Source organism: Malus sylvestris, chromosome 14 (genome assembly GCF_916048215.2).
Source record: "Malus sylvestris chromosome 14, drMalSylv7.2, whole genome shotgun sequence".
In the NCBI taxonomy this organism is placed as follows: domain Eukaryota; kingdom Viridiplantae; phylum Streptophyta; class Magnoliopsida; order Rosales; family Rosaceae; genus Malus; species Malus sylvestris.
The window spans coordinates 25,042,042-25,179,087 of NC_062273.1; the positions used below are offsets into that span (position 1 = coordinate 25,042,042).

The 137,046-nt window shown below is 37.6% G+C and overlaps 13 protein-coding genes, 1 long non-coding RNA gene and 3 pseudogenes across 21 annotated transcripts; 9 read left to right on the forward strand and 8 right to left on the reverse strand.

Moving 5' to 3' along the window:
• Positions 1-6,079: 6,079 nt before the first annotated feature.
• Positions 6,080-7,731, forward strand: LOC126598694 (uncharacterized). 2 transcript variants are annotated; one of them, XM_050265054.1, is made up of 3 exons: positions 6,080-6,370; positions 6,455-6,577; positions 6,697-7,731. In XM_050265054.1, exons 1-3 carry the CDS (start codon positions 6,212-6,214, stop codon positions 6,754-6,756), a joined length of 342 nt encoding a protein of 113 aa, XP_050121011.1. In that variant the 5' UTR covers positions 6,080-6,211; the 3' UTR covers positions 6,757-7,731. The 2 variants fall into 2 exon arrangements, with proteins under 2 accessions (XP_050121011.1, XP_050121010.1); XM_050265053.1 differs by having other exon boundaries at positions 6,089-6,365.
• Positions 7,732-12,795: 5,064 nt separating this feature from the next.
• Positions 12,796-14,862, reverse strand: LOC126599145 (transcription factor MYB98-like). The gene is made up of 3 exons (XM_050265483.1): positions 14,192-14,862; positions 13,982-14,108; positions 12,796-13,619 (listed from the first exon to the last, which is right to left on the reverse strand). Exons 1-3 carry the CDS (start codon positions 14,860-14,862, stop codon positions 12,972-12,974), a joined length of 1,446 nt encoding a protein of 481 aa, XP_050121440.1. The 3' UTR covers positions 12,796-12,971.
• Positions 14,863-15,777: 915 nt separating this feature from the next.
• On the reverse strand, positions 15,778-18,318 carry LOC126598690 (GDSL esterase/lipase At5g62930-like). Of its 3 annotated transcripts, none has more exons than XM_050265048.1 (6): positions 18,147-18,318; positions 18,000-18,077; positions 17,417-17,557; positions 16,793-16,869; positions 16,510-16,674; positions 15,778-16,211 (listed from the first exon to the last, which is right to left on the reverse strand). In XM_050265048.1, the coding sequence occupies exons 1-6, from the start codon at positions 18,246-18,248 to the stop codon at positions 16,043-16,045; spliced, it is 732 nt and encodes a 243-aa protein (XP_050121005.1). In that variant the 5' UTR covers positions 18,249-18,318; the 3' UTR covers positions 15,778-16,042. The 3 variants fall into 3 exon arrangements, with proteins under 3 accessions (XP_050121005.1, XP_050121007.1, XP_050121006.1); XM_050265050.1 differs by having other exon boundaries at positions 17,948-18,077; positions 18,147-18,217; XM_050265049.1 differs by having other exon boundaries at positions 17,948-18,293.
• A 1,180-nt stretch (positions 18,319-19,498) lies between these two features.
• On the forward strand, positions 19,499-21,243 carry LOC126598693 (uncharacterized; annotated as a pseudogene).
• A 3,267-nt stretch (positions 21,244-24,510) lies between these two features.
• On the reverse strand, positions 24,511-26,727 carry LOC126598692 (uncharacterized). Its single transcript, XM_050265051.1, has 2 exons — positions 24,862-26,727; positions 24,511-24,775 (listed from the first exon to the last, which is right to left on the reverse strand). The coding sequence occupies exons 1-2, from the start codon at positions 25,271-25,273 to the stop codon at positions 24,597-24,599; spliced, it is 591 nt and encodes a 196-aa protein (XP_050121008.1). The 5' UTR covers positions 25,274-26,727; the 3' UTR covers positions 24,511-24,596.
• A 1,285-nt stretch (positions 26,728-28,012) lies between these two features.
• Positions 28,013-29,151, reverse strand: LOC126598695 (uncharacterized). Its single transcript, XM_050265055.1, has 2 exons — positions 28,980-29,151; positions 28,013-28,900 (listed from the first exon to the last, which is right to left on the reverse strand). Exons 1-2 carry the CDS (start codon positions 29,133-29,135, stop codon positions 28,718-28,720), a joined length of 339 nt encoding a protein of 112 aa, XP_050121012.1. The 5' UTR covers positions 29,136-29,151; the 3' UTR covers positions 28,013-28,717.
• Positions 29,152-35,587: 6,436 nt separating this feature from the next.
• On the reverse strand, positions 35,588-37,230 carry LOC126598696 (uncharacterized; annotated as a pseudogene).
• A 4,472-nt stretch (positions 37,231-41,702) lies between these two features.
• Positions 41,703-47,269, reverse strand: LOC126598688 (probable boron transporter 2). Of its 4 annotated transcripts, none has more exons than XM_050265043.1 (13): positions 47,040-47,269; positions 45,891-46,007; positions 45,617-45,699; positions 45,317-45,509; positions 45,083-45,221; positions 44,680-44,845; positions 44,333-44,499; positions 44,012-44,185; positions 43,823-43,918; positions 43,372-43,509; positions 42,967-43,286; positions 42,438-42,708; positions 41,703-42,189 (listed from the first exon to the last, which is right to left on the reverse strand). In XM_050265043.1, the coding sequence occupies exons 1-13, from the start codon at positions 47,054-47,056 to the stop codon at positions 41,902-41,904; spliced, it is 2,169 nt and encodes a 722-aa protein (XP_050121000.1). In that variant the 5' UTR covers positions 47,057-47,269; the 3' UTR covers positions 41,703-41,901. The 4 variants fall into 4 exon arrangements, with proteins under 4 accessions (XP_050121000.1, XP_050121002.1, XP_050121003.1 ...); XM_050265045.1 differs by having other exon boundaries at positions 45,891-46,353; XM_050265046.1 differs by having other exon boundaries at positions 46,489-47,269.
• A 27,514-nt stretch (positions 47,270-74,783) lies between these two features.
• Positions 74,784-76,863, forward strand: LOC126600577 (iron-sulfur cluster assembly protein 1-like). The gene is made up of 3 exons (XM_050267164.1): positions 74,784-75,171; positions 75,960-76,014; positions 76,468-76,863. Exons 1-3 carry the CDS (start codon positions 74,865-74,867, stop codon positions 76,625-76,627), a joined length of 522 nt encoding a protein of 173 aa, XP_050123121.1. The 5' UTR covers positions 74,784-74,864; the 3' UTR covers positions 76,628-76,863.
• Positions 76,864-79,783: 2,920 nt separating this feature from the next.
• On the forward strand, positions 79,784-88,433 carry LOC126599987 (pantothenate kinase 2-like). The gene is made up of 23 exons (XM_050266482.1): positions 79,784-79,946; positions 80,353-80,700; positions 81,239-81,451; positions 81,622-81,680; positions 81,785-81,901; positions 82,465-82,584; positions 82,673-82,767; positions 82,881-82,974; positions 83,126-83,257; positions 83,416-83,528; positions 83,652-83,844; positions 84,839-85,047; positions 85,350-85,394; positions 85,551-85,599; positions 85,886-85,968; positions 86,198-86,314; positions 86,428-86,491; positions 86,769-86,915; positions 87,016-87,174; positions 87,264-87,347; positions 87,439-87,633; positions 87,766-87,837; positions 87,982-88,433. The coding sequence occupies exons 2-23, from the start codon at positions 80,427-80,429 to the stop codon at positions 88,069-88,071; spliced, it is 2,724 nt and encodes a 907-aa protein (XP_050122439.1). The 5' UTR covers positions 79,784-79,946; positions 80,353-80,426; the 3' UTR covers positions 88,072-88,433.
• A 776-nt stretch (positions 88,434-89,209) lies between these two features.
• Positions 89,210-93,737, forward strand: LOC126599527 (serine/threonine-protein kinase ATM-like). 2 transcript variants are annotated; one of them, XM_050265917.1, is made up of 2 exons: positions 89,210-89,478; positions 89,689-93,737. In XM_050265917.1, the coding sequence occupies exon 2, from the start codon at positions 89,736-89,738 to the stop codon at positions 93,540-93,542; it is 3,807 nt and encodes a 1,268-aa protein (XP_050121874.1). In that variant the 5' UTR covers positions 89,210-89,478; positions 89,689-89,735; the 3' UTR covers positions 93,543-93,737. The 2 variants fall into 2 exon arrangements, with proteins under 2 accessions (XP_050121874.1, XP_050121875.1); XM_050265918.1 differs by having other exon boundaries at positions 89,723-93,737.
• A 427-nt stretch (positions 93,738-94,164) lies between these two features.
• On the reverse strand, positions 94,165-95,711 carry LOC126599528 (uncharacterized). The gene is made up of 2 exons (XM_050265920.1): positions 95,576-95,711; positions 94,165-95,050 (listed from the first exon to the last, which is right to left on the reverse strand). The coding sequence occupies exon 2, from the start codon at positions 94,907-94,909 to the stop codon at positions 94,328-94,330; it is 582 nt and encodes a 193-aa protein (XP_050121877.1). The 5' UTR covers positions 94,910-95,050; positions 95,576-95,711; the 3' UTR covers positions 94,165-94,327.
• Positions 95,712-96,755: 1,044 nt separating this feature from the next.
• On the reverse strand, positions 96,756-99,326 carry LOC126598473 (dof zinc finger protein DOF5.6-like). The gene is made up of 2 exons (XM_050264837.1): positions 98,950-99,326; positions 96,756-98,258 (listed from the first exon to the last, which is right to left on the reverse strand). Exons 1-2 carry the CDS (start codon positions 98,998-99,000, stop codon positions 97,326-97,328), a joined length of 984 nt encoding a protein of 327 aa, XP_050120794.1. The 5' UTR covers positions 99,001-99,326; the 3' UTR covers positions 96,756-97,325.
• A 17,092-nt stretch (positions 99,327-116,418) lies between these two features.
• Positions 116,419-117,574, forward strand: LOC126600381 (uncharacterized). The gene is made up of 3 exons (XR_007615433.1): positions 116,419-117,047; positions 117,133-117,206; positions 117,304-117,574. It is a non-coding gene; the product is annotated as an uncharacterized LOC126600381 (long non-coding RNA).
• Positions 117,575-117,823: 249 nt separating this feature from the next.
• On the forward strand, positions 117,824-120,019 carry LOC126600380 (serine/threonine-protein kinase ATM-like; annotated as a pseudogene).
• Positions 120,020-124,636: 4,617 nt separating this feature from the next.
• On the forward strand, positions 124,637-128,504 carry LOC126598611 (probable inactive poly [ADP-ribose] polymerase SRO5). Its single transcript, XM_050264976.1, has 5 exons — positions 124,637-125,693; positions 125,826-126,067; positions 126,157-126,293; positions 126,370-126,465; positions 128,178-128,504. Exons 1-5 carry the CDS (start codon positions 125,152-125,154, stop codon positions 128,256-128,258), a joined length of 1,098 nt encoding a protein of 365 aa, XP_050120933.1. The 5' UTR covers positions 124,637-125,151; the 3' UTR covers positions 128,259-128,504.
• Positions 128,505-134,071: 5,567 nt separating this feature from the next.
• Positions 134,072-135,340, forward strand: LOC126598356 (uncharacterized). Its single transcript, XM_050264711.1, has one exon. It carries the CDS (start codon positions 134,193-134,195, stop codon positions 135,108-135,110), a length of 918 nt encoding a protein of 305 aa, XP_050120668.1. The 5' UTR covers positions 134,072-134,192; the 3' UTR covers positions 135,111-135,340.
• The last annotated feature ends 1,706 nt before the right edge of the window (positions 135,341-137,046 follow it).

Sequence of the window (137,046 nt, forward strand, 5' to 3'; positions counted from 1 at the left end):
GATTCGGAGAGCGGTGTCTCTTCGATTTTTGAGAAAGTAATCATGTTGGGAGTCTGGCTCTCGAGATTTGGAGGGCGGTGCATCTTCGATTTTAGAGCAAACAATCTTATTGGGAGTGTTTTCTCGAATGTGAGTAAAGGTTGGGCATGTTTGCTAGTCTACCTTGCCACGGAGCACAGAGGTTGACACACAGGGACTTTCCAATTATCTAGCAGTGATGTTGTTCCTTTACCCTTGTGAGTAATAATATGGTAGCTAGACCTTCAAAATTTATGTGTCTAAACTTTGTTAATGCTGTTTCTTTGCTATTCTTTTACCCTTCTTGGTCATAGCGATGTAGTGGAAGCTGCAAGCTTCACGTGTCTAAACTTTGTTAGAGATCTTTGGCAAAGTTATCTGTGGTACCCATGAGCTGATGTTGCGTGTGGAAAGTTGATGATTGAACAGTAAGATTCACGTGCTTTCTACTTCACTAGAAATCTTCGACAGAATTCCCGTAGTTTCCGCAAAGATGAGTGTGCATGTGACAGGTGCTAACAAGGCTGAAAAAGCAGGTGCCTCTTCGATTTCTGAGATCGGCCCTTGTGGTCTTTGAGCAGCCTAGCTTTTGAGAAAGCAAGCGCCTATTCGATTTCTGAGATCGGCCTTCGTGGTCTTTAAGCAGCCTAGCTTTTGAGAAAGCAAACGCTTCTTCAAACGCCTCTTCGATTTCTAAGATTGGCCCTCGTGGTCTTTGAGCAGCCCAGTTTTTGAGAAAGCAAACGCCTCTTCAATTTCTGAGCAGGCGCCTCTTCGATTTCTGAAGCTCCGTCGAGTGCAAATTTTTATAAAGGCTGGCATTAAGTTCCAAAGCACACTTGAATCTCCACCGGTAGAAGCTCCCTTCTTGCACTTCTAAGATCTTGATTTGTCCAACCTCTTATCTCTTCAACACCTTTGAAAATGTCTGGCCCCTCCGACAGTCGTTTTGCTTTGAACCTGGTTGAAGAGGCAGCCACGCCTTCTCCAGACAACATATGGCGCCCATCCTTCTTATCCCCTACTGGTCCTCTTACTGTTGGGGAATCCGTGATGAAGAATGATATGACCGTTGCGTTGGTGACCAGGAACCTTCTCACTCCCAAAGATAACAGACTACTTTCCAAACGGTTTGATGAGTTGGCTGTTAAGGATTCTCTGGCTCTCAGTGTTCAGTGTGCAGGTTATGTGTCTAATATGGCCCAACGCCTATTTGCTCTAACCCGTCAAGTTGAATCATTGGCGGCTGAAGTAATGAGTCTCAAACAGAAGATTAGAGGGCTCAAGCATGAGAATAAACAGTTGCACCGGCTCGCATATGACTATGCTACAAACATGAAGATGACGCTTGACCAGATGAAGGAATCTGATGGTCAAATTTTACTTGATCATTAGAGGTTTATGGGTTTGTTCCAAGGGCATTTATTTCCTTCGTCTTCTGGAGCTGTACCGCGTAATGAAGCTCCAAATGATCAACCTCTGATGCCTCCTCCTTTTAGGGTTCTGTCCAGTACTGAGACTTTGAATGATCCCCCTCCGGTGCCTTCTCTTTCTGGGGCACCACCGACTGCTGAGACTTCTCCTAAGCAACCTTTGTGAAGGCTCCTTCTTGTTTGTTTATTTTGACTCATGTATATGTACATATTTGTAACTTATCAGAGATATCAATAAATAAGCTTTGCTTCATTTCAACGTATTGTGTTAAATACACCAAAGCCTTCTTCACTAAGTTCTTTGAATTTTTCTTTTGTTGAAGCTTGTAAGTTGAAGCTTTGTGAGTGGAGCATGTAGGTTGAGGTAGTGTTCCCTTAATTTCTCGAGTGAGGAAAACTTCTCGGTTGGAGACTTGAAAAATCCAAGTCACCGAGTGGGGTCGGCTATATGAATCTTAGAACGCCATTGTGCTCGGTCCTGTGTCATGTCCTCCGTTAGATCCAAGTACTCTAAGTCTTTTCTTAGAGTCTCTTCCAAAGTTTTCCTAGGTCTTCCTCTACCCCTTCTGCCCTGAACCTCTGTCCCGTAGTTGCATCTTCTAACCGGAGCGTTAGTAGGCCTTTTCTGCACATGTCCAAACCACCGTAACCGATTTTCTCTCAGCTTTTCTACAATTTCGGCTACTCCTACTTTACCTCGGATAACCTCATTCCTAATCTTATCCTTTCTCGTGTGCCCACACATCCAACGAAGCATCCTCATCTCTGCTACACCCATTTTGTGTACGTGTTGATGCTTCACCGCCTAACATTTTGTGCCATACAGCATCACCGGCCTTATTGCCGTCCTATAAAATTTTCCCTTAAGCTTCAGTGGCATACGGCGGTCACACAACACGCCGGATGCACTCTTCCACTTCATCCATCCAGCTTGTATTCTATGGTTGAGATCTCCATCTAATTCTCCGTTCTTTTGCAAGATAGATCCTAGGTAGCGAAAACGGTCGCTCTTTGGAATTTCCTGATCTCCGATCCTCACCCCTAACTCATTTTGGCATCCATTTGCACTGAACTTGCACTCCATATATTCTGTCTTTGATCGGCTTAGACGAAGACCTTTATATTTCAACACTTCTCTCCAAAGGTTAAGCTTCGCATTTACCTCTTCCTGAGTTTCATCTATCAACACTATATCGTCTGCGAAAAGCATACACCAAGGAATATCATCTTGAATATGTCCTGTTAACTCATCCATTACCAACGCAAAAAGCTAAGGACTTAAGGATGAGCCTTGATGTAATCCTATAGTTATGGGGAAGCTTTCGGTTTGTCATTCATGAGTTCTTACGACAGTCTTTGCTCCTTCATACATATCCTTTATAGCTTGGATATATGCTACTCGTACTCTTTTTTTTCTCTAAAATCCTCCAAAGAATATCTCTTGGGACCCTATCATACGCTTTTTCCAAATCTATAAAGACCATGTGTAAATCCGTTTTCTCATCTCTATATCTTTCCATTAATCTTCGTAAGAGATAGATTGCCTCCATGGTTGAGCGCCCTGGCATGAACCCGAATTGGTTGTCTGAAACCCATGTCTCTTGCCTCAATCTATGCTCAATGACTCTTTCCCAGAGCTTCATTATATGACTCATTAGCTTAATACCTCTATAGTTTATGCAATTTTGTACGTCGCTTTTATTCTTGTAGATAGGCACCAAAGTGCTCTTTCGCCACTCATTTGGCATCTTTTTCGTTTTCAAAATCCTATTGAAAATGTCAGTGAGCCATGTTATACCTATCTCTCCCAAGACTTTTCACACTTCGATCGGTATATCGTCTGGGCCCACTGCTTTTCTATGCTTCATCTTCTTCAAAGCTACAACCACTTCTTCCTTCCTGATTCGACGATAAAAGGAGTAGTTTCTACACTCTTCTGAGTTACTCAACTCCCCTAAAGAAACACTCCTTTCATGTCCTTCATTGAAAAAATTATGAAAATAACCTCTCCATCTGTCTTTGACCGCGTTCTCTGTAGCAAGAACCTTTCCATCCTCATCCTTGATGCACCTCACTTGGTTTAGGTCCCTTGTCTTCTTTTCCCTTGCTCTAGCTAGTTTATAGATATCCAACTCTCATTCTTTGGTATCTAGTCGCTTATACATATCGTCATAAGCTGCTAACTTAGCTTCTCTCACAACTTTCTTCGCCTCTTGCTTCGCTCTTCTATACCTTTCACCATTTTCATCGGTCCTATCCTTGTATAAGGCTTTACAACATTCCTTCTTAGCCTTCACCTTTATTTGTACCTTTTCATTCCACCACCAAGATTCCTTTTGGTGTGGAGCAAAGCCCTTGGACTCTCCTAATATCTCTTTTGCTACTTTTCGGATTTCTCTCTTCTTAAAGAAGGTGTTGGCTAAGAAGAGATCATACGCCATTGCAAAATCCAAGATAGCTTCTCCATCCTCGTTTCTCTCCCCAAAACCATGGCCACCATGAAAACCTCCATAGTTGCCTGTCTCCCTGCCCACGTGTCTATTTAAATCTCCTCCTATAAATAACTTCTCCGTCTGAGCAATTCCTTGCACCAAGTCTCCAAGGTCTTCCCAAAATTTCTCCTTCAAACTCGTATCCAACCCTACTTGAGGTGCGTACGCACTAATCACATTGATGAGTTCTTGTCCTATTACAATCTTGATTGCCATGATTCTATCTCCTACCCTATTGACATCTACAACATCTTGTGTCAAGGTCTTGTCCACGATGATGCCAACACCGTTTCTCATTCTATTTGTGCCCGAATACTAAAGTTTAAACCCTGAGTTTTCTAGATCTTTTGCCTTAAGACCCACCCACTTAGTTTCTTGTAGGCACATAATATTTATCATTCTCCTCACCATAACTTCCACTACTTCCATAGATTTTCCCGTTAAGGTTCCTATATTCCACGTTCCTAAACGCATTCTACTCTCTTGAACTCTACCCTTCTGTCCTAGCTTCTTCACCCTCCCCTGTCTAATAGGATCAAAGTACTTCTTTTGTGTGTTATGTGTAAAGTTGATAGGAGCATATGCTCCCAAACAACTTTGAGTGGAGTCGTTCGAAAAGAAGTTTCTATGGCCCCCTTGCTCATTTAACACTGCATCCTGGTGTCGATGGAGATACAGCGACCCTTGCTCACTTATCACTGTGCTCGGGCCACACAGCGCGCCACTTACAGGTGACGCCCTAGCTTTAGCACAATTTCATTTTGGATTCATTTTCATAAGGATTCGACGTAACCGAGGAGTGCCGGCTGTCGACTACCTGACGCCCTCCCCCTCCTCCTTTATCCGAGCTTGGGACCGGCAATGTAAGATAAACTTACATAGGCGGAGTTAGTGTAGAACGTAATCCCGAAAAAGAATTAGGGGTTGTGTAGGAATGTAGTTGTTGGCATCCATTTTCTCTAACTTTCATGGCTTCGTTACTTATTTGTATGATAAAAGTAAGCCTATGTATACTGGCTTGTGATAATGTGACTATCATGTTGAGCAAAAATTGTACATAATATGTAAACAAATAATTTACTCGACACAATTTCACCCTCGTTCAGTTTTCTGAAGAGGGTTTTATTAATTCGAGTTCGACCCATTTTAGGCTACGCGCCTATTAATTACAATCTTTCTTTTGGGAAAGAAATACCCTTTGATTCCAATTCAAATAAAAATGTAACTTGAGGAATTTGATGTTTGTTTGATTTTGTGACTGCACCTAGGTCGATCCCTAGATTGCCTACGTACCCTCTTGAGGGATCAAGTCACTCGTAGTTCATGGTGTTTGGGATTTATTTGGATTTGATGCCTTGTGCAGTTTTAACTCATGCAGGTGAGGAGCATAGTGCCTTATGCAGTTTCAGCTCCTGCAGGCGAGGAGCATTTGAAAATTTGATATGACTTCATGCCATTTGAGACTTTTCTTCGGCTTTGTGCCACTTGAGACTTTGATACGGCTTCGTGCCCTTTGAAAACTTTTCTTCAGCTTCGTGCCATTTTGGTATTTGATAGCAGGAGTGAATTTAGTTTATATAAACCAGGGATTCGTTTCGGTTTCACGGTTTCGTCTAAAACTTGATATTAGACTGCCTACGTATCCTTAACGGAATCAAACCGGCGTAGTTCATTACTGCTTGATTTGGATTTGCATATTTGTATTCAGACTTGGTAAACTAAGTAGTCAATTGGATTTATTTAAAACCCATATATGACCTTCGTATTTGCCTAATAGGCTTTGCGAAGTAAGGGTTTTATTTTGCCTTTCCCTTACTTAATTGCTTGATGGAGATTTTCATTTCAATTCCTAATTTTAGGAATTTCGAATGGGACTTGGCCATCAAGTGCCACTAATTTTGGTAAAGCTTCATTCCGTTTGGGCTTTTGAATAATTAATAGGTAAATGACCTATTAATTAGTGTTGAGTAAAACAATCTGGAATGTTTTTAAAGACCACGTCATATCCACCCTTTTATTTTCTTTTATATGGAACTTGATGGCGCCTTGTCCTCTTGTTGCATTTCCTATTCTTCTATTTATCATGGGGCTTTGAACCATTTGACCCAAGTGTCCTTCCAATCTGACAGCAAGTTGCATTATTATTTTCTTTATGTAACTTTAAGACTTTCTAAGTCCAAATAGGACTCTGTTTCAACAAAAACTCTCTTCTTCTCCATGTGAAAAAAAAAAACTCTTGTGAGGTGGACTTCATTCATACCCCGTGAAATGCCTTGGAGATCCCTCCTTTACTTAGCCCCCAGACTCGGTGGTCTCCGTCCCGAAACGGCAGGCAACCCCGATATTCTTGGGTTCCGTGGATTTCGTCACATTTCAAACTTCTATTTGGATTGGGTATTCGTGGATTTCAAAGTGGGAATGGGTAAGGTTTGTTGTAGTTTAGATTCTTTGTTCAAATTACTTCGATTTTCCATTATTTCCCCCTTAAATCGCAAACCCATTCTTTCGCAGGTCACAAAAAAGCTTTCATTCTCTTCCTGCCGCCTTGTATTCTTGCTCTTACCACTTTTGATTGTTCTTCTTTTTGTGGATCAAAGGCTCACAACTTTGCATGTGATTCCTTTTATCAAACAGGTTACTTATTTTCGCTTTTTTTTTATTTTTTTTATTTTTCTTCATATTCTGGATCTGCTTGTGTATCTGGAGTGAAATGAAGCTCTAACTGCGATGAATTTGTTAATTCTTTCGTGCAGGCATCCCTGGTAGCGGCATCTCTTCGATTGGTTGTTGGACAAACCATTTTGCAGCCCTGAGTTAGTCGAAGATAATTGTTGATTCATGGCTCCAAAGGAGGGAATTACCCCCCCCCCCCCGGAAATTTGTAGTAACGTACCCATTTCTTTTTTTTGTTTCTATTTGTGTGTTGCCTTCGATGCTTTTCCATTTGAATGTCATGTGAGTGGTTTTAAAATAGCCATGCTCATGGTAGTCTGCTTGCTTTTCTTTCTCATCAACATTAGTCATCCATAACATTTTGTCCTCAGTATCCATGAGTAAATATAGTTTGATATTTGAAGTGTTTTACACGGCATGTTTCTTCCAACCTAGCTGCTCCTTTTTTCAAACATGACAGCTACCTTTGACATCTTAGTCAAGTATAGCTAATGTCAGTACCCATGAGAAAATATAGTTTGGTGTTTGGAGTGTTTTACACGGCATGCTTCCTAAATATAGCTGCACCATTTTTCCAAAACACAACAGCCACTTATCCCATTTTTTTCTTTTGGTGAAGTCCCATGCTTTAACTTTGGTCCACCTTGGAAACACTTGAACAAACATCATCAACTTTGCTGGAGCTTTATAAATATAAAGGGAGACATTCTCTTTTCCGACTTTTCCCTTTCCTTGAACTCTTATCCCCAATGGTTTTCATAGAGTTTTTAGCCAAAGCCATCCTCCATGTTTTGTACCCGTGGGTAGCAAAAATAAAAAACACCAAATAGAATAATTTCTTTTCTTTTTCTTGAGTTGCATCTTTGTATATGTTGACTCCTTGCTGTCTTATTTCTCGGGAACTTAAGCTTAGAGCTTTGAAATTGCACTTGACAATCTGGCGAAGGAGTAGACTATTTAAACTTTGGTTAAAATTTCACGGGGTGGTCTAGGCCACCCCGAAGAAATTCATGGGATTCTTGGAGATTATCTCTGCTGCAGCTGGGGAGTCGGTGGATATTTAGAGTCTCCAACTCCATTTAATTGGTGAAGAACGCCAAACAAAGAGGCAAAGGTTTTATATGCTTTTGCTTGTTTCCCTTTCCTCATTCATTTTTTGTTTGTCTGCAGCATTTTTATTTTTGTGTTTGCTGCTGCAATGTTTTTTTGTTCTTCTTGCAACATAACATCAAACAAGAGAAAAAGAATAATTTTAACAGAACTTGCTTCATACTTGGTGATGAATGTTCTTCTTTTGGATCTCGATTCAAAAGCACAAAATGGTTGAATAGCTTGCTCTCTTTCCTGGCAGCACCTTGTTGCTTTTTGTATTTTCTCTAAAAGTTGCTCTTATTTTCTGCAGAGTTTCCCCTCTTTTTTCTGTCTCCCCTTTTACTTGCTGTAGGTAATGCTTATTTATAGGCATTCTAGGAAAGCTCTAGAATTTGTTATGTGGGGGAGAGGTAGAAGCCATGACCTCCTGCCACTTTCTGTTAACCACCATTTCTGACTCCACGTTTCCTTTTTGTTTGCAGAAAATGGGGAGCACCTGTTTTTTTTTCCTTTTGTGCACGTTACTTCCCCCTTTTTGTAGGAGAAAATATAATTTTTTTATATTTATTTCTGGATGTATTTGTGGGTAAAGCCCATCCTCATCTTTTGGGCTTGGATTACACCTTGTAGTTTGACCCAATTTGTGTGGACTCTATTTTTCACATGTTTATTTTTTATTTTTGTTCAACATGTCACACTTGAAAGTCGATCATTGATAACACAATGTGACCGTCACACTTAAAAGTTGATCTCGTAAAAAAGCTTTCGTCTTTCAAAATGCTAATCATCATTGGTATACAAGGTTCGTTTCAAGTTTTCTCACTCGATTTTTGAAAGCCTAGGCTAGGGGTGATTTTTGGATTGGAAACAAGCTTCCAAATGTTGATTCAACAAGGTTTTGGAATTACATATTAGTTTTAAGGGACACTTTGAATGCGGTCTCTAGCTATCAACATTCTTTGATTGAGGTCCGTAACATTAATGTAATAATGTAAGTTACTATATTTTTTAAATTAAAAATTAAAAATTGAAATTTGTAATTGTTTATATTAATGAGATTTTAAATAAAACCCATAATTTATGGGATTAAAATAATAAAATATAAATTATACTCTCTATTATATTTTGTGTGTGTGTGTGTGTATATATACATATATGTATGGGTACATTAGCCAAAATTAACAAAAAAAGTTATTGTACCAAAACATGGATACATTCTCAAATAAACGAAAAAGAATGTACCCATATAAGTTTAAACATGGATTAAAAAATTTGAATGGGTTTTATATTAAAAAAGGGTACATGTAAATTAATTATTATTTTTAATTTATAAAAAAGGGTATATAAAAAAGGGTATATTAAAAAAGAGTATATTAAAAAAGGGTACATGTAAACTTTAATAGAGGTGTGAGTATTAAACCCTAAATTAATTACTAATTTTTATATTAAAAAAATTATATAATAAACATGTAAATTCATTATCACATTAGTGCTAGGGACTTGAATCAAAATTTGATAACTAATAAGGTCTTAGTTAATAAACAGTAAGAACTAGGGAGCGGATACTAATTTTTCCTAGTTTTAATTTCGGAATTTTGGAATATTTTCAGAATTTTGGAATATCATAATATATCAGAAATTTTGGAATCGATTGATTTGTTTATCAACGCTAAATTATATTGATGCAATAATTCCTGTTATGAATTACTTTCAATAAACGTCGAGTTTTCCTCCAACGACAAACATCAAAATCACCACCTCAAATTTGATATGGGATTTGAGTAACTAGTCATAACCTCTATAAAGGCTCTCCTAAAAAAGAGAGTGGCTTAGTGGCCACAACCACGACCACAAAGCTCTCTTGAGCAGAGCGAGATAGTGACCACTACAAAAACAAAAAAGAAAAAAGAAAAAAGGAATCAAGAAGGATTGTCGCCGACTCCAAGGCCAAAAGCTAGGGTGGGTGGCGGTAGGTTCTCTCCTTGGAAACACTAAGTACCTGATACTGTAGCTGGGCGTCAGAGTTAACATATGTGGTCAACTAAATTTGTAATGATAAATTAACAAGCTAATTAACATAATAGCATAACACAGTTACCTTCCACTTCCAGAAAGTTTACCAGCCTCATATCGCTGCTGCCAAATTTGCTTTCAACAACTGCACTGTAAATTTTGGCCACGCCCTCATCAAGCACCTCCAATCTTAGTAGTTGACGGAAATAACCAAACCTGAGCCGCTCCAAAGCAGAAACAACTCTCACAAGATGCAGTTTGGCATTCGTTTCCTTGTTAAACTAATCCACGGCGAAACGGGCAGGAGCCATATTCATGGGATGATCCACAGGATAAGGAGAAGGACGGGGACGAGGAAGGAAGAAAGTTGGCAGGTTCTATAACAAAACTCCGTAGTGTTACAACCACACACAGTTAGACAATCCTTATTGCCAAAAGAGGAAAGAAAAAAAGTACTACCTTGCGGGCGAAGAAGGTTGAAGCTGTAGCAAAAGCAGCGGTACCTGCAATTCCAGAATCTGCAACAAAGTTTGCATCTGCTGTTGGAGAACATAATGATCTAGTTTTCTCCATATTCCAGCAACCAGAGCCAGGGGGGCCTAATATTTGTTGCCCTAGTAGTATTCATGTTTCTGTTATACGATATACTGCATATTGGATTATTATTATTATTAATTTTTTTTTTCTTCTGGTGAAACAGCGGGAAACCTATTAGGTTTTGGCTCATCGCCGTCATCATAATAATAATATGATAGTTGAAAGAAATCAACCAGACAAATCGAATCGGAAACCCTAAACCCCGAAACTAACCAGACAAATCCAATCGGAAACCCTAAACCCCGAAACTAACCAAACAATCTAATCGGTAACCCTAAACCCCGAAAACAACTCAAAAACTTTTTTATCGATCCAAAACAAATTGTAGAAATATGATGTTAGGTTTTGAACTTACACATATCATGATAAGGATACCTAAACGTGGGTTTAAACCAATTAGGAGTCATGGCCATGTCAATAACTGATCTCTTAGAATTAAGGGATATGGGACGTGATAAGGATGCTTGCATTGCTCCACGTCAAAGGAAACCGATTGCTGCAGTTCATAGCGGTTGCTATCCAATCATCATGATAGATGGAGGTTGGAGAAGTTCAGTTTAATATAATAAAGGATTCCCTGCTCACAAAGAACACGTTCTGTAATCAGGGTTCTATCACCATTGGAACATAAGGTCTTGAGTGAGTAGAAGAATTCTTATGCGTTACCAGTAAACACAGCCTGCACCAGATCTTTTGGTTGGTGTTGTTGCTGTCTTTGTTGCTGGACAGATGGGTTCTCAGGTATGGTCGATCTGTTTTTAATGCCAACTCTTGTAAATGTTATATGTAAGATATGTTGTTTGTGATCCTTGTTGAAGACTAACCATTTATAGTTCCTACATATGACTCCTTGAATTATTTCATGTGTGTACGATAGTTTACAATATATAGAGTAAGGCTAAATTCTTTTGTGGAAAGATTCCTAAAGAGATTTCAATTAAGTATTAATTACTGGACATGCACGAAACATTAATTTCTTCGTCAAGCAGTCGTGTCGTTGGCTGCTTTGCTTTGCTTGCCTTATATCTTATCTTTTGGGTTGTTTTTGCTTTTATTGTCGTTAATTGGGCTTCCTACCACTTCATCCAACGGTCACGGTCACGGTCACGGTGCACTTAGAGCAAACCCTAGATTAACCAAACAGTTTGTCCCAAAACAAAGCAGGGAGTTTACATCATGAGTTACTTTTTGGCTTTCTTTGTTGCTATGTTCCTTGGAACTTTGCTTTAATCTCAGGCTTATTTTTAGCTACACTCCGTGGAACTCGATTTCGATCCCACTTTGTAATTGAAACTCAAAAGTCGTCATCTTACTCCAAGAGTTGGACTTTCATCTCACTTTACCCCTGAAACTCAACAGTCGCCACGTTGCTCCCTGGAACTCTAGTTCAATCACACTTTGCTCCCTAAAACTCAAAAGTCTCCATTTTACTCCTTGAAACTCAATATTCCCTACACTTCTGCTTGTTTCTATGTATTCCATTAAATAACCGTTAAGTTTACTTATGTGGTATAATTAGGACCCACTTATGACTGACGTGGCACAAGTACAAAGGTCACTTATCCAATCAAATGGTGCCACATAAATTGAAAAAAATAAAATAAAAGAAAATTTAATTTAATTTTTAAACATTATGTAACATATTAAAAAAGGAAAAGTAAGAAAAATAGCAAAAACAATTCATGCATTTCATCTCCCCGACCTCTCTCTATAATCATCCATACATTCATCCTTTCTCCCTCCATTTCTAGCCACCTCATTATTAGTTACATTGATTTCGTTATTTCTTATGTTCTTAATGGAAGTAGTTGGTGAAGAGAGAAGATGGTTCTTTTTTACTATTCATTTTATTTCAGGGAAAATTTGGCATATTGCCAATTATAAATTTTGAATGGATGAACTTGTTAAAAAAATAGAAGCAAGGCAATATAAAATGAATTTTGAGTTTTAAGGAGTAAATTGACAAGTTTTGAGTTTCAGAGAGCAGAGAGAGATTAAAATTGAGTTCAATGTGCCTCAGAGTATGTTAATTTATCGATCGCCAAATAACTTGTCGGACTTAGGCAATACTTCGTTACGATTAATATTTCTATGACAATTATCATATTATGTAATTAGATTATGTGACATAATCTGCTTGCACCTAGGTCGGCTCAATGTTCAATTTGGCCTAAAAAAATTCAATTAACTAAACATGTAACACTGTAAAACCCTACTTAATTAATAATTGAAAACATTATTAGCAACTGCAAGAACACGTACGTGATACACTCAAAACCATAATACACATACAAAAGCTATCAGCAAGAGTACGTATATATATTATGATAAAATCACGTATCCCTTATTCATTAATCATTATTATTATTTTTTAGTACATATTCATTAATCATTATTGAAAGTATACTTTTCTTCACCTCCATGCATAAACCATATATTAACCTCTGTATTATGTTATTGTAATAAAACCGTGTAATCCCGCTACACCTCTTTCTCTCTATCTCTCATCATATGATGATCATGCGACGAGAGAAAAACGGAAATATACTCTTGGTTACATTCAAAATTCTACACAGATAACCAAAACTCGATCGACTTCAAAGCTGATTGCATCCCTCTCTCTTTCTTCAACTCTATGAATTCAGCTTATTAATTAGTTCACTTGAGATATCATCTCCACCAAATCCATCTCCTTCTTCACTTCATTACTCTCCCAATCCACTTGCATCTCCACATCAAAACCCTTCTCATCAAAATTACCCTTGTCAACATTACCGTAATCAATCTGATTTTTACCATCAAAGTTACTGTTCTTCTCACCAACATCAGGAGCGCAAGGGATGTCATCGAGCAGAGAGTCGATGCTACACCCTTCCTCGAAGATGTTCTCGTCAAAACAAAAATTGGGGTCCTCATTGAAATCGTTGTAGCTCGGAACGAACTGATCATTTGCGGACGAAAACTCCAGGTTGGTTTGTGGCTGATGAGCAGCTGCAGCTGCTTTGGTGCTGGTGCTGACACCGTTGTTGTTAGCTGAACTGTTCTTTCGCTGCCGCCCTGTGCCGTTGCTTGCCGAGTCTAGGTTTAAGCTCTTGATGTATTCCTGCAGAACGGAGCCTCTAGGGTACTTTGATCGACATTTTCGCTTGGAATATTGTCGCCTTTTCGTTGCGTTCCAGTGGTTTTTGATGGAGTTTTCGGTCCTTCCGGGCAGTCTCTTTGCAATTTCTGCCCACTTGTTTCCTATTTCTGCATGAGCTTGTATCAATATCTTGTCCTCCCCCTCACTCCATGTGTCCTTCTGCAAAACAAATAAAATTGACATTAATAAAACAAAACAAAACCATTTGCATCACTTTCTTGTATTAGATTTGTACCACGCGTTACTACACCACTAACTATTAGTAATGTCACAGTACGCAACTAGACGAATGTACGTGTGATTCATGTAGCATTACTCGCCAAGTGTATTGCAACCTAAAAACAATTTTCATGGAATTAGCATGTCTAGTTCTATAATGATCATTCATGTTTGGGATCGCTTATTTATAAAACACTTGTAAGCGCTTTTATTCAAAATCCAAATACTTCATGACGACGATGCGCTTTTCCCTCTTCTAAAAACAATGCTAAACAAGTATAAGTCAGTCGATTATTGAATACCTTGATGTCAGGCCTTAGGTGGTTATGCCATCTCTCCCTACATTGCTTCCCAATTCTCCCAGGCAACATCTGAGCAATGTGAGACCATTTCCTCACTCCAAATTGCTCAACCAGTTGAATTAAGAGCCTGTATTAACACAAATTTCACATTAATTAGAGATCTTAAGCTACCCAAAAATGCAATTAAAGTTTTAATCTTTCAGTTTTTACCTATCTTCCTCAATTGTCCATTGACCCTTGACCACATTTGACTTCTTTCGACCTTTCACCGTTGACCCTCTTGTTACTCCGGTAACTCTGCTTTTACCATTCATCCCAAATTTTCTGTAGTACGCATTTTGGTCTGCATTGTTTATGCAGGAGACCTCATCCGGCACCAAAAAGTTCACGGGTTTAATATCTTGAGAGCAATCCAACGGCAGGAAATTAGTTGCAGTCATATGAGATGAAGTTCCCACCACATGATCTAATGGATTTGATAATCTGTGATGAGTTGAGAATTTCAAGCAGGACCCACCTTGTAAATTGTCCAAAACTTGTCCATGGGTCCCATTGTTTTCTGCAACATTTAGAGGCTTACAGTCGTAAAAGTTCACATCTTGATGAGATGAATTTTGATCGTACGGGTAGGATGTGTCGTTGTACGGATCAAAACATGGGGTGTGGGTCCCAAACATAGGGTTTGAAGAGGAGACATTGACCTGAAATTGATGATCAAGATGGTGAAAATCTTGGAGGTAATTGTAGTTTCCCTTTGAAGACGAAGACGCTTCAAAGAGAAACTCATCTTTCGTTGTGTAAGGTTTGACATAATTCTCCGGTGCGAGCAACGGAACGTGAATTTGAGAGACGAGGTTTTCCCTGAGCTTGTTGAGCTCCATTAAAGATGCTCTAAGCAAAATATGGTAGAGTTTAGTAGTAGGAAAATGGGGTAGCTTCTGTTTTGGGAGCTGTCCCCATTGTACTCTTGCTTGCTTAAAAGGTGAAGGAGGAAATGCATTTATTATAAGGATAGATCGTGACCGTTGATCTTGCTTCATTCAACGGTCATGATTGATCGCGTGAGCTAAATTTACATACTTTTGCCATTAGGGTTTTCTTTGTTGGTCTCAAAATTTGGCTCCTATAAATTTCTCTTTAATTTGTTGGATATTATCCCGACTGTAATTAAATCCATTAACTCAAGTTCTTAAGTATGTAATGGCGTTATGTAATGTTTATTTAGCAGAAAATGATGTTGGCACCCCAGTTTTCTCATCTTAGAGACCCATTTTAATTTTGGCCCCCTGATTAAATACGTTAAACAAGAATTAATGGACTAAAATTAACACGAGCGTGCAGAAGAAAAAAAGGGTCATCTTTTGGTTCATGGCCAAAGAAAGTCAAAGTCAACTAGGACAAATTTGAGAGTAAAAATCGGTTTTGCTCCAATTAATGAAGTTAATTTGGTAAAAGTCGTTAAGAGAGACTTCACTCTTAGAAGCTGTCAAATTTATTAATTGCAATGGTTTGCATAACGCCATGCATTTTATTGCCTCTTTTGGTTAACTGTTAATTAAATTTAAAGTTAAAAATTAGGAATGTCACACTTAAATAAGGGTATAAAAGAGCTAAGAAATGAGTTTGGTTTGCATTTACGAGTGCAGAAAATGACTTTGCGCTCCCGTTTTCACTTTCTGCATTCTTCTCTTTCATTCTAAACCCACTAAATAAATCAAAAGAAAATCAAGGGCTTAGAACAAAAGAGCGTAGTGCAGGGGAGAAAATTGAAGTTTGAAACTATTTCCCTAAGAGCATTTACCTTGACCCGAGGGCCTCTGTTCGGATTCCCCAATATATGGAAAGATTTCACTCTTACAATTTTGAATGAACAAGATATGGAAAGATTTCAAGTTTCCCATAGAAAGTTTTGTTGTACATACTAATCAAGCAAATAGTGAAAAAAATAATGACACTTCTCTATGTCACATCTTCAGAAGAAGCAATGTGCTTCGGGGTGAATGCCAATATAGCATTTGCTTGTGAAAAATTGTAAAACTTGAAGCAATCGAAGAGTTTATGTTATATGCATCGTTGCTGGAAAGCTTTCTCAGGGTTCTTCCCATCAATTTCTGAGTGGTGAGGGAAATCATAAGGCATTTCCGCGGCAGAAAGCCATGCTTCACTGAAAACTTTGACGACTTGTTGGTGGACAACAGCATTGCCTTCTGGTGTTAGGTGCAACCCGTCACTGCGATGGAAAAACAAAGGATTAAGACAGATTATTCAATCTCTCACACTGTCAAACACTTATCAGATGTAATTAAGTATTTCTAGGACTAAATTAGAGTATATCTATCTTCGTATAACTTTGATCCCCATTTAACGATCACAAAATTATTAGATGGTCTTGATCTGACTATCATGGCCGAATCTAAGGCATTAATCAGTAAATAGTGCTTCTTTTGCATGGGAAGATCTGGTTGCAACCACTTAATGCTCAATTATTCCGTAAACTATACAAGTTGAAGCTTTATAAGATGGCAAACCTTAGAAATTTCTTCTGCCAACCCTCCGTTTCCTGCATTGCGGACCAAAGATTGATGGAGCGTAGACCCATTTCCTCAGCTAGCTTAATGCACTTCTTCGCATAAACTCCTGTCACTTCATTCGTCCTTTCTGGAAGTCCACTAGCATCCTTACCATATAAAGATCTGTGAAACCCAATTAAACAATCAAAATGTTAGGTACCAATCACATGAACATTGTGAAGAGCAACAATAAGACAATTATGTGTGTAGTAAGTTCTGAAATGAGAAGAGTAAATCATACTGCGCAAATTCATTACGGCCATCCTCGTCAACAGGTGGTGGAGTAATAAGCACAATCAAAATGGTGGGAGAACACTCCTGCAATCAAAACCCCTATATTCGATGAGAAATAGGTTAAACAATTGACCTGAAAATAGTCACCCCTTAGAAAGTCCCGAGATCATATATGAACACATTCTGGAAATCAAAGACCCTCAATTCACGGGAAGAAATAAGTGATCATATGCAATGAACTAGCAGTTCTACGTGTGATTCAAAAACAAGGTCCAAGGAATTGGACAGCCTTAAGCATTTCCTGAACTTCAGTACTATAAGACATATTCTACTCAAGATTATGTTATTGACAGAACATTTAGAAAGAGACGGGGGCAGTTATGGTTTCTTGGACAAGCGATGATGTGAATACAACTCAGAGGCAAAGATAACGAGCTGATGCTTGCAATGGTAGAAGTTGCGTTATCAATCTTATACCATTGGTAGTTATAAATAGCTCCTTCGGTCCTTCCAAAAGTAAATTACCCACAATGTCGGTATTATACATAAAATAGCATCTATCAGGCAATGAGGATAAAGACTGAATTGGCAAAACCAAAATATTCATTAAGAAAGGTAAACAAATTTGAACCTTGAGATGAAGAACAATTTTTCTGAGATTCTCCTTGTACTCTTCAACGGGAACATGTTGCCGTTCACCTGTTCTGCCTAAAACAGCTGCGTCATTGGCCCCAAAGAAAATTGTGGCAGCAGCAGGAGGTTTCTTAGAATCCTGCATATTCACAGTGGGATACTGTCACTTCCATAAACGTTTCCGCATCAATCAAATCCTATCCTTTTATCACATAATGGCGGCCATCACTTCTACGATTTTCGCATACGCTTCCAAAACCAACACTTATTTCCCTCATATCATATGAGTCATATGCATACTGATCACATATCCAATCTAACATCCCAACATGATAACTTGATCTATCAGCAATACTATCAAATACTAGCAAACAAAGACGTTGACTTTCAGAAATCAAACGCACAATCAGAAATGTAAAGCAATACGAGCGAGAAATCGAACAAAAACCCAATTTAACTAACAAAAAACTAAATCGAATAAAACCCAATAAACGCAATTCCAATGCCAACAAACCAGAAAAGCTTTTACCTTTGAAGACGATACAGTAAACAATTGCAGAGGATGCAGCATAAGAATTTACCAAAGGAAAGAGGTGCTGCAGCAAGAACAGTGCCCATCTCGTGTTGTACCCGCCATACCCACGAACTTTTACATCGGCCTATCAAACACCATCACAAAAAATTACCAACATTTCCTGATTTGCATTAACAGTTAGAAAGAGAGAGACCTTGCGGGAGTAAGAATCAGCTAGAGCGGCGCCCCAGCCACCTGGTCGGAAGGATTGTTGGGTGATTGAGTCTCCGAACAACAAAATCTCGGGCCTCATCATTCTTGCTTCTTCTTCTTCTCTGCTCCAACGCTTTTTTTTCTGTTGACTAGCTCGGGTGACGGTTGAGACTGTTGTTTTGTTGTTGGGGTGTGATATCAACCTTTTTTACTTTTCACGCAACCTTCTAATTTTTTACCGTCGGATCAGATAAAATAAAGAAGATCAACATACATAAATTAACAAAAAAGTATGTGAGAAGTAAACCCTTGTTGTTTTGTTTATTTCGGAACTTTAAGGAAAAGCTGCGCACTGTTTATTTTAACGAAATTTTTTATTTTTACACTAAAAATCAATCATGATACTATTCACTTTATCATTTATTTTATCCTTAAAACTCAAAGTTTTCAAGTTATTTTCATTAGTTTCTCTTAAGATATCGTTTGATATGTAGACAGGACGGGACGAAACAGAGAGGGAGCAAAGATGCTCTCAGATGGAAACAAGGAGGAAGAAGGAGACGGAGATGTTATAATTTTGTGTTTCACGAATGTTGAATGAGTCGTTCCAACGGGTGAGGCGGAACAAAAATTCACCCAAAATTCGTCTCGTGGAACAGCGCGTTCCACCCGTTTTAGGCGCACCAAATGTGGGACGGAACGCCTCTTCCCACTTCGTTTCGTCTCGTCCCACGTACCAAACGGTACTTTATTTCTTACCACCATATGCCTCACACGTGAAAATAATTTTTATTTTTATTTTAATATGAGAATGTCACTTAGTATTACGATCTAGTGATATTTCTCTTTATTTGAAAGTGAAAGATGAAGAAGAATGAGCATAGCCTCACAATGGGCTAGAATAATTTGGTTTAAATTCACCTTTGGCAGCCGCTTAGTATTAAAGGCGAATTTGAACCATATTATTATTGCTAACTCATTATGGAACTTAGTCCATCCAATCATTTTTAATATAAATAATATTGTTTGTTAGAAAAAAAGGGGGGGGGAAAAGAATGTGGATAAGAGAGGGAAGTTTTTATTTTTATATTTTATTTTTCAAAATTAGAAGATGTTATAATCACTCTTGGGTGAAGCTATGGAAAAAAACTGTAAAATTTAATTTGTGTAAATTTATTTTACTGTCTATAATTTTGTTTTGTGTTTGATAAAGATGATTTTATTAACATAGTTTAAATTATGTAAAAGTTTTGATTTTTGTTTTCAAAATTGAAGGAGAGAGTAAAGAGGAAAGCAGGGGTATAGTTGACCAAACAAATGAGGAAAGGGTTAGTAACGTAAAATCGGATCTTTATTTCACAAAACGAAAGAAGTAAAGGCCGCCGCTTTAAATAACAGGATGAATCAAACAGACAGAACCTCTGCAACGGTCGACTGTTCATCTCCGAAGATGAGAATCCGAGAAGGGCAAGAGATATCTCCAGACGACGTCGTGGAAGGTACGCTTCCTTCTACGAATCTATGCAAGAAATTATCGTTTCCATTTAATTCTTTATAAATCGAATTTATTCGAAGGATCGATTCAATTAGGGATGCGTTTTGAAATTTGAATTTTACCGTTGGTACAAATTTGAAGTTGTTTCGAAAAAAATTAGGGTTTAGTTTTCACAAATTTAGCGTTCCTTTTCTGGATTGAATGTTAGCTTGAATTGACTGGAATTCTCTCGGTCTTTGTAGAAATTGGATCATCGACAGAGCGGAGCGCTGTGGCACTTGAAAAGCGAGGCAAAATGCTGGCTGCTAAGGTCAGATGAAACCCCTTAGGATTTCCGATTCCTGGTTAACTATCTTTGATTTCTTTCTCTGGTGTTTCTTTTGGGTGAAAGCAATTCTGACATCTGCGAATCCTGCTTTGTTCTTCTTAATTTTCAGCCCAAATTCGGCATAGGACGGAATCGGGTTGAAGTTCAAGTGGTGCGGAACCGCAATTCTTGGTTCTTCTGCTGGTTTAAAGTTGTGGTGGTGATTTTATTAATTTCTGACATTCTTTTTCCCATTTTTTAAGCAGTTAATGTCCCAAGTTTTAAGGTTTATACAGAAAGTGATATTGCTAATTTCCCATTTTTTTAGAAGTTAAGGTCCCAAGTTTTAAGGTTTATACAGAAAGTGACACTGCTAAAGCTGATGCCGGGAGCAGGTAATTCCGTAATTGTGGTTCTAAACTTGTGTAATTTCATTTCGATTACCGAATGTTATGGTTTTAATCAATATCTAAGTTGTTTTAGAACATTAAGGTTTAGTTATTGGCAACCATTTAGATTGTAGGGGGAATTATATCTGTTTGCCCCTTTCAATTTCAGGACTTGTGCAGCGGTTAACGAAGTATGGACTCAGGAGAACGCATCTGCTTTTAATGGTAACTAATGACCTTATTCCTCTGCTTTTTCTGGAGGTGGATTGGGATGGAGTGTGGTTTCTTTTGATAAGGAGTTTTTGTTTTAATTATATATTTACTGCCTTGTTTCTGTAAATTGTTTCGTTATCAAAGCTGGGCTGAAAAGTATGGAGAAGCGAAAAGGCATACTTGGTAGTTCGGCAGGTAAGGTTCGACCAGTCTCTACTTGTTAGGTGAGTTACACATCTTCAATCAGTTCCTTTTTATAGTTTGTGTTGCTTTTATCTTAGCAAATGCAAATGTTGTAAGAAGGGCATTGGCCGATGTCAGCAACGTCAAAAGCAATTCTTCTAGGTTTGTGGGGGTGATGCCTCAAAGAAAGTTGGTACCTTTTTGGTATACATGCATACAGATGGATGTAACTATAGATGCTAATAAAGATGTGTGCAGGTTTAAAACCCTTTGCTTTTGCATTAATCTAGTATTGTATTTTTTGTATCTTTTTAGGGTTTCAATGGGTACATCCGTTAGAACTGTGAATTTATCATCGAGGAGATCCTTCCTGGTAAGAATGTTAAATCCTAGCATGTGCTTTCCTTGTAACTCTCTTATTTACATGATTGTGTAGTATGTTGTTACTGTGAATTCGATACATATTTCTCTGTGCAATCTGAAAAAGAACAAAAGAGTCTTCATATGTCAATTATCTCCACTAGTCTTAAGATCTCTTAGTTATTTTCAAGGGCAAATTACATAAAACTACCTCAACTATGGGTTGAACCACAATTTCATACCTCATGTTTTAAACATTGCAATGTCATATCTCAACTTATGAATTCGTTGCAATGTTAGACCTCCATTAATTTTTTTGTCAATTTGGTTGTTAAATGATGATGGGGCAAGAGCGGGGCCCACCCTTTCGTCAATTGGAATAAAAAATTAATTAATTATTCATAAATTAATAATTTTCTATTTAACAATTAAAATTAATTAAAAAAAACTCTCCCTTTTTTCTCCTGGTGGGTTGCACTATCGCAACTGGATTCTAACAAGGAAGAAGGCTGAAAAATTTCGGCTTCGATCAACACTCAAATCTCCACTAAAACATACAAAATTTATACCAAAACATGTTCAATCTTCTCTTTCCCTCCCTCCCAATTCTACACTTCCCCGCACCATGAATTCCTTCTTTACTCCACAGTACCTCTAATACAAAACCCCAATTCAAATTCCCCAAAAACTCAAATCACATATGAAAATTTCTGAAATTTGTTGTAAAGCTCTGAGCTTTAAGAATGGTTTCTCTTGAAGATTCCCATTCCCGCTCCAACCACCACTCCCCGTTGCAAACCCGCAACTTCTATTTCCCTTATCCACCAAAATCCATCGCCACACTGGTTGTTCCATGCACACCATCCGCTCCAACATCTACCAAGACGACCACACCCGAACCTCCTTCGTCGGCGAAAGATCGCCTTTTGTCTTTGAGAACTTGACCGATTCGGTTGTCAACATGCACCTTGGTGAGCTTGCCATCCGCCACTGAAAGATCACCTCTAGTCCGAGAAGATTCAGAAGGCTAGAAGCCAATATATTATGTCTCGAGAGCTTTCATCTGACCTAAAACAAGATATCCCAAGATAGAGAAGTTGATTTTAGCATGGCGGCAAGGAAGCTCAGGCCATACTTTAATTAATTTCGAATCGTGGTAATGACTGAATTCCCACTTTAGTCGATTCTCCACTAGTCTTGATGGCTCCACCAGAGTTAACAAGTGGGCTATTGAATTGGGACAACATGAGTTGATCTACAAATCTAAAATTGCCATCAAACGATAAGCACTCGCATGCTTCATTACTGAGTTCACTCTAAAATCCAAAACTACAGAGAGTCTGCCTCAACGCGCACTGGTGTTTATATGTTCATGGGTCTGCCAACCCGAATGTCGTTGAAGCTAGGCTAGTTTTATTCACTACAGATGGATCTATTATAGAGCAGGCAATGAAGTTGAGGTTTTGTGCCAATAACAATCAAGTCGAGTACGAGGCTTTACTAGCAAGACTAAGGGGTCGCCCTCAAGCTTCAAGTAAAATAGATAGCTATCTTTACGACTCTCTATTAGTGGCAAACTAGGTCACGGGTGAATACATAACTCACAAATTCAATCATGGTGATATACCTAGAGAAGGCCAAAGAGTTATGGGCTAAGTTCACCAAGTATGATATTCATCAACTCCCGTGAAGTGAAAACTGCCATGCTGACACCTAACCTGGAATCCTTTGTTGGCCACCGGTTTCACCGAAGCATGCTCTTCGAATACTTTGAAGCTTCAAGTATTACGAGGCCAACTTCGCAATAAGTCGTAATGGTGGACATGCGCGAGAGCTAGATAGATGAAATATTAGCCTACATTCGACATGGCACCCACCCGGATGATCGGGGCTTGGCGAGGAAGGTCATCCAAAGGGCATCTAGGAAGGTTGACCACATTTGCTTTGTGCTACTTCGGAGCAACGACGGAGCATCTTATGGGCATACACTCTGGAGTATGTGGTAGTCACTTCGTAGGCTGAACACTCGCCTAAAATATGTAGTAATTAATGAAAGAAGTTTAAACATTGTGAGTGTAGAAAATATGTAGTAATTAATGAAAAAAGTTTAAACACACCATAATCATTTATATATAATTAGTACAATATTTTACACTTTATACATTGCATGGTAAGATACATGAGTGACTTAGTACCACATAGAGTTCCTATGAGGTTCAAATTTTTCACTATCTTCATCATCTCTATGTGTAGAGTAAGTGTATTGTGAAGAGTAGTCATCAAATGATAAATCCTCAAAATAGTTTTGTATGTAATTGTTCACATGCCACCCATATGGATCCGAGATTGGTTGATGTTGTCCATAAGCAAAATCATTTGAAGATTGAGTATCAGATTCTTTTCATGAGTCGCTCGATACGATCCCAACAAGAATGGGATATGAAGGGTAGGGAAATGGTTGGTTATGAGTATAACCATAATTACTACTTCCCACTCCAACAGAGTCCGAAGTTATAGATAACGAGTTATCTTCTTGACTTGACAAAATCCCCTTGCCTCTTTTTCTACGAGTATAGTCCTTCCCTATGGCACAAATTCTTGGTCATGCTTGCGGACTGCCATGGTTCTTATCCTGTGTTGCATGTGTGAAGTTTGTCTCACCAGTGAAGGGGCTCATAAATCCGGGAGATGGTCCAACATAGTTTCCATATCCACCACTACCTCCAGCTCTATTATATCCTTCATCATTCCCACCTCCGGTGGTAGGTTAGTCTCCTGATCTTGTATTAGAGCTATCATTAGTATCATCATGATCTTGTGTTATGTAGGATTGGAAGAAGGTGGAATTCCAATGTTTCTTGGTCTTGGGCGCAAAAGTTCTTCCAAAAAGTCAGCGCTGCTAGATCCCACCTCCTCCTCTAATACTCTTTCTACATTTATCCCTTCATTACGTGCTTTTTCAGCAACTTTGGGAGCTAGGTTGCCTTCATTATCATCTAAATGAAGATGTCTAATCCATTGATAAAGTTGGTTACCCTCTGTATCATTATCTTCAGCAACAATATCAAACACATCTAGTGGGTCACCACAGTCGACATGATCTATTTATGGTTCCTTATCTCGAATTTGAAGCTTCATGTTGTAGTAGCAATAAACTATTTTTTCCAACTTACTATGAGCCAACCTATTTCTTTGCTTTGTGTGTATGAGTGCAAATGTACTCCAATTTCTTTCACAAGCAGATAAGGAAGTTGTTTGTGATAATACTTTGATTGCTAACTTTCTCACAGTTGGTGCATCAGTCCCATACATGATCCACCATTCAACTATAATGAAAAACAATATTGATAAGCCTAATAACTCCAACAAATTATATTATAAACTGATAGTGAAATATGTTTACACTCATTAGGAGACATTTTTGTTCGAGCAGCAACTGATGTTGGTTCTCCAAAAGTTCTTTTTGCATCTTTAAACCATGTTAGCTGAATTCAATAAATCGTATTAGTTTAATCCAACAATGTAATTATTATAATTTAAGTAATTGTATACCTCATTTCCAAATTGGCCAACTGTTGATGATGCATGGTCTAATTTAGAGTATACATTATGTACAGCACATATAAGGGTACCATCATCTCCAACACCGGGTCTGTATTGGTATCGAGGATTCAAATAATATGCTGTTCAAAGAAACACATACTCTAATAAGAGAAATAATACTTATACAACTAAAGAAATGAATTGCAAATTATGACATAATTTATACCTGCTGCATGCAAATCGTGGTATAATGTTTTATACCATCGGTCATCAATTATCTTTATGACCCACCTTGCACCATGTTTTCTTTCCAAGTCATCCTTCACTACACGCATCAACTCATATATTGCCCCTATCGTAGGATACACTTCTATGTCAACGATTCGTAAAACTTTGTAAAGAGGTTCAAACACTTGGCACATATGTTCTAATTGAGTCCAAAAAGCATGATCAATCACTATACTTTCCACCATACGACCTGCATTTGAGCGGCTGAAATTGTGGTTGGCCCAATCGTCACTAGTGAATAGTTGTTTCAACCCTGCTTTCTTCTTAAGTAGGCTGTCTAATGCAATATAGTTGGTGGCGAATCGAGTGGCAGCTGGATGAATAGTTTCTCCTTTGCAAAATTCACGCATCTTTGCCAACAACCAACCGTGATTGTAAATATAATTTGTGATCGTTCTAGCTCTTTTTACGATAATAGTAATATTCTATCTCTTCCCTATTGCCTCAAACATGAGATCAATACAATGTGTTGCACATGATGTCCAAAACACATTATGATGCTTCATCAACTTTTTTTCCAGCTTTGACAAATGCAGAACCGTTGTCGGTCACGACTTGGACAACATTATGCTCTCCCACTTCCATGATTACATCCCTCAATAATTTGTAAATATACTTGTAGTTCTTTATATGGTATGAAGTATCAACGGACTTAAAAAAAATTGTCTTTCCCTTGGAGTATACCATGAAGTTTATGATAGACAATCTGGTCGGGTCAGTCCATCCGTCACACATGATTGTGCAACCTTCCACTCCCTATGAGGTAAGAAACAAATATTTGGAAATGAAGTATAAAGACATTAGCGAATATGTTAACAAGTTGAGGTCAAAGTGGGAAACTAATGGTTGCACAATCATGTGTGACAGATGGACTGGTCCGATTAAATTGTCTATCATAAACTTCATGGTATACTCCAAGGGAAAGACAATTTTTTTTTAAGTCCGTTGATGCTTCAGACCATATAAAGAACTACAAGTACATTTACAAATTATTGAGGGATGTAATCATGGAGGTGGGAGAGTATAATGTTGTCCAAGTCGTGACCGACAACGGTTCTGCATTTGTCAAAGCTAGAAAAAAGTTAATGAAGCATCATAATGCGTTTTGGACATCATGTGCAGCACATTGTATTGATCTCATGTTTGAGAGAATATTGTTACTGTCGTAAAAATAGCTAGAACGATCACAAATTATATTTACAATCACGGTTGGTTGTTGGCAAAGATGCATGAATTTTGCAAAGGAGAAATTATTCGTCTAGCTACCACTCAATTCGCCACAAACTATATTGCATTAGACAGCCTACTTAAGAAGAAAGCATGGTTGAAGTAATTATTCACTAATGACGATTGGGCCAACCACAATTTCAGCCGCTCAAATGTAGGTCGTATGGTGGAAAGTATAGTGCTTGATCATACTTTTTGGACTCAATCAGAACATGTGTGCCAAGTGTTTAAACCTCTTTACAAAGTTTTACGAATCGTTGACACAGAAGTGTATCCTACTATGAGGGCAATATATGAGTTGATGCGTGTAGTGAAGGATGACTTGGAAAGAAAACATGGTGCAAGGTGGGTCATAAAGATAATTGATGACCGATGGTATAAAACATTATACCACGATTTGCATGCAGCAGGTATAAATTATGACATAATTTGCAATTCATTTCATTAGTTGCATAAGCATTATTTATCTTATTAAAGTATGTGTTTCTTTGAACAACATATTATTTGAATCCTCGATACCAATACAGACCCGATGTTGGAGATGATGGTACCCTTATACGTGCTGTACATAATGTATACTCTAAATTAGTCCATGCATCACCAGCAGTTGGCCAATTTGGAAATGAGGTATACAATTACTTAAATTATAATAATTACATTGTTGGATTAAACTAACACGATTTATTGAATTCAACTAACATGGTTTAAAGATGCAAGAAGAACTTTTGGAGAACCAACATCAATTGCTGCTCGAACAAAAATGTCTCCTAATGAGTGTAAACATATTTCACTATCAGTTTATAATAGAATTTGTTGGAGTTATTAGGCTTATCAACATTGTTTTTCATTATAACTGAATGGTGGATCATGTATGTAACTGATGCAGCAACTATGAGAAAGTTAGCAATCAAAGTATTATCACAAACAACTTCCTCATCTGCTTGTGAAAGAAATTGGAGTACATTTGCACTCATACACATAAAGCAAAGAAATAGGTTGGCTCATAGTAAGTTGGAAAAATTAGTTTATTGCTACTACAACATGAAGCTTCAAATTCGAGATAAGGAACCATAAATAGATCATGTCGACCGTGGTGACCCACTAGATGTGTTTGATATTGTTGTTGAAGATGATGATACAGAGGGTAACCAACTTTATCAATGGATTAACTCTCTTCATTTAGATGATGATGAAGGCAACTCAGCTCCTAAAGTTGCTGAAAAAACACGTAATGAAGGGATAAATGTAGAAAGAGTAATAAAGGAGGAGGTGGGATCTAGCAGCGCTAACTCTTTGGAAGAACTTTTGCGCCTAAGCAAGAAACACTGGAATTCCACCTTCTTCCAATCATACACAAGATCATGATGATACTAATGATAGCTCTAGTACAAGATCAGGAGACTAACCTACCACCGAAGGTGGGAATGATGAAGGATATAGTGGAGATGAAGGTAGTGGTGGATATGGAAACTATGTTGGACCACCTCCTGGATTTATGAGCCCCTTCACTGGTGAGGCAAACTTCACGCATGCAACACAGGATGAGAACTATGGCAGTAGGCAGGCATGATCAGGAATTTGTGCCATAGGGAAGAATTATACTCGTAGAAAAAGAGGCAAGAGGATTTTATCAAGTCAAAAAGATGATTCGTTATCTATAACTTCGGACTCTGTTGGAGTGGGAAGTAGTAATTATGGTTATACACATAACCAACCATTTCCTTACCCTTCATATCCCATTCTTGTTGGGATCGACTTGAGCGATTCATAGAAAGAATCCGATACTCAATCTTCAAATGATTTTGCATATGGATAACGTCAACCAATCTCGGATCCATATGTATGGCATGTTAACAATTACATACAAAACTATTTTGGGGATTTATCATTTGATGACTACTCTTCACAATACACTTACTTTACTTTACACATAGAGATGATGAAGATAGTGAAAATTTTGAACCTCATAGGGACTATGTGGTACTAAGTCACTCATGTATCTTACCATGCAATGTATAAATTGTATGTTGTGTGATTGAGATATACTAAGTTTTATCTCATTTTTTTAACAAGGTTTTAGAATGAGATCGACCCGGGGGAAGGCACACCCAGCTCCGACGAGGCTGTGAGTGTCGAGGAACTTTCTGAACACCTACGACCGTTTCACGGCAAACAGAAGTTATAAAAACATTCCTCTCATCTTGTGTTTCATTTTGATACCTAGATCGGAGTCTAGGATGCTCTTTTACAGTCGGCCGGAGTTGTAGAAGCTCCGGCGTTCTTCTCCGATTTGCACCAGGCTTAAAATATCGCGATATTATCAATAATATCACGATATTTTGACAATAATTCATTGGATAAGTGTGAAAATATCGCTCTCACAAAAACGATATTATCGGCAAAATATCACCGATAATATTGACATTTCAGACCATGGTTGCGACCACTTTAGTAGAGTTTAACTCTGCATGAACCCGAATTGTCTCCTACTCCGCCTCATCCCTACGGTAGCGGAGCTGGGAAAATGTGTCCTCAAATGAGGATTTGGCTTAATGAGTCTGATGACACTATACGCGAAGGCACAAATCTAGCGATTCGACATGAGCCGCCTCATCCGCCAACCTCTTAGTGAAATGCTCGCACTCAGCTTCATATGCCACCATTTCCTCTTTCAATTTTGCCACCATCACCTCCAACCTACGGATGTTATGCCGATAGTTTATCCCTTTAACCTCATTACACAAATGTGCCTGCAAAATAGAAAGTGAAAGGAATAAATTGAACATACTTTGCAATAGACATGCAAGACGACGAGTCAATGAAACTTACCAAATACCAAGCGTGAAATCCCAAGTATGGCCAGTCTGCTATCTTCCTCACTAGGCTGAATGTTATGGTAAGGGCATGCAGCTCTAATGTAGGCCGACGCCATCGCGAAATTATCCAATCCGTTAACATCCTTGGGACTGGTCCTAGATCGGCCATCCAGACTGGGATTCGCCTGACGGTTTGTAAGACGTTGTAAAGCGGTGTCCAAAGAAAGTGGTGCCCGAAAGGGTAAGTAACTACTTTATATGAAAAAGCCGGATAGGGTGATTGAGGCTGCTAGGGATGATTAGTCGGAGTCGTGGGCCGTGAAGATGAAAACTGTTGCACCTTCTTGGATAGTTCAAGAGAAAGTTAATTTTCTATTTTAAAGGTAGTTTTGGGTTTTTATTTAAAAAATTGTTTTTAGGGCCTTAAATAGGTGTGCCCATGGGGCCCACCTTGCTTTTGTGTCCCCAATTTCTCTCATCTCCATTCTCCCCCGAGTCAACCTCTTCTATTTCTCTCACTTTCAGTTCTTAACTCTCTCTTCTCCCTCACTCTCCCTTATCTCTCGACTCCCTACAACTTTTTCCTTCTCTTTTCCCCGAAAAACACACTGAACCTGCACACTGAACACTAAGAGCCAGAGAATCCTTAACAGCCAACTCATCAGACCGTTTGGAAAGTAGTATGTTATCTTTAGGAGTGAGAAGGTTCCTGGCCACTACCGCAGCGGTCATATCATTCTTCATCACGGAATCCCCAACGGTAAGAGGACCAGTAGGGGAGACGAAGGATGGGCGCCATATGTTGTCTGGAGAATGCGGGGCTGCCTCTTCAATAAGGTTCAAGTCAAAACGACGGTCGGAGGGGCCAGACATTTTCAAAGGTGTTGAAGAGAGAAGAGGTCGGACAAATCAAGATCTTAGAAGTGCAAGAATGGAGCTTCTACTGGTGGATATTCAAGTGTGCTTTGGAACTTAATGTCTGCCCCTATAAAAATCTGCACTCGATGAAGCTTCAGAAATCGAAGAGGCGTTTGCTTTCTCAAAAGCTGGGCTGCTCAGAGACCACGAGGGTCGATCTCAGAAATCGAAGAGGCGTTTGCTTTCTCAAAAGCTGGGCTGCTCAAAGACCACGAAGGCCGATCTTAGAAATCGAAGAGGCACCTACTTTTCCAGCCCTGTCAGCATCTGTCACACGCACACTCAGCTTTGCGGAAATTATGGGCATTCTGTCGAAGATTTCTGGCGAAGTAGAAAGCACATGAATCGTACTGTTCAATCACCCACTTCCCACACGCAACAGTAGCTCATGGGTACCACATATAACTTTGCCAAAGTTCTCTGACAAAGTTGAGACACGTGAAGCTTGCAGCTCCCACTACATCGCTCTGACCAAGAAGGGTAAAAGATTAGCAAAGAAACAACACTAACAAAGTTTAGACACATAAATTTTGAAGGTCTAGCTACCATATTATTACCCACAAGGGTAAAGGAACAGTACCACTGCTGGATAATTGGAAAGTCCCGGTGTGTCAACCTCTGTGCTTCGTGGCAAGGTAGACTAGCAAACATGCCCAACCTTTACTCACATTCGAGAAAACACTCCCAACAAGATTGCTTGCTCCAAAATCGAAGAGGCACCGCCCTCCGAATCTCGAGACCCAGACTCCCAACATGATTACTTTCTCAAAAATCGAAGAGAGGGTAAAGGAACAGTACCACGGCTGGATAATTGGAAAGTCCCTGTGTGTCAACCTCTGTGCTTCGTGGCAAGGTAGACTAGCAAACATGCCCAACCTTTACTCACATTCGAGAAAACACTCCCAACAAGATTGCTTGCTCCAAAATCGAAGAGGCACCGCCCTCCGAATCTCGAGAGCTAGACTCCTAACATGATTACTTTCTCAAAAATCGAAGATAGGGTAAAGGAACAGTACCACTGCTGGATAATTGGAAAGTCCCTGTGTGTCAACCTCTGTGCTTCGTGGCAAGGTAGACTAGCAAACATGCCCAACCTTTACTCACATTCGAGAAAACACTCCCAACAAGATTGTTTGCTCCAAAATCGAAGAGGCACCGCCCTCCGAATCTCGAGAGCCAGACTCCAAACATGATTACTTTCTCAAAAATCGAAGACACCGCTCTCCGAATCTCGAGAGCCAGACCCCCAGTAGGATTGCTTTCTCAAAAATCGAAGAGGCATCGTTCTCCGAATCTCGAGAGCCAGATCCCCGACAGGATTGCTTGTTCGAAAATCGAAGAGGCACCACTTTCCCAACTTCAAGAGCTGGATCTCCTTGGATAAAGCTTGTCTGTAATCTTCACACGCAACATCAGCTTTCCAGATACCACTGACCACTTTTTCAAAGTGATATGACAGAGTTAAAACTTGTGAAGCTGGCAGCTCCCACTACCGTGCTATGACCAAGCAGGGTAAATGAATAGCATTATTACTTGATGTTAGGGAGACTCCTATATATGTCGACCTCCATCCCCAACGGACAGGCAGACCTGCAAAAATGCTCAACCCTTCCTCTTATCTGAGAGGGCACTCCCAACGAAGCCTTTCGAAATATTCAGCTTTCTTTCCCCTGATAATACCTCTGTAAACAAGCTATACTAGAGCAAGAATATCTCATATCATCAGGGTTAAAAGCAAGAGTATCCCATATCATGCTTTTTCCCTGTCTTTTCCTTTGGCCTTGTTCTTATCTGCAAGACAATGAGAAAGAGAGCAATCAGTCAGCACTTGGAATCAAGCTTCCAGCCAGGAACTGACTGCCTGGAACCCCTTACCTGATTACTTACCTGGCATTGCTCTCGAGTACTCATCTTCAACACCTTATGCTTCCAGGGAAGATCCCGCATCTGCCTGAGGAACAGATAGGGCAAGTGAGAAGGATACAAGGAAGCATGTGGAGACAAGCGTAACAGCACACGTGCCGATACATCCATTACTCTGTCAAAAGCAAAAGTATCCCATATCAGCAGGGTCGAACGTACTCTAGATTTGATGGACTTGTTTTGACCCTCAAATTCTTCAGTCGGCCTTATCTCTGGAGGAAACCAGAAAACCCTCTAGCCCAGTTCAAGAATAGGCCTGTGGAAAGTTACTTATTCAAAAGCAAAAGTATCCCATATCATCTCTTCTCATTTTTCTTCTCTTTATCCTTCATGCTGCCTGCAAGATAGGGAGAATGTGAACAATCAGCCGGAGCTCTGATTGCTTACCTTGTCTGTCACCTCTTTCAGCAGATCCCCTAGCTCGGCGACTTGGGGGACTCCTACTACATGGTTTGTATCGCGCTTGACCAAGCCTGAAACTACAAGTAAGCTTCAAGTGACATTGATACATTACCTTGTGCATCTCCACCAGTTACAGATACCACCCCTGGATGGAGGAAGAGTACTTCCAGAGAAGATGCCACATCTACCTATGAGACAGATAAGGAAAGTCAAGACGATACCACACTCCAGTACTTAGAAGTTTCGTGGTTACGAGATCATTCTCCCACAATATTTCCTAATGTCATTTGTACTAAATCATTCACTTGTACTCACTAAAGGAGAGCTTGAACCTATGTACTTGTGTAAACCCTTCACAATTAATGAGAACTCATCTATTCCGTGGACGTAGCCAATCTGGGTGAACCACGTACATCTTGTGTTTGCTTTCCTATCTCTATCCATTTATATACTTATCCACACTAATGACCGGAGCAATCTAGCGAAGATCACAAAAAGTGACCGTTTTCGCTACCTAGGATCTATCTTGCAAGAGAACGGAGAATTAGATGGAGATCTCAACCATAGAATACAAGCTGGATGGATGAAGTGTAAGAGTGCATCCAGCGTGTTGTGTGACCGCCGTAGGCCACTGAAGCTCAAGGGAAAATTTTATAGGACGGCAATAAGGCCATCGATGTTGTATGGCACAGAATGTTGGGCGGTGAAGCATCAACACGTACACAAAATGGGTGTAGGGGAGATGAGGATGCTTCGTGGGATGTATGGGCACACGAGAAAGGATAAGATTGGGAATGAGGATATCCGAGGTAAAGTAGGAGTAGCCAAAATTGAAGAAAATATGAGAGAAAATCGGTCCCGGTGGTTTGGACATGTGCAAAGAATGCCTACTGACGCTCCGGTTTGAAAATGTGACTACGGGACAGAGGTTCAGGGCCGAAGGGGTAGAGGAAGACCTAGGAAAACTTTGGAAGAGACCCTAAGAAAAGACTTGATTTTGGATCTAACGGAGGACATGACATAAAACCGAGCGCAATGGCGTTCTAGGATTCATATAGCCGACCCCACTTAGTGGGAAAAGGCTTTGTTGTTGTTGTTGTTGTTGTTGTTGGAGCCGTTCATTGTGCGTTGCCTTATCTTCCTTCATTTGCCTTCTCGGCTACAAACTCCTAGCAATGACCAAGATCGAGCAAATCCTCAATGAACTTTTTGAGGTTTCTGTAGTTCCTCGTCGTGTGGCCGCATGCTTTGTGATAATTGCAATACTCCTTGGAGTTTGGGTTTGGGTTCACCATTGGGCTTGGTTTCTTGAAAAAGGGTTTATCTTTAATCTTGTTCAAGACATTATTGAGGGAATAGTTCAGTAGAGTGAAGGAGGACGAATCCCTATGGGGCTCCCTGCGTGGTTCCATGCAGTTCGTGTGCCTTGGGTACCCGTTTTTACCTTCGCTACGCTTATACTGAGGCTCATTTGCCTTCTTGTTTGACGACCGTGGTACTGGGGAGAGACCAGATTTGGATGGTTTTTCATTTCACATGTACTCTTCATCCCAAACAACTATTTCTTCTGCTTTATCAAAGCACTCCGCTAGGGTGATGTACTGGTACTTGGATTTGTGGTGCTTGCAACTAAGCTCTAACTCGATAGAGAGTTCCTTCTTGAATGTGGTGACGACCATGCAATCATCAAGTCTGTTTACCTCCGCGTCCTTACTTTATATAGTCTATGAGGCTTTCGTCGTCCTTTTGACGAATCAGGAATTGGGTGTCCCGTCTCACCATTCACCCAATTATATATATAAAAAAAGGCCTTTATGAACTCGTCACTTAGGGTTTTGAAGTCAGTGATCAATCCAGATGGGAGTCCGGCATACCACTTCATGGAATTTCCTTTAAGCGTGGCAGGGAACATTTGCACATCGAGTCCCTATGATTGTACCAAGCCATAACGTTCTGGTATGACATTATGTGGCTCGAAGGGTCAGAGTCCCCTTTGAAGTACCTCACTATCAGCTGTGCGGCTGCGTTTGTTTGGTGGTGCTTCCCAAGCTAAAGTGTTGGAGAGAGGATCACCTTCGTAGCACGACTGTGTGTCGCCCTCTGACAGTGCCTTGGTCGAGCTATTGAAGTCAAAGTTCAACCGCCTTGGGTTAACAAGAAGGGCCTTAGTTGGACTTTAAGTGCCTCCACAGGGTCCCTCGCCCTTAGAGGGGTTTCCACAGTCGTAAGGGCATAAACAAAAGTTGAAAATGACATCGAAGTTGGATCCCCCAAGGTGTTCAAATACCTAATCCCAGTGACCAGGATTCTTGCAGTGTCGCGATCTGGGTAGATTCCAGTTGCAACAATTGCCTTTCAACATCATGGGCAAAGGATGCGTGGTTGCATCGGAGGTTCTCCAACTTTAAGTTGATCTTTTTGAGAATGCTTCAAATGGGGTCAAGTAATGTCTGCAGCTGGAGGGAATGTGGACGCAGGGCATTCTGTCGTCAACATAGTAGACGCGTGGTTAGCAGGTAAGGGCTCGACCACAGGGATGATGATTTCCACCTCAAGGAAACTAGGATTAGAGAAATTAGCCATGATGGAGTAACACTGTTTGCAGGGGAATATGAATGTAAACCCAACATTCCTCTAAGTGGCCAGGAATAAAGAAGGTTGATGATGATATCGTTCTAACATACGGATGTCACGTTGGATAATGACCGTTTATCTCTTCTCCATCATGGGTGAGATAAGCGGCTACGCATCTGACACTTCACTAAGGCCAGAAGGTATTGTGCAATCTAATCCAGTTGCAATAGTGCAACCCGCAGGGAGAAATAAGAGAGAGAGTTTTTTTTTTAATTGTTAAATAAAAAATTAATAATTAATTAATTTTTTATTCTAATTGGTGAAGGGGTGGCCATGGGACCCCGCTCCTACCACGTCATCATTTAACAACCAAATTGACAGAAAATTTAACGGAGGTCTAACATTGCAACAAATTCATAAGTTGAGGTATGTCATTGCAATGTTGAGGTATGAGATTGTGATTCGACTCATAGTTGAGGTAGTTTTGTGTAATTTACCCTTGAAAATAACTAAGAGATCTTAGGACTAGTGAGATAATTGACATATGAACCCCTCATATGAGGGCTATTTTGTTCTTTTTCAGATTACACAGAGAAATATGTATTGAATTCACAAAAACAACATACTACACAATCATGTAAATAGGAGAGTTACAAGGAAATGGCATGCTAGGATTTAACATTCTTACCAGGAAGGATCTCCTTGATTTACCAAAGCAGATGGAAGTTGGTAGACTAGTGGAGTCTGCATTCCGTTGTATGCACTTTCATGCTCTGATATAATTTACTCAAACTTGATTTTTGCGTATACTACTTCGAGCTGTTGATGCAAGCTTATTCCGCAAAAGCTATTCCAAAGAAAAGAACAGATCCACTCCATTAATTTACATATTAAAATCACAATAAAGTATCCAGTATTGCAGAAACAAACATTCTAAAGGGAAGCAGAAGAATGACTGAGAGATGTACTCTCAGTGAGAATCAATAGTAGCTGCGTGAGAAACAAGTATCCAGAGTCCTAATATCCATATATTGACACATCAATGCCTACAAAAGACACTAATTTCACGCAAGCTCGTATGCATATCAAAATATTGAGAGTGAAAACAATTCCACTATTTAACAGACAAACTAACTCTCACTATGCAGAAAACTATACTACCTGATGCTTTAGAGTAGCTAAGCTTTTTGTATGCATAGGAGATTGTGGGATTACTCCATTGGAAGTGGGATGCCGACAAGCCCACATAACATGACCTGGAAGCAAATAATCAGAATTAAAGGAGAACTTTCAAGTTATACGAGTAGGTCAATTCTCTCTCTCAATTTAGCTGGTCCGGAAGCAGCTTACCAGAAAACCCAATCCACTTCCAAAACAATTTACAGAATGAAAGCAGTAAATACATAATTAAAACATAAACTCCTTATCAAAAGAAATAACACTACATCCCAATCCACCTCCAGAAAAAGCAGAGGAATAAGGTCATTAGTTACCATTAAAGCAGCTGTGTTCTCCTGAGTCCATACTTCGTTAACTGCTGCGTAAGTCCTGAAATTAAAAGGGGCAAACAGATATAATTCCCCCTACAATCTAGATGGTTGCCAATAACTAAACCTTAATGTTCTAAAACAACTTAGATATTGATTAAAACCATAACATTCGGTAATCGAAATGAAATTACACAAGTTTAAAACCCCAATTACCTGCTCCCGCATAAGCTTTAGCAGTGTCACTTTCTGTATAAACCTTAAAAACTTGGGACATTAACTGCTTAAAAAATGGGAAAACGATGTCAGAAATTAATAAACCACCACAAACTTGAAACCAGCAGAAGAACCAAGAATTGCGGTTCCGGACCACTTGCCCGATTCTGTCCCATGCCAAACTTGGGCTGAAAATTAAGAAAAACAAAGCAGGATTCGCAGATGTCAGAAATGCTTTCACCCAAAAGAAACACCAGAGAAAGATCAAAGATTTTTAGCCAGGAATCGAAAATCTTAAGGGGTTTTATCTGACCTTAGCAGCCAACATTTTGCTTCGCTTTTCAACTGCCAAAGCGGTCTGTCAATGATCCAATTTCTAGAAATATCGAGACAATTCCAATCAATTCAAGCTAACATTCAAAACAAAGCAACTTCCAGAAAAGGAACACTGAATTTGTGAAAAGTAAACCCTAATTTTTTTCAAAACGACTTCAAATTTGCACGAACGGTAAAATTCAAATTTCAAAACGCAGCCCTAATTGAATCGATCCTTCGAATAAATTCGATTTATAAAGAATTAAATGGAAACGATAATTTCTTGCATAGATTCGTCGAAGAAAGCGTACCTTCCGCGACGTCATCTGGAGTTGGAGATATCTCTTGCTTTTCTCGGTTTCTGATCTTCGGAGATGGAGAGGAATGAGAAAAGTCGACCGTTGCAAAGGTCTTGTCTGATTCTTCCTGTTAAAGTAGCGGCCTTTAATTCTTTCGTTTTTTGAAATATAGATCCGATTTTACGTTTTTAACCCTTTCCTCATTTGTTTGGTCAACTATACCCCCTTATCAACTTTCAAGCACTACCTTGATTTGTGACATTTTTTTTCAAGTATTATATTGATCAATTTTCAATTTCAATGACTATCTTGATGTGATTGGTCAATTTCAGGGACTATTTGTGATAAAAACCCAAAAAGAATAAGATTGTTCTTTGTGGATTTGGATTTTCCATACAAGATTTACACAATGTGCATTTGCACCCAAAAAAAGGCAATGTGCATGTGCACCAACAAAGGGAATGCATCCTAAATTGTTTATTAATAATTAATGTACCAATTAAAATTATAATACCGCTCTATCTCTTCCTTGTGTTTTACCCTCTGCTAGCCTCTTACCACACGTTAGGGGTGAGGCGTCAGGTGGGTTAGTCAAGTTGGATTTCAACCCGTTGGCCAACCCAGGTTCGTGTTAGAATTGTTCAAATCAATTGTTACTCAAGAAAATTAGCAACCCAACCCAGCTAAATTATTCTTAGGTGGGTTGGGTTGGGCTGGTTCCATGGATTGGGCTTGATTGGTTTCTTTTTTATTCCTATTGTGAGTATGAGAGACAAATAATCAATACTTACGTCAAATAGGCCTAAATCATGTGAATTTTTTTTTTAACTAACGACATTCTCTACACTAAGGGGAGGGGTGGGCTTAACCTCACAATGAACTAGCAATAATGTGGTTCAAACACTTTTGACAAGAATCGAACCTAAGGCATCTCACTTAAAAGTGAAGAGGTACCACTAGATCGTACTACTAAGTAGCAATTTGATGTTGTTATGTCACTACATGTTACTAATGCATAAAGAGAAATGCTAAGGGCACTCTCTCAAAGTGGGACCCTCCATGTACTTTCTTTCACCTCACAGTTTAACGTCAATTCATGTGCCAACATTATAAAGCATTGTGCAAAAAACATGACGTGGCAGAGAATCTCCTTAGCATTTCTCATACATAAATTTCACTATTAAAATCAAGCATTAATAAACAAGTGCATTTAACAGTTACTAGATTTTACGTATAAATCTATTTAATATATGTGTATGTTTAAGAATTATTGTCATCTAGGTAGGCTGGTTTCAATCAGTTTAGTAATACTTCAACCCAACACAACCCACCTATTGAATGAGTAGTCGGATTTTTATCCAAAAATAAAGATTTTATGTTTAGAACCCCACCCAACCCAACCCAACCCATATCAGGTGGGTTAGTCGATAGACCCACTAAAATGCCCACCCCTACCACACACTGACGCATGTGATAATTCGCTCTTTTACATTTATTCTTTACTTATAATTTTTATTCTTTTTGTGAAGCCTTGTGATCTTAAAGCGTGGTTCTGACTTTCTAATAGTAAATATAGATTAATGGGAAGGTAATATTCAAATTTGTGACATCTTCCATCATTAAAAAAAGAATATCACTAGATCAAAAGCCAGTTGATTATCTGTTCTATGTTGGCCGAGGTCCCAACTTTGAATCCCCGTCTGAGGCATCAGTCCCATATGGCCCTCGCGACCAAATCGTGCATTTAGCCTCAACAAAATTTGGATTGGAGCCACAAAAACCCATGCATAAACAATACTATTTGATAACAACGATATGGTGGGGAATGAAATTAGCAACTTTGGAATGCAGTGATAAACACTCTTGACTAATTGAGTTACAAATTCATTTTCAATTAATCAAAGACTCAAATATATGACTTGGAGCTTGGTTTTGTTCAAAAAGATATTAATATTGTGTTTAGGTTGCCCAATTTTACACCATCGGTCCTATGCAATCAAGATTATTGAATGAAGAGTTTATAGATGTTTAGAACTAATTACTGCACTGCCGGCCCATACATATTTCAGACCGTTTGATGAACGAAATTGGTCGTATTCTATCTGATCAACAAAAACTTTATAATAAACCATTTAGGTTTAGGGTGTGTTTGTTTGAGCTCGCTAGCTTTCGCTGGTTTGGACTGGACTATGTAGTAGTCTAGTCCCGTGTTTGTTAACAGTCCGAGACTAAGTTTAATGAGATTAGAAGGGACTCGCGGGGACTAACTCCCTCACTAGTAGACCTATCAAGAACCATGGGATTAGCGGGGACTAACTCCCTCACGTATTCCTCTGCTCCTATGTTTTCACAAACGCCAAGAGCCACCATAATTCCCCCTCGCCAATTCCCCCTTCCCCTCCTCCTCTCTCCTCACTTTCTCCTCTTTCTGCTCCGCCGAGATTCGAGCTCGGCTCGAACTCGGCCTTGACGACGACAGTTGCTCCATCTTGCTGGTACTGTAGTTCTGCTGCTGTGGCGGCGACTAAGTAGCAGTCGGCTTCTCCTACACATAAGATATTCTAAGCACGCTTGGGAGTTGCTGGTCAAAGAGCCTCGTGAGCCACGATTTGAAGATGGGTTGTGCCGAGTCGACCCGGCTTGGCTCGATCAAATTCTCGGAATCGATATTAATCGGTTGGATCTCATCGGAATGGCATGGGTTTTACAAACTGCAAATTACTTCAGAAAAACTGGAGGTGAAATTCGAATCAGTTTGGTATGTGCAGAGGTTGTGGGTGATGTTTTTTTGTAGTGAGGGAGAGGGTAAGGGTAATACGGCAAAGTTTTGTAGGATACTAGCAAATTTAAAAGTCTAGTTCCATTGCAAAATGGAAAAAATAAAATATTGGGACTAAAATATTTTAGTCCAAGATTTAGTCTAGCACTGCATCAAACACTTCACTATTTTTATCCTGCTTAGTCTAAGCCAATCCAATCCAGCTTAGTCTCTGCAGCTAGTCTAGTCCGAGACAGTCCGGTGCAACAAACACATCCTTAGTGGTTAAGATAATGATAACTACGTCCATTTTGATTTATCATGTTTAGCCGTGTTCGTCTCTCATGCACGTGCCAATGATAAAAGATTGACCACCACCTATTTTTGGTTTTGGCAGGATATATGGCATTTGTGATGTGATTTGGGCACCATTATCATTTGGCTACATCATCCATTTGGTTTACCATTATCCATTTGGGATTTTATTCGTATTATCAACTGACCATAAAAGATGATTTGGTCACCATTATTACTTGATGGCAGATGATTTTGTTATCATCAAAAGATGATTTGGTGTTCACGGGTAGACTCTACGACACGTCCAAGTGCGTTGGTCCAACAAATACAAGACACTATGCAACAAGAGAGGATTTTTAACTCAACACGCAAATTATCACTCTACGCAAACTGTCTCAACTCTTTTGAGAAAATACTATCTGCTCCACTAACAAGTTAGCACAAAGTCAGTTTGGTTAAACAGGTTTGGAGTTGGCAGCCGACGGACGATTACAATTTAGTTAAACAGAATTTTGCAGAGATAATCTGCGAAGGTGACAATTTGGTTAAATATCATTGGAGTCATAGAATCAACTCGGCCTAGGAGTCTTGACAGTTTGGTTAAACAAGTAGTTCTCCTTTTTCGATTGGTTATTTATCCCAAGTCCGTCGGCGAAGGGTCTTTGATTCTCTCTCCGAACGATATCACTTCATTAGCTTTCTCGGCAAGTGGAGTGTTCTATGGTCGGATATTCCCAAGTGACGTTCAATGTTCTGCATATCGATGGTCGACTACTTTTATCATAAAGATTAAAGACACTCATTTCTTTCGAGTACCTTTGTCCCCACAATCTAATTCCAGTTCAGCGGACCTATATTTGAATCAGGTGCTTACACAGAGAAAGTGTCACTAGTTTTACATTAGCTTTGAGTGGTCGCTAGAAAGTGACCCTCAGACAAGGGTGGCATCTTTATGGGAAACTTTAGTTAGGTATTAGTGCTGGGTTACTTGGTTGCTGGGTCCCTAAAAGTGGGTTAACAATCTTAGCCAGTACCATAAAGCTGAGTGGAAGGCCAGCTTGTAAAACAAAAAGGCCACTTGGGAGATACTCCAAACCAAAGCAGATTTTGTAGTGGAGAGTAAGCATGCAATATTCCACCATCTAATGCAAATCCTAGATGATCAGCCTTGTCATCTGTCGAGTATTTATGCAGTCTGTTTCTAATCGCTATCAAATATCAATCAAAGTTTTAGAGTGGGAGACACGAGTTGCAAAATCATAGTGGCATGCATGATAAGAATGGAGGGGAATTCCAAGAATATTCAGTTCAATCCTAGAGACCAAATGAGTGTTTCAAGTACAAATATCCTACTAAGCCTCGAGTATTCAAACAGATGGATTCAGTGTTCTTCACTCAGATTTTTGTGGTAAGGTTTGGTGAATACAATGGATTCAGTGTTATTCACTCAGATTTTTTTCGAAAACTTTGGAAAACTGAAAACCGAATGGTTAAAAGAACATGCTGCTAGTGGATATGAACAAATTAAAGCTGTAAATGATCTAAGATTGAATCAGGGATTTTGTAGGCTGCGTAGTTTGCATTTAGTTTGAATGAGAAAATTACGTGTATAATTACAGCTCTTGCATTATCGTAATCATGAAAAGTTAGAAACACACCTACAAAGATGACACTTCGTTACACACAAACTTAGTTCATAACCTCTCGAGATCATTGCCAAGAATAATCTCACCAGAGTTGCAATTTTTAGCTTGAAGAACCACGAGAGATTTGTCCGAGGGTAGATGGCCCAGGGCTGGAAGCCTGTGTTGTTTCAAGTCCCTGTGCACTCAGTCGGGGGCTTCTTTCTCCTCTCAGTAAACGGGGGCAGTGCACTATCTGTGACATCCTTGGGCTACCTTCTAGCGGAGTAGGGTTCAAACTTGATGTTTTTGAACTATGAGTGTGGTGGATCTCGCCGCGGCTTCTTGTGATAATTTCATCAAGCATCTCCCCACCGTCTATGTTAGTGGTTCTTGATTGAAGATCCAGATCCTGTCATGCATAGAAAGCATCAGCATCGGTACAAAAATTTCTAAAAGATAAGCTAATAAAGGCTTCCTAGAAGCACTTTAGTAGGACAGAGTCTGAATAGCATATGTTCTAATCTGATCCAAATTTCAGATTTATACCCCTTCTGGTCGAACTCAATGCCCAACTCAGGTTTCTTTTCATGCTATAGAACTCAAGACGTTTACAATTTTTTCACATACATACCGAATGAAAGGATTGAGATAACTCACTTCAAGGGGCAGGTTGAAAGTGATGGAAGGGGCTTCCTCATATTCTGCAGCATCCAGGTCTTGAAGGTGAGCACCTTTGAAAAACTTAGGGAGAAAATACTGCCGCACTGGGACTAGAAGCATGATCAACAATGGGAATAGCACCCCAGCAATCGGGATCCATGTTAAGCCAAAACACATAAGCAAGTAAGCCGTCTGGAACAATGTGAAGGTCACAATTGTTTTGAAAGGCACTGTCTCAAGAAAGGTTCCATGATTCTTCTCCAGCACCCTAGCAAGATGGATTATGGTTACCATTTGACGATTTTTTAAAAGATAATACGAGTCATGCTCTAGATTAAGAAAAATGGTACCATTTAAGTCTGAGGAAGTTAAACTTTAAGATTTGAAGATTCTAAAACATGTTCAGGTGCAGACGTATGTAGAAATTCAGAAGCAAACCATGTGGTATAACATACAATATCCAATATGCGGAAGAGTATTTAGTGAAAGAATTGTTAGTACATTACAAGGGAAAGCACCAACTTACTTGTATCTTCGACTTGGAGCAGTGAAAAGAAACAATATTCTCTCCCAAAATTGATTTCCAGGCAAGCTTTCAATCGCCATGAAAGCAAAATAACCCCAAAGAACTGATGTTGGGATTTTTTTCAAAACAGGCATAGCACCTACACAACAACCAGCCATCAATGATTGAAGCAGATTGCTGAGACGTTGCTCTTTTACTTCAATGGGCAGAAGATCGTCAATATCCTTATCCACATCAAAAACAGTCTCATCAACAGGGGCATCAATGTAGCCAGCACTAGAGGCCAATTGGAGTGTGGATTCTTTCAGCTCTTTTAGTCCCTGTTCGAATCACAAATTTTAAAGCAGAAGGGTAAAAGATATAAACTTTTGTATCAATCATGAATAATGTAGTAGATAGATTTACCAAAGCAGATGGAAGTTGGTAGACTAGTGGAGTCTGCATTCCATTGTATGCATCTTTCATGCGCTGGTATAATTCACTCAAACTTGAATTTTTGCGTATACTACTTCGAGCTGTTGATGCAAGCTTATTCCGCAAAAGCTATTCCAAAGAAAAGAACAGATCCACTCTATTAATTTACATATTAAAATCACAATAAAGTATTCGCTATTGCAGAAACAAACATTCTAAGGGGAAGCAGAACAATGACTGAGAGAAGTCCTGTCAGTGAGAATCAATCGTAGCAGCATGAGAAACAATTATCAAGAGTCCTAATATCCATATATTGACGCATCAAATGCCTACAAAAGACACTAGTTTCACACAAGCTCGTAGGCTTATCAAAATCTTGAGAGTGAACAGTTCCGCTATTTAACAGACAAGCTAACTCTCACTACACAGAAAACTATAGTACCTGATGTTTTAGAGTAGCTAAGCTTTTTGTATGCATAGGAGATTGTGGGATTACTCCATTGGAAGGGGGAATGCCAATAAGCCCACATAACATGACCTGGAAGCGAATAATCAGAATTAAAGGAGAACTTCAAGGTATACGAGTAGGTAAAATCTCTGTCTCAATTTAGCTGGTCTGGAAGCAGCTTACCAGAAAACCCAGAAGGAGAAGGTCATAATGATATGAAGCCGGTTTCTTCAGATTAAATTCTTTCTGTTGGGCAAGTTGAGATGCAACACTGTGATCAAAGTAGTAGAGCACAGCGATCATAGTTGCTGGTATAAATGCTCCAACTATATATAATGGAGGTACATTCATCATCTCCTGCACAATTAAACAGCATGAGTTCGTAGATGGGATTTAAAGGAAAGAAAGCACAAATTTGGCTCTGTAAGATCCAATTAGATGTAAGGCTTAGATGTAATGGAAATGTTTTACAAAGTGCTTGGGAAACAATCTCTACAATTTCACCTTGATAACTGTCCAATTTGAGTATGCACCAGGAGACCATGGGTTTGGACTGAACAGTCGTCTTGGGATCCCTCTAGGGACATCATTAACTGGTATGTAAGAGGCCGCAGTCCAAACAAGCACCATAAATGGAACTCCATAATCCGCAATTAATCCCCGTAGGCAACCTATAACATTTGTCAGACAGGAATGTTTCTAAGGTATATAGTTGACATAGTTGACGTACAAAACTGACCACTCTCAGAGATTCAATTAAACTTTTCACCAGAGAAATAGGGTTGCATTATAAATGAATATGATTTGATCTTTCAACTTCTTACTAGGGCTCAAAAGTAAATTCCACGTACCTGTGCCATAACGCCAGGATCTAGCTTTACGGCTTCTCAATGCAGTTAAAAGAAGGCCAAATGACAGAACTAGCGCAAACATTCCATTGCCAAACCGCCAAGAAGGTTGCAGTGCAGTCTGATTGGGATTTTCTCTCTGGGGTATGCCAAATTCCTCCACGAGTCCCTGTAGAATGGTTTCATAAGTTGGATTCATTATGAAGCGAATAGTTCTAGAGCATAGAAGTACAGAGATGTTTGAAATATAATTCTTTTGTTCCTGAAAATAACACCACCCCAGAAATTAATGAATTGAGATATCCTTTTGGAATTCATGTACAATTAAATCTAAAAAGGTTTAAAATTCTCGTATACCAAATAAAAATTGATAAACTAATAGTGAAGGATCATAAAGAAGACCCACCTTTATGGCCTGCTGCATAAAAAGCATTGCAATTAGCAGACCAAACAATTCACCAGCAACACGCGTAAACCTATTGATAATAGAGCATGCACCCAGAACCGCCAGCAAGAAGAGCAAAAGGGCTGTCCACATACATACCCTAGATACCCATACCATGGGGAAACAATGTTCAGTTTCATCAGAAAATCAATTGCTTTGCAATTTTAAGATTTCCAAAGTGTTCTAGAGAGATACCATCCAGTCCAGGCTAAGAAGAGTTTCTGCCCCAAATCCTTCCGGTCCTTAGCAAAGTTGAACATAAATGTATACATCAATACCGTTGGCTCAGCCACCCCTAGTATAAGCAGGGGCTGGCCTCCAACAATTGAGTGGATTATGCCACAAAGTGATGTGGATGCAAGAGTCTGTACTGCAGTCAAGCTTCCATCTGTAAATATACATAAATACAGCACTTTTCAGAAAATTACCTCCAAAAGAGAAACTCTGAGAGGACATGACAATCAAAAGAAAAATAAAAAAAAGGTATTGTTCGACTTGTATTTCTTTCGAGCTGTTCCCCAAATGAGATAACAGGAATTGCTGAAGCAAAGAATATGTATGTTGTTGGCGCCAAGATCCTACACAAAAAGAAAAAAACATAACAATCACGATAACTTGAGTAAGGTACAATGCAGAAGTGCCAATATGAAATATTGTTTGGACAAAAAGCTTCCTAAGCTGTGATGCTTATCAGATGATTTTCATTAGAAACATGAAAGTGTCCTCTTTTTGTGATAAAAAAAAAATGAGAAATAATACATTCACGAACCTGATTCCCGCACGTAAACCACCAGTCCAATCCTGTTTGTAGCACAGAAGTCTCCCCTTGAGGTCATTCTTTATCCCGCGAAAGGGAACAAATGTTTCTTCCATAATAACTCCAATACTTTGAAAACAAGAAAACAGAAACTTTTTGAGTTCTTGTTTGAGTGACAAGTAACCAGGTCGTTAAAGTTCAGATCCAAATTGCAAGGGACTCGAGAGGCGTATGTGGTTTCTAAGGTTGTATTAGGATATCAATATATACGTACGATATTACGGGCAGACAGAGAAAGATTTCTTGACCATCATAGAGTTTTGAAGGTGAAAAACAAGCGGGATAGAAAAGTGTTGAGTCATCGAATTTTTGAAGTATGATAGACCCTTAATGAGGTCCATATATGAATGAACTGATACAGGAAGTGTGAAATTTACATTTCAAGGAATCAATCAAGAACGTGGCAGATATTTCCCTGAAGAACAAAAGAATCAGTTAGCAAATTTAGCTACTTAGATTCCATATCTTGTGCGAGCCAAGGTTTAGCGAATCAAATTCATTGTGAATCAATCAGGAAGTTTGAAAATTAACGAAATGAGCAAGCACTTACCATATGCTCAAATCACACTACTAGCAGTAAACTTGGACAAAGCTTGGATCCACTACCCCACCCTTATCTTATCAGAAAAGGCTCCTAATTGTTACCAGGTGCATAAAATGCTAAAACAGCAGATATTTGGTACAAATTTACGAGCTTTAACTGGCGAAAATCGCAATCAAGTTCCACACTTTGAGGGTTTCACAGCAAGAACAAGCAAATTAGCGAAAACCCATCATCATAAACAGCATTTGGAATGGTTTAGAACAATTTTAAGCAAATGTGCACTCACAGAACACAAGAAAATGCTTCTTTTTGCTGATGGAACAAAAGAAAAGATTCGAAATTTGGAAAAAAAACTGGACAAAGGAATTCTATGCAGCCAGATTAGCGAGAACCCATGATTGATATTACAGGTAACTTAGAACCCTTTTGAGCAAATGGGCAGTGACCAAATAGAGAAAATAACAAAGAAGAAAACTTTACTCGAGATTACATTATTTAACAAAAACCCTTTGCCCTTTGGGATTGGAGCAAAAAAGCACAGAAAATTCAGAACTCACAGAGAATGTGCAAGCATGTAGCTACATCTCCTGGGAGGGAGCAAGTTTTCTGTATAAAAATGGCAGAAAGGCAGAAGGAGAACGAGACTCCAAAGTGTTCAGAACAGCAGCTACTGACTTCTGAGGGAATAAATGGCAAGTGAGAGAATTAGAAGGGAATTTCGTAAACGAACTCGGAAATGAAAGGATTTTGGCGTGAGTGAGACAGTGTGTGGTGACTAGAAACAATTAACTCTCTTCCAGCACTGGAATATATATACAGACTACATGATGAGTTGTGAGAGAGAGAGAGTGGAAAATATGATAAAAATTTTAATTTTTTTTTAATGGTAGATAACACTAACTGAATCCGGATCCTTGCCGGATCCTCTTTGTGAGGATTTCGGGAATTTATGAATTGTATTCGTTCATCGTACATCGTATAGTCAGAAATCATTTAAATATTTTTATTTAAAATTAAATACAAAGAGTACCTGACAAAAACTGATCACACGAAGTACGATGAACATGGACGATTCACGAATCCCTAGGATCTTCACCAAAGGGATCCAGAGAGGATCCTCTTGGACACTAACTAATGCGAAAAATAAAAATAAAACTAATGAAAATAATTTGAAAATGACTTGAAAAGTTTTAATCAAAATTACAAAAATGTGTTGTAAGTGAATAGTAACATGAGTGATTTTTTAGAGTAAAAATATCATTTTAGTTAAAAATGAACAGTATCATAAATGTTTCGTTAAAACCCCTAAAAATAAATGACGGGAAATATGATTTAAGTAGTTAAAAATATTTACTATTCCGTTTGAGCTTCTAAGTCCACTCAATATTACTTGTATAAAAAATATTACAAATAATACCATTATATTCCTATTTTACCCTTACTCTACTGAATAAAAATTCTAATTACCAAGGATCTTTATGTAAAAAGCAAAACTGAATTTATAGTCGTCTAAACCCCACTTTCTACTCACGTGTACAATAACTTCTACCAACTATTCAACCGATTATAAGATGTGAGTAATTGCCAATATTAATAATAAAATTGTTTTCGTTTGTGCTTTTTAAAGAAAAATTGCTACTTAGATCAAATAATTGTATCATTATTTATAAGGAAAACTAACGATAAATCTAAATAAACTTTTTTTTAATAAAAAGTCATTTTTAAAGTATGGTGAATAGTGATATTTAAAGGTAAAAATATAATTTTTTATTAAAAATAAACAGTACCAAAAATATTTTATTAAAACTCTCTTATTTATATCATCATTCTAATACGATAGAATTGACATACGTTGGTCCGACTCAAATATGTGGGTGAGAAGTGGGAAGGGAAGACAAAAACAGTCATGCAACTCAAAGCTTTCTGCCACCTGTTCGAAAAAGAGAGAATTTTTAGTGTAACTGAAACACAGAGTAATATACCACGTGTAATTATATAAATTGAAATACGTGCCTTAAAAAGCTAATAACTTAAAAAAAATTTCTCACTATTTAAATAAAAATACAAAATGTATCACTCATGTTCCAGTCACATTGAAAATTTTATCTCCTCAGAAGAAGAGAAAATTGAGAAATAATGTTTTAGGCTTCTTCTGGAGAGAATGACAAAATACCATAACACATTGATTTGGACATATTTTATATTTTATTTTCCAACCACACTGAAAAATATATCTTCCTAAAAGTATAGAAAATTCAAGAATAATGTTTTAGGCGGAGGTAGATTGTCTGCCCTTCTGTTTGGGTGTCTTTCTCATCCTCTCCTATTTTGTACGGTCACGGTTAAGCCACGTTAATATTTTATATTTTTTTTATAGATATAATAAGAATATAAAATGTTGGCGTGATTTAACCGTGACCGCATAAATATAAAGGGATGGAGTGTATGAGAAGTGGGAGGGCAGAGAAACCAGGTCCATTTTAGGCTGCATCTCGAGAGAATGACAAAATACCGTAACACATGGATTTGAACATATTTTATTTTCGGTTACACGAACACACTGATATTGACACCCTCTCACTTTTAGCTTCCTACCGTTTTGTTTGCTTTGAAATGTTTCGAGATTTCTCTTCTAAATTATTAATTAGGTGTTGGTTTAGAGTGTGGGTATCAACCTTCTAGTGCGTAAACCTCTTCTAAATTATTAATTTGGTGTTGGTTTAGAGTTTGGGTATCAATCTTCTAGTGCGTGTCTATTTTCTTGTACGTATTTTCATTATAAATTAGTAGTTATTTTTTTCTTCTAAATTTCGGCAATGGCTTTTTCCTTTTTTTCTCTTTTCTTAATAGTATCTATCATCTTGTACGTATTCTTGTTCTATTAATGAATATCATAATTTTTTGTCAAAAGTTTAAGTTCTCTCTTCACTCGTGTAATGATGATAAGTATGAGCGCTAGCTTAGTATTATGGTTTTTGTGGTGTTGGAGTTCATTTTGAGTTTTTATTTGTGGACTCTCACTCAAACATTGTGTGTTTGATGAATTTTTTTTTTTTATAAAAATATTTAAATTTGAGATATTGAGAAGAAAAATATCTTGAAACATAAGCTAATAACTAGATGCATGATTGGAGATAGGATCCTCACCGGATCCTCTTTGTGAGGATCTGGTGATCTTTTAATCATGTCATTTTATCGTGTATTATGTGATCAAAAATTATTTTCAATTATATTATTCAAAATTGAACACAAACAGTACTTAATGAAAACTGACTGCATGATATACGAAAAACGGACTTGATTAAAGAATTTTCGGGATCTTCACAAAGATGATCGGCGAGGATCCTATCTCGCAAGATTGGATGCACTATTTTGGAGCATTAGTGGCCGGTATGCATTCTGCACAATGCAAGTACAAACTTCAACAACCCCCCAACCCCAACTCTCGTTCCGTACGATCTAAAAGTTAATGTTTATATTTTTATCTTCTTTTTATGGGTAAGAAGAAGTGAGATAAAAGTTTAGCCAATAATATTCAATGTTAATGATCTACATAAAGATGGATGTCACTATATAATAATTTAAGAGTAATATTAGGAAAATTAAATTTGTAGATTAAATTTGTAAATTAAATAATATGTCACAAATAGAAAATAAGCACGTTTAGCAACGTTTAAGTAATAATTCAATCATCAACTTCTATGTTATTTAGTTTACAAAATGTAGTCTCTCTAGCATTACTCATAATTTAATACTTCTCTTTACTTTCAAATTACAGGTTTTTATAAGTTTCGAAGGTGGCAAATTACGAGTTTACACTTATTTATTCTTCCTTTTTTTTTTTAAATGAATATGATAGATAGCATAAACTCAAAGAGAGTACATATTATGGTCAAGGGCACCCTTGATGACATCTGGAGACTTCTCAAACCATACTATAGGATCAATATGGGATAAACTTAACTTTGCTAGGCAGTGAACCAAACCATTACAAGTACGAGGGACATACTCAAATGTACACCCATTAAATTCAGAAGCAACCTCTACAATATCGGAAATGATGATAAAAAAAGATCTACATCAAAATAAACAATTTAATTAAAAGCTTTCACAATCCTTCCTTTTTTTTTTCGTTCTAGAAAGCTGATGAAGAACCTTAATTTTTATATAACTATTCTTGAATGGATGATGTAAAAGAAACAAAAAAAAATATTGAATGATGATGTAGATCAAGATTGAATTGGTATATATTAAAAAGTTAATGAAACATTAATCAATTTAGATTAATTCCTATAGGTTTTGAATTGGTATATTTCTCTGGAAAAAAGTAGCTACAAATTTTCATGTGAAGATCGGTGGCCATGCATGCATATATATCCTACGTTTATAATAAGTAATTGGTTGAATTTGGATATATACTTCCACTTTTTGTAATCAATGATCCTAAAGAATAAAGGAAGCTTTTAAGATCGAATGAAAGGAACACCGGGAATAATATGTTTGAACTATATGGACATGATAAGTTTCTTAACCCATTTGCCGGGATTTTGATATGAATATATATTGGAATAATATATATGTATATATGAGCTCATTTGTAAGTGTTTTAAAAATTGATTATGGGTTTCAGAAACATTTTAAGTGCTTTATAGAAGAAGCACTATATATGTGTTTCTTGCAAGAAGCACTTCAAGTTCTTTTCCAAGATTCACTTAATTTTTTACTAAAAATTAGTTTAAAAAAGCATTTTAAAAGTGCTTTTCCTAACGAACCCTATATTGTTTAAATGGCCTTGGTGACCAATGATCATGAATGGAGTTGGATTTGGTAAATATTTACCTAAAATTATTCACATTCGATGGGATACGATACCTTATGCATCTAGAAGTAGGAAGACATGAAGCTAAGATGTTGAATTTAAAGCTTGGAGGAGCAGAATATATGATAAAATTGACTACCCAAATCATCAAGATATCTCGATTTAGATTCTGAGTTTTAGGAAGTTCACCCTATTTGCAAAGTAGTCCACTCTCCATCCCTGTGAAAAGAGAAACATGAGAAACATGTACAAATAAACATTTTTACAATTCTTTGCTAACAAACCAGAATTTCTTCACCAAAGAGCACCGACATATAACAAAGAGACTGATAAAATGGTGTTTTCTTACCTCTTTGACAAAAGTTTGCTTTTTGCCGAATAAAATTGACCTACTCCACTTCAATAGTTTTCCTCTAAAAGAGTGATGCTAGAAAGACTATCTTTTCAGATTATGTTTTGTAAATCATAAATGTGACGGTTGATAGTTGATTTCTTTCGTCAAATTATTAAAAAATAAATTCAATCATCAACAGTTACAATCATGTAGTTTACAACATATGATCTCTACAATCATGTAGTTTAAAACATATGATTTATAGAAAGTCTCTCTAGCATATTCATTTAGAAAATACTTTGTGCAGTGGCAGAGCCAAAATTTTCATCTAATGTAGTCACGGTCTTAGGTTATGATCATTGCCCATTATTTATTCAAACTGATCCGTCAGGTAGTAGGGGGAGGAAAGTTTTTCGGTTTGAAGCTTTCTGGGCAAAAGAGGAGGAGTGTAAAGAGGTAGTGAAAAATTGCTGGGAAAAGCTCGAGGAGGGGAGTGCCCCGGTGCGGTGGGTGAAAAAGATTAACGATTGTCGATTCCGTTTAATTAGGTGGAGTCGTGACAAATTCAAGAAGTGGGGAAGACATATTGAGGTACTTCTCGGTCAACTTCGTGATCTACAAAATAATTGGGGGATAAACATGGATGAGATTTGGGAAAAAGCCAAAGTGGTTAATGGTCTATAAGCTCAGGAGGAGAGCTACTGGCAACAACGATCTCGGGTGAAGTGGCTGAGGGAAGGTGATGCAAACACGATGTTTTTTCACCAATCTATGCTGCAATGACGTAGGAGAAACAAGGTGTTAAAGATTAAAGACGGAAATGGTGTTTGGGTGGATGACCCCAGCTGGGTTCGTCAGTTGGTGGATGATCACTTTATTAACACTTTCACGATCGGGGGAAGTAGGAGTTGGGGATCTCTGCTTGATTGCTTGACTCTGACGGTTTCGAATAAGATGAATGAGATGTTGAATGCTCCGGTTCTGGAAGAGGAGGTCAAGGTTGCTGCGATTCACATGGGTGGTCTCAAAGCCCCTGGATCAGATGATTTCAAGGAGTTTTTTATCAATCCTTTTGAGAAAACATTGTGGGAGATGTGAATGCGTTGATTAAAACCATGATTAATGGGGAGGATGACCCAAGAATGATTAATTCTACTCACATCATGTTGATCCCAAATGTGCAAAATCCTGAGTCCGTAACTCAATTTCGGCCTATAAGCCTTTGCAACTACTTTTACAAAGTCCTATCAAAAGTTCTTGCAAATAGGCTAAAGCCTATATTGCCGGACCTTATCTCACCAACTTAAAATACCTTTGTTGCGGGTATGCAAATTCAGGATAACATCGGTATTGCCCATGAGTTGTGTCATTTCCTCAAAACGAGGAAAACAAAATGCAAGTTTGAAGTTGGTATTAAACTCGACATGCAAAAAGCTTATGATAGAGTGGAATGAGATTTCCTAGATGTGATCATGGAGAAATTAGGATTCAATGATGTATAGAGGAAGCTAATTACGGGCTGTGTATCCTCGGTGAATTTTGCTGTCATCCTTAACGAGCAACCAGGAAAAAAGTTTGCCCTTTCGCGGGGTATTCAGAAAGGTGATCCCCTCTCTCCTTATTTATTTATTTTTGTGGGTGAGGTTTTGTCCAGAATGTTACATGGGGCTGTGGAAAGGAGGTTACTAGATGGAGTTAAAATGAACTCAAGGGGGCCGGTCATCTCCTATATTCTTTTTGCAGATGATACATTAATTTTCCTAAAAGCAGATAAGAAGAACTATAAGAATTTGGTCAGCCTATTGAAGATTTATTGCCTGGCTTCGGGATAGGGAATCAATTTGCAAAAGTCAAGTGTGTTCTTCGGGGCCAACATCCCAACTTGTGTTTCTACCGAGCTTGGCGATATCCTTGGCATGTTGGTGGTGAATAACCTAGGTACTTACTTAGGGGTTCCGGCCATCTGGGGGCGCTCAAAGAAAAAGGGACTGGTTTATGTGAAGGGTAGACTTTTAGGGAAATTACAAGGATGGAAACAAAGCTCTCTCTTAAAAGCGGGGAAGAAAGTTCTGATAAAAGTCGTTACCCAAGCTATCCCCGCTTATCCCATGAATATTTTCAAGTTCCCTATCGGGGTGTGTGCTGAAATGGATGCCATGATTGTTGGATTCTGGTGGGGGGACTCAAGTGAGGCTAGAAAAAATCACTGGGTTTCAATGGAGACGTTGGGCCTCCCAAAGAGTATGGGTGGTTTGGGTTTCAGAAGTTTTCAAGAATTCAATGACGCTCTTCTTGCCAAACAGTGTTGGCGTTTAATACATAAACCAGATTCGCTTTGGGCTAGAACTCTTAAGGCCCGATATTTCCCGAACTGTTCTTTCTTGGAGGCTAAAAAAGGAGGTCGGGCCTCTTGGGCTTAGACCAGTCTCCTAGCAGGATGTTAAATGCTTCTTGATGGTGCTCATTGGCAGATTATGAGTGGGATGGATGTTCGAATTTGGGTCGATAGGTGGCTCCCTTCCTTTTCGTTAGGACACCCCATTCTTTCTTGCACAGTTGCAGTGACTGAGAACACTCGGGTTAGCTCCCTTATATGCCTGGACTCTAGAGAATGGGATATCAACTTCCTCTTCTCGTTTCTCTCTTTGGGTGATATTTCGGCAATCTAGGACACTCACATTGGTGTTTCTCGAAGGAATGACCGGCTTATTTGGGCTGCAAGCAAAAATGGTAATTATTCAGTTAAGTCTGGATATATATGGTTGTAATCTCGATCTCTCACTTCTAGGGACTATAGACTCTCCTCTTCTCGAGATGTACCTGTTGGGGGTTGGAATTGTATTTGGAAATTTGAGGTGCCTTCGAATATCCGCCATTTCTTTTGGAACACCCTCCATAACGCGACGGCTACTATGGCAGCTTTACATAGAAGGCGATCCGCTTCCACTCCTATTTGCCCAATATGCAGGTGCCAAGAGGAAACAATTGAACTTCTTCTTCTTCTTTGTCCTTGAGTAGCTCTCATTTGGCTTGGTGAGGCGCTAATGTATCAAGTGATCAGAGATAGTAGCTTAACTTGGGTGCAGTGGCTGCAGGCTATCGTCTTCTCCAACCTGGGGTCCAATGTGAACAGTAGTTGGGTACGGGCATATGTGGGCTTTTCTTGCTAGCACATATGGAAATCCCAATATGAGTTTGTGTTCAACCAAGTGCCCATCAATTCCTCTAAGGTTATTGCAACAATTTCCATCTCAATGGGGGAATTCGTTGTTGCACGGGGTAGTTTAAATGACACGGGGATCTCGGCTTCGGTCAGGGTGGGGCAGCAACTCAGATGGTCTCCTCCAACGGCTTCTTTTTATAAGGTTAATGTTGATGCAAGTTGGTCGCGGTTGAACAATACTGGTTTTGTTGGGGTTGTGGTGAGAAATGCAGACATAATTTTTTTTGTAGTGGCAAGATACTCCATTGCGGCTCCAAGCATCACAGCGATGAAGGCCTTTGCGCTGATTCGGGGGTGTGAGATGGTTTCCTCCTTAGGTTTGAGTTCGATTGTTTTCGAGTCTGATTCCCTGGAATCTATTTTGTGCCTTAATGTTTCGATGGAGGATGGTTGTTAGGAGACTTTCCCGATCTTGGTGAAAGTCAAGGAGTTGGGTGAGTTTTTCCAAGACTATCGCTGGTCTTGGGTTCCAAGATCAGCCAATGTAGCGGCAGATTCTCTTGTGTCGACAAACAATCAGGAGATGTGTGATGTCATTTGGGTCGATAGACCCCCATCTTCGTTGGTGCATGTTTTGAACAATGATGACTTACCTTGTCCTTATTAAGTTTTCTTTGGCAGTGTAGAGGGCGACGTCTTTGCATGGTTACACCGTCCCCCGTCTTGTACCCTTCTACACTGTTCTTTCTCTGTTAGCTTTGTTTGCCTCGTTTGTAGGCTTTCTTTGTAAGTTCTAGCATATTTGCCTTGGAATGAAAATTCTTTGTTTCCAAAAAAAAAAAATTGTAGTCATGATTTCAACAAAAGAAAAAACCTTATTGGACCATTTTGTCGAGCACCTGATAGAAACATGTCAATTCATGCCAACATATGCTGAATGCTTATGCCAACATACATCAACAAATACTGTGATATGTAGAAGCTTGTCAAGAGTGGTTAGAGGAAACTATAGAGTAATGTTGAAACTGTCAAGGCTTGTCAACTGCAGCATTTCATCGAGCATTTGATACGCACAATAGAATTGCACACAAAAGAGAGAACATGAGTACATGGATGATAACAAAAAATAGAAGAAGTAGGCAAAAGAGGTTAAAGTTTTCCCTAACTGTCTATAGAGTCAAATACAATATACATACAATTATATATATATATATATATATATATATATATAAAAGTTGTTAGAATCATAGACAACCAATGACCATGCTTGCTTCGCAATTGACTTTGTGCCGCTAACGAAATTATTAGAGCAGAATATCATGCTTGAATGCTTTACTTTCCACCCGTAAAGAGATCACAGACAAGCACACACCCACTAATATACCAAGACAAAAAGGATGACACCCGCAATTATAAACAGGATGAGTTGGAGCATTTGTAGTGGAAAAATGCTAAAGAGACTTTCTCAAAGTGAGATTTTTTATGGATTTTCTGTCATTTCACAGTTTAACGTTAATTTATATATTAATATTATAAAATATTGTACTAAAAACATACAGTAGAAGATAGTCTATAAAGAATCTCACTGTGAGAGAGTTTCCTTACCATTTCATACATACATGCATGCATGCGCACCGATTGGATACTTGCATTTTCGTGGTGAAATTTGGGTTACGTATTCACAATCGTACAAAATACCATTTCAAAATTGGGTTCTTCGAGACGTAATTTGCTGTCGTTAAATATGAGATGATGCATAAAAGGTTGAGCGATACATGAATCTTTAAACTACCATAAATCCTAAGTTTATTATAGATTTAAGCATTGAAAAGATAGCCTTTGCTTTCAACGATAAAGATGTCTGTGTTTACCTGCTTGCCAATGCGTTTTAAAGTTTATGGGTGTTTGTCAGCTTATGTATGTCTTTTGTGTGATTAAAATATTCATATTTCAAGACATATAATTTAGTCGAGGGACAGTTTTGTTAGTAGTGCTGACTTTGTATTATATTTTAACGGTTCAAACACCTATTTTTTAATTATTTTCACATAATATCATTCATATCGAAAATTATATTACATTTGATTAAATGATAGTCATTTTAGTGTTTTTAGAATTGTTGAAGTTGTGGAAAACAATGTCCTGAAAAGGAAAAAAAAAGTTTAGAATGGGAGCACAAATTATAAGTCGTATCATCTCAATTGATCATTTCGTGAACAATCTCTAAAAAAAAAAGTGAAACCTACAGTCTTAGTAGTGGCTGGTGAGTTAAGATAATACAAATCGACCTTGCTCTTTAGGATGACTAATTCAACAAGGTTTAAGGATTCAACTTGAAGGAGGTTCTAGATGATATGGTTCTCAAGAATTACTTGGAAGTGAAATCTATCAAATTTGTTGTTGGAGTTTTCTCATTTTTAATGATGGCCATTTGCTTTGATGTAATTATACACGAAGAAAAATAAATGGTCTCACTGTGAAAGTGACATTTTCTTGGGCAAAACACTTTTCATGGTGTAAGTACAAATTATGAACGTTGATTGTTTATGCTTAACCAATATAATTGGAAGCTCTCCACCAAAGTTTTTAAAAAAATAGAAAAAATGTAAAAGAAAAAAGAACATCGATGCTTCATTTTCAACATATTAGGTAATGCCCTAATATTGGCCCCCCATGACATAAGTAGGGATTCTAAATGTATGATAATATTAAGGTAAGAGTGATAGAGAAAGATCAGTATGGGTTGGGCTGGTTTTCTCAACCCAGAAAATATTAGTAGCAAATAGATATCGACCTTAAGGGGAAACGATAATTTAAAATATAACTTTTAGATTAACTATATGTCATAGAGTGCGGTATTTTCTGTTCGACTTTAACATGGATGAACTATGATATATACGATATCGTGTTGAGTTGGGACCAGTTTATCCAAACATAAGACGTGTATATGACCACTCCACTATTCCGAAGTTTTTTTTTGGATTAGGAACACACAATTTTGGACAATTTCCCTACGAATTAAAACTGATTTTGTTGACAGAAATGTAAACAATATGGTTTTTTTTTATGAACATTCTGTTTATTTATGTGATGCAAAATATTACCAATACAGGTGTCACATCCCAGCTCGAGCTCTACCACATCCCAGGCTCGACTCTGCCGTAACACGATATTGTCCGCTTTGAGCCCCGACCACACCATCACGGTTTTGTTTTTGGGAACTCACACGAGAACTTCCCAATAGGTCATCCATCCTAGGATTGCTCTCGTGCGAGCTCGCTTAACTTCGGAGTTCCTATGGAACCCGAAGCCAGTGAGGTCCCAAAATGTCTCGTGCTAGGAAGAGATGGGCATGTACATATAAGGCTTAGAGGATCCATTCCCCTGGGCAATGTGGGATGCTACAATCCACCCCCTTAGGGGCTCGACGTCCTCATCGGCACACTTCTGGCCAAGGATTGGCTCTGATACCATTCTATCACATCTCGACCTGGGATCCACCACATCCCGGGCTCTACTCAAGTTCCCAGAAACAAAACCGTGAGGGCTTGGTTGGGGCCCAAAGAGGACAATATTGTGTTATAGCGGAGTTGAGCCCGGGATGTGGTGGACCCTGGGTAGGGATGTGACAGAATGGTATCAGAGCCAATATTTGGCCGGAAGTGTGCTGACGAGGACATCGGGCGCCTAAGGGGGGTCGATTGTAACATCCCACATCGCCCAGGGGAGTGGATCCTCACATGAGAAGTTCTCAGTGGGTCACCCATCCTAGGATTGCTCTCGCGCGAACTCTCTTAACTTCGGAGTTCCTATGAAACCTGAAGCCAGTGAGCTCCCAAAAAGCCTCGTGCTAAAAAGAGATGGGCATGTACATATAAGGTTTAGAGGATCCACTCCCCTGGGCAATGTGGGATGTTACACAGGGCTCGTTGGAAATTACTTTTAAAATGGTTTAAAATAGTGAAAGTGTTTTTACGACCAATTCTTAGTAAAAATGCAATTGAATCCTTGTAGAAAGAACTAGTGCTTCTTGCATGAAGCACTTCAAATGTTTTTAGAACCCAAAAACATTTTCTCTAATAGTGCTTTCAATCATTTTAAAAATATTTCTAAACGAGTTCTAAGTTGTTATTCAACGATATACTGTAAAGTAAAGCTAAAATAACCAAAATTAACCAGAATCCTAGTTTAACCAGTTTACGGGCTTAACCTTCTAGATGTTCATGCATTATTTTGTCTTTTTAATGGACTAAATTAAAGAAAAATTAAGAGACACAAAATAAGTAATTTCTCAAATAATATATTATTTACAAAATCCACTTTTAATATAAGTCCATAGTTTACAGATACGAATGAATAAACTAGAACGAACCAAGCCAAGTCTAATACGATGGGTAAGAAGAAGTGAGATAAAAGTTGAGCCAATAATATTCAATGTTAATGGTCTACATAAAGATGGATGTCACTATATAATAATGTAGTAATACTTAACAGGTTTTTATAAGTTTCGAAGGAGGTAAATAACGAGTTTACACTTATTTATTCTTCCCATCTTTTAATTATAAATATATCGTTGTATAAAAAAAAGATCTACATCGAAATAAACAATTTAATTAAAAGCTTTCACATTTTTTTTTCCTTTCTAGAAAGCTAATGATGAACCTTAATTTTTTGGGTTCTTTAGATATAAGCACATGCAACACTTATTTTCTTGACAAAAATCCATCTCATTTTAAACATCCAAGTAAAACCCAAATTTAAAGTAGATTGCCATGTAAACAAATAAATACCTATTATTTTCAAACTATTTATAATTGTGCCACAACATTCTAATTATGTTAATGAATTTAATTATCCACCATAATTGTGGAAAATAAGTGCCTTATTATTGTAAAATTATCTACTTTATACTTCTCTTACCATCATATGTTTCATTTCTTTTATTTGTTTGACAGTCATTGTAGGTAAATTATTTTGCATGTATACTAGGCATATTTTGTTAAAATTATATATATGCGTGCAAATAATTTATCTATATTTGTATGTCAAATAATATGTAATTGATTAATTTTGAATCAATTGGCTAAAAACATTTATTTATTTTGTAGGTAAATTATTTTTCATGTGATATTACATATATACTAGCCACATTTTGTTATTATTATATAGAGTGTGCAATCAATCGACATTCTTTTATTTTGTAGGTAAATTATTTTGCATGTAGGTAAATTGTTTTTTTTTTTTTGCAAATATTATTGATATTTAATTAATTTTGAATAAAAATATTTATTTATTTTGTAGGTAAATTATTTTGCATGTATCATTACGTAAATTACTAGGAACTTATATTGTTATTATATTTATGTTGTGCAAAATAATTCTGATAATTTTGAATAAAATAACTTCTTTTATATTTGTAGGATATATTAATTTACCTGTTAGCATCATGTGAAAATAACTATATAAGGAACATTGGTATCATGTAAATTTTTGTTATTAAATGCATAGGAATCATAACATTTAAATTTTTTTCCAAATCCCATAAGGTAATTGAAGACATTTAATTGAATGAAATAATGTAAAATAAATGTAGATAATAAGTGAGAGACCCTAAGTATGTGTTATTAGGGGTAATTTAGACATCCAAAAATACAAATTTTGCAAGTCAAACTTAATTATGAATATTGCTTAGTAGTCATTGGGTATTTGTTAGAGAAATTTACAATGATGGGCTTTAGTTAAAGAAAATTGAATGGATGATGTAAAAGAAAAAATAAATAAATAAATATTGAATGATGATGTAGATCAAGATTGAATTGGTATATATTAAAAAGTTAATGAAACATTAATCAATCTAGGATCGGAATTAATTCCTATGGGTTGAATTGGTATATTTCTCTGGAAAAAAGTAGCTACAAATTTTCATGTGAAGGTCGGTGGCCATGCATGCATATATATCCTACGTTTATAATAAGTAATTGGTTGAATTTGGATATATACTTCCACTTTTTGTAATCAATGATCCTAAAGAATAAAGGAAGCTTTTAAGATCGAATGAAAGGAACACCGAGAATAATATGTTTGAATTATATGGACATGATAAGTTTCTTAACCCATTTGCTGTTTTGATATGAATATATATTGGAATAATATATATGTATATAGATATATATGAGCTCATTTGTAAGTGTTTTAAAAATTGATTTTGGATTTCAGAAGCATTTTAAGTGCTTTTTGGAAGAAGCACCATATATTTGCTTCTTGCAGAAGCACTTCAAGTTCTTTTTTACAAGGTTCTAAAAGTCGCTAGGTGCTAGTTGGGCGGCGGGCTGGGGCCTAACGCCTAGGCGGCTAGGCGGGGTCTAGGCGGGTGCCTAGGCGGACTAGGCGGATTTAAGTAAATCTATCATATTTCAGGTAAATAAGTGTCTGCTTCTACTTGAAATATATATAATTTCATCATAAACTACAAAATAAAATGCATATATATCATGAAGTATTGGAACATAATGAAAACATGTGAAATAAGGATATAATGTTTGTTCATTCAAGTATGCAACAAGTCTTTTACAATTTATTGCAAAAAAACAAAATGCAAAATGAAAGTTATGTATTTTCTGTCTAAATGAGTTGCAACCTAGGCGGGTCTAGGCGGGTGCCTAGGCGGACTAGGCGGGTGCCTAGGTGGTCTAGGCGGTGGGCTGGGGCCTAGGCATTAATCAGAGCGGTGGGCTGGGGCCTAGGCATTAATCAGGGCGGTGGGCTAGGGCCTAGCGCCTAGGCGGAGCCTAGGCAGCTCTAGGCGGAGCCTAGGCAGCTCTAGGCGGAGCCTAGGCAGCTCTAGGCGGGGATTTTTAGAACGGTGCTTTTTTAAGATTCACTTAAATTTTTTTATTAAGAATTGGTTAAAAAAAGCATTTTAACTAAAAGTGTTTTCAGTCATTTTAAAAGCACCTCCTAAAGAGCCCTATATTGTTTAAATGACTTTGGTGATCAATGATCATGAATGGAGTTGGATTTGGATTGGTAAATATTTACCTAAAATTTTTCACATTCGATGGGATACGATACCTTATGCATCTAGAAGTAGGAAGACATGAAGCTAAGATGTTGAATTTAAAACTTGGAGGAGCAGAATATATGATAAAATTGACTACCCAAATCATCAAGATATCTCGATTTAGATTCTGAGTTTTAGGAAGTTCACCCTTTTTGCAAAGTAGTCCACTCTCCATCCCTGTGAAAGGAGAAACATGTACAAATAAACATTTTTACAATTCTTTGCTAACAAACCAGAATTTCTTCACCAAAGAACACCGATATACAACAAAGAGACTGATAAAATGGTATTTTCTTACCTCTTTGACAAAAGTTTGTTTTTTGCCGAATAAAATTGACCTACTCCACCTCAATAGTTTTCCTCTTAAAAAAAAAGAGTGATGCTAGAAAGACTATATTTTCATATTATGTTTTGTAAATCATAAATGTGACGGTTGATAGTTAATTTCTTTCGTTAAATTATTAAAAAATAAATTCAATTGTCAACAGTTACAATCATGTAGTTTAAAAACATATGATTTATAGAAAGTCTCTATAACATATTCATTTAGAAAATACTCTATGCATTGGCAAAGCCAGAATTTTCATGTAATGTGGTCATGATTTCGACCAAAAAAGAAAGGTTGAGCGATTGTTTCAATTTGTTACATATAAGATGATGCATAGAAGGTTGAGCTAGTGTTTCAATTTGTTACATGAATCTTTAAACTACCATAAATCCTAAGTTATTATAGATTTAAGCATTGAAGAGATAGCCTTTGCTTTCAACGATAAAGATGTCTGTGTTTTCCTGCTTGCCAATGCGTTTTAAGTTTATGGGTGTTTGTCAGCTTATGTATGTCTTTTGTGTGATCAAATATTCATATTTCAAGACATATTATTTAGTCGAGGGACAGTTTTGTAAGTAGAGCTCACTTTGTATTGTATTTTAATGGTTCAAACTATTAACTACATTGCAAAAGATGAAATTGGTACAGAGGAAGAGAAAGAATTGGTAGAAAGAAACAAGAGAGATTGTATTGATTGATTAGAGAAAATGTATACAATTGAAATTAAAGAAATGATAGCTATACAATCCCTTATATAGCCATATATCTCAATTACAATAATACCCTTCTAACTATATTTCTGTTATATCAGTTATTACTCCCCCCTCAAACTAAACTTGGAGTATCCAAGTGAAGTTTGAAATAGCCAAGTATTTGAGACTAATCTGGACAAATTCTAAAGCAACAAGAGAATGACACTCTTGACAAATTCTAAGGCAACAAGAGAATGACACTCTTGACAACTAAACTTGGAGTATCCAAGTGAAGTTTGAAATAGCCAAAGTATTTGAGATTGATCTGGACAAATTCTAAAGCAAATTCTAAGGCAACAAGAGAATGACACTCTTGACAACTAAACTTGGAGTATCCAAGTGAAGTTTGAAATAGCCAAAGTATTTGAGATTGATCTGGACAAATTCTAAAGCAACAAGAGAATGACATTCTTGACAAATTCTAAGGCAACAAGAGAATGACACTCTTGACAACTAAACTTGGAGTATCCAAGTGAAGTTTGAAATAGCCAAGTATTTGAGACTGATTTGGACAAATTCTAAAGCAACAAAAGAATGACACTCTTGACAAATTCTAAGGCAACAAGAGAATGACAAGAGAATGACACTCTTGACAAATTCTAAAGCAACAAGAGAATGACACTCTTGACAAATTCTATGGAATCAAAGAAAGAATGATACTTTCTTAACCATCAAGAAAGATTGACACTTTCTTGAAATCTTGTAATCCAACAAAAACACTAAATGAAACAATAGTTTATCCCAGCAGCCACACTAACTTCTGCTCCCGATTCAGCTACTCCAAAAAAATACTTCCTTATCATCCATTTCATCCAAGCTTTCGATTCCCATGACCATAAGTATCTCCCAGTGCACTCTCAGCTACTCGCTTTAGCTCTCCAATTGTTACATGCAGTGGCATAACTACTACTTCACCAGGTGGCAGCCCCCTCTTGAATTCGATAAATCACATCATTGTATACATCAACTCCTTAACTCTAGGAAATAGAGTTGCTAATTGAAAAGACTGAGCAACTATCTCTTTCCCAGGTTCCGAGACCTTAACCCCATCTGCAAAATCATGAACTGTATACTCCAAAACCCGAGTTGCTAGGTTCACTGCACGACACACAATGTGATTCCTAACTATCACATTATTCATCGATTTCAGCACATAATCCAAAAGGCCAGTATCTCCAATATGTTAAGCGAGTTGCATCTCGTACATCTTGCCGGGTCATCCCTCCATGACCAATCTCTTTCTTTTCTTGCAATGCATTCACAATCACATTCGCTGCAAACTCGAGTCTTCTTGTAGGCCATCTGTTATCCATGTCACCTTGTTGAATACCCAAAGAAAACTCTAACTGGTAGCGCCATTTTACATAATCCAACAATATTCTTGAAATTGGGAGCACAACAGAAACACAAATACTCAAATCTTGAACAAGTATACTTCCAAAAGATGACACAAGCCACAACCAAGTAGAAGAGTTGTAATTCTTAACCAGCAACAAAAAAACTTGAAAACCCCATAAAATATCCATTCTAATTGTTCAAGAATTTAGAGAAAATGGACTAAAAACATAACCTTCACATGAAACTTTTGAGTTGGGTATTTCGACAAACACCTGGAGTGCACCCATGTCTGATCTTTCTTCCATACCAGAGAACAAAGAATTCACTAACCCATTTCTTCAAACAGTTGGAGTGCACATAATTAGAACATGAAGAGCTCCCAAGACCAGAATCCACCTTCAGCCACTAGAAAATCGTCAACTCGAGGAAATGGAATTAGAGCAACTCGACCTTTCTTGTCCCGCCAACCTTCCACCGTTGACCACACAAGATCTGAAGAAGAAAACTCCAGTGTAGGTCAATCTGGGTTTTTCTACAAATGGCAGAGGCAAACTCGGTTGAAGTACTTAACTACATTGAGATAAAGTATTCATTGGTGATGGTCTGCAAAACTCCAAAAGCATCAACTTTTGAATCCCAGAGAAACCCACTTCGCAATTTCCCATGAAATCTTGGGCAACTCCATTAGATGCAGGAAAACCAAAAATTAAATCCAAAGATACAAGCTTTTCATTCGTAGAATTGGGAATTTCTTGAACAATCGCGGAAGCATCGAAAATCTAAAGAAAATTTGAGGAGAAACTAAACTAGAGAAGGAAAGAAAAGAAAAAAAAATAAAAAATGCAAACTACTAAGAAGTGGAACCACCAGAATCCATGGTGTGAGCCTGGTGGCTCTGATACCATATTAACTACATTGCAAAAGATGAAATTGGTACAGAGGAAGAGAAAGAATTGGTAGTGAGAAATAAGAAAGATTGTATTGATTGATTAGAGAAAATGTATACAACTGAACTTAAAGAAATGATAGATATACAATCTCTTATATAGGCATATATCTCAATTACAATAATACCCTTTGTTTGTACCATATTTAGGGCCTCCGTATTTAGACCTCGTATAAATACTCGGGGGACTTAAGTGTAATTATGTAATAAATGAATGGGCAAATATGTAATAAGTGAGGAGCCCTTATTCTATAAAATGACTCATCACTCTCCTCATTAGAGAGGTCAAGATTTAGGCCATGGGTAGAGAGAAAATAGGCTAGAGAGCACACTGCCTCTAGCCTTCTTGTATATTCACCATTCAGAGTGAAACAATATCAATATTAGCGTGGACGTAGCCCAAACATTGGGGTGAACCACGATACATCTTGTGTTCTTTACTTTCTTGCAGATTCACGGTCGGATTTACGTTGTTCCAAGACCCTCCGGTTTTGTGCATCAACATTTGGCGCCGTCTGTGGGAAACGATACGAAAAGTTGTGTCGGTTCTCTTTCATTTTTTCACCTCCACCGTGAATCTACAAAAATCACAAGAAACCAGTCCCATCTCTCTTTCTTTCTTGTCTCTGCATTTTAAGCCTTCTAATTTTCTCATCCCTCACTTCATACTTCCTCTTTCGGTTTTTCTGCAAACATAGATTATACAAATGGCAGATAAGACACAAATGGCAAATAAGGATCCGGATATTTGCTCCCACAAGTTCCTTTCTGCTTCTCAGGTGTTGGAAGAGCTTAGTGAGCTATGGGAGATGGCGTTTCCCATAATGGCCATGAACTGTTTGGTGTTTATCCGAGCCGCGGTGTCGGTCCTATTCCTGGGCAGGCTTGGAAGTCTAGAGCTAGCCGGCGGTGCACTGTCCCTCGACTTCACCAACATCACCGGATACTCTATCCTGGGGGACTAGCATCCGGCCTCAAACCTGTTTGCAGCCAAGCATACGGCAACAAGAACTATGACCCTTTCTCTCTCTCCTCTCCAGCTCCGTTGACCTAGAGTTTCCGCTCGGAGAACACCAAATCACTATCTCCAAGTCTCATATCCGTTCGTCGCCGGCCCCAATTCCACAAGTTAAAGATCTGAGTCAAACCGCAGAGTCACCGACTCGCTGTCATTTTCGGACTCGAAATCCGAAAGATCCAATTCAGGTTCTAGGGTTTTTGACTGTCCTCCCACTTGGAAAGCCACCACCGCAGCCTCTGAATGTTCCAATCACTGCAGCTTCCCCTCAGAAGCAAATCACTATGACCCTTTCTCTCTCTCCTCTCCAGCTCCGTTGACCTAGAGTTTCCGCTCGGAGAACACCAAATCACTATCTCCAAGTCTCATATCCGTTCGTCGCCGGCCCCAATTCCACAAGTTAAAGATCTGAGTCAAACCGCAGAGTCACCGACTCGCTGTCATTTTCGGACTCGAAATCCGAAAGATCCAATTCAGGTTCTAGGGTTTTTGACTGTCCTCCCACTTGGAAAGCCACCACCGCAGCCTCTGAATGTTCCAATCACTGCAGCTTCCCCTCAGAAGCAGCATCTGACCAAGATAACTTATGGCTCGCCAAACTACATTAAGCCCACCAGCTATTCTCATGCAAGGAATGAGCAGTCACATGTTAGTCTTCGAAGTTCTCCGCCTATATTTTCAGATAGTAAGAACCAGAACCGAAAAAATTCAGGCAGTTCAAAGCTTAGCTTTGCTTCTCACGAGCTACTGAAGGAAAAAACAAGGACTCGAGTCCAAGAGCTTCGAGGGATGTTCACCAATATTCGAATTGCTTGGAAGAATGGTCGGACTGCCGACATGGTTATCTTCGAGGACCAAATAGATCAGATGCTTGGATGGTGGAGTGCCGAGCTCAATGACCCATCCCCTACATCTTCTTTGCAGGGTGGTAGCCATGTGAAATCACTTTCTAAAGGCCCAGAACCTGAGGATATGTCTCATTGAGTTGTGAAATGGAGTGGAAAACAAAAGCAAAAGTAGAAAGCAAAAGTAGAAAAAAAAATAAAGAAAATAAAGAGGAAAGAATTATACCTGGTCTGCCATCTGCCAAAAGGAAGAAAATAAAGAGGAAGGAATTATACTTGGTGGCGGTGCTGCCCTTCTTTATGCCTCAAAAGAGCTGAAAATTTTCTTTTGACCGCACCCTGGTCAAATGACAGTGGGTATGGACACACAATTCCTAGCTATATCATGTAATTACTGTCTGCCATCTGTCAAAAGAAGAAAAATAAAGAGGAAGGAATTGTAACTGGTGGTGGTGCGGCCTCTCTTATCTTGTAATTATAAATAAATAAAAAAAGGCAGCACGCAAAAAAAAAAAAAAAAAAGGGCAAGCCCTAAATAATGGGCTGAAATGTTATGTGGAGGGCGAAGGCCCATATGCCCAAAAGAGCCAGGCCCTATGGCTTCAAACTCCAACCTTCATCCCTCCACTTAAGGTTCACCCCCTATTATCACCAACCAGATGATCAAAAGTACGTCCAAGTACTCCAAAATTATTCGGTAGCCTGCCGCTATCATCACCAACCAGGTGATCAAAAGTACGTCCAGTACTCCAAAATTATTCGGCAGCCTGCCGCTATTATCACCAACCAGGTGATCAAAAGTACGTCCAGTACTCCAAAATTATTCGGCAGCTTGCTGCTATTATCACCAACTAGGTGATCAAAAGTACGTCCAGTACTCCAAAATTATACATGAGCATCACTCATGTCAATCATACATAAACATTCATGCGTATCACTTATGTCAATCATACATAAACATTCATAAGCATCACTCATGTTAATCAGCTTCGAAAGCTTCATTTATAGAGCTCTAGCTTCGAAAGCTTCATTTACAAAGCTCCAACTTTAAAAGCTTCATTTACAAAAGCTCCAGCTTCAAAGCTTCACCTACAAAGCTTCATTGCATGGTATACAAAGACCGCCTCTGAACAACTGCCACTTCGGCCCATACATGGATTGAATTTGAAGTCTCCAGCCAACATACTTTATTGACTGAAGACTTGGGGGACTACACTATGTATCATCTATTGGGCTTTCGCAACTGGGCCTCATGAAAAATACTTAGGGGACTTAGCCCATTATTTATGTACTGAGGAGCGAACCCTTATTTTATAAAAGAGACTCCCTCACTATCATTAGAGAGCACCCATTATTCATGTATTGAGGATCAAACCCTTATTTTATAAAAGGGACTCCCTTACTTTCATTAGAGAGCACCCATTATTCATGTATTGAGGAGCGATCTCTTATTCTATAAAAGGGACTCCATTACCATCATTAGAGAGCACCGCCATTAGCTGAGCAATCGCCTCGCCGCAAGCATCGCTCTTAGCCATCACTTATGTATTGAGGAGCGAGCCCTTATTCTATAAAAGGGACTCCCTCACCATCATTAGAGAGCATCGGCGCCAGCTGAGCAACCGCATCGCCGTGAACATCAACTATAGCCCATCACTTATGTATTGAGGAGCGATCCCTTATTCTATAAAAGAGACTCCCTCACCATCATTAGAGAGCATCACCGCCTGTTGAGCAACCGCCTCGCCACGAGCATCAACTCTAGCCCATCATTTATGTATTGAGGAGCAAGCCCTTATTCTATAAAAGGGACTCCCTCACCTTCAACGCCACAAGCCGAGCCAACCAAGGCAACATAAGCCACAAGCCGAGTAGCCTCGCAACATATGCTACTTTTAGTTTAGCACCATTTCACATTGAGCACCGCTTCATATCGAGGATCAGTTCTAGACGACATCTAGTTACTTCGGCCCACACATTGACTGAATTTCAAGTCTCCAGCCAAAATACTCTCTTGACTAAAGACTTGGGGGACTACTGTTTGTATCATATTTAGGGTCTCCGTATTTAGACCTCGTATAAATACTCGGGGGACTTAAGTGTAATTATGTAATAAATGAAGGGGCAAATATGTAATAAGTGAGGAGCCCTTATTCTATAAAAGGACTCCTCACTCTCCTCATTAGAGAGGTCAAGATTTAGGCCATGGGTACAGAGAAAATAGGCTAGAGAGCACACTGTCTCTAGCCTTCTTGTATATTCACCATTCAGAGTAGGGCTGGGTTCGGTTCTGATCGGTTCGGTTTTTTGCCAAAACCGAAACCAAACCGAAATTTCGGTTCGGCCCAAATTTTTTTCGATTTTTTTCGGTTCGGTTTCGGTTTTTTTTCGGTTTTTTTTTTTTTTTAAATGAATAAAAATTGAAATCTAAAATTTTAACATCTCTAACACAATCATAACATAAGCATTCCTACACAATGAAAATAAATATTTAAAGTTCAACTAGAATCATCAATCAAATCTTCCAAAGTCCAAACTTAAAAAAACATCAAAGTTTAAGTCTTCAAAAAGTCCAAATTTAAAATAAACATTACACTACTTCAAGTCTTTCACACCTAAAATAAACATAACAAAGTCCAAGATATATTGGCACTTATGCACCGTATTTTTAGGCTGAATATATAACTTTTGAAAAGAAAAAATCAAAGTCTGAGATAGAAGGCCATTTTGTAAGAAGTATTCACCCCATTTTTAGCCAGCTATTTGGCTCAGGGTGCAATAGACATAAACAAAACGAAGCCACTTTCAGCCATTTCAGCAGCAATTGAGGAGGAAGAACTCGATGTCTAAGACTAGTCATTGTCCTGATTTTTTCTTCTCTTGAGCTGAATGGACAGAATAACTGGTCACAAGCACAACCACGTCTCCACTCCTGCATTTTAAAAAACAAATTGTAATAACCATGCACACCAACTATAAACATACAGAGCAAAAAAAAGAATTTTCCAACGGGGTGAGACTGTGTAATAGGCTTAAGAAACCGCCAGAGTGCTATCTCTGTCGTAAATAATTTCCCCTTGTAAAAAAAAAACAGTGAGAGAGAAAAGAGGTGGGAGAATGAGAGGAAGTACCTCTAATTCTCATGATGGACCTCTCAATCTTCTTTGCACATCCCACACAATGCAAGTTTACAAACAACACGAAGGGAGAAAGAGGCTTTGGCTCTTCCTTTTTCTCCTCTTCTTATTTCTTTTCCTCTACTTTCGCCTCGGCCTTCTCCTCTGGGTTAGGCTCTGCCTTAGCTTGTTCCTATCCAACAACAAAGAGTTGATAAGCATTACATTTCACAGTTTTACGTGTGTGTCAAAATACTTGTTTTGTGTTTTTGATGACTTAACTTATATCAAATGGTTATTTGCAGAAACGAGAAATGGCGTCTTTCGTAACGAAGCCAAACAGTGTTGTTACAACAAACTCATGCAGATCCATACAAGCCAATTAGAAAACATTAATGCAATCCACTAACCTGCTTAGCCTCTTCACCCATTTGCAAAAAGCTTAGCCTCTTCACCCAATTAGAAAACATTAATGCGATCTAGAAACCAGAGCATCATTTGCAAAAAGCAGCAAAATGGTCGAAAAAAAGAAAGCTCATTTGCAGCAAACAACATTAAAAGAATGAAAATTTACAATCCCCATTAGACTGAGAAGCAAATCTAGAAACTGTGAGAACCACCTCAGCACAAGATCTTAGAGATAGAGAGAGAGAGAGAACCTGTTGACAACAAGAACACTGAGGAAGAAGCTGTAATGCAGAAGAGAGAAACCCATATGGCGGGGACTCCATTGCTGACCTTGTGAGGTCTGCTGAGACCCATCTGGCGGGGACTCCATCGCCTTCACTTGTTCGAGGTCGCCGAAGCACCATCCTCTGGTTCATAGGGTTTCGATTGCAGCGTCGGAAGCAGGGAAGGGATTGAGAGAGGGCAAGAAGAAGCTCACGGCGAGGGCGATCCACGGCGTTTGATTTTTGGGGCTCGAAACGACAAGAAGAAGCTCACGGCGAGGGCGAGGTGTAAGAGATTGAGAGTGAGAAGGGTTGCGCCGTCGCGGGTCGCTTGGGATTCAAGACCAAGAGAGACAGAGAGTTTGAGAAAGACAGAGAGGAGGCTCGGCTGCGCGAGAAGGTTACTGGGTTAGGGTTTCACTGGAGGCAGGGAAGGGATTGAGAGAGAGAGAAGAGGGGAATGAATAAAAGGTGTGGCTAGGGTTAACTTAAAAGGGTTTTGTTGATTTCTCAAAAAAATTAAAAAACTTTTCTGAAATGTTGGAGGCATGAGGGTTCGAACCCTTGCGCTGCAACTTGAAAATTTGCCCTGAAACCAACTTGGCAACATGTTTTGTTTTGTTATGATTGTATGACTAAACTATTTATAATATTGAAAAAAATAATTAAATATATATATATATCGGTTCGGTTCGGTTTGGTTCGGTTTTTGAACCTCAAAAACAGAAACCGAACTGGCCAGATTCGGTTCGGTTCGGTTTGACAGTTTCGGTTCGGTTTTTTTTCGGTTCGATTTTTTTCAGCCTCGGTTCGGTTTGGTTTTCGGTTTTTTTCGGTTTTCGGTTTTTTGAACCCACCCCTAATTCAGAGTGAAACAATATCAACATCAGTGTGGATGTAGCCTAAACATTGGGGTGAACCACAATACATCTTGTGTTCTTTACTTTCTTGCAGATTCACGGTCGGATTTACATTATTCCAAGACATTTTGGTTTTGTGCATCAACACCCTTCTAACTATATTTCTATCATATCAGTTATTACAAACACCTATCTTTTAATTATTTTTACATAATATCATCCAAATCGAAAATTATATTACAGTTTGATTAAATGATGGTCATTTTAGTATTCTTAGAATTGTTTAAGTTGTAGAAAACATGTCCTGAAAAGGAAAAAAAAAGTTTAGAATGAGAGCACGAATTATAAGTCGTATCATCTCAATTGATCATTTCATGAACAATCTCTCTAAAAAAAGTGGAACCTACAATCTTAGTACTGGCTGGTGAGTTGAGATAATACAAATCGACCTTGACCTTTAGGATGACTAATTCAACAAGGTTTAAAGATTCAACTTGAAGGAGGTTCTAGATGATATAGTTCTAAAGAATTACAGACTTGGAAGTGAAATCTATCAACTTTGTTGTTGGAGTTTTCTCATTTTTTTCAATGGCCATTTGCTTTTATGTATATTATACACGAAGAAAAATAAATGGTCTCACAGTGAAAGTGACATTTTCTTGGGCAAAACACTTTTCATGGTGTACGTACAAATTATGAAAGTTGATTGTTTATGCACCAATATAATTGGAAGCTCTCCACCAAAGTTTTTTAAAAAATAGAAAAAATGTAAAAGAAAACAGAACATCGATGCTTCATTTTCAACATATTAGGTAATGCCCTAATATTGGCCCCCCATGACATAAGTAGGGATTCTAAATGTATGATAATATTAAGGTGAGAGTGATAGAGAAAGATCAGTATGGGTTGGGTTGGTTTTCTCAACCCAGAAAATATTAGTAGCAAATGGATATCGATCATAAGGGGAAACGATAATTTAAAATATAACTTTTAGATTAACTATATGTCATAGAGTGCGGTATTTTCTGTTCGACTTTAACATGGATGAACTATGATATATATGATATCGTGTCGAGTTGGGAACAGTTTATCCAAACATAAGACGTGTATATGACCACTCCACTATTCCGAAGTTTTTTTCTGGATTAGGAACACACAATTTTGGACAATTTCCCTACGAATTAAAACTGATTTTGTTGACAGAAATGTAAACAATATGTTTTTTATGAACATTTTGTTTATTTACATGCAGGGCTGGTCCTAAGAATTTGGGGGCCCTAGGCGAGTTTTGGAAATGGGGCCCTAAAATTCTATGATTTCTGGTTCTTTGTACATTGATATGTATAAAAAAAATTCTCTAAATACATAAAAATTATATTTCCACATCCAATATCATTAAAAATTAATATAAAAATAGATAAATACACAAACATTACTTAAACATTACATGGCTCATGTTTTTAGAATCAAATGTACTAAATGTTTGTAGTCAAGAGTCTAAGATTGAGAGTGAAGAACGATAAAACTTGATGATCAAGGGAGTAAAGAACAATAAAACTTGATTTATGAGTATAATAAATTTAACAACGCCAATTGTTTTTTTTGTGTTTTTTTTTTCCGTAAAATCAACATCACACTAACGAATCAAATACTAAAACAATCCATTGAATAAAAAATTATTGAAAAGCAAAATATAAATTCAAAGTTTTGATTACATTAAAGTACAATCTTCAAAACCATGTGATGGTTTAAAAAGTCGATAGAAATGGAGAGATTGGGAAGTTGAAAGAAAAAAAGATTGCAAAGGGACTTGAGTTTTATAACTTTATATGCATTTGGACAGATGGATTGACAGTAAATTTGAAAAACAAGAAAAATTTAATGACTGAAAAAGGCATCTTCGTGTTTTGAACTCAACACCCCAAAGAAAAAGAAAGCCGAACATTTCCACTACGCCAACAAATAAATTATGATATCTCTTACTTTTTCTTATTTATATGTTATTTACATGATATAAAAAAAATTTGGGGCCCCTTCAAAGTGGGGGCGAGCGCCTACTTGGGCTACCCTCAGGGCTGGCCCTGTTTACGTGATGCAGAGTATTAGCAATACAGGGCTCGTCGGAAATTACTTTTAAAATGGTTGAAAATAATGAAAGTGCTTTTACGACCAATCCTTAATAAAAATGCAATTGAATCATTGTAGAAAGAACTAATGTTTCTTGCATGAAGTACTTCAAATTCTTTTAGAATCGAAAAATATTTTTTTTAAAAGTGCTTTCAGTTATTTTAAAAATATTTCTAAACGAGCTCTAAGTTGTTATTCCACGATATTGTAAAGTAAAGCTAAAATAACTAAAATTCCAAAATTAACTAGAACCCTAGCTTAACTAGTTTACACGCTTAACCTTCTAGATGTTCATGCATTATTCTGTCTTTTTAATGGACTAAATTAAAGGAAAATTAAAAGACACAAAATAAGTGCACAAAGGAGAAAAAGTTGGGTTTACGCAAATCATTTCTCAAATAATATATTATTTATAAAACACTTTAAATATAAGTCAATAATTCAATTTTCTTCAAAACTTTGGGTGCCCAAAGATCACTTTTGGGTGTACACAGACCCACTCATTTTCCAATGGAAATATAAAAAGCCCAGGCTCGTTGATAATTGGATCAAGGTCCAAACAGGCCCAAATGGGCTTATGACAACTCGAGCGAAACCTCCACCGTCCACTTGTTAGGGGATTCTCCAATCACGTTCGTTCATTGTACATCGTGCGGTAAGAAATTATTGTAATTTTTTTTTTAATATTGAATATAAAAAATAACTGATAAAACTGACCGTACGATATATGATGAACGAATATAATTAGAGGATCCGGCGAGGATCCTCTCTCAAGTCTCATCTGTTCACTAGCTCATCCAGAAATCTGGAAAACTTCTTTTCTTAAACATCTGTCATATCACATTTTAAAACAATCTCCGCCGTCCACGTGCCCACAACCAAACCGCCTTTCAAAAATGGGAATCTACAAATATCGTAGTCGTTTTTTGTTATCCAATTTCTCTCCGTCTTCGTTCACAAAAACCGAATATTTCACCCTGAAAATTTTGCAACCGCGAAGCAAAAATGTTGAGACTTGCGGCGAAGAGGATTCTCCAAGGCGGCCGTCTGGGCTCGCCGGAGGCTCAGTCACCGGCGGTCCTGAGCCTGCCACGTATGTACCACGAGAGGGTGGTGGACCACTACGACAACCCCCGCAACGTCGGAACGTTCGACAAGAATGACCCGACGATCGGCACGGGGCTCGTTGGCGCTCCAGCCTGTGGCGACGTGATGAAGCTCCAGATTAAGGTCGATGACAGCACGGGAAAGATTGTTGATGCTTGCTTCAAGACCTTTGGGTGTGGATCGGCCATTGCTTCTTCTTCTGTCGGTTAGTCACGTATATATGTGTATATATTCAGATATTTGTGTATCTTATTGACTATTTGGTTGCCGAGAAAATTTTGGCGCAGACGAATGAAGTTTTTTTTAATAGCAATCGGATTTTGAAGCATGCTATACATATATTTAGATATTTGTGTATGTTATTGACTGTTTGGTTGCCTAGAAAATTGTTGGACAGACAAAGAATGAATCTTTTTAATAGCAATCGGAATTCGAAGCATCCTATGGACTTTAGTGTTTATTGATTGAATTCTTTGGTGCCTTGTTGGTTTAGTTTGAGGTACACATAAGCATGTGTAATTTTTGAGCTTATAACTTGTTCTGTTGGGTTGCCAATTAAAGTTTCCAGGTGTTTAGATTTAATTCATACATTTTCCCGAGTTTTCGTATTTCTTTGCAATTCGTATAAGACATTGTGTTGATGTATGATTAATTTGTTTATCTGTGTAATATGTATGATTAATTTGATTATCTCCTGCATGGTTGCATTTCATCCTGGTACCTGTATCAGTAATCAATCAATTGCATGCACAATTTGGGGTAATGGGAGATTTTCGCCCATTGAAACAAATCCGTTGTGTTGCCGCTTTCTTTGAAGCCAATAAATTTGGAATTGTAACATTTCTATAGGTTTAAGATGAATAATTGTTACTGTATCATGGCATATGATGCTTACCTTGCATAGTTTTTTGTCGTAATTTGGCGAATATGATTCTTTCTGGACAGATAGCTTCGATTTAATTTTTCTAATGCTGGGTTTGTATCTTCTTTCAGCTACGGAATGGGTGAAGGGGAAACAAATGGAGGAAGTCTTGACGATTAAGAACACGTGAGTTCTGCTCTTCCTCCTATATTCTTATCGAATTTCTTTTGTTCATATTTCGCTGATATTTTCGTCAACATTATGGTCTTGGATATCTAATTGAGTGCGTAATTTCTTTTCAGTATTTATATTTGTTTGTATAATACTTGCCAATGGCAATTGCATGCTAATTTGGTTCGTAAGTGTTTATTGTGAACTTTGATTCGATACTATGCCCAAAAGGTAGGATTTTTACCGTGTTTTCGTTGTCCTGCTTAGTCAAATAGCCTTGTTTGGTGCCCCTTTTGCCAACTAACCGTCCTCTTACCGGCCTTTGCCATAGTGATTTATGTTATCTGTTTGAGGTCTGGTTTGCTGTTGCTCAGAATTTGTTCTGCTGGAAGCTTTGATAGTATGTGTCATTCTCTTCACACATTTTTGCTCATTGTTTCGATTGGTTCTTTTGAAATGTCGTTGCAGAGAGATTGCAAAACATCTTTCGCTTCCTCCAGTGAAGCTTCACTGCAGCATGCTCGCCGAGGATGCCATTAAGGCAGCTGTTAAAGACTATCAAGCCAAGCAAACCAAAAAAACTGGCAGTACAGAGGCATCTCCTGCGGAGAAGGCTGTCAATGCTTGATTCTTCTCTCATGTGAAATGATGATGAAATTTACAGGGTATAGTTCTCCACCTCTTGGTTGTTTACTAGATGTTATAATAATGGTGGTACAGATTAGCGTTCCTCGAATCCTTTGTTTTCTTTTCGTGTGGAATTGCGGCTGTATGAACAAACAAGTTTATTTTTTATGTGTAATGTAAATTAGATATATGAAGGCGGCATTTAACGTGTTCATATGAATCGTTAACATGTTCAAACTCCTCCAGCTTATTCGAACTCCAAAACGCGGTCGAGTCTCTATTTTCTGGGTCCTGAGACAACGGTGGATTGGTGAAGCGTTTGGTGGTGAAAATGTTAGTAGGTTTTCCTCTCTTCTTTGTTGGAGTGGATCTGTACCTTAAGTTTTTAGGGTGTTTTTAAAGTAGGTCACGAGATTTTAATTTTTAACATTTCAGTGTCATACTTTGAAGTTTTAAAAACACAGTACCTTGAGTTTAAATGAATCACTAAGGGGGTGTTTGTTTTCCTCACTAAAGTTCACTGGACTGGACTAAGGGTTAGTCCAGTCCCGTGTTTGTTTCCCATAGGGCTTAGAGTTAATGAGACTAGCTCTCACTCGTCCCGACTAAAACAGGGCCTAGCCGGTCTTTGCTAAGCCCCCCAAAAACCATGGGATTGCTAATCCCGTCTCCAGAACTTGCATAGGACGATCGCATGCAGCAAGTCTTGTGAACTACAAATATGCAAGAATGCTTCTGGGCGACTCCGTTTGCCAACCCATGTCTAGATCTAAAACACAGCCCTACCCACTGCCTAAATCTCAACACCAAAATTCAAAAACATATATGCAAAATGATAACAACAACAATCCCAATAGCAAAATTCTTCCTTATTCCCGAATATTCCCAGAAAATTTCCAAATTTTTTTCCTTTGCCCCAGAAAATTTCGGAAAGAATGGATAGAGAAGGGGAGAGAGTAGCTTTGGGACAAAGAGAAATGGAGAGACAGAGAGGGAGGGGAGAGTAGCACGGGGACGATTTGCAAGAAAAATGATTTGAAGGATGTTGTCTTGCAGGAAAGAAGAAGGAGAAAAGAAGTGATGGGGAACGAAACTAAAGAGGAAGAAAAGGGAAGAACTCTCCAGAGAGAGCAGTGGAGTGTCTGGCTGTGTACTTTGGAACTAAAAAAGAAAAAGCTTGATTTAGTAATAAAATATTATTGAATTAATAATAAAATATTATTAGATGTGTATTATATAATATAATATTATAGTTATTAATTATCCTGTTTTTTAGTCCGACGCTGCACCAAACGCTTTACTAAGCTAGTCCAGCTTAGTCTAGTCTAAGTCAATCCAGCTTAGTCCCTGAAGTTAGTCCAATCCGAGACAGTCCGGTGCAACAAACGCACCCTAAAATGATTGCTTTTGCTAAAGCCCACATAACGACAAAGATCGCAAACAACTGCTGCTGGTGATAACATTTTTGAAAGAGAGCTGAATATAGTACGTATTTAAAAGCTTACAAAATCATATATGAATATAATCTTATCTAATTATGTTCACCCTAATATATTTTTTTTTAAGTTAGAACTTTTTAGTTTCCTCCAATATTGTATGGCCAATGATCCCTGTTGGAACCAGACAATTTCTTTATGTTGATTTTTTTTGGGTTGAAAAATGGGCTATATGCTATTATAACTCAAACAAAAATATACTATAGATTTTTAAGAACAAAGCTAACCGAACAAGATAATAAGAACTCACACATGAGAAAATTAATCGATATTGTCTATTATCTAATTGTTAGAATCTTTGACTTTCGAAACAAAAAAAAGCAGGATGTCATGGTTATGTTATTTAAATTAAGAAGTAGAAGACTTGGTAAATGGTGTCCAAAAAGAACAAGGTACACTAATATAGCCGGAACCACAGTAAGTGACCCAATGGTAATGGCGGATCGAGGCTTCCCAATAAACAAAAAGAAAATGTGGGAGGTCTTGGTTTCAATGCTCCGAGGTTGGTGAGTCTGCTTGACTATAGTTATGGACAGAGTGAAATTCCTGACAGCCTTTTCGGACCCAAAAAAAAAAAAAACTGTGACTTACCATTACTTATCTTTTGTTTTTTAGACTATGAACTTATACAGCTGGTAGTCATAACGTTGGTTTATGGCAGGGTATTAATGGGTTAATTACACTCACACCCCCTCAAGTTTATTGTGTTTTCACAAAACCCCTTCACTTTTGAAACATAACACTAACACTCCTTAAGGTTTTAGTTCACTATCACATAACCCCTTTAGGACAAAGTTGCCCTCATTATAAATTATACTTTTAAAAAAAATGAAAAATCCTTTGAATAAATAGAATAAAAATTCAAATTAATTAAACAATAAAATAATTAAAGAAATATCGTTATCTTCAACTAAGGACTTGAATTTTTTGCAGAATTCATCATAAAAAAGTTCGAGGTTTCCAACAACAACTTTCATTTCGTGAGGAAGATTTTTGGAAGTTCAGCAGTTTTCATATTTTTTTTATGGCGAAGAGTGAGGCCAGGCTTATGGAGAGGCTGATTGATCCAAAAATCGAGATGAAGCAGTAGCTTCTTGTGAGGATGGCTAGGGAGGAGGTGAAACATGTTAAGAATTTTTATTATGTTGTGAATGCGGAGGGGATGCCCTAATTAAAAATAAGGGTAAATTTGTCTTTAAAAAAAATACTTTAAGGTGATTTCAGCCTTCTAGGGATTATGTGAAAGTAAATTAAAATCACAAGAGGTGTTAGTTTTATGTTTCAAACGTAAATAGGTTTTGTGAAAACATGATAAACTTGAGAAGGTGTTAGTATAATTAACCCGTTTATGACATATGAACCAATAATTAAACTCTCACATAAATTTTAAGGAAAACTAATGAAAATGGTTTGAAAACTTTGAGTTTTAAAGATAATGACAAAATAAATGGTAAAGTGAATAGTATCAGATTTAACTTTTTAATGTAAAAATATGATCTTTCGTTAAAATAAACAGTACCGGACTTTTCGTTAAAACTCTCTAAAGTTTATGCTGCAAGGCTCGAAATCATAGGCTGTTTGGCGCGAAATCAGCGCAACTCTCACGCGCTTCCTATGCGAGTACGTTTACACCACCCAGCCCTTCAATCACAGGAGGAACCAAACAAAACCGATCAGAAACCGGAGACAGACACAAAAACTGTTGACTGCCCCAAGTCTCCTACAAGGAAAAGAACCAATCTTTCATAATCTCCCCTCCTAAATCCTCGTATTACTGTGTTGCTGTCTACCGTCCTCTCGGATTCAAAGTTTCACACTTTTAAGGTCCGCATTTGATTTGGTTTTTCGTTAACATTTCCAGTTCAACCAGTTCCCTCCCACTTCCTCACCTAATCAAAATTTTTAAACTTTTTATTGTTTTTTTTTATAATCTTCTGGGTCCATTTATTTCTCCGTTTTTTTTTTTCTGTTTAATTACATAATTTACATGTTTCTTCTTACCATTTGATGTAAATTTTGTCTGAGGTGGTCCAGATACATTTAAAAGCTTGATGATTTCATCCTATTTTTCACTTGGGTCCCCAAGTTCAGAAATTTTAATTCAAATATTGAATCTTGTCACAAGGGTTTTCTTCTGAATCAGTAAATAGCTTCAAAGTTTGTAAATTTAAAGCAATGTTCTTAATTGTTTCAGTCAAATTTTAATTAATTAATTGTTTATTAAGTACAGAGGAGGACAAAGTGGGCACACATAAGCCAAAGGGAAGCAGTTGAGAGGTTGGGAGGGGGTGAATTTTTGGATTAATGGCTGGTTTTGGAACTAACGATATAAAAGGGAGAGAGAAGGAAGAAGGTGACAAAAACAGTAATACTTTAGAGTCCCATGTGGTGATTAGAACAGAAGGAGGAGAGGTTGGTCAAAGTAGTAGTGAGAGAGATACGATTCACCGGTCAGGTTCCCGGCCTCAGTTGGACCTCAGCAAAGCTGCCATTCAAGGGAATTTTGAAGAGAGGGACCCCGCAATTCTTCTGCCTAATCAGTCTGATGACTTGTCTCACTTGGCTTTGGACATTGGAGGTATAATTTGTGTTCCTCACTTGAATCACTTGCTTTTGAAAAGTCTTTGCGGTTTTTGGTTTCTAAATTTTCTGTTTTATTGGTTAACTATTGGTAATTCTGGTGTTAGTTTTCAGTGCATGGGTTGTGTTTTCTTTTGTTCTCTGCTTAGCTTTTTAGATTAAAGTGAACATCTTTTTTAAGGAAAGTAGAAGTTTGATCTGTTGGAGGAAGGGGCTTGTAGCTCAGTTGGTTAAGTGCGTTCGCCAATGCACGGAGGTCTCGTGTTTGATCTCCCCCTCCCCCAATATGGCATGTATAAAGATATGTTTGATTTGGTGAAGAGAAAGTGAAATTATGCATGCCATGCTATATGATTCCAGTGTGAACTTCTTAATTGTGATTGTTGGTGCTATAATTTCTGGTGTTTTAAGTTTAACTGTGAATTTGTGATCAGTACCTGGCTGTGTGGGATCGCATGTAAATTTTGAGTTCGAAGAAACTGTTTTAGTGTGTTTATAAAGATCGGCGTTTTAAGCTGTTTAATGGTTAATGGCAGGATCTCTCATCAAGTTGGTGTATTTCTCAAGACATGAAGGCCAATCAATTGATGATAAAAGGAAGAAAACTTTGAAGGAGAGGTTGGGAATATCAAATGGTAGTAGGAGAAGCTACCCAATTCTAGGTGGGCGGCTTCATTTTGTGAAGTTTGAGACAAACAAGATTAACGAGTGCTTAGACTTCATCTATTCCAAGCAGCTTCACCGTGGTGGTATATTTTTTCTGGATGTACTTTTCTCTTGTTTCAGTTGTTTTATTTGATAGCTAAGCATAGTAGATTTCTCGAACTTGTATGATATTTATGCTTGAATCCTTATGTAACTATGTCAATTTTTAGCAAAATAATATACCTATGTTCTAAGAAAGACAAATTGTGGATAGGAATGGATGCTCGTATCTGGAATCCTGATGCCCCAACCAATGAAAGTTCTGTAATCAAGGTAATATAAGTGTTTATCGATCTTGTTATGTATTTTGGAATTCCATTATTTCTGTGTATTTTTGGGGATCATACTAATATCAATGAATGAATTCTTGCCTGAAGGCTACAGGTGGTGGGGCATACAAGTTTGCGGACCTCTTCAAAGAACGGCTTGGGGTTAGTCTTGACAAAGAAGACGAAATGAATTGTCTAGTATCTGGAGCAAATTTTCTACTCAAGGTGGATGTTGATACAAGATAACATTTTCTTATGGATTAGGTTTTTTAGCTCCTTTTGATGTGTATTTTTGTATGAAAATGATATGAACTTGTATGTCCATTAGTTTCCAGTAAGAACATTAAAAACTTCTAATTCTCTGCTCCTGGGTATTGACTTTGCCTGTATCAGTAAAATTGAGTTGAGTTCATATGTTACCAAGAAAAACAAACTTTAACTTTTGGCTTTTTGTTTCAATTCATTTGTGATATTAGAGATTTTTCCTTATTCGAGAAATCTGGCATTTAGTGTTTATTTGGTATTCTCAGTTGCTCATATCTCTTCTTTCCTATGGGAGTTCTGTCATTTATGTGTTGAATATATTACAGTCTGAAAAGAAAGACGGTGATTTGGAATTATCATGAGATTGTTCATTCATGGCTTGCTGATAAATTGTCTGGGTACCATATAGGGATGTCATCAAGTACTCTTATCATATTAACTTTTAGTACATTTTTGCCTTCTTTCCTCCATGATAACCGTACTTCTCTGAGAGGTAATTAGATGTTCCACCATGATTCTAGTAGGCAATACGTCATGAAGCTTTCACACACATGGAGGGTCAGAAAGAGTTTGTGCAGATTGACCAGAATGAATTATTCCCATATCTTCTAGTTAACATTGGGTCTGGTGTTAGTATAATTAAGGTAACTCTTTCTTATGTTTTCTTTTTGTTAATTGAATTCTGGAGGCTTGTTGAGTTTATTAATTATCAATTAATCTATGTTGCTATAGGTTGATGGAGATGGCAAATTTCAGCGGGTAAGTGGAACAAATGTTGGTGGCGGTACTTATTGGGGCTTGGGAAAACTGTTAACAAAGTGCAAAAGGTTTTTTTTTTTTTTTTTTTTTTTCGGATTAACTTTTTGTTGCTTTCTATTTTTCATCTCATCTCTTTCTAGAAAGTTTGTCCAGGTCTTTGACTAATTCATTCCCTTATCAGTTTCGATGAGTTGTTAGAGCTGAGTCAACGGGGAGACAATGGTGCTATAGACATGCTTGTCGGGGACATTTATGGTGGTATGGACTACTCAAAGGTATGCAGATTGTCTATTCTGTTGAGAACACTACTTTGAAGTTTGGAGCTGTAAATTAGTCAGAAATCTTGATATTGATTTTCATGAATTATGCAAATTTTCTTAATCTAGTTGTGAGACTAAGAATCCCTAATCATAAAACATGTTATAGATCGGTCTATCTGCATCAACCATCGCCTCTAGTTTTGGGAAGGCTATTTCAGAAAACAAGGAGCTTGAAGACTACAGCCCTGAAGATATATCACTGTCTCTCTTACGAATGATTTCTTATAATATTGGCCAGGTGTGCTCTGCAGTTACAAGATTATGTCATGAAAATGCAATTTATGTTGTACCTCTGTCGAGTACAGAGATCTAAAGATGATAACAATAATTTTTGTTGTAAAGAACTAATAGATGTGCTAATTTTGGTAGATCTGATTGGACTGTTCTGCTGTGCAGATAGCTTATCTAAATGCACTACGGTTTGGTCTGAAGCGAATATATTTTGGAGGTTTTTTCATAAGGGGCCATGCTTATACCATGGACACTATCTCCTTTGCGGTTCAGTTCTGGTACACATACAATTTTCTTATCAAGATTTAGTCGTTTATTCCTCTTCTTCCTTGTCTTTGATATTGAGTATAACTGTTTACTGTTTTATCTTAAAGTTTGAAAATATCATATGTGTTTTTTAGGTCAAATGGAGATGCACAAGCAATGTTTTTGAGACATGAAGGTTTTCTGGGAGCTTTAGGTGCATTTATGAGCTATGAAAAGCATGGTCTTGATGACTTGAAGGTCCATCATTTAGTTGAAAGATTTCCTATGGGCGCACCATATACTGGAGGAAAGATTCATGGTCCACCACTTGGGGATTTGAACGAGAAGGTAAAATGTTATCAGAGTTGAAAAGACCTGACCCCGAGCTGCTGATTCTCTGATAATAATGGATCTGGGTTGTATGTTTTTCTCTTGTTTAGTTTCGGGAAGGCATGAATTCAGCTTTAATTTATCGGTCTGAAAAAAATTTAACAAGTTTAATGTCAAAATGTCCCGCAATGCATCACAGCTTTTTTCGGGGAGAGAATCAAATTAGAGTTGGAAAATTGACTCCACTACAATGATTCTCTAGAATCACATCTTTTTATACTTTTCCAAATAAATAAATAAATAACTGAGGCATCTTTGAAGATTAGATTATTGGAGCAACTATACAGTTGCATATATTCTTTCTAAAGGCCAACTTGGCTAAAAGGCAGAAGGGTTGGAATCTATGGATGAAAGAAATACCATAAGAGCTGCTAGAGTTTGGACTATAGGAATAGGAAAGGTTGAGCAATCAGCTGCGGTTTCCATCGTTATCAAGGACAGAGCTAGGAAAGTCTGTAGGGGTGGGCTACTTTTCTTTTTCTGTTCGAGGTATGCTAATTTTATAAAAGAAGGTTGTGCTAGTTTCAAACTGGACAACTTTGGCTTATAAAGCAACATGCTATTTTTTGAAATTCCAAAATTTACCCTAGGCTATAGCCCACCCCAGCTTATTCTACCTCCGCCCTTGATTGTTATCTACTCTTCAGTATGTACAAGGCTACAAGCCATTGTTTTTTACTGGTCTCACCATGAATGCTCCTATATATCTTTCCCTAATGAGAGGAGCTTTAATCTTATGGTACTTTAGGTCTTTGTTGTCCGGGATTTGATGTTCTTCTTTTTCATGTTACTTGTATCAATTTCTTTACTAGTAAAATTTGGGTCTCTTGTAAAAAAAGGGAAATGATTATACTATGCTCTGTAATGGAATTCTAGTCTTTGGACAATTTTGTCTTTTCAAGTATGTCCAAGAAATCTTAGAACTTATGTGAGTCGGAAACCTTGATTGCAGATTTCATGGATGGAGAAGTTTGTTCGGAAAGGGACTGAGATTACTGCTCCAGTACCAATGGCTCCTCCTGGAACTACCGGACTTGGAGGCTTTGAAGTTCCTTCGTCCAAAGGAGGTACTCTGCGTTCTGATGCAAGTGCTTTAAACATTGGGGTCCTACATCTGGTACCCACGTTGGAAGTCTTTCCATTATTGGCGGACCCAAAAACGTAAGTCAACTTCTAGATTTTTATTGATCACTACCCTGCGAATATAGTTGCTGGGACCTAGATTAGATGGTAACTATACCTCTCTGATAGAGTGGAGTTCCAAGATCACCCTTCCCGTATGTCCTATCCTCACAAAGCTTGTACTTTTCGGAACTTCGACAGTTTCACTCAGTGTGTTGGTATCCTTTACAATGATACAAGTGAGACACTAATATGTTTGGTACAGCCGTGGGGCACGTCTTTTACCAGGATCTGATGATTGGTGCTGTGTTCTTACACTATTTTGGTTTTTGATGTTACAGGTATGAGCCTAACACTATTGATCTCTCAGATCACGGCGAGTTAGAGTGAGTACATGCTGTTAGTTTTCTTTTTGTTTGGAAATCCTTAAGAATCCATCTGCACAACGCTAGTAACTATAATGTGTTATTTGAAATTGTTGATGTCCAAATTTATGAATGATTAGTTTGTTATGGGTAATTTGAGTGTCTTTTGTGCTATAGGTACTGGTTCACTGTGCTGTCAGAGCATCTACCAGACCTCGTTGATAAGGTAAACATAGCATCAGCTAGAGCATCTGTTTCATAGAACTGTATTTTTTTCAGAGTCTAAAGTTTTATAGGCAACCGGATGTCCGTCAGTTATAGTTAAATGTGGAAAATATTGAAAAGTTCACTTTCTCTTTGGTTTTTGTTTTTGCGGTTTTGCCTTTCCATTTTGTTAGTGCTCATTGTGTATTTAGAATCTTCCTTGATAATATTAATGCAAACAGAAATTCAGATTGGATACAATTTCATTATTGATTTATGACTTTGAGGGGTTGATGTGAATATGTTAGGCAGTGGCAAGTGAAGGTGGAACGGATGATGCTAAAAGAAGGGGCGATGCTTTTGCTCGTGCTTTTTCTGCTCACTTGGCACGGTATCTATGCTATGAGAAATTGTATCTAATATTTGTATTATTTAACATTCTGGTCTGTTATAAAGCTTGAAACTCCTGGTTCTGTGTGTCATACATGTGCGTACAAGTTTGTAATGCTATCATGTATCCCGTCTGAAACTTTTTTTTTCCTAAAATAATATGTTCTTGGAGATCAAAGAGATTTTTATTTGTACTTATTCCATTTAACATCTTCCAACTGGCTGTATAGGTTGATGGAGGAGCCTGCTGCATATGGAAAGTTAGGGTTGGTGAATCTATTGGAACTAAGAGAAGAATGCTTGAGGGAGTTCCAATTTGTTGACGCGTATAGAAGTATAAAACAAAGGTAAAAGAAAGTCTTTAAATAGTGTAAAAGAAGGTCTTGCCTAATGAAAGTCGTTGTTTCATATACTTAACTCATAGTGATTCTAACCCTCTCCTGGTTTACGAATGCAACAGGGAAAATGAGGCATCACTTGCTGTTTTAGCCGATCTGCTGATGGAGCTTGATAGTATGAGTGAGGTACAATTCCCGTTCTTCATTCAATATGGTGGTTACCAAATGCCATTATGGTATCAGTTGATATTTATCCGATTCATCTTTCATTCGGTCTTTGCAAAAGTTTAAAGAGTATGGAAGCCTACTCTATTATGGTTGAACTGTGGTAAATATAAATTATTGTGGGCACCTCGCTACATTTTCGGACGGTTTAGTTTGTTCCTTCCAGCACAGTTGAGCCATTCCAACTGGCACTTTTTGAACCGTTGTTCTGATCATTTGAAATCTTCTTAATTTACAGGAAGCAAGACTACTTACCCTTATTGAAGGTGTCCTTGCTGCAAACATTTTCGACTGGGGATCCCGTGCCTGCATGGATCTCTATCACAAAGGAACGATTATTGAAATTTATAGAATGAGCCGCAATAAGATGCAAAGACCTTGGCGCGTAAGTGGATTCAAAACAAAGTTCCCATGTCCTTTCAGTTGTTTTAAATTAATTGCCAATTGGGTATTCGAATGTAAAAGAGCTGTTAATCTTTATGCAGGTGGATGACTTTGATGTTTTCAAAGAGAGAATGTTAGGATCTGGAGATAAAAAACCTCGTCCGCATAAAAGAGCTTTGCTATTTGTGGATAACTCGGGTGCTGACGTTATTCTAGGAATGCTGCCCCTAGCACGGGAACTTCTCCGACGTGGAACGGAAGTAAGTTTATTGCTTCCCAAGGCTCATTCCGTAATCCGTATCTAATTAAGTTATGCAATGAAAATGCCGTAGTAAGATTGATTTTGCAGGTTGTTTTGGTTGCCAACTCCCTTCCGGCTCTAAATGATGCAACTGCAATGGAGCTTCCTGAAATTGTTGCTGAAGCTGCCAAGGTCAGTCCACAAGCATGATTAAGTCTTTTAACCTTTCTTTCGTATATATAAAATGACGAGGGAAAAAGAAACTGATTCTTCTAGTCAACAGCACTGTGACATTCTTCGCAGAGCTGCTGAAGCGGGAGGTTTACTTGTCGATGCAATGGTTAGCTCTCTAGATGGTTCCAAGGGAAATTCATCTTCAGTTCCGTTAATGGTTGTTGAGAATGGTTGCGGCAGTCCTTGTATAGACTTACGGCAGGTTAGCTCTGAGCTAGCCGCTGCTGCAAAAGAGGCCGATTTGGTATGATCCTTGTTCAAACTACTAAAACCATTGTCAAGCATTACTCATAACATGATTAACACCCGAAGAAAAAACAGAATGAGTTAGAAAAACTCTTCGAATCATTCTATTGACTGAATACTATTCATGCAGGTTATCTTGGAGGGGATGGGCAGGGCTCTTCATACCAACTTTAATGCAAAGTTTAAATGTGATGCGTTAAAGGTGAGGATTTCAATGGTTGTCGGTATTAACCTTGGTGTGATGTTTCCGTTAGAGATAGCGAACCAAGTGAACTTTGATCCAACCTGCAATAGCATTCTACGGTTTTCTTTTACACTCCAATAACAAGAACGACTTCTTTTGCAGCTTGCAATGGTGAAGAATCAAAGGCTGGCCCAAAAACTGATCCAAGGCAACATATACGACTGTGTTTGCAGATACGAACCAGTAAGTTAAAAGCTCCGGTTCACATCATCTTGTAGCGCCCGGTTGTAAGCCACGGGCGGTCTCGATCTTAGGATACAACCGCTCGATACAACAACGATTAAAGACTATGATTGTATGCAGATTTACAAGGACCTCGATTCAGTGGCGGGGTTAATCGTTCTCTTCTTTGTATGTTATGTATTTGTTCATTGGCATCCGAAAGGATGCGGCTTTTCGCTTGTGCAATCAAAATTGAAACAAAATAATGTCGTCGACAAAACTAAACTACGAAGAAAAAGAATTGAAATCGTCACCAAAGGTTATATACTGCGACCAACTAGTTTCTATCTTGGAACTATTTTCTGATTACGTAAAATCATTTGTGAAGGTTATACTCCGACTATACTCCTATCATTTTTTTTATCAAATTTTCGAGATGCTTAACCATAGTTCGTTTTTACGAATTGTGATTGGAAATTCTCCTTTGATTTCTCTTAGAACATTTTCTTTTATCAATGTGAATTTGCGTTAAGTTACAGGATGGACTAATCATAATAATTAGCTATTGAATTCTTATCCTTGTGAATTTAAATGGTTCTAGTTGAGTAATCTCATTGATGTTTGAAGATATTCAAGAAGAAAATTACTTTGGAGGCTAATTTGTTGATGTTAAGCTACTTTACGAAACAAATGGGTCAAACAGTAATGTTGTCGTCTTTATTTAAACGTGTGTTATGTGAGTTAACTATGATAATGTGTTCTTTCTACTACCCATTAGTGATAATTAGTCTTCCTTTCATGCAACCGTACGAGGCGATAACATACTTTTAATCTTTGAATCCAACGATACGTCAAAATAGAGTCAATCTCTAAAAAATTACGGAATAAATATACATCATGCTAAAGGAGACTCAAATATAGCAAAAGTTTAGTTAGTCAGTACTATAATCTGATGATATTACTCTTCGTTTAGAAGTGAGAGCTTTTAAGTTCGAATCTCGTGGATAACGAATTCAATATTAAATTAAGTTGACTACTATGTGACTTAACCGAATTCTTCCTTTATATACTAAAAAAATCTAACAAAAGTCTAGAGTGCTTATGTTCTCACGTGTACTAGGAGGACGTGCAAGCCACAAAAACCACCTTTAAATACCGACATTTTGCTACAACACAGCCGAGAGCGACTCTCTCACTCACTCACTCACTCACACACACACACACACACACTCTCTCTCTCTCTCTCTCTCTCACACACACACACACACACACATTCAGTTCGAAACGCATCTTTCGCCTCTTCGGCCTTTTCCCTACAAATTCCTCAAAACTTGTAACTCTCAAGGATCTCACTCGCCGACCCACCATTCCAGCTTAGGGTTCTTCTCGGATCACACAGGCTCAGCACTTATGGAACAATCATACATTTTTCTTGAGGTAATTTCATTGTTTACTCTTCTGTAATTTCTTTCTGGTAATTATGGTTCTTAAATTTTAATTTTTTAGAGAAGAAATTTATTTAATATTTAGGTCTTTGCTATCATTCTGCCCTAAATTTTTTTTTTTTTTTTTTGGGTGCTGAATTTTTTTAGTGATGATAACAAAGCTTTGTTCTTTTTTGTTTATTTTCGTTTTTTTCTTCATTAGGTTTGATGTTGGGAAAAATCGTTGGACTTGTTAGGAATTTGTAGACAATGGAGAGGCCAAAGACCCCAGAAACCCTAGAAGATCAAAACCCTAGTGGTAAAACCCTAGAAGGGGCATCTGAGTTGTTAGGGTGGAGTGAGAACTGTATTGGGTTGGAGTCATTTCCTGGAATTTTGGGAGGTAGTGGAGAAGGAGTTGGTGTTACTGGTAATGATGCGGGACTTGGTTATGTGGAAGGGGTGACTCAAGCGGTGGAAGCCGAGAAAGGAGTCCTGGATGGTAATAAAGGAGAGGATTTGGGATTGTTGGGTATGGATGCAGTTTCTGGTGTGTTTAATAGTTGCATGAATGGTGTTGGGGCTGAGGAGGTTTGTTGGCTTAATGGTGAGGTTGGTGGGGAAAATAAGGCTCAAATGGGCTCCCAAAGGTTGCCATCCGAAATGGGAAATGACGTTCAGATGGATTTTGCGGAGCCACAGTCAAATGGGAACGGGAACTTAGAGGATTTGGGTGGTAATGAGAATGAAGAGGGTGGAGTTGATGTGGAAAGCGATGCTCAAATGGGTTCCCAACAGTCCCTATCAGATAATGGAAATGACATGCAGACGGATTTTGCGGAGCCACAGTCAGATGGGAACGGGAACTTTGAGGATTTGGGTGGTAATGATAATGAAGAGGGTGGAGTTGATGTGGAAAGCGATGCTCAAATGGGTTCCCAACGGTTGCCATCAGATAAGGGAAATGACGTTCAGATGGATTTTGCGGGACCACAGTCAGATGGGAACAGGAACCTTGAGGATTTGGGTGGTAATGAGCATGAAGAGGGTGGAGTTGATGTGGAAAATGATGCTCAAATGGGTTCCCAATGGTCACCATCAGATAAGGGAAATGATGTTCAGATGGATGTTTTGAAGCCAGAGTCAGATGGGAACGGGAACTTAGAGGACTTGGGTGGTACTGATAATGAGGAGGATGGAGTTGAGAAGATTGCTGATGATGATGATGGTATGAATGAAGGAAAAACATTGGGATTGAATGGGATTGACTCAGTTGGGGTTGACTCATCTAGCAAGAAGATAGAAGTTTCGGATGATGGTATATCACTGTTCGTGGATTTTAGTGGTCATCCACCAGATGATCTTCAGGTGGCAAGTTGTCCTGGATTTGCAGGTACAGAAACTGTAGAAGAATTTGGACATGATGAACAGGAGAAGGATTTTGATTACCAAGGCTATGGTTTTTCTGCGGGTGACATTGTATGGATTAAAACCAAAACCCAGACATGGTGGCCTGGTAAAATATATGATCCAGTATATGCGTCGAAGTTTGGTGCCAGTGGGGATCCAGGGGGCTGTCTACTAGTTGGATATTTTGGGATGAGTCATGTAGCATGGTGCCATCCATACCAACTAAAACCTTTTCGTGAGTACTTTGAGCAGATGTCGGGGCAAAGCAAGGCTAGAATATTCCTTGGAGCTGTTGAGAAAGCACTCGAAGAGTTTGGTGGGCTTGTAAAATTGAATATGACTTGTTTGTGTGTTTTGAAAGAAAACCACCTGTCAGCCAGTGATGCAGAATCTATCAAAGGAATTCCCATGCCTGACCGCAAATCTGGCAAACTCGGTGAATATTCAGTTGATCATTTTAATTCTGCAGAGTTTCTTGCGCATCTCAAAAATCTTGCACTGGTTGTTTCCATGGGTGGCACACTTGATTTTGTTGTCAAACGAAATCAATTATCAGCCTTCTACCGTTCCATAGGGCACAGCCAGCTGCCTATGCATCTACTCCGGGAAACAAATGATGCTGAAGATGGTGCTGATTGCAAGTCAATGGCTAAACATAATGTCGACATTTGGGTTGGATATGGAGATACTGAGCTAGATGAAATGTTCTTGAAAAGCACACCATTAAATAACTCTCAGAAGGATGAAAGAAATGAAGTGTTAGACAAGGTTTTTGATGGAGACAATATTGCTGATGAAGGTTTCATCTCAGGTTCAAAATTGAGGAGGAGAAAGGTGAAGAGGGATTCTGACTTTGAATATGGTGATGTTGGAAATGAGGGAATGACTGAAAAAGGCATCGAATCAAGAGAACGGAAGAAGAGCAGGTACTTGTCTTACCCGTACATAAACTTGGGACAGAAGGGATTGCCTGCTGAAATGGATGATGAGGGAGTGGCTGCAAATATTGATGCCAGCCGGTCTAGTGGGTCGCCATCTAATTTTAAATTTACTGGTGAGAAGTTCTGGAGAAAGTGGTATAAAAGGCTTACAGGTGAAAGTAACATATCCGGTGACCCAAACTTAATAAATGCATCTTCTGCTGAGTTGCTTTCTGAAATCTACTCTACAGCTGTCAACTGCCTATATCCGAACGAAAATAAGACATTTGATTCGGTTGCCTGGTTTGTTTCTAGATTCAGGATTTCGGTATTTCATGATGAATCTATTTGTGAAGCCTATCGTAACAATATGGTTGGTCAGGAAGATGCTAACCCCAACCTGTTGGGATATAGCGGTCAGAACGAGGCAAAATCTGAACCAAAGAAAAGGAGGAGAAAGTCTAAGTTGAAGCATCCAGGGGGCGAAGACACTGCCAGCATGCCAAATCTAGTTCAAAGCACTTCAACTGCTACAAAGAAAAGGGGACGACCAAATCTGGGAAGATTGAAGACTAAATCCCTTTCTGGACTGTCAGATGTGAATATTGGCATCACCCCTGATAGCTTTTTGGTGCAAGAGTCGTTGGATGTACACCCTCTCATGCCCTGTGGTAAGCAAAAGAATAGAAAGATCGATGATGTAGCAAGTCCCGTGTGTCTGCAGAATAAACAAACTACAGGAATTCCAGATTTAAATGGGAACAATCTTCTACCTGGCCTTCTTGGTGATGATCAACAGGCTATTGGCACTGCTGCTTCTGAAGGTAAAGTTTTGTTAGAAAATAGGTTAGGGAGTGAAACGGCTTCAGAGCATTTGAAGTCTAATATCCCTGCTGCCTTTGTAGATGTGAATGTAAAAAATATGAAACCTGGTTCTTTGGTTGTAGATCTGCGGGTTTCTCCTCAAGCTTTGTCATGCCTGGACCCCAAACGGAATACTGGCTTACTCTCAGCTGAAACTAGGCCTGCACAGAGAAAGAGAAAGAGAAAGGAGAAAGCAGAACCAAAGCTTCCGGCTGATGGTATTCCAGATTTGAATGGAAGTAGTGCTGAATGCAACTTATTGGGAAAGGCATGTCAAGAGTTTAGTGGCCTGACGCCTCCAATTAAACCAGAGCGGAAGAGGAGGAGGAGAAAAGGAGAAGCTACTGCTATGCAGCGGAAACTGGATGTGAATAATGGTAAAGCTCAGATTTATGATAAGGCTCTGGCAACTGCTCTTATGTTGAACTTTTCCCCAGGAGTAGCAATGCCTTCAAAAGATGATTTGATTTCAACATTTTGTCGGTTCGGACCTTTGAAGGAGTCGGAGACACAGATGTTGAAAGATCCTGGTAGTGCCCAGGTTGTATTCATGGAAAATGCTGATGCTGGAGAAGCACTTCGGAGTCTAGAGAAGGACAACCCTTTTGGAGGAAACCTCGTTAGTTACAAGCTCTTCCATCTTCCATCTGTGTCCAGGGTTTTAGAACCAGGTTGGTCTCTCCCCACAGGTCTAGCCTCTCCAAGTTTGCCTGAAAAGGCATCTCGCCTCGACTTCATAAGGCAGAATCTTCAGATGATGACATCAATGCTGGAGAACTCAGGAGACAATCTTTCTCCGGAGATGCGAGCAAAGCTGGAGTGTGAAATTAAGGCCCTCCTGCAGAAGGTGAGCTCCATGACTGGTTCTTCTTCCTCCTCTTAATTGGAATTGAAGGTTTTGGAAGTCTTATATGCGTTGTCTGTAAATGTAGGGAGTGACTCCTTCGGGCAGGCTCTGTAGGTGAATTAATGTTAGAATTGGAACCTTTGTAATTTATTGCATGCAAGGGCATAGGCAGATGACCTATTGCATTCAAACCTCTATGTATCTCTAGTAATTCGGCTTTTCATTATTTCATCTCTCCCTCTCTCCCTCCCTCCCTCCCTCCCTTTCGTATTATTGTTATTTCATCACTCGGTTCGTTCTAGTAATTCGGTTTTTCGTTGTATAGATTTTCTTATGGTTGTGTTTGGGGGGGGGGGGGGGGTTCTTGTTTATGTTTGGGCTGCAAAGTGAATGAAGCTGAATTTAAAACAATGATGAGTTACTTCACACAGGTCGGACGATTTGGTTTTCCTGTTTTGGACCGGTTTGTTTTTGGTTTTGAACGAAACAGGTCGGACCATTAGGTTTTTCTGTTTAGACCGTTATCTTTCAGTTTCAGCCGGAGTTCTGGTTTTCAGTGGCGGCGGCGGAGGACTGGCTCCCACGCCGGACGTTCAAAATAGTCGGGCAGTGTTTCAATCTCCAAAACAGAGCTGGAAAACTTATTTCAAACCAAGCCTTTGCAGAAGAGTCACAAAATTATTGCTTCATATCAAATTTGCATTCACAACAGAAAATTCATATTCGAAAATCGCGAACAACTTTCTGGAGATCATGAAACCCGATTGAACAGAAACAACAATGCAAATCGTTTCAGGAACACAATAAAACAACTTCGAATGCTACTCCATGACGGCAACTCCTCCAGCCGTCTTTATTTTCTCAATTATGTCACTTGCTTCCTCTTTGGTAACCCCTTGTTTAAGCACACAAGGTACCTTCTCGACGAGATCTTTAGCCTCCTTCAATCCCAGACTGGTAAATGTCCTCACTTCCTTGATCACCTTGATTTTTGCAGCAGCATCGAACTTCTCCAATTTCACATCAAAAGCTGTTTTCTCCACCTTCTTTTCCTCGGCCTTTGAACCACCAGCTGCCCCTCCCTGTGAACCCAAGTCCAAGCCTTCTGTCGATATTGGTTGCAGCTTCGGATGCCTTAGCCTCTCAGCTAGAGTAGGACCAAGTTGGCGCCGTTCTTCAGGGGCCAGTGCTGCAATTCGCTCGGCAAGCTGAACGATTTTATCTGAAGGTGGAGGTCTAGGGCCGTACGGGTCATAGAATACCGGATATTTGTACTTTTTTGGCTTGGCATTGGGGTCCCGGGGCACAAAATCAGGTTGGAAGCAACGAAACTGCAAAGGACCAGTTGTTTCAGGGAGAGTGGGACGGGCACGAAAAGATCTGGCAACTGCAATGAGCCTCATGGTTCTTTTTGGATCAGTGGAAAAATTGCCTCATAGAATGAAACAGAACTGAAAAGGCTGTTATCTGCATTAACCAAGTTGCACCATTGGGTTTATATAGCACAATCTGAACCAAATGGAAAATGTCGAGAAGTCGCTTGTCTGGAGGAAATAAAAACAGAAGAAACTTCAATTAGCAAAAGGAGGAACATTCCTTATCATTGTAAGTTTTACGAATGCATCACCGGTCCTTCTGCAGACTGATTAAGTCTACAGCTTCAGGATCATGTTAAATGTCAATGTACATATGTAACAAAAAAAAAAAAAAACAACAACGAGAGAATTAAAATTAATGGAGAATTCAAAGGGGCATTTCCACAAACGTGTGGCGTGCAATGACATTGGCTCGTAGAAAACAAACAATTTCCCAGAAAATAATACTCAAAAGCTATCAAATTTAAAAAACTAACACAATATTTAGCAACCCCATTAGCTCAAAAATCCCGCCCAAATCGTTTCACACAAAATTTACCCTTTTTTACTACAAACTCGTAATATGGTTCTGGGTTTCTCATAAAACTCAAAAACTTCCATGGAAGAAAACAAAAGCATCTGAATTCAACAAAACCAAAGGATATTCCAAAGCATAGGAAAGATTTGAGAGAAACCCACAAGGAAGAAACTCACCGTAGCTTTATAAGTGCGAGCGAAAACAGCCGCCAACTCCAGGAGAGCGAAATGGGGCAGAGAAAGAGTGGAACGGTGTATATGGTTCGGTTCGGGTTACTATTGGCCCAACTAAATCTTAAGATGGATTTGCCTAATTGTGCCCAAGGTTTCTGGGCTGGTGGACACAATAGTTTACTCCTAGACCCAATTCTGGGGCCCCAAGACTCCCAACCCAATTAAGAAAACCTACCCATTTAAGACTTGAGGCTAATCTCGAGATTCGAATCCACAACCTGAGGTGTGTGGCTAAACACTTTTAATCGACTGAGCTACAAGTCCTCTTATGCCCGATGGCCAAGTATAGAAGAACATCAAAAGTATAGGAGTGGGTAATATTTTTGGAAACCTGAGACTTGTCGCGGTCAACGGTGGCAGATATAATCTTAAGAAGGAATCTAGTTAGAACGCTGTTATTTGGAGCATATTTATTGATTTCTTCGTTGACTGCATCTCTAATACAAGTAATGTGAGCCAAATAACATTATTCTTGTCTTATATATTTATAAATTTACGAATGTATTAGTGTCGAGCGCATTGCATGCCGCACCTAACTTTTTGCCTACATAACTATATTATATATACCACGACAAGGCTTTTACAAAATAAACCTTCTTCAATTATTCAATTCAAGTCTGATCCATAGGGCAAAAAATATAAATAAAAAACATTAATTATCAAGTAAACTTAGGAGTTTTTTCTCTTTTATAATGTCAATTAGTAGCTTTGTTTGTGTTACTATGTTTTCTTACAAGTTGTGCAAAAAATTTCTTCTCCTTCCATGTCTATTTTCTTACACCAACAATGGGGTCCTCATGGCATGGAAGAACTCAAACTCAAAGATTAAATAGTAAGTTTTGCTTTCACTGAAAACTCTGGTTTGCTCTCCTTTTATGTCTCAACCATTCCCAACCAGAAAGGCAGTTTACAATACTTTATAACTTAAACACACTCCAATCTCCATCGACTTGAGATATTTTTCAGTGTGCTGAACACACGGCTCGATACATCATGTGTAATAATACGATTGGTTAAAAATTCAACTATTTTAATATGACACTTGGTGTGCCAAATTGAAAATTTTCTAACATCGACCATGGAGACAAATTGCACATGAAAAAGAGATAATTAAGACTACTGATTAAGTACTAAATAACACATAATCTATATTTAATTAAACTTTTAGACCATAAAGAAACACCACTATATCTTCCTCGGTATTACAACAAATCCTGGACCTTTGAATCGTCTTGCACTTGCAGCCAATGAGTACAACAAATTGGAAGAAAGACTAAAGACAAAAAAGAAAGAAACGAAATAATAATAATAATACAACAAAAACCAATCATATCTTGCAGCCAAATGCAGTACTCAGTTCTGGACTCTCCATGCTCCCATTCACACACTCTTTGTTAAGTCAATAAAGATGAAAGCAATGCCACCTCCATACATAACCACTCCCCAACCCAACCACCCCACAGAAAGGAAAAACACGAGGAAATTAAACCGTTTTTCTAAAAGACGTACATTATCTTGAGAATCGGCAATGTGATATTTTGGCACCTATATGCATGTATTTGATGTCGACTCATCACATACATGCATAGAGAACTGGCAGTGCATGTAGTCATAGTAGTAGTAAATAACCTACGGATCTAAATGCAGATGATTTATAATTAATTGAAGTCACTAATCACACCTAATTACTTAATTAGACTAATGGATTTGTTGTGGAGGGGGCATAACTGTTCATCACATTGCTCCATGATCCTAGGCCATTGAGGTACCCAAATGAGTCCTTTCCAAGGTCAGAGCAACCAGCTTGGTCTTGCCACTCAAGTGATAAGAGCTTCGTGTTTGGTTTCACATCCATTGCATTAATTTGATGATGATCCTCATGATTTGCTTGATCATACGGCAACATTAACCTCTGGCAACTGTCCATGAAATTACCATTCTGCCCATCAATTGATGACATCCCAAATGGAGATGAGCAAATGCCATGAAAGCTTGACTGATGTTCTAATCCATGACTAACTCCACCCATATTATTTCCATATCCACCCATCATACCCAAATCAGCACCACCCCCCATGAAATCATAGTTCCTGGCAGTCCCCACTATAGCCTCCAACTTGCTCTCCATGAAATCAATAGGTCTAGGGTTACTAATGTCCATGAAGCTACTAGGGTTCATATTACTTCCAAGCATCAAGTTATTGAGGTGTGAGAACTGCATCTGATCAGGAAAAGAAAGGTGGAGATCAGTTGGGATGTGAGATATCGACGACGAAGATGATCCAGGGTGGTGGTGTTGGTTCATCAACGATGAAGGGCTCTGATCATTGGGTTTCTTGGAAGAAACTTTCTTGTTCTTTCTACACCCGCCGCCGACGGGGATGTTTCTGAGCGTCCCGCCTTTGGTCCAGTACCTTCTGCAGGTCTTGCAAAAGTACCTAGGTTGGGAGAGGCTGTAGTTGTTGTAGTAGCAAAACTTGGTGTGGGTGGAATCGCACCTAGGGCACTTGAGGGCTTGTTCATGCTGGGGCCTCAGCCTCCGCTCGACCAACGGCCTCGAGCACGTTAACATGTCACCGGATAACGGCGAGGACGAGTCCATCGGAGAGTCCTCGCGAATCGTTCCCTGCAGACATGGAAAGGAATTTAGGAGATTGCGTCAGAAAATATTATTTTTGTACTCCATCACTTAATAATTTTAGGGCGATACACACTCTTTGTCCTTCCGCTGCATATCAAATCAAGCCAATATAAAGCTAGCTAGAAAGTACTACTAACATTTAGTGAAAATAGCTTCAAGAAAATTGGAAACTTGAGGGGGAAAAAAAAATAAACGGCAAAGTCTAAACTACTCTACTTTCATCAAATTATTGTTCACATTATGCTCATATTTATGAATTCAATAAAAATTCTGATGGGAATTTTTTTTCCCTGTATGACGTTACTTTGTTTTTAGGTTATCAATGAGAGTTTCGATATTACACTATCCACATTTCCCAACTAGCTAAAAATTACATACTTATTTGGTTATGAATGTGGTTATCTCATCTCATCACTAGCTAAAATAATAGCATTTTCCATGGCATTACAGCGCTGTCTATAAGATACTTTGGTCCTTAAATCCTAGGAAAATGTATATTAGTTATTCTGCTAGCTAATATATATTAGGCGCTTTCAATATATTGCATTTTCAGGTGCGAATTCATGATGAACTGAGGATGGAGCTAATGGTCACATAATATAAATTAAACTAAATTAAAACAAAAATAAAAACAGAACAGAAATAAACAAATTGGTGATGATGAAGGACAACGTACCTGTAGCCAGTCAGATGAATCCATGCAAACTTGCAGAGAATTATGACCCATCAAACAAAACTAACCGAACCCAGATGAGAGAGAGAGAGAGTGAGAGTGAGAGTCAAAACAGAAGCAACAATTTTAACCAAAGCTTTTCCTTCGTACACACTTCATTTCCTTAGCTCCCTCCAGTTCCACTAAGCGAGAGAGAGAGAGAGAGAGAGAGAGAAAGAACAAGTATGTTAATGAAGGAAAGAGCTACTGAGGGAATGAAAGTAGCTAAGTGATGGGAAGAGGAAGGTTCTTATTGTGTGGGAGGGGTTGGTGTTGGAACTATATAACAAGAAGAAGAAGCCACAAGAAAAGGCGAGTGTGTGTTTGAGTAGAGCCGCTGAGCTTTCTAACCCTACACACACTCTCTCACTCGGCAAGGATATGTAAACACCGTCGGTGGCAGCCCCAGTGGCCCCTACTCTGTCTGCACTCGGACCAACACTGGCCCCACGCCTTACCTCACCTTGACTGAAAGCTTTCCTTCACAACGAACGGCCCTGATGCCATCATGGATTTTAGGATTAGACAGCTTAGGCCGTTGATGTCATAGTCTCATACGTCAGAGATAACGGCGTGGCCGTAACACTTGAACGATCGTCAGTTTATGTGACATGACAGAAGCTGAGAGACTGAGAATATTTGGGTCCTAGATAAAGAAGGATACCGAAAGAGCACTCCACTTGCGGGCCCAAACGTGTAGGTCCCATTCGCCCTCCTTGTACAAGAAAAGGATATATTCTCCCGGATTTGGATCCTCTCCGGATCCCCTCTACGGGATCCAGGGATTAAGACACAATGACTGTTCATCAAAGATCGTGCGGTCAAAATTAAATACTTTTTACATAAAATGAGACTGTTTTATTCTTAAAAATATATAAATATTTAATTTTGACCGCACGATCTTTGATGAACGATCCTTGTGCCTTGATCTCTGTGATCCCTGGGGAGGAGATCCGGAGAGGATCCAAATCCTTTTCTCCCCACCCTCCCCCTAATCATGTGCAACGTTCTAGTAAATGTATATGTCCACTGTTTTCGTAGACTTCGATCGAGTTTTCAACTCCAGAAGTCTAAACAGTTTCATTTCTTGATTAGTCATTCTAATATGTTATCTGATTTGTAAATGTTTGATTTTGAAAATTATTCCTACACTGTTAAGTGAAAGTTTAAACTTTAAAACACCTGCATCTTTTTTTTTATGAGTAGATTTATCTTAATTGTGGAAAGACAAACAGATAAGTGTATAGTCTCACTAGTACTACATACCCTATAAACTAAAAAAGAAGAAATCATTGCCTCTTGTAAAGAAGACGCTGATACGATGTTAGTAAAATAAGTTTAGATTATGTCATAAAACTACTGGACAATATATAGGGCAGTAACTTATTATAAGGATATACAATGTCCCCTCAATGTAGAATCACGTTCTCAATACGGGGGTCAATTAAGCGTCATTTAATTTCACAATATATGAGTCATACTTTCAACACGCTCCGTTACATATGACATCATTTAAGCCTAATATAGATAACTTCATAAAAGAAGTTGTGGTTTCATTACAGAAATAATTGATAACAAGAGGAAGTAATGATCCATATAAACACAAAGTCCCTTAGCTCCTTTACGTGGGATAAACTCAATAGTTAGACAACCACTAACCATATGCCAACAATACATATATCGATCAATTGCTACATAATGTACGTGTGTGTATTACATTAACTAATATTGTTATAACCCAAATCAAATAACGCTTGGTGCGCTGGTTATGAATCAGGACGAGGGACATTCGAATTGAGCTAGCTCTAATCAATCTAACACACACACACACATACACACACACACACACACACACACATATATATATATATATATATATATGTGACATGCATGCATGCCATGGATGCTGCTCGATCTTGATAACCTTGAGGGTTTGATGGCGTGAGGAAGACGCTCAAAATCAATGGGGCCCAAAAGTTCATCTGTCATATGAATGATTAAAGTGGGTTGTGTGCCCACGTTAAATTCCAACGTACACTAACTGTTCTATTCCTATATACAATAGACGGTCAGTGAATCCATCTGATATCTATTTTCTTAATCATTTCATTGTTCTTCTCTCAGCAGCTGCTGCATATCTTTTTTATCATTTCAAACGACTACAACTGTACAAATATCCTGGAATCTGATCACACCATCTCATCCCGATCAACTTCATTTTATCATTTTTGCATTGTTTCCTTTTAATAATTTGTTAATAACTTGGTGTATGTTGAACCAGTTAAAGAAACTTTCATAATAACTTTGTGATGAGCTTGCATGCGGGTTTTGAAAGTGAGCAATCATTTTGCTAAAATGTTGAGGGAAGAAGGACCACGTGTCAACTATATACACTATATTAGGGCTTGGATCCAAAACCTATGATATTAATCAAAATTGTTATGTTTGATCCCTTTTGATTTAACTTATTTTGTTGATTCAACAATATGCATTTGATCTAATGAAGCTATTTAGTGAGTTTTACAAACCTTGTAGCTATAAATTATCACTGCTAATTGTCAAAAGAGGATCAAATCTCATGCAAGGGGAGTTGGGGACCAGATCTGGAGATGCATACTAGTTTGAATTAATACGTTGTCTAATCCTTTTTATAAGGTCATGACAGCCTTATACACCCTTAATTAGGCCATCTCCCGCCAAGGGCTATAGGCCACATTTAGTTCTAAAAATGACAAGCTCAGTCCCTAACCAAAGGGTAAAAATGAATCAGGCTAAAAGAATTAGGTTAAGTTTGGCCCCAAGGCAGGCTAAGTTTGGCTCCAAAAAGTAATAAAATATAAAAAGAAATAAAATATAATCCTACAGAGTTGGAGATGAAAAAATTTAAAATAATCTTTAAAATATTAATTTTAGAAGACTAAAACATAGCCAAGAGCTATCTTTAGCCCTTAATGACTGAAGATGGTCTTAGCCTTCATCTCGCAACTATCCATTACGTGCCACTCATATGTCGGTAATTGTGAGAGAGAGATGATGATGATCATTTGTGTCTCACACTGCATGAATGACATGCCTAATATATACACGTTTTTAGGGTACGTATATAAATAGTTGCGTACATCTAGAATGAGAAAGGGAGAGAGTAAGTTAAAAGGACAAGGATTGTCTGCCCTCCTTATTCCCGTGCCTTCCCATATCCTTCTGTTTGTGTGGTCACGGTTAAGCCACGTCAACATTTTATATTACTATTCATTTTTGTCTTATTATCTCTATAAAAAAATAATATAAAATGTTGACGTGGCTTAACCGTGACCACACAAAACAGGAGAGTACGAGAACAAGGAGGGCAGACAATCCTTGTCCAAGTTAAAACCGTAGCTAGGGTCACTCTTTTTCAAGGCAGGATTGAACTATACTAAAGTGCACGTAAATTAATAACACACACACACATATATATATATACATATATCTTATAGCTAGCTCCTATACTTATATATCAACTTTATCTACATTATCAGGTTGCAGATTCGGCATGCTGTCATTCATGAAACACGTTTTAGGGCAATTTAAGCATCGACCATATTACTACAAAATTCACCGAGTATTAACTAGGATACTGCTTTTTTTTCTTCAGCATGGCACATGCTGTGCACTACTGGGGCATGCATGCTTTGCATATTCGATAGCAAAGAATCCCCTATACATATAGAGACGGATCACTTTCAAAGCATGTCCCTTTAATTCATTAACTTAATATTAACAACAGGTCGATGCGGAAATCTTGAGCTTCAAGCTTCTGAAAACCTGTCCCGTAATCTTATCTCTTTATGCATATTTTGCTTTGTGTTGGATCCTTTTTTCTATATCTTCTCTTCTCTCACTCAAATAAAAGTTTTGCAAAGGACAGTTTGATTCTTAAATTCTTCACATCTTTGTCGATCACTTTTTTTTTTCTAAATCCAATGGGAGAGAATGTCAATGTTACGTGTTTCTTATTGACACGGTTCAAATTTAAGTTGCTAAAAAATTGAATGGATGTTACAGAATATTTGTCCAAATTTCAAATTCCAGAGTGCATGCCCGTAGAAACATGATATGATACATGTATGAGATGGTGTGTGACTAAAGCATTTCTAGCTAGGGTTAATTTGAGTGGTCCTATCCATCATGGTGGTCAAACACACTAAACCTCGTTATGGGTGCAGTCAATCAGGTTCTTTGGGGCCAGAGAATGGAACCTACAGTGAGATATCTGTCAATCCCTATGCCTTATGCTAGCCATGGCACATGTTTGTAATGATGCGCAGGTATTCGAGCAAAAACTAACCCCAACTTGATCTTGGGACCATATAATTGGCCAGAAAAGTTTCATGATGTCACTCTAGGTTATTTGGGTTTTGGTAGTGGTGCTAAATTTAGGGGCTTGGTGTAAAAATCTAAAGTAAGGGTAAGTTCAGTAATGTGATTGAAAAAAAAGAGAAATTAGATTATCATTCTTTTATTTTATTGATTAAAATCATATTTCTTTTCAATTTTTGATCAAGGTCATTTGACATTAATAATATTATTAATTATTTTAATAATAAAATATTTTTTATTTCTAAATATATTCATTTAATGTTAAAAATGTTACAATTAGTATATTTATATTTATGACTAAATTTTTTTATCATATATTTTTAGTTTTAGTTTGTACCCATTTTTAATTTGTAATTTTTTTAATTGTACCAATTTTCTTTTCAATTTTAATTTATACCCATATATTAATTTCTTTTTGTGCCCATATTTTTTAAAGTTTATTTGTATTTGTACCCATATATTTTTTTTATTTGTACTTTTTATTTTGCTAAATGTACCCATGCTAATTATATGTACCCATTCATGTAAAACTTTTTAATCTTAAAATGTACTCAATATTAAATATACCAATTTGTTATATGTAAAATGTACCATTTTTTTTTATATAAAATCTATTCAATTTTTTTCTAATCCATTTTTAAACTTATATGGGTACATTCTTTTTTCTTTGATTTTAAAATGTATCCATGTCAAGTTTAATCGAAGAAATTTACTAATGTTATTAAGCCTAATATCTTTTTATTTTTTGGTGATTTTGAAGAATATACCCATGTTTTGATACAATAATTTTTTTGGTTAATTTTGATGAATGTACCCATGTTTACACACACACACACACACAATAGTATATTTATATTTTAATATTTTTAATCCCACAAATTATGGTTTTTTATTTAAAATCTCATTTATATAAACAACTAAAATTTCTAATTTTTAATTAAAAAATTACAGTAATGTACAGAGAAATAAATTATCACATTAATTTCAGGGACCTCGATCAAAAATTAAAAATCAACAAGGTTTCAATCAAAGAATATTCATAGCTAAGGACCACATCCAAAGTCTCCCTTACAAAAAAGAAGATAAATATGTAATTGTATATTCACAGTTTGTTAATAAAAAATTTTGATATGAAGGCATTTATCTAACATTTGGTAATGTATTATAAATTTAGAAGTTGAGAGTAGATATCTAAAACTAAATGTAAGATAATATTAACGAAAGAGAGAGGGACATATAATTGTGTATATATATATATATATATATATATATATGTGAATTTTGTGATGACCCATCCCTAATTCTATGTTTTTACAAATTTTAAAAGCGTGATTTTACGAAAATGGCCTTAGAGGCGAGGGTATTGGCTTTCGTGGACCAACGTTTAGTGAGACGTACGAATATTCCTATAGCGATCCAAGGTAGGTATATTACTATTTTATATCTTCTTTATATCTTTGCATTCAAACTATATTATGATATAAGGTTATTTGAGGGTAAGGAAAGAAAGAAAAAAAAAGGGAGAAGAAAAGGCTTCCTGATGGCAGCGAAGGAATAAGGAGAGAGGGAGTGACGAATAGGAGGGAAGAACTAGGAGGGAAAGGAAGGAGGAGAGGAAGAAGGGGATCGGCCGGGTCCCTTAAGGAACCGTGACCCGACCTGAGTTTATCTCCCAACTCCGATCACCATGGATGACGATCTTGGTGTCAAAATGATCCTTACCTCGAGGCCAATCAGTCCCTCTTCCATTTTTACACTAAAAACGACGAGGGGGAGTTCAATTTTAAGGAGAATACCCACGGTGGGTGCGTTGGCCTTGGGTGGAGATCCATTAATTTGAAACGTTCTTGCCCAATTACCACGACCTTTAGTACCCCCTTGAGGTCTGGAACAAAGCCCAAACAATAGTAGGGACGTCGGAGCATCCTTGGGGTTGAATCGAGCATACCCAAAACTAGGGTTTTCGGCGAGTTCAAGGCAAATATGAGCCTTTCTAGGCCAAATTGGACTTGGCCGCAGGCGATGATGATTCGTGACATCTCGATATTCATGCTAGGGAGTCATAGCACAGACCTCAAGTAAGTGGGTCTTAGGAGCCTTTCTAGGCCAAATTGGACTTGGCCGCAGGCGATGATGGTTCGTGACATCTCGATATTCATGCTAGGGAGTCATAGCACGGACCTCAGGTAAGTGGGTCTTTTCCTTTCTATCGTACATATATATATATATATGATTGATAATTCCACAAACGGTTATAAATTGATTATTGCATATAATTACTGTGAATGCTTTAAAGTACTAATGTGAACTACGAATGGCTTGATCCCTGTTTAGGGTACGTAGGCAGTCTAACAAGACGTTAGATGCAGCCATACCATAAATGAAACTAAATAATTGAGACAATAGCCTTGTTTGGGAAATTGTGCAATGTGAGGGACATTGATGAAAAATGTGAGATTTAACCTGATGATTTAGTGATTGGATGTTGGTCATAAATCATAGTGTGAAGGATCGAGAAATTGAAGTAAAGAATCGTAAGTATTGATAGTTAGTTAAACTAGTGTTTAGTTGAGCTTGTCACCGATAATTATTCCCGAAAATTAATAGTTTAGGAGTAGGGCATTATAGATTGTGCATTTTTCGCCACATTATTGATGTGTATATATATATTTGGAAGCACTACGATATGGTTAGGTTTTGGATTGCATCAAGGCATATCCATAAGTATATTATTGCACATAATTATTGTGAATGCTTTAAAGTACGAAGGTGAACACATGATGCACAGATAGGTTCAGGTGAGTATATGTTGTGAACTGTGGGATGCATCGTTATGATTACATTTTATTTGGAACGATTGAGTGATGGCATGACTATATTTATGTTTTAAGCAACTCCGACACTGTCGTACAGGTTGCAATAGAGGCAACTTCGACATTGTTGTACATGTTGTCTATAAGTCGTACGTGCCATATTAGATGCATTTAGAGCCCATAACACTGCACCCAAGCGTTAGTGCTCTCGCCCGAGGACAGGGCCTAACCTTCACATGATCGTTTACCTCCCGCACCACACCTTCACCTTAGATTCAAGGTAGGTGCCAGCCTGTCGTACATACCACATTAGGTGGTTCCGACTCGTAGGTGACTTGCCATACTTCGCACAGCCTTCACGTGATCGTAGCACTTGAGCGTAATTATTTACACCTAACCTGTCGTACAAACCACTAGAGGTGGTTCCGACTCGTGTGCAGGGATATGTGATGAGTTATGGGTTCAGCCGTACAGGCCTTAAGAGGTGGATCCGACTGGCATATTACTAGGATATTGATTGATGAGATATGGATAAGTCGTACAGGTCACTATAGGTGACTCCGACTTATGTACTAGCATTGATTGATGAGTTATGGTTGTAGTCGTACAGGTCACTATAGGTGACTCTGACTGGCGTGCTAGTATGGGTTATTAAGCACATGATTATCTATATTACTAATGAAATGCTGTGTCGTGGTATACTTCTGGATTTACTGTTAGTATACTTTTGATTTCATACGTATACGTAGTATGATTTTCTGGAAGCTATACAGGTTTTACGACGAGGGGTTACTACCTTTGATAATTGTAATGATTTTGGAAGTCTTTATTTTGCCCACTCACACTTTTTATTTTGCACCCCTCCAAGTCCTAGTAACAAAGTTCTGTATCAACGAGGACTTGTGACACTCCCAGTTCAGATGGCTCCTTTAGATGATATAATTATTATCTTACCTCACTGTACTTTACTTATGCTCTGCATCACATGTGAATTGGGTCCATACCCGCTCACCGCGCACTCATGCATATAGGCATTTTAGGTTTAAATTTATTCATAGTTTACGCATTATCACACTTTATGGCTTCGTCACTTTCTAGGTGTTGGCCAGCACAGCTCGATTCGGACTCCTAGTGGACATTCCGGGTCAGGGTGTGTCAAATTTACAATCAGATAATAAAATATAGTTTTTGTAGTATTAGTATCATGTTCTACGAGAAATTTTTCAGTGCGTCAGGAACACGATTTGGTACACCAAATGTCATTATATAATTTGTTAAAAACTTAAACAAATTCCAACCAATTGTATAATAACACTTAATATATCAAATCGTATTTTCGGCACACAGAATTTTTTTTTTCACATTCTACATTCGTTTTCATGCATGTGAAAGAAAAAAGATTGCGTGTGGTTTGTTACCAATACAACCAATAGTCGTAGATTATGTGCACTACTTTCTCTTCAACTAAGAAGTCAAAAATCGATAAATATATATAAGTCTGCTGCTAGATCACACCGTAGTCAGACTCTTATTCGCATGCGCGACACTTCCAACGGTGACTGCGGCGCGCGGCATACATATATAGCAAACAAGTCAAAAATATTCTCTTTGCTATATAAAACTCCACGTAATAATTGACCAATCTACAATTGGTCGGTCGACAGGATCTTCAGCCCCTTTCTATGAAAGATTTTTCAGTGTGGTCGGTACAGGGGTGGTACACCACGTGTCATTAAACAAATAGTAGGATGTGTTTGTTAAAAAATTAATAACTTAAAAAATAAAATTTCCCACCATTCCTATTAAAACATGTGGTGTACCACTTATATTCCCGTCACAGTTAAAAATTTCTTCCATTCTATATGGTTATCTATTTTTATAATTTAATCTTTCCATCAACTAATCTTTAATTTAGTATTAGTTTTCTCCACTTAAAACTTCCATGCAGATGCCGACGCAGGGAATTCTTTATTGTCACCAAGTTATTACATAGCAAACGTTTATTAAACGGGTGGTTCGCTTTTTAATTATATGACAAATATTTATTGATTGCGAAAAAGTTTCTCTGTATAATTGGGGTGAAATGCATGTTGATCAAATGTAACCATCGAAATACAGGGAATGTTTCTATGAGAATAATAAAACGTTGCACCTGGTCCAGATATCAAATACAAGATTCTATTGTCCACTTAATCGAAGGTAAATTCGACTCATATGAAAGTGCAAAAAATATATATATAATGAGTTCGATAACTAGTTGTCCGGTCGCTTTTTCAACCTAACTTTATTATGATTAAGTTATATTGTTATAAAAAAATAAAAAATAAAAAATAAAAAAGCCTATCGTTTGTGAGAGAAGAAAAAAACCTATCCTACTTGCTATTCTTTCTTTGTTCTGTAGTTATACGTCAGAATGATAGTTGTCTCTACTATTTTTGCTACGAAATCTATCAATTGGGTCCCATTCTTGTCTATTGAACCCGACCAAGTGTCCTTGACCTTACTAAGCCAAGAATTGAGATTTTTTCCGGATCTCTTCACGGAGATCTGAACTATTTAGTTTAAATTTTGTGTTTCTCGTTAGCTTATTTCATTAATTCATCTCATACAATACAAAAGTTCAAATCTCTTTTTTTCTCTTTTTAACAACCCAAATGTTTGGGCCTTTGAGCTCTGCACATAGAGATCCAGAGAGGATATTAACTCCTAAGCTAGACACTCTTTGCATCACCTTCTTCTGCATATTTTTGTCCTATTGTTATGGCTTGTGTGATTAAAGATTACAATAATTAATTATTAGCTATTTGAGAATCATGTGATTAGTGAATTAAACAATATTTTGAGGGATGCCATTAAATTTGCATTAGTCAAGAAAATAGGCTTAACATAGCAGTTGAGTTAAGTAGCTAACTTATTTAGTGGACTACATAATATTTTTAGATTTGCATATTATACACGAGGATTATGTTCAGATCTTGTCTCCTTATCCTAAATCCAATTCGAATCGAAACACATACCATCATCTATTGGTTTAGGATAATGCTAGGGAAACTAAATTTGTAAATTAAATTGAGTTTTTTTATTAACACCCCATATATTGTTGAATACACCCCATATAAATATGTATTATTAAATCACTCATGTATATTAACATGAAATGACTATTTAGCCCCAAAAAATTTAAAAGAAATTGAATAAACCCTTAATTGACCAACCCCCCCCCCCCCCAATTGATAGAAACCTAAACCCTAAAAATAAAATAAAAATGTTACAAATTCGTAGCCAGACGTAGTTCACTATCGATTTTGTAAGAACTACAACATTTTTTTGTTATAAAAATCTATAACTACTCCAAAACAAATTTTCCGATTTCTCTAAGTGGTAAGCTTGGCAGTTGGCACTACTTTCTTTTAAGTTTTGTACAGTACAAAGAATTAAACCCATTATAATCTTCCCATTATGATTTTGGAGAAAAAAATTCACGCATGTCCTATCATTCTTTTTTGGGTCAAAATTTTGTGAGATTGACTCTAGAGGAGTAACAGAGAGGGATACAAATTTTGGATTTGTGCTCTACCAGTAAAATAAACCAACAATCGAATGTCCTGTAGTCAACCTCATAATTAGCATTTACATGTTTAGCGAGAGTCTTAAAATTTGGAGGTGTGATGAGAATGAACAATGAGAGAATGTTGAATGTATGTGAAGAAAGTGGGGTGTACGTAGAAATTTTGGGGTGTGAGGGTAGTATAGGAAAGTATGTGGGATGTACTAAGATAAATTTTGATTGAAAAAGAAGATGTGGGGTGGATTTAGTATGGGGGGTGTATTCAATAATATTGATTAACGTGCTTATTTTTTTATTGATGAAACATCATTTAATTTACAAATTTAGTGTACCTGACATTACTCAATGGTTAACATAAGATCTTAGGACCTTAATTTATTGAGAGTAGGTTTTGCAACTATAAAGTTTACCTAATAATCCAAATGAATGGGCAATTAACAATACCAAACAACATTATTAAACCTTGATTACTGATACCATGAAAAGCTATATATAACTTATATATTTTGGGTTTTGCACGTACGTACAATCAGAAACGAATAGCATTATTTTCATTTTAATCTCTCAATCTGCATACTCAGGTAATGAGAATATAAATGTAAATCACATTTTTTTCATTTTAATCTCTCAATCTGATCATCGTCCCAAATCATCATTTCATAAAACTTTTTGTTTTCTTTACATCTAAATCTACCTTTGAAGGAGTTTTGCTAGTAAGATTAGTGGCGGAGCAAATATGGAAGTTACTGGTTGTCCATAACTTTAACAACTTCAAAAACTCCATACATATTTGTATAAGTATCGTATTTGATTCTATAAACAGTTAGGGTAAACTAAACTACAACCTTCTCCTCTTACTTTTTTTTATTTGTTTCTATCATCCATGTCTTCCTTATTTTCTCTCTTTTTGTGTGTGGCTCTATTGTGAGCACCAAATGCTTGATGAAATGCCTCAATTGACAAGCTTTAGCAGTCTTCAACATTACTCTACAGTTTTCTGTAGCCACCATTGACAAGCCTCTACATATCATAGTAGTTGTTGATATATATTGGCATAAGCCTTTGGTAGATGGTGGCAAGAATCGGCATGTTCCTATCAGGTGCTCGATGAATCGTCCAATGAAGTTTTTTTTTTTTTTTTTTTTGTTGTTGTTGAAATCATGACTCCAATATTTGAAAATTCTAGCTCGACCACCAGCTGAGGTCATGTGTTCTTCTCGTTTTCGACTCCCGTTTTAGTCTCAGACTCCTAGCCATGATCAATGCATCCACAAATAATGTATTCTTTTATATGACAAATATGTATACAACCATGTATTTATCTTGCTCGGAAAATTGTATACACGATGAAATTGAAATATTTAAGTTTGAATTCCAGTATTGTATTGTTTGCAACTGGATAAATTCTCATTGCTCTCATCAATCCCAGTAGACAAAGTTCTAACGATAAAATATTTGGGTTGGACTTATATTCTACTACTTTAGAATGTGAAGGGCATGATAACGGAAGAGAAGAGCCAACGGATTAACAAAAAATGTCCGACTTGGGGCTCTTCACGTGTATAATCAACTGACCCCAAAGCCCAAGGGGATTCCATTCCATAGAACCTGTGGTTGGTGTTTAATTTTTCACTTTCGAAGGGCACCGTTTTTTAGTTTTGTTACAAACGATAGAATATCTATATTAAAATAAAGGGAGAAGGATTCAAACACAGAACTTCGGATGTAATGATAAATGCTCTTAACCAATTGAGCTATAAGTCACATGCACATGACACATGTTTTCAACTCGCTAAACTTTGTAGTTAAAACTTATTAGTGATCGGTTTGGTAAGCTATAAACTGGTCCTTCTCACTAATCTCGGGTTGATGTCACACACTGCCAAGCAGTTGTCGAGTATCTTGTTATCGTTCGTGCCTCGCTTTTTTATGTCCTCCACCATTGCCTCCCATGAATCTCAGCCACTCGGCGAACATCCGAATCATGCACATAATGTATGATCTCATCTGGAAGCAAAGCATCAGCCCTAATCTTGGACTTACCACTCGCTTCACCTCCTTCAAGTACGTTTCTACTACCTAGTCGTCCTCCGGCGAAACCTCCCTTTCAACCTCATTGATGAGAAAGTACGTTTCTACTACATAGTCGTCCTCTGGCGAAATCTTCCTTTCAACCTCATTGATGAACCAGTCTAGAACTCTGTCGGCGCAATGTGCTTCTCCTGAGAAAAGCTTCCTAGCAATGCTTTCACACAGGAAAGCAGCATGGATGTCACGGTTGCATTCATCCTCACTTATTCACTTATTCTCATCATCGTCATTAATATCATCATATTTCTTCTGCTCCTTCATCAATTTCGGTTTCTGCTCAATATTATCATCGGACTTCTTCAAGTACTTGACGAAAGTATCTGAAACTTGGTCATGTAACAACTGATAACTGCTCGCACCTCTCAACAACCTTGTTACATATTTTTTCTTGGAGGATCTCTATCCTACATCTACAACGTCTAGGACAACTAGTACAACTTACACCGGCAAAAATATTTTCCTACCTTACCCCGTCTTGTCCCTGTAGAAGCCGGAACAGATCTCTAGGAGGACAAAAAAACTGCCGCACGACTTGGCAAAAGTGTCGAGGTTGTGCAATAGGGTCTTGGGGTGGTTATGGTGGGAGCCAGCACGCTTCATCAACGAACTTTGCAAGCCCAGTTAGTCCTCCTAGGTTATGTATTAACGTCAGGGTTCTTAGGGGATTGAAGAACTAGGTCAGCGGCAGCCTTTTCTTCAGCATATCTCCTCCTCCTCCTTCCTCATTATCATCATCATCATCATCATCTAAGTCGGAGTCAATCCTAGGGTTAGGATTAGAACAAGTGCTCAACCCCCTAACCAATGTGATTTGATTTGGGGGTGCAACATCAATATTATCTTTTGTCTTGGCAACCATGAAATTATCCAAAGGATCTCTAGGCAGCGGTTGTTTGATCATTGTGGAGGAGGACCAACAAGAGTTGCATAAGTATGAGCCGCCCGCCAATCTTCTTGTGATCAGTTGTGAAGCTCCACTAATGTTCTTGACATGGTGCTTCTTGTTTGCTTCACAACTGACAGGATTTAGACTTCACCGATGCTTTAATTCAGGACAAGTACTAGGAAATACGGTTCAGGAGGAGCAGGACGAGGAGCCTGCATGCCCTACTTTAATACAGGAGGCGGAGCTAGCTGATCCCCCCGGTGTTAGGGCCAGTATCCCTTGGGAATGCATTGTACAAACAAACGTTATAATTTTCAATGTAACTATCACATTTGCACATGATGCTATAATTTCACACATTATAATACGTGTTACAATACTAATCATGTCGTACACTTACGCCTTGGTTGACTCGTAGCCGTCCCAATAGGATCAGTCATTCTAAGTATGAGTTTCATTTTTTGATTGTAATTAATAGTGAATTTCAATTATTGTATCTATCCCATAGGTTACGAATTAGTGAACTGATTTTTACACATCTTTATTAGCTCTTTATTTCTGACCACCAAATTGTATCATGGAAAAAACAGTGGATGTGATTAAATAAGGAAGTGCGAGAAGCTATAAAGTATATTTATAATTTCATTTTGAATTAGTTACAATTCAAATGACAAGTGACTTGTAACTCAGTTGATTAAAATTATTTGGCCATACACTCGAAACCTTTGTCCCAATTCGCCTCCCCATAGTTTAGATGAATATACTATTTCGTATTTAATGTAGATTTCCTTATCGTTTGTAAAAAGAATTACGGTTCAATTGAAACCAACGACATGTCGTGTATAAATATTTGTACTGGGGTGGGGTACCAAACGATAGAAAGAGAAGAATGGAAATATTTACCAGCATCGTCTTTCCCACTTCTTCGTTGGCCGTATTACCAAACATAAAGGCTGGTTTAGTATTGCTATGTTTTGAAAAAAAATTGATTCTGTTGTGCTGTGAGAATAAACTTATTTTTGCTGCTTCACGTTTTCAGCTTTTTTTTTCACCCAAAATTGTGAAAATAAGTTGTTTTTAAGTGTTTACCAAATACATTTTTAAACTCAGTTTTTTTTTATATCCACTTTTTATAAAAGCATCCAGTATCAAACTAGTACTTAAACCCTTCACCAAACAAACAAAACCCCCTCCCTTGGAAAGATTTTTTAGTGTGATCATCACCATGTGTTATTATACAAATGATGAAATATGTATATTAAAAAATTAAAAAAATAAAAAAATTTCACCGATTATATAAAAACACGTGGTGTTGCAATGAAAAATTTCTCCCTCGCTACACTCCACAGTCCACTCGCCCCGCCTTCCGTCTTCCCGCCATTTTCTCGGCCACAAAATTCTCGCCTGGAAACGAAACCGTAGCTCCAGTCTCTCATACTCAGACCGGCGGGTTCGTCATCTGAGCTTCGGCGGCCTCCGATGGTAACTTCCAGAGATGTCCAGGAGATTGTCTCCAAGCTTTCCTCCGATAAAGTCAAGACTCGAGAAGCATCTATTTTTTACTCTCTCTCTTTCTCTCACCCATCTGTCTTTACCATCTGTTTGGTCGCCGGGAAAATGCAGTCATACGAAATGAAAATGGAATTGTTTAAACGGGTAGTAATTGCTTTCAGGAATCTGAAGAACTGTATGACTTAATAGCCAAGAGGATCGTCTGTTCTGATTAGTTATGATGATTCAATTTGTAGAAAAATATTTGAAGTTTTTGAAAGTTGAACAGAAGGTTAATGTCCGCTTAATTTCCCAAAAGTTAGCTTAAACTCGGAGTTCAATCGGGTCGAAAGTTTGTTTCGGCTCCGAATGCGCGAAAGTTTTCTGAAATTTTGTGTTCACAGTAGTGTTTCTGAATTGCAGAGTTGTCTATGCAATTGCATTCTTGCTGCCAAACACAGTAGTACTTCTCCGTTTTGAGGAAATTGTTGTATGATTAAAGTTTTGGTGTATGTGCAGGAAGGGATAAAGTTTTTGAATACATGGTTAGAAGGAGAAAGATTGATTGGTTTCTGTAAATATCTCGGAAAGAACATCCAGAGCTTAAACCAGATGAAATTCCTCACTGTATGATGATGATTTTATTCAAGATTAATTGCAAAGTTTGTAGTAAAACACATATAATCGTTACAATAGTTGAGTGAACTGCTTGTATTGTTATTGCAGCCTAGACCTGGCCTTTCTTTATTAATCTGCTGATTCAGTGTGCTTCGTTGGAGATATCCTCCTCAAGCAAGCGAAGATTGCGCAAGTTGATATATGCAAAGACTCTACGGATAGTTGTGCAACAAGCAGAGGATGATAAGTTTTCAGGTATTAAAAGCAGTCAGCAGATTAAGCTTTGAAGTAGTGCAAGTAGTTACCTGGTTAAACAGTCTACATCTAATTATGCTTATGCTTGTTTTCATCAATCCTTCATTTTGTTGTCTGATTCGTAAGTACCACGCACACATTAGTAAGGATCTTTTAATTTTCTGGTTCGAGGGCACATGTGAAAGCTTTCAAAGGTACTGCATGCCATTTTATAGTTGTAATCGTCCCATTAGCTTTAATCAAACTATTGTCTATTCTGATGTCTCTCTCTCTATATGCTTCTTTTAATATAATTGCTCTTAAGGAACAAGTGCTAATAATTTGACATGAGTACTAGGATATTACTCTGAGTTTTATTCAATCTAAACCTTGAATGCTTCTGTTTAATTGTTGTCATACTATTTTGGAGTTGAATACTTGGTGTTGTTCTGAGTCTTGTATAGATCATGTGCCATATTCTGTTGCGCGATATGTATATGTGTGTATATATACACATTATTTGGGAGAAAAAAAAAAAAGAAGTGACAAAACCCTTGAAATATGTGGTTGTGTTGGATGAACGCCCCATCTTGTTTTCCTAAAAAACAGATACAGGAAATGTAAGATGGGTATCTATGCATGCTTCTGTAGGGAATTTCTTCTGGACAGTTAGTCGACTCAGATGTAAAATATTGCAAATCCGGTCAATATTTATGGAGAACTTTTTAGCACACTATATAAATTGGTGATGCTTTTAGTTTGTGCTCATTGTTGTGCTGATGGAATGGAATATATTGCAGAATTTTGAATGATGCAAACATGGTACATTCTTATGATGGTCTGCTATGGACACTGAGGTATGCTGCACTAATTTACCTTAAACACACTTTTTATGTAAATCTTGTTGTGTGTAGCCAGGTTGTGTATAACCATGTGACATTGGTGTTCCGTTTGGCTTTGCCATAAATGGTGCTCCACTAAGTTTAATATACTTTATCTGCACAAACATCTACTAGTTATTAAGATATGGATGACACCAATAGATTCTCCCTCTACCTCTCTAATCCCCTGCTTCTTATGAGCTTATATTTATATATTTACATGCACCTAAAGGAGCTTGCAGGAACTTTCTTCTGTGCTGTTGCTTCCAGATCCAAAGCTGAAGAAACTGTCAGACTCGTCTCCCTCGAATGAGGTGCTTGTTTTTTCTTTGTTTCTTTTGTTGTAATTCTTTTGACGACAATGTTTCTTTTTTGACCAAATATGTAATATATACGGAATATGTTTGACCAAAAACAAAAAACCCTAAACTCAAATTACTCACTTCATCTTCCATTCTGGCTATGACAACTAAGGTTTTAGCGGTTTGTGGTCCTGTTGACATTTCCCAATGGATTAGCTCAAGTGGGTGAGCTAGCTATGTTACTGATAACAGGCAAAACAATATTTCATCTAAAATATATTACTGGACAGTATTTCTTCTGAGATTTTGGACCTTGGAAAGGTTGAAGATGCTGCTTCTTTTTCCTTGAAATCATGATTCAAGTTTTAGTTTTTCCATCCATAGGTTTATACAATATCTCCTAAGATTAGTGCAAAGTACTAAGTTATTTTCCTGCACGTAGTAGTAACTCGTCAGATAGCCAGCGATATGTACATATTAGAAGAAGATTTAGCCTAATCTATGTTCTTTGTTGTTGTTGGGTCTTGTTTAACTTTTGTTATGGTTTCTTCTTAATTCTTACATAGATTCTAGAAATAAATGTCCATGCACACATGTATCAATTTTAAAAGAAACACTAAATTTCTGGGTAACTGACATAATCTTTTAATTTCAATTAGTTGTCTTGGCTGAGCATGGAATGGAGTTCCATTTTGGAACGGACACAGTTACACATGAATTTACTGGAGCCTTTTATAGCGTTCAGGCGAGTGCTACTTCAAATCTCAAGTTGTAGGGACTGTGCAACATCTTCTGCAGTCCACTTCTACCTTCCGTAAGGTATTATCAGCATTTTCATAATCATACAACCATCCACTTAAGCCCATTTCCTGATATTTCCTAGTCTCTTTTCTTTGTTTTACAGGGTTCTAGATTTTCTCAAGCCGCTGCAGCCTTGCATGAGTTTAAGTGGCTCTCTGTCGAATCAGGATTGGAAGGGTACAGAGTCCCTATAATTCTTATTTTCTTACCCTGCTTTAAGTCACCCTTTACAAAAGTTAGAAGTTTACACTGGTAAACTTTTGTTTCATGGCAGCTTGAAGAAGCAAAGCTTCTGCGTGGCCAATGTCAGCATGAGATGGCCTTCAATGGAGTCTCACTTTTTTTTTTTTAATCTTCTCTTAAATAAATGTTTCAGTAGCCTGTGTCCTCTCGGTACAAGTACTTATTTCTTGTTTTTCTCATATATATATATATATATATTGTTTCAAATAAATTTACAGGTAATGCAACAATTTTTTGGTTTAGTCAACACCTTTCTACAGAACCACCAGGATACATGGAAAAGAAGATTAGGAGTGCGTAAATACAAGGTATCTTCTTCAACAATAATATCATATCATGTCATTATAAAGCAGAAGAATTCACCAGCGTTCTTTCTTTGGATGATTGTTGTAGTGCAATGAGGAATTAGTTCCCTTGATTGTTTTGCATTTTCTTGAACATTTACAGTTTGAAATTTCCATTGAGAAATGCATGTTATCAGGTTTGTGTCATGTATCTTTAATTATTATACTGATCTGTGTGCCCCTTTGAGGATTTTGCTGTAAATGAATTCTTGTGCGTGAAAATTGCATTATAGATTCCGACTGGATATGCATCTCTTTGTTAAAATATTTTTTTCCTAACAATGATCTTTATCGTTTAGTTCTTTTTTACCTATTGAAACGTCATGAAATAGGTAGTTCCATTTACCCCAAGTGCCGGTGTTCTTGAATGGGTTAATGGCACTCTTCCTCTTGGAGAATATCTTATAGGAAGGTAATGGGTACCTTCTTTTAAAGCCAACGTGAGGATTTACAATGATCGAATAATCTGGTTGTTCTAATTTTCATTTTTTTCAATTTTCAGCACGAGAAATGGAAGGGGCCATGGTCGCTATGGAGTGGGGGACTGGTCATTTCTCAAATGCCGAGAACACATGGCAAATGTAAGTACGGATTCTTAAAATTTTGTAACGATTGGAAGTTTATTGTGAGTGAAGAAAACCAATTAATCAAAAGAGCATCATTGAGAAGGACGATTGCTCTCCTGTTTACTATAAACATGGAAAATTTGTACTCTCATTCAAAAGCAGATGTTCACCTTTAAACAAACTTATATAAATGCTTTGGTTTTCGGTAGGGAAAGGATTCAAGGAAGTTTGTGGGAAGTTCAGTTATATCATTTCTCTGGGTGAACACCTAGTTTTTCAAATATTAAGCTGGTGAGCATCTTAATTCCAAATAAAAACCTCGTGCAGGCCTGTCATGCATCATTTTTTCTTGGAGAGGTTTTTGCAACCGGCTGACTGGTTTGAGAAGAGACTTTCATACACGCGAAGTGTTGCTGCTAGTTCAATGGTAAGTGATTTATACTCATTCTGTGGCAATTGGTGTTTGGCCATGGTCTGTAATAATTCTGAAAACCGTGCTCCATATTCAGGTTGGTTATATTTTTGGCCTCGGAGATCGACATTCTATGAATATCTTAATTGATCAAATGACTGCAGAAGTTGTTCATATAGATCTTGGCGTTGCCTTTGAACAAGGCTTGATGCTCAAAACACCAGAACGGGTTTGTACTTTGTGATTATTTTTTCCCTGCTAAGCTTGTTTTCCTAGCTTACTGACATAAATACTTCAATGTTCTTATATTAAACCGATATTTACATATTCCATTTAGACTTACAGGGGACATCATTGATGGCATGGGTGTCACCGGAGTGGAAGGGTTTTTCAGAAGATGCTGTGAAGAAACTCTTTCTGTTATGAGGACAAATAAAGAAGCACTACTGACCATCGTTGAGGTATGTTACTCGAGTCAATTTCTCTAATTAATAACCAAAATTCGCAGCTTCTCACTTCTCTCGATATCTAATGGGTTTTCGATGCAGGTTTTTATCCATGATCCACTTTATAAGTGGGCTTTTATCACCTCTGAAAGCTTTTTGCAGCGTCAAAAGGTAATGGAAACTTAGTAGTCTGTTTACGTTCAGCGTATGCATATCCAATCTAAGTCCAGGACTAAGGGGGTGGAATAAATTGGAGGGATCACAAAATATCAAACGTGTAATGCAAACATCCATCTCAGTTGACGTTCTTAAATTGTTTCACCAGTAGCTGTTCGTTATTGCTTACACCGAAAACATTTCTTTTTCTTGGTTAGGAAACGGATGATGACTTGAATTTAAGCTTTGAAGGCTCGCAAGATGAATATGAAGGTAACAAGGATGCTGCACATGCACTGATGCGTGTAAAACAAAAACTCGATGGATATGAAGAAGGGAAATGCGAAGCATACATGGACAGGTAGTTCTCGTGCCCCACAGTTTCATCAATGTACCTATAATATGGAACAAGTAGCACCAATGAAATTAGTTGAAGATTACATCTTAGCTTCGGATATCTGTCTTAAGAGAAATCTGAGTTTGCAGGTTCAACTACTTATACAAGATGCGATTGATCCCGAGCGTCTTTGTCAACTGTTTCCTGGATGGGGAGCGTGGTTATGATGGATTCCTTCGTCGTCTTAGTCCCAAAAACTTTGAATCCTCTTTGTACAGGCGGCTTTTGAATGTATTTCTTTTTGTATATATACCCGAGCCGTTGTATCGGGTGTAAGTTGGTCCGTATATAGTTCCATAGGCTCCGATGTATAGGCCTACAGCTGGTGGTTGCACAACTTGCACCAGCTCAACTAGTGATGTATATTAGGAAAATGATTTTCATTTCACAAAAAGAATAAAGTTACACTTTTTAGTATGTATACAAGCTGTGAAAGCCAGATGTACAGTAACATCTTTCTAACTAAGGAAATCATATCATAACAAACTAATAGTTTCCTTAACCTCTAAGTATTATCCCTAGAAGATGAGTTTACAATATTGCCCTTAATACCCCCCTCAAACGAAACTGCGGAATTCGAAGTTGAAGTTTGTCTTGAAGAAACAGAAATTTGAATTTAGAGAGAGACTTGGTGCATATATCAGCCACTTGATCTTGTGTACAAATGAAGTGAAGAGACTTGCTTGGCCAAGACCTTTTCCCTAATGTAGTGATAGTTGATTTCAACGTGTTTCATCCTAGCATGAAAAATGGGATCCTTGGCAAGGGATATGGCTAGGACATTATCACACCAAAGTTGAGGAGAGCAAGGTAGACAATAACCAATATCAACTAGCAATTTACAGATCTAGGTTATTTCAGATACCCATACTGTGCCTCTGTTGATGAACGAGCTACAGTTGGTTGCTTTTTAGCACTCCAACTTATGATTGAATTTCCCATAAAAATACAATAACCTCTAGTGGATTGCCTATCCAAAGCACAACCGGCCCGGTCAGCATCTGAGAAGGCTTTGATGTAGGGATTAGTGGAGCATTTAGAAAACCAGAGGCCAAGATCAATGGTACCTTTGAGATACCTAAGTCTTCTCTTGACAACTTGGAGATGGGAAACTTGGGGAGTATGCATGAATTGACAAACATGATTAACCGCAAAGCTGAGATCTGGTCTTGTCGATGTTAACTATTGGAGAACACCAACCAAGGATCAATACTCAGAAACATTATCAATGAGAGGAGAATCATGATCAAGGTTGGAGGTGTTGAGTGGTGTATTGCAGGGTTTAGCTCTAACCATTTTAGCCTTAGTTAATAGGTTCAAAATGTATTTAGTCTGAGATATGACAATACCAGTGGAAGACCTTTTTACCTCGATCCCAAGAAAGTAGTGCAAAGCTCCAAGATCTTTGATAGGAAACATAGTGTTGAGTTGTTTGATCACATCTTGACAAGCTACAGATGAATAACCAATGACCAGAATATCATCCCCATACACTAGATTGAACATCAATGTAGGATCCTTTTTGACAAAAACAGAGTGATCACTTTGAGAGCCCATAAATCCAAGAAAACGAAGAGCAACATGTAATTTGTCATACAAGGCTCGGGGAGCCTGTTTTAGGCCATATAAAGATTTATGTAGCTGGCACACATGATTTGGTTTTGTAGAGTCTTCAAATCTAGGAGGTTGCTGCATGAAAACAAATTCAGAAAGAGTGTCGTGCAAAAAGACGTTGCTGACATCTAGTTGATTAAAAAAACCAGTAAAATTGGGCAGCAAGAGTGAGTAAGAGTCTGATTGTCACAGGTTTAGCCCCAAGGCTAAACGTTTCAGTGTAATTAAGGTCTTCCTATTGATGGAAGCCTTTTGCAACAAACCGGGCCTTGTAATGATCGATAGATCCATCATGCTTTCATTTAATCCGGGAAACCCACTTGCAACCTACAATGTTCTGAGATGAATTGTGAGGAACCAGAAACCATGTGCCGGTGTTGAGGAGAGCATTAAACTCTTCCTGCATTGTATGGCGCCAATGTTGATGTTTGGAGGCCTGGATATAGGTTGTGGGAATGTAATCAAGTGACAAATGAGAGGGTAGTGGATGTTTAGTTGCAGTGAGAGCTTTAGGTTTGAATATGCCAGACTTAGATCATGTTTGCATATGATGAATGTTGAGTGGTAGTGGGGAATGATCATTAGAAGAAGTTGATGGATCTGATTGAGGTATAGGGAGGGGAATGAGATTTGATTGGGAATTAGGGATTCATAAAGAGTTGAGTTGATACAGATGAGAATGTTTTGATCATTCTCAAACCAAGTAACATATGCCGGATTAAGACTACAATTGCCAGAAGAATCAGTGAGAAATTAAGACGGTGCCGACGAGGATCCATCAAACAAACCCGTGAGATTATACCGACGAAAAATTGGAGCGAAAAGAGCACTCCATGTCAGGTAATTGGTAATGGTGAGCTTAGTTAGAACCATAGATCTGATGTTTTGAATTGTGATGTAAGCAGAAATTGAAGAATTAGGGTTTGAGGGTGCAGTCGGAAGAAGAACTTGAGAATTCGATTATGATGAAGGAGAGGCAAATGTCGCCATGGCCAGAGACGAAGACTTGAGAAATCACAAAAACAATCAAGATCAGAAAGACAATCGATCAATTTGCAAGAATCGAAGAGAGAGGCACACAGAGAAAAGTGGGAGAATTTTGGATCGAAGAGAGAGGTCGTGAGACATTGGCGGGTGATACCATATTAGGAAAATGTATTTTCATTTCACCAAAAGAATAAAGTTACACTTCGAGTACATATACAAGCTGTGAAAGCCAGTTGTACAGTAATATCTTTCTAACTAAGGATATCTTATCATAACAAACTAATAGTTTCCTTAACCTCCAAGTATTATCCCTAGAAGATGAGTTTACAATATTACCCTTAATAATGTATCCCCCATTACTGAAAAAAGTAATTTTATTGAAATACATGCAAGGTTTTTCTGGAATTGTAGCCGTAGGGGCAAAAATGCCTAATTACTTGGATGAAAGTAAATACTCATTTCCTTTTTTCACCTTTAATGAACTTAAAAAAGTAATTTTCTTTTTCAAGTCGAGAAATATTTACATATCACAAGTACGCTGTTATGTAATAATTCGTACTAATAAAGTAAAAATACGAAGGCAAAAAATTTGCATATTTTTATTTTATTATCACGGACCTAACATTTTTCAACAGGCTAATTTTACTCTAGGTATCCGGATTGTTTGATTTTTTTCACTTTTACAGTGCCTTTGACCCAAAAAGGATCAAACTGTGTTGACCAAAAAACTGGATGGAAGTGCCAGCTTGGCGGATTTACTAGCGAGTACAACTCTAGTGGTTCAGCTGGAATCCTTGTTCGACCCATAGAGAGACAAGGATCTTTATGCCCATAGCTTCACCTCCAAGTCCAACCCTTTCTATCTATCTTTCACTTACACGAAACAATTTTGTGTTGATTAGAATCTATTTGAGAGTGATTATTAGAGCGTTGAAATCATATTTAAATTATTCAGTAAAAATTTAAAAGTTTGTAATTGGGAGTAAAATCATTGACATACAAATGAAATGAGAGATGGTTCTTCTTAAAAGAAATTTCTTAGAAAAGAAAACCGATAATTACTTTAGTCTTCAGTGAAACATTTTAAAATTAACGCTCAAACGAAAGTCCAGCCCTTTCCAACTATCTTTCACTTACACAAAACAATCTTGTGTTGATTAGGGTCTGTTTGAGAGTGATTATTAGAGCGTTAGAATCACATTTAAATTGTTCGGTAAAATTTAGAAGTTTGTAATTGGAAGTAAAATCATTGACATACAAATGAAATGAAAGATGGTTATTCTTAAAAGTAATTTCTTAAAAAAGAAAACCGATAATTACTTTAGTGTTCAGTGAAAAAATTAACGCTGAATGGAATCTTAAAAGATTGATTAGTGACACTTCGAAAATTCTTAAAGATTATTTCACGTCATAGCTGACTGCCTGTGTCATCACCTTCCACCAAACAAACAGCTAGAAGCAGACAACTTTGAGCAATGAAGTTATCAAGTTCTCAATCAAATTGTGACACTAATCCAAATTTTTTAACACACAAGGTGAGACACACTGTGAGACTTCCTCAATCCCTAAGACAAGATAGACAAAACATTCATTACTTCCAAGGAAAAATATCTATAGCCTCTATCAAATACACAACTCCATGTTTTACAAAACAGTGTTATTGATATTTCAAAAATCTTATTCTACACTCTTCACAAGTGTATTTTTCTTTCTAAATATAGAAAATTTGGAGTCTAGAATGAAGAATTTGGAGTGCCAATAATAATTCCCTTAAAATAAAAATAAAACTAAAATGGAAAAGTATTAGATACTATGGTGGTCAAGTCTATCTCTTCGATTCATTATATTTCGGATTAAAATCTCTTCTCTTTTCTTAATATATCTATTGTGTTCAACAAAATTAAAATTAAAATTCCTGAAACATGAAAGAAATTGATTTTTGCATTCCGCCTCTTTTACACATTTTTATTTATTTTTAACTTTTGTATTAACTAAACAAATGAAAAAGGAAGGAGCCATTTGTGGTAAAAATCTGTAAATCTTGTTGAGTCCATTTATGCATTTAATAGAATTTTTAACAAAATTGTGACAGAATGATTACATTGATTTGCAATACCTATTTTCATGGACTACGTTGATTGATTTTCAATTTCAATGAAATGTTTGGATAACCATATCCTCCCGTCCAATTCCGTCGCCGACCAGTCTGAGCACCTCTTTCGGTCTATGCGCCCAATTATTCCCCCAAATCCCAATGACGCCCTTCCCATCCTGAAAAGGCAACAGATATTTCCAAGGCCATTATAGTAATTCCAACCGTTCAAAATCCATACGTTATAATTCCGCATTCGGGTAAACCGCCTTAACAGCCCATATACCATCCGGAGCCCCGCGAGATTGTCGCTAGTGAAAAACGAGGGGCATCCAAACCAATAGCGGCCGCACCCACTGATTTTTTTGCCCTTAGAGAAGAAGGGCGGTTCCCTCAGTTTTCCACTTCCTCCTTCTTCTTCATTCCTCCTCCCCAAGTAATCCAGAAACGCAGTTTCCATTTAAATCCCACCCCAAAAAACCACAATCCAAACCCGCAAAACCTTTCTCAAATTCTCAACAACTCCCATTTTTTCTTTCTGGGTTTTTCTTCTAGCTCTTGAATCTCAAATCTTTAAGGAAAATTTCCACAGAAAAGTATTCGTTTTCGTACTTTTGGTTGTATAGTTTGTTTGGTTAGTTTGCGTTCTTGGCGTTCTAAAAAATCTGCCGACTCTCCTTCTTTCATTTCGTCTAGTGTTTTGGATCCCATTCTTTCTTCTTTTTGCTTAACCCCCAAGAAACTCCTATACATGAACACCTTTTAGATTTTAATTAGTTTCTGTTTTTCTTTCTTTCTTCAGATTGTAAAAATCACAGTAGGTTTCGATTCAGTTGTTGTAGTTTTCTTCTGGGTTTTGATTGCAATGGAGTGCAGCAATGATGTTACGAATCTTTCTTCTCGAAATTCATCGGAAGATGAACTCAGCGATCAATTTACAGATTCGGGTACCACCGACTCTGCCTCAGAGACCGTCCAGTCGTCCATCTCAGACTGCGAAAGCGTTGTCGATTCCGGTTCTTCAAGTTCCCGGAATCAACCTCGGCCGTTCGGTGATGGGTTGGTCCCGCTTTTCAACGGCGACAGAGTTCACGACCTCATCAAGCAGCGGTTCGTTTCGAGTTTGGGATTGCTTGGGACGCAAGTCAGTGTTGTGGCGGTTCACAGAAACTCCTACTCGAGCCCTGTGGGCCAAGCAAGGCTGCGTTCGTTTCAAATTTACTTGAAAGCGGTGGAGGAGAAGTGCGGGGGAAATCCCAACGTGAAATACGCTTGGTACGCGCCCTATTCGAAAGACGAGATTTCGAAGATCATCTGCCATGGTTTCGGCAACTTTGAGCAGCAACAGAGAAATGGGGTGTATGGCAATGGTGTTTATCTTGCTCCCGATCATTCTCCTATGCAATGGTAAGTGTTTCTTTCGTTTCTGTACCAATTTGGAGTTCGAATTTGAACAAATCCTTTGAAATGTGTATTTGTTTTTCGTCACAATTTGTATGTTTTCGACATTTGGTTGACAAATTTGATTTGTTTTTGTAGTGTGGAAGGCTTGAATGTTGACGAAGACGGTTTACGCCATCTTTTGCTCTGCCGTGTCATATTGGGGAGGCCGGAGGTTGTGTGCCCTGGCTCTAAACAGCATCATCCGAGCTCCGAACAGTTTGATTCGGGCATCGACAACATCTTTGCTCCCAAAAAGTACATAGTTTGGAGTACACACATGAATACTCACATCTTGCCGGAGTATGTCATCAGTTTCAGAGCTCCTAGTTGCTTGAAAGGTACTGCAACTTAATTCCCAACTTCTTTTTTTGGTGAATTTGTTTGGCTTCTGAGTTCTAATTAACCAACAATTTGTTTCGTGTTTTAGATTTCTTGAAGATTCAAGAACCAATCAAGAAACCGACCTCGCCGTGGATGCCATTTCCGGTGCTAATCGGCGTGCTTTCGAAGTTCTTGCCTCCACCTACCATTGCCTTGATCAGCAAGTATTACAAAGAACACAGAGTAAGTGGTACTACCTTCTGCACTGAATTTTCCAGATTTTGTACTCTTTTTTTTCTTCTAATTAATGTTTTTTCAGGCGAATGTGATCACAAGGCAACAACTAATACAAAAAGTGAGACAAATTGCAGGAGACGAGTTGCTGGTTTCAATTATCAAATCTTTTAGAGCCAAGGTTTGAAAATTTATTTGATTTACTTAATTTTTTTTTATTTCTTAATACTTGGTTTTTTTTTTTTTTTTTGATAAACAATAGGATTAGTAGGTTAAATAGTTAGTTGTTAGGATGAAGATTATTAGTGGGGATCAAACTTGTACCATGATGTATAAACATGATTGCTTTCTGCCAATACGGTAAAATTAACTCCATCTGCATTAATACTTGGTTATTTCTTCAAACGACATGCATGATATCTATTTGGTTATTTCTTCAAACGACATGCATGATATCTATTTTGCATTTGTTTTCTTTAATTAGTCCGTATTTAATGCACTATGTCTCTGTCAAAATGAGATTAGTTTTCTCTTTATTTAAATAAAAGGAAATTAGTTACTATCTTTATTTTTGCAATATTCCTTGCTACTTTGGTAAGCAAGGCAAAGATTTCCTCATTAGGGAGTTTTCTTGTAGTAGTTTCTATAGGCCATAAAGAGGCCTTACACATCAATTTTGATTTTTCCCCCTCTCTTGCGTAAACTGGAACCATATACGCGCTTTAATTATTTTATAATGAGACTTTGAATACGGTCTTTAACTATGAATTTTCTTTGATTGAAATCTTGTTGGTTTTTAATTTTTGATCGAGGTGCCTGAAATTAATGTGATAATTTATTTTTATGTACGTTACTATATTTTTTAAATTAAAAATTAGAAATTGTAGTTGTTTATATAAATGAGATTTTAAATAAAAAACCATAATTTGTGGGATTAAAAAGATTAAAATATAAATATACTATAGTGTGTGTTTATATATAAACATGGGTACATTTATCAAAATTAACAAAAAAATTATTGTATCAAAACATGGGTACATTCTTCAAAATCACAAAAAAAAATAAAAAAAGATATTAGGCTTAATAACATTAGTAAATTTCTTCGATTAAACTTGACATTGATACATTTTAAAATCAAAGAAAAAAGAATGAACCCATATAAGTTTAAAAATGGATTAGAAAAAGATTGAATAGATTTTATATTAAAAAAAAAGGGTACATTTTACATATAACAAATTGGTATATTTAAGAATGAGTACATTTTAAGATTAAAAAGTTTTACATGAATGGGTACATATAATTAGCATGGGTACATTTAGCAAAATAAAAAGTACAAATAAAAAAACATATATGGGTACATATACAAATAAACTTTAAAATATGGGCACAAAAAGAAATTAATATATGGGTACAGATAAAAACTGAAAAGAAAATTGGTACCAATTAAAAAAGAATTACATTTAAAAACTGAAACTAAAAATATATGATAAAAAATTTAGTCATAAATATAAATATAGTAATTGTAACATTTTTAACATTAAATGAATATATTTAGAAATAAAAAAATATTTTATTGTTGAAATAATTAATGATGTTATTAATATCCAAGGACCTTGATCAAAAATTGAAAAGGAATAGGATTTTAATCAATGGAGTAGCAAAATGAAGGATGAGAACCTAATTTCTCCTTTTATAATTTTATGGGTCTCATGTTATGTGAGACAGTTCACACAGTTTGTCGCTAACTTTGACAAATAACATCTCGTTCATACCTTTTTTGATTTCGATTAATTTTAATTCAATTGTTTTCTTCCATTCTCCTACTTATCAATTATCACCATGTTTTACATAATTTGTATGGAGCAATAAGATTTGTAAATTTTGTGTGTGCAGCAAATCAAACCACTGCAAAGAGTTGCTCAAAATGGAGGCAGGAGTAGGATGGACGGTGTAGATGCGCCAATTTTCTTTTGATGATGATGATGATGGAAGAGTGAACAATTCGGGATCAATATGGTGCGGATCAAATTGACATAATGCAACCACAAGTGAGGGGATCCAGCAGAGAGATGCCTCAAGGGTTTTTTTGGGATTTCCCTTAGTTTATACCTAATGTTCTTATCTTTTTTTTTTCTTTCTAATTTTCTCCTAATCACGCAACGGATCTTGTACTGGTTCAAATGGTATTGTCCAGAATTAATGGCTGAGAATTGAGGATGATATATTCTTCTTTTGGTTTAAAATTATTTTTTTGTTATTTTTAGTATAAATATTCTCTGATATTGGTGGAAGAATATGTGCATGCCTACTATTTTATCGCAATAATTCTTTCTTGAAGTAGAAGGTTCCAAACATTTCGTGGTGGCCAAGAGTCCAAGACTCCCTTTTTCACTGCTGCAAGTAGCAGTTGAGATTTTGGATTTGTTCACATTCCACGGGTTATGGACTATGGAGTATATAGGAAACAACAAAATTAGGTTATGTGGATGCACAAAATCGGGTCGATTTTGAATCAACTTGGATTTTCTTGTAAATCATACAAACGCACAAGAACACAATGTATATCGTGTTTTACCTTGAGTTGGGGGCTACATCCCTATTGGCGTAGTTTTCGCTTCTCCTATGTAAATGTAGGTTAGTACATTGAAGTTTGTTGCCTTTAAGAGAGTAAAGAGTTTAAACGAGCGAGGGACATGTCGTCATACTTGCTCTCCAAGCGTCAAAATTCTCTAAATAGGGAGAGGAGTCAAAGAACAAGGTATGCAATTGAAACCCCAGACTAGAGGATATGAATTCAATTGACTGACTTAAGCGTCGTAGTACCTTTTGCAGGTACCCTCCCCCACCTTAACGAAGCTTAGAAGAAGGAGCATTCAGGGTTGCTTCTCGATGAGAGGGAATCGACAAATGTGCGGGTTATAGTCAACGAACCTGTGGAGGAATTTCTTTGTGTAAGAAATCTCGCTTCAACAGTATTTTTCACAAAAAATATGAGTTATAACTCTTGATTCTTAATCAATTTTACAAACATCTACAAATACGATCATAGAGTCTGTTTTTATTGTTTATTTTCTTTACACTACAAAAACTTAGAAAAACATGTAGAGTTGTGGATAGAGTGAGCAAATGGTTGAAGAGCACAAAAGTTGAAGCCTAATTGCATGGTTCCTAGCCTTTTGGGCCTCCTCATAACAAAGTACTGAATTTGGCCTAGGGCCTCATGCCATTTTAGAGACAAAAAAGAAAAATAAAACTCTTTAACTATATGTTTGGACGAACTCTGAAATTTATGAAATTTAAACTAAGTTTTTTCAGTAATTCACTACAAAATTTAGATGAAGGGTTGAAAATCATTAGAAGCAATATTTTTTAGAGAACTTTTCAAAATCCGTTGTTCAGTATCTTTATAATGCATTTGTAGTGTTTTAGTAGAACTTTTATTTGTTTTGTGCTTTCAGGAATTAGTTGGCAATGTAATGTAGACTTGTACTATATTTTTAGAGTTTGATTAAAGTTGTTTAATATTTCGAAGGTTCTTTGTTCAAGATTAAAATATGAAAGTTCAAGTTTCCTTGAAAATGATATTTACTGTGACGAGGCCTTCCAGAAGATGTATTTCCCTACCATAAAATATTTTTGTTCATTTTTTCTTTTCCTTATTGTCTGTAGGAACTTTATGCCACATTTTTCAGCAGATTGTCGATCCACCATTTTTTAAAATTGTTGTCAAAAGACAAAGTTTTGGTAGTAAACTGTGGTGAAATGTGGCCCTACTCTGATCTTTTGCCATTTACTTTCTTCTCTATGTTTGTCTTTATTGGCACTGTTTCTCGTGGTTGTCTTCTTTCACCGACTTCTTTTGATTTGTAGCTGCGATCTTTGTGGTGCTCTTTGGAGAATGTTGTAGTCTTCTTTTCCTTCAATTTTGGAGCTTTGTTTGGACTGATCTCAGGCGTTTGTTGGGGGTGCTAGTTTGTGATGATTTGTGTACGATGTTCCGGTGTCAGCGGTGGTAGCAGGCTGCTAGGGTTTTTCTATTTTCAGTTTTATTTTTCTTTTGTTTTGAATTTTAAAGTCTGTTTTGGTTCGCTTTGAGGATCCATTTCTATACTTTGTGCTTACTTTGTAATTGGGTCTCTTTTTGTATAATTTTGCTATATTGGTAATAAATCTATCTTTGTCCAAAAAAGCAAGGTTCTAGATGTTTTAATTCTAAAAAGCAGAGATTTAGAAAAGTAAGCATTACTAATTAAAATTTAGAAGCACTGGTCTCTTCATTGACTGGTCCAGAATTTTCACACTGATTACAACCTTGTAATGCAAATGTTCACACACGTTGAGAATCTTTAGGTGCAAATTTTTGTTAATTGTAATCAATTAGTTGGTGCTAGCATCACATCAGTTTTTCGTTTTCCCCCTATTTTTGTAAGGGAGAAAAAAATAGGGTATGGTTTGATAAATATATACGTAGTATACGGTAAACTTAGAGAGTAAATAGAATATATTCATAGATCGTTTACAATACACAAGTCGTATATATGATTCGGATCATGGTACAGACACAACCACATATATTAAGATGAACTGAGCCTTCTACGTACTAGTAACACATCCTAACCAGGCTTAGTTTCATGTTTGACTTCGTTGACGAACTATAGAAGAACTAACCTCATTTTAATTAGGTGGCAAATTCCGAACTTGGGTGTAGAAAAAAGAGTAAATTGCTCTGTTCAACTTGGTTAAATCTACTAATATTATCATATTATAGAGGGAATGAATTGGTTGGAACTATTGGTGTATATTTTATGCATAGGCACGATCAAATAATTATAACTCAACCAGAAACACTTGCCAACGAAATCAAAGTTCATCCATGCTAGTTCATAATTGCAGCAAGAAATGTACTTTACTTGCTTTCCAAGGCTAAATTGATTTATGCAGTAGATTAATACTATTCATTTATTTACCTAAACGTGTGCTTTTCAAGCACATTACTTGCTAAGGAAAATACATACTAATTTGATGGGAAAATAATGAGCAAGAAATGCAGTGACACACTCATACAAAATGTATTGTTCACACCTTGAGCACACCTAAACCATTCCTATTCATACCAAATGCTTTGCATCATATGCAATGATGATGTAATTATTTGCAAGCATGAAATTAAATTGGAACAAATTTGGTAAGAGACCCAAAAATCATCCAAGCATGTTAGGCCACATCATTGCTAATAATATATTTGGTGGCCTTATTGATCAATTCAATGAGAGAAACTTCGAACAGAGTGTCACGTGGTCGGATGTATATGGCAAGTTCTTAAGATATCGTTACATTGACACAAGTGAAACCATATGCAAGGGGGTTTGTGGAAGAGAACGGAGCCAAGAAATCATTATAAATGTTTTGTTTGCATCAGTGACGTTCTTTTTGTATGCTGGTCATTTTTCTGACTCAGTGTAAGCTAATATATATGTCTATTTGGTATACCAACAAAAGAAGTCTTTCACATTCAGAAGGCGAGCACAAATTCCATTTATATTAAAATTTCATACTTTTGTTGTCTTTGCCTCTCTTATTATTTGAATGGGACGAGAAATGTTAGGAGAAAACGGTGAGAATTTAAAACTGTTGCAGGTGAGTTTTCCTCGACAATGGGATTAGGTGTGGGCAAGAGCATTAGACAAGCTCAAAAGTAACGTCTCCCTTCTATTTAGCCCATTAAATCATATCATCAACCCCTAAGGATATTATTATTATTATTAGGTTAGGTAGGTTTAATTGGCAAAAGATAATAGTTTTATAGAAAAAAAGGGTTGTCTTATTCTCACAGGTTGGAGAAAAAGTTTGATATCTTTCCATATCAAGGTTTTGATATCCACATCACAGCTTGCACAGTCCCTCAATTTCCTTCTATCATCCTAAAGAATTTTCAAATATATATTTGAATCTAGAAGTAACAATTTGGTGGGTTGAAAACTCGTTTGAAAAATGCTTTTAAATGGGTGAAAATGCTTTTAGTGAAAATGTGTTTGGAACTAATTCTTAGTAAAAATACAAATAAATCCTGAAGTGCTTTTTAAAATCATTTTCTTAAAAAAAATTCAATCATTTAAAAACGCTTCTCAAATAAGCTTGTAGTCCTCACTTGCTGGTGGTTTAGATTAATCAAATTTGTTTGTCTTTCTATTTTATAATTAATGATCACAGGGCACGAGTCACCCTCAGATATTCTTGCTCAGGCAAATACCGAAATTTCAATTGGTTAATCCCTTTCAAAGTGTAAATGGTATTTTGGTATTTTTATTCACTTGGACGTTATTGAAAATTTTAAATTTGAGAGATCTGGTGATTATATATTTTTGTGATTCTACTTAATTGTGGCTAGCCTCATTATGTTGTGGCCAATGGTGAGCAACAGATTTCGAAAAGTCCCCGAACTGTATCAAAATTTTTCCTGCCAAGCAGCTTAAGCAAGATAGGATGGCTCGGGGTTGCGGATCTCCTTTTTAACACGAAACCAGCATCCATTTTTTGCTTTTCTCCTCCAACACATTCACCACCTTATTTAATTTTCTCTATCCCAACTTCCTTGCTCAATTCCTCTAGTGCCAGAATCATTAATACCTACCCACCAATGAGAAAACTTAAGCAAAAGCACCACATCAAACTCTTATACCTCGCCCTTCTCGACAAAAAAAAAATTCATGAATCCGTCATTGATTACCGTATCTCTTTTCTTGAATGTATGCTACCGCACATGGCTATGTAAAAACAGTTTGTAGATGTCCTAACAATGGAACGAAGGGAAAACATATACACGCATATTTAAATTAAGTTTATTTTGTCAGCAATAATTATAATCATAATACAAGTAAGATGATTCAACAACCCGCCAAACCTTTTTTTTGGTTTTGTTTTCTTAAGCTTCAAACTGCTTCTCAAGAGATCTCCACACACTTGTGAACACTTGAGCTTAACACATGTCAAGTAGCACCGGTCAGCTTCTACAAATAATATTCATACATTTTCTTTTTTCTTACGAATAAACAAAAATCCATAATTTCTCTTTTATTTTCAGCTTCGTTCCACTGCAGATTTATCACATATTCTAATATTTTTTTATACCTGAATGGACAAAATTAGCTTTCAATTTGAATTATCACTTATTGTCGATTTGCGATATTTTACGTTAACTAAAACATTATAATGCAACGATATTTTACGTTAACTAATCTGTAATGTGTGTAAAAATTGAAATCAAATACATTTGCTCTATCAAAGTAAAGTGACTAGATCTAAATTTGCATCAAACTAAGTACTTAAGTTAGATGGCATGTGGTTCAATATATTAGTGGATAAAGTGTTATGTTTTTCCTCATGCGTCTAGGGTTCGAAACTTTTACCTTTCCAAATTATTGTAAATTTTTTTTTCTTGAAAAGGGGACCAGTTGGTGGTTTTACTACAGTAGTCCATCTTTTCGAGGGCCGGAACGACTCACAGAGACACTTTAGTCTCTCCCTTGCCACGATAGTTTGATTCACTAGTACGATAAATCAAATCCAAAAAATGTCGTGTGGAATGCGGACCTAAATTTCGTCTCTAACTCCTGGCCACCCCGCGGTGGTTAATTATTGTAAATAATTTACCCTAGCAAAAAGTGGGGATTACTGTTCAAGTTTTTCATTAATTAATATTATTAGAATTGTTATTATTACACATAATAAAATAGAAAATTTGAAGCCAATTTTTAACAACCACTCACACAATGTTATTTATAAAGTCCCAAATCCATTTCATTCCCAACCAACCCCTCCTCCTTCTTTCCCTCCCTTTATCTTTCCTCTTTCCTTTCTTCCAAGCACAGAGAATTGAAGCTTCCTGAGCGCTCTACCAGATTGATAATAATGCAAGCTGCTGCCACAGGTCCGTTGATCTCGCTCTCCCCCAGCTTCAACACCCACTCTTCCTCCGACAGACTCGCCCAGATCGCCGCCCGAGTTGTTGACGAGTTCTCCCACCAAGACCACCAACTCACCGACGAGTCCGACTGGGAAACTCTATACGATCACCAGGAAGAAGAAAAACTCCACCACCGCCAACAAACCAGAGACGACAACGTACAGAAAGACAAGGAGGAGGAAGAGGAGGAGTTTGAGTTTTCTTTTGTCAGCAGCGGAGGAGAGCCGCACACGTCGCACGTCTCAGCCGACGAGATTTTCTCCAACGGTCAAATCAAACCCACCGTCTACCCTCTCTTCAACCAAGACTTATTATTACCTCACAACGACGTCGTATCGTCTAAAAATGCTAACGGCAATGTGGATGACGCCGTTAAGAAGCCGAAACAACGTCGTCCACCGCTCAGAATGCTCATGAACGAAGACGAGCGCGAAACGCCGTCCTGCTCGTCATCCGAGGCCGACGACCTCGAGAACCTGCCACCTGACACTTACTGTGTGTGGGCCCCCCCGAAACCGTCGCCTGGACAGCGCGGCTGCAATAAGAGCAGCTCCGCCGGCTCGTCCTCGAAGCGGTGGAAGTTTAGGAACCTTCTTTACCGGAGCAGCAGCGAAGGCAAGGACACTTTCGCCTTTTTGGCTCCCTCGTCGACCAAGACAGCCGAAAACAACAAGGGAGATAACGTCACGCGGAAAAGAGTCGACGGCGGCGGCGGCATGTCGGAGAATGGAGAGCGTTATGTCGTAAGGAGCAAGACCGCGGAGGAAGGAGATAAACGACGGTCGTTTATACCGTACAGGCAGGACTTTGTGGGGTTTTTCTCGAATGTGAATGGGCTTAGCAGGAATTTGCATCCATTTTGAGTGATCAAGTAATTGAAAATTATTTAATTTCTCCTTAGTTTTGATTTTTTTTTTTTTTTTTTTATTTGGGTGTGAGTATTTTCTCATTTTGTATTAATTTTTTGTTTTGTGAGAACTTACGATTAGTTAATAGTTGGGGTTAACTAATTTAATATGGGATTTCTTCACTTTATGTAATTAATGGAAATATGTAATATATCATGAGTTAATATTATATTCTGGTGTTGATATTTCTATTTGTATTTTTGTTCATCCATGGAAATGAATATGTTTTTTATTTGTGACAACTTTTTGCTGTCTGGATCTCACGCGGTATTGCCAAAAAGTCATTTAGGGATTTGTCCCTTCCTATAATCTTTCAATAAATTTAAGTTTTTTTGTTTTAATCACGGTTAGTCTATGAAATTAGATCGAACTGAATTTATGGGGTTTAATTTTAGAGACTAGATGGATAGATTTTCTATTTTTGAAACTATTTTGATCTGACGGTCCAATTTCTAAGATCAACTGTGATAAAAATTCTGAAATTGAAAGTTCTCATTTGTTTAGTTCGTAAATGATATTTAGTTGAATTTAGTTACGCAAAATATAGTTTAAGACTATTAATAGAACTTCATCAAGTTTGAATTTGTCTTGCAAGTAAAGGGGAAGATGGAAAGATGAAATTCGGCTATTGAAATTTCAAAAACCAAATTTATTAGGGAACTTTAACGAAAAACATCCGGTACTGTTCACTTTAACGAAAAACCACATTTTTACACTAAAAAGTCAATCATGATACTATTCACTTTACCCTTTATTTTGTTCTTATCATTCAAACTCAAAGTTTTCATGTCCTTTTCATTAGTTTTCCTAATTTATTATACATTTCTAAAAGTTACAAGGTCAATATCAAAAACTTGAATGAGAAAATGATTCAATTGCAAATTAGATCCACTAGCTTTGTATTGATATACCAAATTACATAATCACACATGTCATGTGGCATCACACCTTGATATTTCACTTTCGATTAATGCTGGCTAGACCAATTTTTCATATCACATTTACAAACCATTTGATTTCAGATCACATTTGCAAACCATTCGATGTGTCACATATAGTAAATAAACACGTTAATCAACACTTAAAGAATAATTCAATCATCAATAACCACATTATATGGTTTACAAAATATAGTTTAAACAAATTGTTTCTCTGACGTTACCCTTCACTCCCATAGTTTTACTTACTTTTTTTATATTATCTCGTATTTACTTTATGTTCTTATTCTTCATTACACATGCTGTCAAGGAAGAAATACCTTGTCTCAAGAGTAGTAGGTCTAGTTTTTTGAATGCGCAACTACAATACGTATTTTGCGTTCAAAGTTAAGGATAGTCACCTATTTGTGCGTAAGTAATTATTAAACGTCGACCAGAAAAGATTATCACAATAGATTTCATACAGATTGACGGTTGTTAGCCACCCGACCATGTACATTTGTCCCTAACAAAACCCTTAACTTCTAGCATATGGTATCTTCTCCATTACTATATGTTCTCACAAGTCATAATGAACGAAGAACTTCTTTCTCATAAAGCTCTCATAGAATTGGATGTGGCTGCTGGCTGATACATACAGCCAATACGGTGACTCTTTTGTTAAAGTTTTTTAAAATGGGACCCAAAAAAGCAATTACAGAGAAATATCAGGTGGAAAAAGCAAATTAAAGGTGGGATGACTGTGAATTTCACAAGGCAGCAATATTTTTGTGTCCCATTTTGGTACCATTTGGTCCTGGGTCTTTCATCTTATGCACCATTATGCTATTTTCTCAGTGCCAATTATCCAGCTGCAAAAAGCTCCTCTAAAACTAAAACACTGAGAAAGTGTAAAAGCAGATTCTTTTGATTTCTCTTTTGTATTCTGTCTTTGGTGTGAGAACTGAAAGGAT

Excerpts from the sequence above, each read along its gene's own strand:
- LOC126598473 (XM_050264837.1), bottom strand. The coding sequence starts at position 99,000 with ATGGGTCATAATTCTCTGCAAGTTTGCATGGATTCATCTGACTGGCTA. Across the intron at positions 98,259-98,949 it reads ATTCATCTGACTGGCTACAG|GGAACGATTCGCGAGGACTC; the intron begins GTACGTTGTCCT and ends CCATGTCTGCAG.
- LOC126599987 (XM_050266482.1), top strand. The coding sequence starts at position 80,427 with ATGGCTGGTTTTGGAACTAACGATATAAAAGGGAGAGAGAAGGAAGAA. Across the intron at positions 83,845-84,838 it reads TTGGGGATTTGAACGAGAAG|ATTTCATGGATGGAGAAGTT; the intron begins GTAAAATGTTAT and ends CCTTGATTGCAG. Across the intron at positions 87,838-87,981 it reads TTAAATGTGATGCGTTAAAG|CTTGCAATGGTGAAGAATCA; the intron begins GTGAGGATTTCA and ends CTTCTTTTGCAG.
- LOC126598356 (XM_050264711.1), top strand. The coding sequence starts at position 134,193 with ATGCAAGCTGCTGCCACAGGTCCGTTGATCTCGCTCTCCCCCAGCTTC.
- LOC126598694 (XM_050265054.1), top strand. The coding sequence starts at position 6,212 with ATGCCTTGGAGATCCCTCCTTTACTTAGCCCCCAGACTCGGTGGTCTC. Across the intron at positions 6,371-6,454 it reads TCAAAGTGGGAATGGGTAAG|GTCACAAAAAAGCTTTCATT; the intron begins GTTTGTTGTAGT and ends ATTCTTTCGCAG. Across the intron at positions 6,578-6,696 it reads TGATTCCTTTTATCAAACAG|GCATCCCTGGTAGCGGCATC; the intron begins GTTACTTATTTT and ends TCTTTCGTGCAG.
- LOC126598611 (XM_050264976.1), top strand. The coding sequence starts at position 125,152 with ATGGAGTGCAGCAATGATGTTACGAATCTTTCTTCTCGAAATTCATCG. Across the intron at positions 126,068-126,156 it reads AGCTCCTAGTTGCTTGAAAG|ATTTCTTGAAGATTCAAGAA; the intron begins GTACTGCAACTT and ends TTCGTGTTTTAG. Across the intron at positions 126,466-128,177 it reads TCAAATCTTTTAGAGCCAAG|CAAATCAAACCACTGCAAAG; the intron begins GTTTGAAAATTT and ends TTGTGTGTGCAG.
- LOC126598690 (XM_050265048.1), bottom strand. The coding sequence starts at position 18,248 with ATGATGAGGCCCGAGATTTTGTTGTTCGGAGACTCAATCACCCAACAA. Across the intron at positions 17,558-17,999 it reads TGCAGCACCTCTTTCCTTTG|GATTCTAAGAAACCTCCTGC; the intron begins GTAAATTCTTAT and ends GTGAATATGCAG. Across the intron at positions 16,870-17,416 it reads AAATTGTTCTTCATCTCAAG|GAGTGTTCTCCCACCATTTT; the intron begins GTTCAAATTTGT and ends TTTTGATTGCAG.
- LOC126598688 (XM_050265043.1), bottom strand. Across the intron at positions 45,510-45,616 it reads ACAGCTCGAAAGAAATACAA|ATGGAAGCTTGACTGCAGTA; the intron begins GTCGAACAATAC and ends GTATATTTACAG. Across the intron at positions 42,709-42,966 it reads GCTCCAAGTCGAAGATACAA|GGTGCTGGAGAAGAATCATG; the intron begins GTAAGTTGGTGC and ends CCATCTTGCTAG.
- LOC126598695 (XM_050265055.1), bottom strand. The coding sequence starts at position 29,135 with ATGGCCGATCTAGGACCAGTCCCAAGGATGTTAACGGATTGGATAATT. Across the intron at positions 28,901-28,979 it reads GATTTCACGCTTGGTATTTG|GCACATTTGTGTAATGAGGT; the intron begins GTAAGTTTCATT and ends TCTATTTTGCAG.
- LOC126599145 (XM_050265483.1), bottom strand. The coding sequence starts at position 14,862 with ATGGAGCTCAACAAGCTCAGGGAAAACCTCGTCTCTCAAATTCACGTT. Across the intron at positions 14,109-14,191 it reads TGGACAATTGAGGAAGATAG|GCTCTTAATTCAACTGGTTG; the intron begins GTAAAAACTGAA and ends GTGTTAATACAG. Across the intron at positions 13,620-13,981 it reads ACCTAAGGCCTGACATCAAG|AAGGACACATGGAGTGAGGG; the intron begins GTATTCAATAAT and ends TTTGTTTTGCAG.
- LOC126598692 (XM_050265051.1), bottom strand. The coding sequence starts at position 25,273 with ATGCGTGAATTTTGCAAAGGAGAAACTATTCATCCAGCTGCCACTCGA. Across the intron at positions 24,776-24,861 it reads CCACGATTTGCATGCAGCAG|CATATTATTTGAATCCTCGA; the intron begins GTATAAATTATG and ends TTCTTTGAACAG.
- LOC126600577 (XM_050267164.1), top strand. The coding sequence starts at position 74,865 with ATGTTGAGACTTGCGGCGAAGAGGATTCTCCAAGGCGGCCGTCTGGGC. Across the intron at positions 75,172-75,959 it reads CATTGCTTCTTCTTCTGTCG|CTACGGAATGGGTGAAGGGG; the intron begins GTTAGTCACGTA and ends ATCTTCTTTCAG. Across the intron at positions 76,015-76,467 it reads GTCTTGACGATTAAGAACAC|AGAGATTGCAAAACATCTTT; the intron begins GTGAGTTCTGCT and ends ATGTCGTTGCAG.
- LOC126599527 (XM_050265917.1), top strand. The coding sequence starts at position 89,736 with ATGGAGAGGCCAAAGACCCCAGAAACCCTAGAAGATCAAAACCCTAGT.
- LOC126599528 (XM_050265920.1), bottom strand. The coding sequence starts at position 94,909 with ATGAGGCTCATTGCAGTTGCCAGATCTTTTCGTGCCCGTCCCACTCTC.